The sequence below is a fragment of the Anopheles coluzzii genome, chromosome 3 (assembly GCF_943734685.1).
Source record: "Anopheles coluzzii chromosome 3, AcolN3, whole genome shotgun sequence".
NCBI lineage: Eukaryota > Metazoa > Arthropoda > Insecta > Diptera > Culicidae > Anopheles > Anopheles coluzzii.
In genome coordinates this window covers 18,649,916-18,771,759 of record NC_064671.1, presented here as the reverse complement: position 1 = coordinate 18,771,759, position 121,844 = coordinate 18,649,916, and the positions used below count along the sequence as shown (strand labels likewise).

At 44.2% G+C, this 121,844-nt stretch overlaps 7 protein-coding genes across 14 annotated transcripts; 4 read left to right on the top strand and 3 right to left on the bottom strand.

The window, feature by feature from the left end:
- Positions 1-34,829: 34,829 nt before the first annotated feature.
- On the bottom strand, positions 34,830-38,383 carry LOC120956971 (cyclic AMP-dependent transcription factor ATF-6 alpha). The gene is made up of 4 exons (XM_040378833.2): positions 38,186-38,383; positions 37,107-38,095; positions 36,873-37,039; positions 34,830-36,805 (listed from the first exon to the last, which is right to left on the bottom strand). The coding sequence occupies exons 1-4, from the start codon at positions 38,202-38,204 to the stop codon at positions 35,662-35,664; spliced, it is 2,319 nt and encodes a 772-aa protein (XP_040234767.2). The 5' UTR covers positions 38,205-38,383; the 3' UTR covers positions 34,830-35,661.
- A 273-nt stretch (positions 38,384-38,656) lies between these two features.
- Positions 38,657-43,037, top strand: LOC120956972 (stress-activated map kinase-interacting protein 1). Of its 2 annotated transcripts, none has more exons than XM_040378834.2 (2): positions 38,657-38,960; positions 39,326-43,037. In XM_040378834.2, the coding sequence occupies exons 1-2, from the start codon at positions 38,917-38,919 to the stop codon at positions 40,992-40,994; spliced, it is 1,713 nt and encodes a 570-aa protein (XP_040234768.2). In that variant the 5' UTR covers positions 38,657-38,916; the 3' UTR covers positions 40,995-43,037. The 2 variants fall into 2 exon arrangements, with proteins under 2 accessions (XP_040234768.2, XP_040234769.2); XM_040378835.2 differs by having other exon boundaries at positions 38,657-39,195.
- Positions 43,038-44,093: 1,056 nt separating this feature from the next.
- Positions 44,094-63,286, top strand: LOC120959714 (non-lysosomal glucosylceramidase). 3 transcript variants are annotated; one of them, XM_040383317.2, is made up of 8 exons: positions 44,094-45,043; positions 51,249-51,518; positions 54,280-54,330; positions 59,365-59,879; positions 59,954-60,209; positions 60,277-60,508; positions 60,843-60,972; positions 61,040-63,286. In XM_040383317.2, the coding sequence occupies exons 1-8, from the start codon at positions 44,877-44,879 to the stop codon at positions 62,155-62,157; spliced, it is 2,739 nt and encodes a 912-aa protein (XP_040239251.2). In that variant the 5' UTR covers positions 44,094-44,876; the 3' UTR covers positions 62,158-63,286. The 3 variants fall into 3 exon arrangements, with proteins under 3 accessions (XP_040239251.2, XP_040239249.2, XP_040239252.2); XM_040383315.2 differs by lacking the exon at positions 54,280-54,330 and having other exon boundaries at positions 59,305-59,879; XM_040383318.2 differs by lacking the exon at positions 54,280-54,330 and having other exon boundaries at positions 44,102-45,043.
- Positions 63,287-63,444: 158 nt separating this feature from the next.
- Positions 63,445-65,496, top strand: LOC120959716 (iron-sulfur protein NUBPL). Its single transcript, XM_040383324.2, has 3 exons — positions 63,445-63,545; positions 63,606-64,880; positions 64,952-65,496. The coding sequence occupies exons 2-3, from the start codon at positions 64,516-64,518 to the stop codon at positions 65,487-65,489; spliced, it is 903 nt and encodes a 300-aa protein (XP_040239258.2). The 5' UTR covers positions 63,445-63,545; positions 63,606-64,515; the 3' UTR covers positions 65,490-65,496.
- Positions 65,471-67,067, bottom strand: LOC120959717 (deoxynucleotidyltransferase terminal-interacting protein 2). The gene is made up of 3 exons (XM_040383326.2): positions 66,809-67,067; positions 66,436-66,737; positions 65,471-65,882 (listed from the first exon to the last, which is right to left on the bottom strand). Exons 1-3 carry the CDS (start codon positions 66,987-66,989, stop codon positions 65,499-65,501), a joined length of 867 nt encoding a protein of 288 aa, XP_040239260.2. The 5' UTR covers positions 66,990-67,067; the 3' UTR covers positions 65,471-65,498.
- A 173-nt stretch (positions 67,068-67,240) lies between these two features.
- Positions 67,241-74,957, bottom strand: LOC120959715 (zinc finger protein 252). Of its 5 annotated transcripts, none has more exons than XM_040383322.2 (11): positions 74,617-74,957; positions 71,567-71,925; positions 71,139-71,309; positions 70,514-71,072; positions 70,262-70,432; positions 70,162-70,204; positions 69,814-69,999; positions 69,651-69,741; positions 69,432-69,566; positions 69,248-69,347; positions 67,241-69,147 (listed from the first exon to the last, which is right to left on the bottom strand). In XM_040383322.2, the coding sequence occupies exons 2-11, from the start codon at positions 71,753-71,755 to the stop codon at positions 69,011-69,013; spliced, it is 1,782 nt and encodes a 593-aa protein (XP_040239256.2). In that variant the 5' UTR covers positions 71,756-71,925; positions 74,617-74,957; the 3' UTR covers positions 67,241-69,010. The 5 variants fall into 5 exon arrangements, with proteins under 5 accessions (XP_040239256.2, XP_040239257.2, XP_040239253.2 ...); XM_040383323.2 differs by having other exon boundaries at positions 70,162-70,432; positions 70,514-70,874; positions 70,947-71,072; XM_040383319.2 differs by having other exon boundaries at positions 70,162-70,432.
- Positions 74,958-93,518: 18,561 nt separating this feature from the next.
- On the top strand, positions 93,519-119,075 carry LOC120956703 (uncharacterized). The gene is made up of 4 exons (XM_049610339.1): positions 93,519-94,045; positions 113,595-114,231; positions 114,651-115,438; positions 115,520-119,075. Exons 1-4 carry the CDS (start codon positions 93,683-93,685, stop codon positions 117,779-117,781), a joined length of 4,050 nt encoding a protein of 1,349 aa, XP_049466296.1. The 5' UTR covers positions 93,519-93,682; the 3' UTR covers positions 117,782-119,075.
- The last annotated feature ends 2,769 nt before the right edge of the window (positions 119,076-121,844 follow it).

Genomic DNA, 121,844 nt, shown 5'->3' with positions numbered 1-121,844 from the left:
TATGAAGCAAATACAGTATTTGACAGCTGTTGAAAAACATCTTTGAGGCGGTGAATAATTATGTGCACATTTGAATTTGACTTGAAAAACCCTGTAGGCACTCTCGAGGTAAATTGCGTATGGAGTTATTGATTCATAAGCTTCTAGTCACGAACGCGAATTAATATGTTTTTGTATTTTAGAAACAATTTACTTCTTGACAGTATTGAAAAATACAAAAACTCTGTGACTCTGAAAAATAGAAGTATCATTCTGTGAATCTAAATGCTCTTATGTGAATCATTCCTGAAACATTGTCATTATTGTGAAACATTGAAACCTCATGTACTTTTATGTATACATTCATTCACTGCACCGTACTTTTATTGCTTTCCATTCGATTGTTTATCCAATTTATCAACAGAGAACAAAGTCTGCAGACGAGGGCGTACTAATATTCATAATTTTAAAATCAAAAAAGATATTGAATAGTACTCCTCATTAGAAAAGTATAAAATTACAGGAGAACATATAATTTTCTTTTGTCCTATAAGACAATAATGCTCCCATAGTGGTTCACTAGCTCTCTTCGCTCACGAATTCCTCACGATTACATTCACAGCGCTACCATGCTCAGCATGAAAGAGATACAGCATACGGTGGAATGCTTCTACCAAGCAGGAGAGCCAAACATAAGCCGCACGGTGTGTGTGCGTATACAAGCATTGCGCTCTCGCGCTGTTGGGCCAGGCTTCTCTTCCCTTTTGTATACACCTGTGCGGCACACATGCTTTGATTATCAAACACGCGTCCTCACTCTTTTCCACTCTACTCACCCTCTTCCCTTGCTGCGTTCTTTTCCCTTCGCACTGGTGCGTTCCAGAGTTTGGTGCGTTTTGAGGTGCGTCGATGTTTTCGATTTTCTTTTCCACCGTTCCTTCTTCTTGCCAGCCGTTTCAAATCGGCCGGTTAGTGGACCCGGCCGCGGCCACCTTCGCTTCATTCATATCTATCGCTGAAAAGCGTTCTGCTTATGCTTTTAATCCCCTATGCTTCCCTGAGTGTGGCACTATCTCGGGTGGTTTTCCAGAGTCGTTGGGCGAAGCAACCAAGAAGAAAGAGCAGCGATCGGTTGGAAAAGCGATAGGGAAAGCAGTCCGAGGGAGCATCCGCAGAAGGGGGAAGCGCAGAACAAAGAAGACATAAACGTAAGTGAACGCTTTCGGATGCTTTTGATACTGTTCGGATTGTTGGATGGTCGGATGGTAAGAATGAAGCCGAGCCTGAGCATTCTTTGGCCAGCTGTAATAATTGGCGCTCAGATATAAATTGCTTCTTCATATTTTCCTTCACTTTTATTTCCCTGTTATTTATGATGCAGTGTTTACGGGTACGATAATATGATAAAGAGTACAGTTAGGAAAGGCAACATAATAGGCTTCCGTTGGGGTGGAGCGAACAAAATAGCCAAACAACCAAATGAATCACTTCAGAAAGGTTAGGTAAAGGTTGCTATCTTCTATTCTTTGGTTTAATTTTAATTGCTTTTTACGCTACCATATCCGCAAGCGGCAGACTGTACGGAGATCCGCAATAATTAGAAAAGCAACCGTACTGTTATGCTACAGTTTGATATTAAATGTCCAAAGTGAAGCAAACATAGCAGCGAGAAAGAGAAAGACTTTAATGTCTGTCTGCCTTTTGCTTCCAAAAATACGAAACGACCGGATGTAGGTAAATGAAGCAATCAGTGTTCAGTCTTGGGCACTATCTAAGTATGTTAATAGAACGGCATGATACTACAAAAATTCTTATGCAATCGCCAGCGATTGGCCCATTATACTTATCTACGCCCACTTTTGGCTGCACTTGTTGCAATCGAAGCGAAGCCCGAAACCATTGCAATTAGCCAGATGGAATGCGTAAAGTTGATAAGGTGTGCGTTTTTTTGTTGTTGTTCCACATCTTCCATTACGGAACTTTTTTCAAACGATCCCCAAGAATGTGCACATTCCGACGATATATCTAGGTCTACTTTCCGGAAATATGATGCAACAAGGGAACTAAACTGATAGATACTAACCATAGCAAACACAACTATCGATACACCCATTTGAAAGGAACTCCCCCAGAAGTCTTTCGCGTCTGTAACAAGAACTGTTGAGTGGGGCAGTTTCTACGCCCAACGAACGATCCCGCCATGTGTGCAGCTAGTTGCCCGTTCGCGATGACATGGCGAAAACAAAAGCCAAGAGAACCCGACAAAAAAAAGGAAAGTCTATCAATTTCCAAAACCCGTAAACCGTCCTGTCTAACTGGCTAACGATACGCGGTTTGTTGCTCTGTGGTCTGTGTCCCCCATCAGCGCTTCTAATCACTCTCACAAAGCGCCGCCAACCCCGGCCAGACCCGGCTGGCTAGACGCAGACGGCTGGCTGCAAGAAAAATGACCCCCGGGGACGATGAAGGAATTTGCCAAAATTGGACATACGTTTGTCGGCTTGCCGGCTAGCGACTAGCTCCCCGGGGTCGCGTACAAAAAAAAGTAAAACTGACCCACTATTTTCACCCAAATTTGTCCATGCGAGTCGAGTGTCGAGTGTCGGGTGGAGATTTCGCTTCCATTCGTCAATGATTATGTTTTCCGATTCGATTTTAGCCGACAGCAATGGAGTGTTCGGATAGAGTTGGAGCGATGTGAGCCTGGCCGGGGCATCCTGTGTGTCTGGAGTTTGTTAATGGAGCGTGTGCTATAATCACCGAAACTTTGTGTAAGCCTATTTGCACGAAAGCGGTTCCCCTAGTAACCTGCTGAACGTTGCTGAACGAGCCTGATGCTGGATCCAGAGGACACTGGATACAGGGGATTTGTTGGGCGAGTACAGTAGATGACAGTAGTTTAGGTGCATCAGGGAAATAAATGGTTGTATAAAAGATCCATTTTGAATAACTTGAATTTTGATTGATGTGCTGACCTTAGCATGGATATGTCCATTATGACTTAAATGAAGGGAATTATACTAAAGGCCTGGATCGTCTGATGTTATTTTTGTGACGATTACAACTAAACAATCTTTATCATTTTGAGATTTCTATACATTCTTCTGAAATTTTGCAATCCTCTTCCACAGAATTAGAAGTTGTTTTTATGTTTATGCTATCCTTAAAGTCCTAGAAAAATAAACTTCAAGATTAACATTTTTTCGGAGTTCTTCGTGTCAATTTCATTTGAAGAATAGAGATCATTTCAGAATTATTAGAATTATTAATTATAGTATTGAACACCAAATTTTAATATATCCAAAGTATTCTTCTACTCAACTAAACTTATTCATGAAGACAATGTTTCTGACCACACTGTAAACAAAACGAATGAACCGACGCGAGTTGCATGGCATGGCCCATGGCGCACTGTGCTGCAACCTCAAAGGCCACACCATTATTGACCGGTTCGATTTACTGTCAAAAAAGGCCGGTGGAACAGGAAAGCAGAAAGAAACTTCAACTCCCAAAAAAAAACCTCCCGAACGGGTCAGTTAATTATAAGCGCATTAGGCGCGTTCACCACATTGCACCCTACATCGCTTTTCCATCCTTCCAGCACCATGTGAGAAGGTGATGCGAGGTTACGGGCCTCCGAGGTTCGGGAATCTTTTGAATGACTTCGACTTCGACCGGTAGGAAAAGAAACAGGGAACCGCCATGTGTGGGTTGTACGCCGAAAAATGTCTCGAAAGCCTCGTATACAACCTGCGTACAGCTTGGACATTCTCCCTGTGCAGCGGTGCCCCACCGAAAGGGACTCGTTAATGAAGCGACGCAGGAAGGTGATGATATCATCTCCCGATCTTCCAGCCATCGCGTTTTTGTGTTGGTCGATCGATAGCCGATGATGGTGATGACAGACCCCAAGGGTAGGATTGAAGATATGAAACTTCAATCAATGTCGTACCGATAAGCCGTTGGCGCTCGTTTTCGGGGGTGGTTCAGGGCAACAATTAAACGCCATGCACGCCCGTACAGCCCGTGATTTGATTGTTCCTTATTTATCGCTCCAAACTCCACGCTGATGGCTTGATCGTACGAGATATGATATGAAACATCACACGTGTCCTTGGCTTGCCTGGTTGAAGGTTTTTAAATTGTCTCAAGAAAGCATTTCCTATTGGGCTGGGAAATGTAGATCGGTTTGACGACTTCCCCTGTGCAGTAGAAGCGTTTCTATACTCTATCACCATCCACCATCGTAATCGTAGCGGTTTGTTTTTTTTTCACTCCTGTCTCTTATAATAAGCGACACTTCTGTAAGGGTACGCCCTCATCGACCGTTTATGGTGTGAAACCGGATACTACCCGTTTATCGGTGCGTAAAACCCCTTATAACGTGTGAGGAAGGAGGTGAGGGAAAGGGAGAGCGGGAAGACGCGTTAATAACATTCCTGAAGACAGCAACGTGTCACTGCGAAACAGGAAATCGATCCAGTTTTAACGGCGCAACATAAAGACATCGTTAAGGGGGTTGTTTTCGGTTCGACGAGCCAAAGGTAGGAATGTGGATGTTTATAATTTCGGTGTTTACTGTTTGATAAGATTTGTGATATGCATGAAGCAGCTTCAGAGGGGCGTACTATGATGCTTTGAAGGTTGTCTTCATTTGCACTGATCGTAAAACAATTAAAATATCTTATATTGATGCAAATTTTGTTACGAATTTCAATATTTTTTATCATTATATCATTACAAATTGATGCTATTAGGTTGGGCTTCATTATTTGTAAACACATTTTTACATTCATTTTTTAAAATGAAGATCTTCACTTGAGTGTATTATTTTACTCAATATTGTTTGAGAAATTAGATTTAAATTTTTATTCATTACAACGTTAAAATATATTTTTGTTTTAGTGATGCCTTTTTCATCATACATTTCCTGGTTTCATCAAACTTCTTGTTTTCTTTGAACTCCATTAAGAAGCAGAACAAAAAAGGCTAACTTAATTAACAAACAAGGCAACCAACATACCACCACAAATCGCCCGATTTACTCCGGACTGTTTTGTTTTTCCTTCCAAACGTGTCGCGGCTAGTCATTAGTCACACGCGTGCAAAACACGGCCCGCACTATCTTGCTGCTGACATTTTTTAATCTACAAACTACACCTCCCCTTACAACAACATCAGCAAAACATAACACCCCTCCCGGAAACATAGAACGGCAGCGCAAAGCTACGGTTCTACCGGGCACCGTAACCGTCGACGAGCGAAATCGATTTCCTGCACCGTGCCGCCGCACCGACAAAACACCAAAAGCCCGCTACAGATCAAATTTCAACTACCGCAACCTATTACCGAGCTGGTCTGGCTTCTGGACGCTGATAAATGCGCACGATTTGCCATCGATCTCACACGGTCCCGGAAAAAACGGCATCCATGTGCGGAACTACTCTTCCATCGGGCCGCCAGCTGGTCCTACTCCATCCCGAGCAGTTCTACTGCTTCTGATCGATGGGCATTTCCTTGCCGCCACAGCAGGAAAAAAAATACGATAAGGAAATTCCTATGCTCTTCCAACATATCGACCTACGCGTGCAGCGTCCATTTGTCTCGCTCAGCGCAGAACGCACTACGCGGCGACTCGGTGAAACCTTTTCCCAGATCTTGCCACAGCAGAAATTCAATATCGGTTGAGTGTGTGCACCGGCGGGAAATAGTTCACATTGCCCGAGCGCGTTCACTCGACACTCTTCCGGGGTTGTCATGCTGGAAAAACGGCCGCAAAACCCTTGGAACGTGCGGACGATCGACGTCAATTGCTGCGCATGCACTGCGAAGGGTAGTCACCGGGCCGCGCCAGGGAATGCACACGAGACCATACGGCTGATCGCACCGGCACGAGCATCCGAGCAAGTGCGGCCAACACCAATTAGTGTACTGGCCGGACCGAGGGAGACCGTGCGTGTGTGTGTGTGTGTGGGCTTTAATTGCTGTCATTAAGACGTGACAAATCGAGCTAGCGCTGTCATTCGTAAATGGGTGCAAAATTTAGGTTCAAAATACATTAGTAGCTTTTAACCGAGAAGTTCAAAGTGTGCTGTCTGCTTAGCAATCAATTATCAACCGGCAAACCTTCCGAAGGTTATGTTTATTTAGCATGTTACATTGTAACGGGAGCGTCGGAGGAGCTTTTAGTAGGAGGTCTCTCATGCATTAGTTTCGTTTTAACAGCTCCTTGGAACGGTTAATTTGAAACTCATTTTGCTCACCTCGTTCGATCCTAAGCAACCTCTGTTCACCTCTCGGGTCGGGCTGGGACGGTGGTCGACCGATAAGGCGCCCGGGCAAGGAGAACAACCTTACGTAAAAAGCCTCCAGGCACGCACGAACAACACGAAAGCAAAAAAAAAGCATCCGAAACGGTACAACAGTTCGCAATCGTAACGGTCGTTCGTCACGACCCGCGTGTCACCGGGCGAGTGCTGCGGCGATGACAGCTTTTTCGCCCTATGTTTAATGATGTCTGTTTGTTTTCATCGTTTGTGTGTCTTTTTTGTTGTTGTTGCAATTTGCGCATGTGTGCGATTCGTTTGTTTTTTATCTTTTTTTGTTCGTCCCTTTACCGCTATAGGAAACGATGATGATGAACGATTGATCGATGGTCCGGACGTTCAACCTGCTCGACATCACGAGCGCGCGCGTCTAGGGCGTGCGCACACTGTCACCTCGCGAGAGCGCGCGCCTAAGTTTAGTGACACCAAATAAGGTCACTTATATCACAAAGCATACGACGACGGGAGGGAGTTTGCGATTCCGGCCACCCGGCCGGCACTAACGCACACACTGGTGCGCCAGTGCGGCTAGCTTAAAATGGCAATGCAATAAACTAAAACGGAGCAAAGTGCGATGGCTCGGGTGGTTTGATGAACGATAAAGCAAAAAGGTGCACTCTAGGGTCGCCGTCGCCGGTCCAATTGACTCATCAACGTGATTCATTTGGGTATTGCACAAGGCGGAAGGTGGGATAGGATAAAAGCAATCATCCTACCTACAATCCTGCTTAAGGAAATGGCAACTATCCTAATGGGAATGCAATGGGGTAATTAATGAAGGGGGTACCCTTTTGTGGATATGGCGCTCGGGCAAAGAGTTATAGACTTCCTGTGTATGTTGGATTGTTAAGATTTGTTTATGATAAGCGTATATTTAGAAGTGACGTGTAGAACTCAATGCTACAGAAACTGGTATTTGAATAATGATTCACATTCATCAATCAAAAAGTAAAGTCTGTACCATTCTATATAGAATTCTGTATAGTTGAATTCAAAATCTCAATGTTTGCAGACATTAGGAAGAGTCATATTAATCGATTTTGAATTCTTTTTTGCGTAGCTTCCTACGCTGACATATCATTAGAATCTGACCGATCAATAATTTCCAAAAATGGTCACGGCAAAATTGGAAGATCTATTCCGCTGTAGAGCTGTTTAACAAAGAATCATCATACTTTCTAGGAAGATTTAATTGTAACGTCTTATCAAATTTACAATCATAGTTAAATTTGCGTTAAAGATATTTCAAAAGACACAGAGAAAACATTTGTTGATTTGCGGCGGAAACTTCACATTAAAGATTATCCTAGGAAAGTCCGTAGATGAGCAAACTGCTCTGGATTGTTTAAGTTCTGGAAGGAGGATGAGAAACTGAATAAGTCTCGAACAAATTTGTTTCAATTTCTTTGACATTGGTAATTCGCTTGAATTTGTTAATGTAATTCCAATGAGTCAGAAAAGGTTGTCACAAGTCTAATAATAATAAATATTTAATCTGCATTACGTACCCGCGCTCCGCATTAGCTGCAAAACATTCATAATCCATCGTCAATTTGTCAACGTTACGGTATTGACCATAACAAACATCGACAAAGAAGGGCAATATTTATTTAACGGCCCCAACTCGAACACATTCTAAGCCCCACAGCGAATCGTTTCGTGTTCTGTATGCCATCCCGAAAAGAACCCTTCTATACCCACGCTTCCCATTTTCTTCGATTGGTTCGAGGCGATTAAATAACTGTACCTTCCGATTGCACTATCGCACCCCACGCTTTGTATGCATCAGCTGCAACATCGACTGCATCGAACTACAATGCTATGCAGCCCTGTTTTATTTCGGTAAAATGTATTCATAAATCCAACACCATAATATTATTATTCCACCGTAGTAATCCGCCGGTGGTTCCAAGCGCTCGGGCCAAGTTCATTGATAAGCGCGAAGGGCTCGCCTGCGACACAAACACTCAACCATAAGAAGAAGAAGTTGAAGCAAATGCACATTTGTCTCCCGAAAGATGTCCATGTCCATAATGGAATAAATCGTAATTTTATGTAAAGCGTTATCCAAGGTGTCCGACCAAACCTTCAGCGAATGTAGGCCAACACCATCATCTGCCGATCTGTTCCCCCCCACACACGCACACATACACGTGCACGCGCGAGCCCTTTTATGTCCTCGGCGTTGGGTTGTACCGTTACGCCAATTGTCAAAGATAAAGACTGTTTTGTGTGTTGTTGGAATGTTTTGGAACTCCGAAAATTCAGAGAGAGAGAAAAGGAAGAAAGGAACAGCGAAAAACAAGGAACCTTCAACCCGTCCGAAACGCAGACTATCTTCAAGGTTCAGCTTTCTTCTGATCTTTTTTTCACTTTTCATGTACATCTCTGTTTGCTTCTGCGTGTTGGTTGTGATCCTCATGCAAAGCAATAAATTTGATTTACACCTCTTGTGCTACCCTCGGTTTTGGGACTACTGCTAAAGTCGCTGTGTCCGGATGTCGTCTTTTCATTGGCAAATCATTCCTCTTCCTATTAAACCGAAACGCTGGCGCAAATGAGTGTGGCTGATGAAGGTCAAGATAAACGCGCGCGCCTGGAGAACACCTGGAGATCCAAGACCCCGGAGAAGATGGGTCATCTTCCTGTCATTCGAAATTCCAAAGAGTTGCAAAGGGTTGTGGTAGCGTTGTTGGTTTTTTTTTTTTTGTTAACCATCCCAATCACGTACCCAAACAATGTGGTTTGAGCTCCCTGTAGGATGGTTTATGAAACGCATGCGAACGGCGTAGTGTTATTTGCTCAGCTTGATCGCCCGATTTGGAGCTCAATGTTTCTTTCCTTTGCTCACTGAAGCATTATTACAGGTCATGGCGCGCACCAAAACGCAGCTGACCGCAACACAGATATGACTGGGATTGGGGTTTCTTGCGCGAGGAATTCGCTTCCTTTTTAACCGATCAAGCTCCAAACCCTTGAAACCAGTTTCGTGTTTAATGGACGGATGTTAAAAATTCATCTTTTATGTCAGTGTTTTAGACCCTTCCGACTGCACCCACACGATGATTGAGGAACGGTGAGGAACCAACCCAGGTCAATGGTCGTTTGGTTCGTACAGGAAGATCAATCTTTTCCCTGCTGCAAGGCACTTGTTTGAGGAACGAAATTTAATTAATTATCCTCCCCGTCCGGGTGATTTCGTGCTGGAAAGCTGACCCCTATGTGGACCGGACGTGCATTAAAATGCATTGCATGTCAGCTTAATCAGTACCTTTTGCATTCCTGTAGCTTGTCCTTGCGCCTGTTCAGCATCAGCTTAAAATGCCGAATTGAACGGAGCAATGCAAAAGTGTTTACGAATCGCAACAAAGCGTGATGGATGTACAATTATTCTTCTCTTTTGTTATCGATCACCATTATGGGTTAAGTGGCATTAATGCCGTAAAGAGGGATTATGGTATAACAGTAATTTATTGTTCACATTTGTTCTTCGAATGAAGGTCATATGAAATTTTTGGGATATCCAATTAAAATTGAGTGTAAAACATTCCATGAATTGCTCTTAAATGCGGATTAATATTTCATAATTTATCAAAGCTGCCCAAGCTGATCTAATAAAACCTTTAAGGGCATTTGGCAAAGTCCTTGGATCATATGTTGTCAGTTTTTATTTTTGTCTTTTTTTCTTCTCTGTAACATCCTTTCATGTGATTTATCTTTCAATTATATTACATATCCTATCTTCTTAGATTAACCTTGCTCCACTTCTAAAAATTAATTTATGATGTTCGTCTTTATTTCTTTTACAATGTTTGATTTTTTTGTTATCTGTGATCATTTCAATGTTTTAATTTAAGTATTATGTATGCACTTTAGCCTATAGCCATTGTTATTTCATTAACGCTTTTTTTAAATGTTAGGACATAAGTTGTTATGTTATGTTTATCTAATTTGCGTAATTTGTAGAATGCTATCTTATATCTCAACTTAATTTTCAAGAATTACTGAAAGTATGATCATAACGACATGCCCGCCTGTTGCTTTATTTATCCCGCAACTTTCATTTTAAACGTGATTCAAACCTAAACCCCTCTACAGATACACCCTAACCGCAGGAATCTTGTCTATTCTATCGGAAACTTCACACTCCCAAGCCCGAAACAAGTTTTTCCCTTTCGTCGAACGAACAACTTAATTTGTGTCAGTCTAGGCAGCTTATTGCTTTATATCATTCCCAAACATCTCATCCCCAAACAAGACTATAGCACCGCTGGACACTGTGGCTTTGTTGTTGCGATGTTAATGGCTTCTAGGTATTGGGCCAGAGCGCTACGCTACTAGGTCTAGAATTGTTCTCCGCCGGAATTACCCGCAGGGGAACACACCTCCCGAAACAGGTCCATGGAATGGGACTGGAATTAGAATAATTTTGGGTCGGATAAAGCATCTAATTTAAATCGCTTCTATCACTGTTTCCGTCAACCGATCGCGCGGGGCAGGATATCAGAGGGTTAAGAGCATACTTTTTTTTATACTTAGAAAGCTACTGACCACAGCCATCAACCTAATGCGCTTACGTATGACAAACGAAGTACGGTCCACGATCACGACCTAACCCAACTCAACCTTGAACTGATCGGATTGGGGCAGACTCCCTTTAAACCACCTCCTTTAAAATGCCTTGATTAGTAGCCCTTGGGATTTCGTTGTTCTTCAACGAATCTCATCTCACACTTTCACTTCCAGAACGAATCTCAAAAAGCACAAATCATGTTCGGTAGCTTTCGTTGCTCTAACCAAGCTTGCCAACACGGACCGGAATGTGCCTTTTAATCGGTTTGCGTGATATTCTAATTGGTTTGGAACGAGATTCCAGCTGCAATAATGAATCGGTTGACGGAACAGAGTGAAGAATAAAGAGCAAGAGCTGAGCTAGGAGGTTTATTAAGTGCGATGATTGGTCGAATTTAAACAAGAGAAGGTTAAAGGGGGACGCCATCCTCTTTAGTATGCTTTAGTTTTTTCATTATATAATACAAAATTGTTACGATTTACGTACAAAAACACCTCTTCTGCCTCGTCTCATACATTCCATCATCCATTCCAATCATTCATTCCTCGCATGTACGCAAATGACCTACGCCATTACCCACCCATAAGCCGCAGATGTGATGAGGAATGGTAAATTAAAACAAATAAACACGTCCCGCTGTCATCCACGCAAGCATTCATTCGCAGCGAGTGTTTATATTAACCTTCCTGTGAAATTCCAACCCATGGGAAAGCTGCCACAGCAACTCAATACACCGAATGCCTGCGGCATAGCTTCGGTGATGTAATTATTGTGACGATTATAGAACTCTACCCATCGGGTAAAAGAGGTCTAGATATAAAGGAAAAAAGGAATAGTAATAATAGTAAATAAAAAATCCCACTCCACAGATAAGCCCATAAGCACACACTCATCGCATAATATGCGGACGACGGAGCTGGCGGCAATAAAATTGGCGAAACAATCTTAACGAGTGAAATAACTGCAACAAAAAAAACTCAGTGAAATTGTTTCGCAAACTGAACAAAATAAAGAGAGAAAGGAAAAAATCTAAAGCTATGTTCCACAAATCTACCCCCCAGTGAAAAGCTTTCCCACAGCATCCAGCCCGCCAGCCCGATCGAACTTCCAAGTGCGCACCGGTGCGATACTATTACGTAGCGATTCATCATTTCCTGCCCCGTTGTTGAGCGTTGTTTTGGTGTTGTTGCTGCTATGCCATTATATGAGAATTTCTTATTTCATATTTCATATCAATGTTGATAGTTTTTTGTTTCTTCCCTGTTGCAGATTCGCCTGTATACATATATTCGTGGCATACATAACCAGACCCCAAGGAGAAGTTTGGCCCACTGACTGTCAGTCAGACTCGGCTCAGCTCAGCCTGATGCGAACTAAGGCCGATGCAAAAGGGGGAAGAAATTCGAAGAAATGGCTCCCCGCTTCCTTACTTTCCATCACATCTCATCCGAACGGTGTGAAATTTGTTGGACAAGAGGAGTGTAAATTATGTTCCCATCCATCCAGCCAGCCCATCGATGAGACAGGCAAGTGTCAGTGCCGCCGATAAAGAGGAGGTTGATATTGAAATTGATAAGTAATCAAAGTTAAATCATTGCAAGTGCCATTGATTGGTGATCGTTTTGAGGACTTCAAAACCAGCTTTTAATTTTAAATGAGAATAGTTCGTAATTAAACAATGTTGCTTAAAATTTACCTCATACGGGCACTTCATTTGCTTGAATTTTATTCAAGAAACCTTTCAATCCAATGGAGCGCTTTGATTGCTTCTGTAACATCTTGTTGGTGAGAGAAAAAAAAGTGGTCGACCGAGCGTTTCACCCTTTTATTTCTGCATTTATGTTGCTATGCAAATGACGTGCGCAAGCTCATCATCATTTCCTTCCGCATCGGCTTCGTGGAATGAATGTGGGTGAGAGAAATTATGACCGTTTAGGTATATATATGTGTGTATGTTTTTTTATCATCGGGAATGATCGAATGATCGAACCTATCTTTCCAAGAGCTTCCAACACAAAAAACAGGGGTAAAAGTTCACATTTGATCCTATTGCCGCGCGTGTAACACTTTCTGTCAGACAAAACTCGTTCGCATTTTAACATCGAATCGCATAAATAAAATCGAAAATGTGAAGCTAAACGGTTGAGCTCAATCAAACTCACATCAGCGCCATATATTGCCCCCTGTTCTGGCAAAGGTCCCACTGTCCAAGCTGAGCCGTATGGAATGGAATGCTTTTTGTTGTTGTTTTCCTCTTCGAAAAAATGCACTTCAGCCTTGCAGCGAAAGTCCACCGCGAAGGGAAAGTAGCGCTCGCGTACGGACCCAGTACGGACAGGTGACCTTATGGCGGGTGGGTGCACCCGAAACCGTTTATGCTAATGTATGCACATTAAGTTGCACCAGCGCTGGTGCCGCTGCTGGTGGTGCTGCTGGTCGTTTCGGTACTTTGTTCCTGATTGTGGTCCGTATGGGAATGGCATTGGCTGATAAATTGACCGTATTACTGTCCCAGCAAATTAAGGCAGTGCTTGAAGGAAAAATCCGAAAGGCTTAGCAATCATATCGTCTCCTAAACGGTGTAACCTTTTTTTAATTTATGCTTTTAAATTGTAACTTTAACCATACAACACTGTTGCTATTCCCATAAATGGTAAATCTTCATCAACACCCTTTGCAAAATTATAATCTCGATCACAGTCCGAACAAGGACAACGCAATAAATCACTGCAAGTCAGTGGGCGATCACATCACACGGTCCAAAGAGAAAAGAGAAACACATTTAGCAAATCGCGATGAATCTATTAGGCAAAGAAAGATAATAAACCTTATGTTTTCAACATAACGAGCACGGCTACGGTAAAATATTACATCAACTAGTGGGCTCAGATTCGCCCGCACCCTCCAAAAACAGAGATTGCCCTATCGAAACGATCACACATGCGCTCGCGCCGTGTTGGTACATGCGTCCGTCGACAGGTTAAAGGTAGTCCACAACCGAAACCAACACAGAGAGAGAGAGAAAGAGGGGAAGAGATTTATGGATTATGCGCCGTTGTTTACGAGCCCACTGGTCCGTGATTAGCGCGGTCTGACCTACTCGTGGGATCGGCCGATTGGTCGAAAAATCGCCGCCGAGGGACAGGTGTAAAACGATAGCCCACGACGATGATTAGGTAGCCCAAATCTTTACCAAAACGCTTTCGGCGGGTTAAGCGCTTACTTAGCGGCAGTCATATTTCGTAACGCGCTGTCACGGGAGCAACAGTGAACCCGTCATTCCCGGGCGCGTAACTTATGATAATGAGGGTCAAACGATGGTGGCGCAAATCGATCGCGTAATGGATCGAGCCTGATCGATCATCGCGCTTTTTGGAAGGTGGAATTTTTCCCGGCTTTCATAAACTAAATCAAAGAATAGTTGGCGGGTTTTCGGTTGTGTTGGCGAAGAAAACCGGTTAATTGAGCGCGTGAGAAAAACGAAAGACTCGCAAGCGACGAACCTCATTTTTCTGTTACAGGACTGGTTGTTTAAATGGATGACACAAGTATTAGGATGATGTTAACTTGAAATCATAAAATGCACTTTATCCGATGTCTTACTTACCGAACTCAAAGACTGACCTTCATTCACGTAGCCTACATTAACAACAGTACCATCCAATCTACCGCCGTCAATCATCGGACACGCATCTGCTGCCAATCTCGACATCCAAATGGTCCAAATGTCCTGGGCCCTTTATTTGACCCTTCAAACTCACCTGCTGCCGCCTTCCAAAGCCTTGCAGCTATCGGTTTCAACTCAATTGCTGCCTCCCTACGGCATACTACCTCTTTGCCACCAGTGGGCAAGCGACGAACCCTCCCGGGTGACCCCACCGACCGATGCCGTTGGTCATCGGCGGTTCCATGCAGCCCGGGCGGCCATGTGAATGTGCAGTGTCACTGCTTGGTTGATTAGGTGAAGGTGAGACGGTGGAATGTGAGAAAATTAACCTGCTTTCCAAAAGGGAATCTCGCAAAACCGTTGCGAAGGCAGAGGAAAATGATTTACACCACAGTAGAAAGGACAAATCAGTTGTTCACAGAACAGGGGCGCTAGAGAGGAGCGCAGAAGAATGCATACAAAGCTCATTTTTATGGTCGCGCAAAATGAAAAGAAGAAAAGGGGACCAACGGGTCGCTTACGATTCCTTTACGAGATTATTCAAAGGCAGTAAAGCGGGGCGGTCGAAAGCATAAGGCCGATGTACGATCGGGAAAGCGCCATTTGGTTATGCCTTTTTGCTGCTCAAGTGCAACTGCACAGGCCGGCTGCGTGTGCCGCTTTTTCGAAAGGCAACCATGTTCGGTTTGCGGGTGGAAAACAAGCGACACAAACGCATCGAACGCATTATTGGCGTGCCTTGTCACCATGTGTGTGTCTAAGTGAGGGTATATTGCAGTGTGCCTTGTAACTGGAGCGCAACCTCCAAATGACTCGTGCAGCGATTTAACGTATCGAGCAAGGTACGACGAAACATAACACGGGTTGCATTTACGAGTTTTGCTAGCTGAAGCTGCGACATCGTTTTCTTTTCGCTTCGTAGTCGGTGGAAATTATGCTCTAAATGACACGAAACTAAAGACAACGCACTACACCCTACAGGCCGATAAACAATTTTTCACCGCAACAACAATGACAAATTGCCAAATGATGATTGAAGCAAAACGGGAGCAGCTGGTGTGTGTGTAACCATTGTGAATGAAAATGATTGCGAAAGTAGTTCAACGCCGTTTCAGAGAGGAATGAGTAAGCGAACTAAAAAGAACTAAATGCTTTCGCAATCGTTGCTGTCAGATGTATATGTTGGTGTATTTTTAAAACATTTCTGGAAGATTAAATTAAATGAAGACTCCAAACATAAATCCATTAGGTTCTAACTATGCTCACGCTTAATCATCAAAATGCCCTTTATCTCTCTTTTTTTTCTTTCTTATAAATTCTGGCGAGATCAATGTTCTAAGAACAAAGACGATCAATCAACGGCCACGGTCGGTGAACGCTCCCGGGGTTGATGCTTTTGATCGAAAGCGAAACAAGAGCTGCTTCCCTTTTCCGCATCGAAAGTGAAATGACTGTAGACCGCTCGTGCTGACGCAGGGTAGCTGCGGGAGAATGCTTTCCTTCCACCGGCGGGTAGGTAACCCCGCCCGGGCAGTCGGCACAATCGGACGATGACGGTTGCAAGATAGGCGCCCGCGTTTGGTTTCAGGTGAAATTAAACTAAGGGTCGCGGCAGAAAGAACCCGCTCGGAACAAAGGAACAGATTTGGAAAATGTTTACAGAGCAAGTGCTTTGTAGAATCTTTTCTACCTTACCGTTCACGATTATTTGACGAGGAAAGTGTGTTGAAAATATAATTTAACAATTCAACGCTTTTTAGTTGGCATGCTTTTTAGTTGAACGCTGGATAGTTGGCCGATAGTTGAATTAAAAACCATACGGTTGTATGGAAAGACCGGTTTTTGAAAAATTCACAAAAACCGTATTGCTTGCCCAGCTAAATTTCAGACTTTTTTGCCAACTAAAAAGCACATATTCAATTATTGGCAGGGAATCGAAGTTCAATCAGTGAGTTCAAATTGTAGTTTTATATATGTTTCATCATAAGATCATGTTCAATGGGAGATATTTTAAAAGCTTAATACATACTATGTAAACCCTTGTGTAAAACTACGTCATCTCTACTTAATTATAAAATTAGCCATAATAAAGTGAAATTAAACAAAATTAAAGTATTTTTTTTATAATAAAAATGAAATTATTTATCATAATTAATTATATATGTAACTTAGCCAAATAGTTTAATACAGTCAACTCTCTCTTATTTGAGAGGCGATGGGACTGTCGAATAAGAGGGGTTTTCAAATTACACAGGTTGAATGTGAATGAAAGGTCCATACAAACAAGCAAGAGATAGAATATTTAGTATGCAGCCTTAAATGTTGCTATAGGAAACTGCGAACAGGTTTGCCAATTTGAGCATACATCATCCAATAACCATGGCAACACCATACACAAATAAGAGGGATACAGATTTCAGAGGTTTTCCAAATAAGAGGGACAAAAATTTACTGGATATCAAGGGACTGTGGAAAATGTTTAAATAAGAGAGGTTTTTCAAAATGGAGAGGTGTCAAATAAGAGAGGGTTCACTGTAATGTTATTCTTTAGTAGTTTTGATTTCTATTTCAATAAGTTAATGATATCATTTGAAAGAACATGTTACTTCAACGTTACTCCCGTTCTTCATGTGAACCTAAGGTTCTTGTTTGGCGTGCGTTGTCTTTATTTGATTAAGTAGCGTTAAGTAATCTTTTTAATTTTCAGATCCCATTGCCCGTTTTTTATTCCTATTTAAAATCATCTCTGAATTCCTCTTCAGAATTATTGTTATTATTATTATTATTATTATTATTATTATTATTATTATTATTATTATGACTATTATTATTATTATTATTATTATTATTATTATTATTATTATTATTATTTTTTTTTTATTATTATTATTATTATTATTATTATTTTTATTATTATTATTATTATTATTATTATTATTATTATTATTATTATAATTTTTATTATTATTATTATTATTATTATTATTATTATTATTATTATTATTATTATTATTATTATTATTATTATTATTATTAATATTGTTATTATTATTATTATCATTATTATTATTATTATTATTATTATTATTATTATTATTATTATTATTATTATTATTATTATTATTATTATTATTATTATTATTATTATTATTATTATAATTATTATTATTATTATTATTATTACTATTATTATTATTATTATTATTTATTTATTTTTCATACACAACCGACGGACCATCGTGTCTAATCGGCAACCTTATAATTAAATTAAGATATATATGACAATGATCATTTATAACATATAAATAGACCTCTAGCTAACATTAAATGTGACGTAGACGCAATTTCTCCTTGAACGTAGATGTAGACATACTAAAATCGAACAAATCTAACACTTCATTGAACTCGAGGGACATACATATAATGGGGTGTCCCTGGCTATGGTTGTTGCGGGTACGCGGTACACGGAGATGGAAATTGGACCTAAGAATCCGACAGGGAGCGAACAAATTGATGCTGGCTAGTAATGCCGGGGAATCGATCTCTCCGTTAAGGAGCCGGAATATGAAAAGGCATTGGGCGTTTTTACGTCGAGAGCAGAGTGGTTCAAGTCCGAGAAGCAGACACCGCTGATGGTAGGTGGGCCGAGCGTGGTGGGATTGCCAAGGAAGGAGTCGAACCGCGTACCTGGTGAGTCTCCGTTGAATGGCTTCGAGGCGATTGATGTCACCAACACCAAGCGGGCACCAGATTGGACAGCAGTACTCCAGGCACGACCTTACGATGGCACAGAAGATAGACTTGACGCACATGGGATCGGTAAACTCGCTACAGGTCCGCGTAATTAAACCAAGTAGCTGATTTCCCTTCGCAACAACGCTATCAATGTGAGGGCGAAATGACATCTTCTGATCGAGTAGCACCCCCAGATCACGGATACATGTCGTGCGAGCCAAAGCCGTGTTGAGCATAGTGTATGTAAACGTGATGGGGTGACGGGCTCTGCTGAATGATATACACTGGCATTTATCAGCACACACTTGGAGAGCGTTTCTGCTGCACCAGCTATCCAGATTCTCAAGGATCGTTTGAAGGCGTACACAGTCACTGTCGTTTCTAACTGGAGCGAATATTTTTACATCGTCGGCGTACATTAGGTGTTGGCCTGGCGGTAAAACGAAAGATAGATCATTTATATAGATGAGGAAGAGTAGCGGTCCCAAATTACTCCCTTGAGGCACACCGGAGGAGCTGGTGAAAGAGTGAGAACGATGAGATCCTATACTTATGTAGTACGAACGACCAGTTAAATATGAACGCAGCCAGGTGATGTGCCAGTCGAGGAAACCGAGTTTTTTTTAGCTTCGAGAGTAAAATATCATGAGAGATACTATCGAACGCAGCCCTGAAGTCGATATATACTGCATCAACTTGAGTACCACGATCCATGTTGTCGAAGCAGTAACTAACAAATTCAGCAAGATTTGTGGTGGAAGATCTCCTTGGGAGAAATCCGTGCTGACTAGGGCTCATATAGTTTTGAACTGCTGTGAGTAGCGGATTGTATAGAATGAGCTCAAACACCTTTGCACAAGCGCATAGGGAAACAATGCCACGATAATTACTAGCATGAAGTCGACTGCCTTTTTTATGGATAGGAATCATTCGCGCGTGTTTCCAGGACTCAGGATACGTGCCACGCATAAGGGAATCATTAAATATTTTGGCACGTTAAAATCATTCATTAAATATAATCATTAAATATTATTATTATTATTATTATTATTATTATTATTATTATTATTATTATTATTATTATTATTATTATTATTATTATTATTATTATTATTATTATTATTATTATTATTATTATTATTATTATTATTATTATTATTATTATTATTATTATTATTATTATTATTATTATTATTATTATTATTATTATTATTATTATTATTATTATTATTATTATTATTATTATTATTATTATTATTATTATTATTATTATTATTATTATTATCATTATTATTATCATTATTATTATTATTATTATTATTATTATTTCAGTTAATTTGTGTTATAATTATTAAAATTATTATAACACAAATTAACTTAAATTCAGTTATGAAAATCTAATACGAAGTAAAATTTTGCTTTATCTTATCTGATCAATTTTCCAAATAAAAAAAAATAACAACATTACACGTATCAAGAATCTGCTGCCTCATTCATCACACAGTTCATTGCTCTACTGTGAAACATATACCCACGGCACTGTAAAAAAAAGACTATAACACTAATTTTTGGGAAAACAAAACAAACCCACCCGTTAAAACTACCGGTAATTTCCTCATTTGCGTCACTTATGGTGACGTTAGTGGCGAAGCGCACGCACGCACGCATACGCTCCAGCCGCGCATTGTCCAAATCAATGGATGCGTAACGAACTTTCTTCTGCCATCGGGAGCGATTGTTTCTTCAAACCTCACGTCACGACAAACAATCGGTGAAGAAGCTTAGAAAGAAAATCAAACAAGAGCACACACCATTGGAAGCCGAATGCATTTTTGCTTTGTTCCCTTCCCTTCCTCCGCACGGTGTTCCAATGCTTTTCCAAGAAGAAAATAGGCAATTCAGCCGACAACTCGTCTTGGCCGGGGCCAAAGGGTTGGCAGCCGCAACAGCATCGTCATTATCGGCACATTGTTATCGCGGAAACTGGTTGCGATAATCGTCGTTCCCATTGCCCCGTCGGCTGGCGGCTAACGGGTCGGGGGGAAGACACATATTGCACGCGTAATGCACACGCGTGTGACGAGAGTGAACAAACGAAAGTGAACCGCTTTCCCGTGAGTTCGATGCACCGATGCATCATCGCCACCGGTTGCAGCGCGCGCTAATCGATGTGATCCAAGGTGTGTCAGAGTGTGGCAACCAAAGGGATGGCCCCCTTTTTGGACTGTCGTAATAATGCTGATCGGGCTTGGAGTTATGTGGGGTCTCAAGGGCTGGAAGAGGGCACATTGTTTAAACAACGAAGCTATCTTTTATGAGAGAGAACACATTTAAACTTAGCTACAGAGTGTTTATTCAACATTCGATTATGCAATGGGAAGGAAATTATTTTAAAATTGAAAAAAGTTCACTTCAAATGTCACAAATGTCTTATCTGCTCTTCTGCTGGTAATAGATCACGCTGTGACCCATTTTTCCCGTTTTCAATTCCAGTTAGAATCACTGAAGGAGAAAAACACCCTTTTCATTCATTTTCGCTCCATTCACTGTGGGAACTGAATAGATAAGATATGTACCACCACAAAAAAAACAATTAATAGCCTTCCGAAACAAAACCCACTTAAATTATGCTCATAACCAATGGCCAATGGTCCCGAACAAGCGTTCCGGTGCGTTCGTACAAGAAACTCCCAAAAAAACTGAATAGGAAAAAAAAGATACGCGAGAAGCAGAAAAAAAGACGAAATAAAAATCCATCACACAATTTACGGTTCTTAGAGGCAGTTTTCCGGTCGAACCGTTTGCCGGGTGGCCGGTCTGACCGCCTGCCCGACGAGCCAGTGTGTGTGTCTGTTTGGTGTTATGTTTGCGGTATGTTTTTCTTTCCCAATGCTACTTGTGTTGTCGGGCTTTTTTTCCCTCTCTCTCTTTTCCAAGCCCTCACTTCCTTCACATAATTCGCTTCATCACACCCAATAAAAGAGTTCTTATCGGAGCCGGGGTTTGATTTAGTTTCCTCTTCGCCCGGGTGTTTCATGTGTGTACCGTGTACCGACGCCCGGTCGCTAACGCGTAAAAGGGAAACCATTAATTTTCACATCCTACGCCCACGAATGGTAGGGTTTACGCGTTCGGGGGAGGGTGACCGTTGAGGAGATTGTTAAGGAAGCCGCCTTTGGACTGGAGGAAAAAAACGGAGCCATCTATAATTATGGACTACAAGTCATTAGAGCAACAGGTTGCTGTTCACGCAGAACGGAATCTCGGTAGGCGAGATGGTATCGGTGTCAATTTTATTGCGATCCATTTTTGTTATCTTGTACTATTGGCAAACATTTGTTGTTTGTTTTCTTCAATATAGTAAATAATTTTAGCTCTTTTTAAATATTTTTAAACATTTCTTTTTCATTGTTCATTTAATCAGCAACACATTTACACAATACTTTCGGATCTTTTATGCTTTGTTGCTTGTTTTTTTTTTAATAAATGATGTTATAAATCCAACATTGAAGAAATAAAATTAAAATTAAATTAACTGAAAAGGCCTCCATTATTTATACATCAATTTAAACAATTCATGTTAATAATTCACATCACAATTTTCACATCCTACCCTCACATAGAATCATCAAACATTTAAATAAAAACATGATGTATAAATAAATGTTTTTTTAAACAACAGTAAAATCAAATTGAATTCCATACTTATATCTCACTAGTTATTCCATGCAATGTTTTGAAATACTTTATGTTGTTTGGTTATAATATATTGCTTAATTTATCTATTTTATAATAATATTAATTTCAAGATTAATGTACTACTTCAGCATAACATTTTACGATAATTGTATTTTTTATATTTATTTCAAATTTTCAAACTTAGTTCGTGTAATTACACTAAAATTCATTGTTTCAACTAATCATGGAAATTGACCGTTTTTCTGTATGTTTTGACTACTCAAATTTAAAAAAAATTACGCATCAAACTATATTTTCATTCTTCAATTTGGTTCAGGCCATCTCTTCCCTTTCCTTCGAATCGCAAATAAACCTGTAACCAATAAACCTTTGTCAATAGAATAAAACATTTCCTAACAATGCATTGCGCAAAGGACCAATCCTTACCACGAGCTTATCCTTATTCAATTAAAAATTTTCTCATCATCTCCGCTGCGTAAAGCATTTCAAAAAGATCTGGAAAAAAAACTCTCCACCAAGAAATACTCATCACTCAACGTGCTGCAATGGGTATGAGAGGCTTTCAATTATCAATCCTCCTGGCGCAGTACCGTCTAAACGAGAAGACGGATTATAAGCACCGAGAAAAGGATGAAGCTGCTCTTTGTCTGCCTCTTGTACTTGCTTCCTTGCCTTTTGCCCAACATTCCTTTGTGATCCTTTTCTCTCGGCACCTTTTTTTCCGACGCAATGGCTTATACGTAACAGCGTATGCGCTTTTTTTCCATGAAGGATCCATAATCACCTGACCGTATCCTACCTTAAAGGCTAATAAGGTAAGGATAAATAACATATACCCTGTCGGACCGGCCCGCATAAGGATAGGGGGAAAAAATGCATCAGTGGAAGAAAAAATCATTCCCATGAAATAAACATTCTTCACCTTCTCCTTTTCCTAGAATCCAACGAACGTCCTGTCTCACAAGGCAATGGGTGCATCTTTTGCGTCATCTTCTCTGTTTCTACTCGAGCCGAATGACTCAAGGGTGACCTTCGTCCCCACTTTGTGGATTAAACCCTACACCTCAGCGACAGCAACAAAAAAAAACTGCATCGCTTCGATGACCTCCGGAAGCGAACCGGAAACGAGCAAGATTGTCAAAATTATTTAAAAAATGAACATTTTTTGGATTAAAAAAAAAGAACCTTAATACTACGTTCAGTCTGACCCCTGTGGGCATCGTAACTCAACAGACGTTTAGGTTTGTTTTTAGTTGCCAGTTTTGGCTTCGAGTTCTTGGGAATGGAAGGGCATTTGTCTGCACGATACCATGCACAGGTGAAGGTCAAGAGGGAACACACACTGACAAAAAAAACGCTAACCACACAAACCACCACCGATATGATAGGTTCGCTAATGGAGGGTGTCCCTGTCTAATGTCGTCCCTGTCTAAGGTAGCATCATTGGCAGGTAAACGATAAAACGACACACCTCGTTCCTCGTTCCAACCGCGAGCATCGTACAAACTGTTCCTAAGAACGCCTCATGTGGAGAATTCGTCCGTTTTTTTTTGTCTTTTGTTTGGTTTTGAAAAGAATCCTCACTTCCTTCAAATTTCATTGCCCCGCAGATGGGGCTGGGTAAGTTTTTAATAGCACACCGTTCATTCACTCCACCCATCTCACCTCGTTGTTTTATCGCGAAGGGTTGATCTAAACCCATTTCCCTGCTCGCCAAAGGTGCCAACGGCGGAACCATAAAGAAGGAAACGACCGATGGACGAAATAATACACGACTAGAAAAGAAAAGTTAGATGTATATCATCGGCCATTAAAATAATTTGTGACATTTTCTCATATTAACTGGGAGGAAGAATAAAGCAAAAGAAGAAATAAAAGAATCGAATTGGGCAAAAAGCTACAACGCTTCGCCTCGCTCAATCATTATAAGTAATGGGAATTGGCAAACGGCTAGATATTAGCAGCTTATGCTAATGAGCAGGGAAGAATGCGATCTAGAACTAACAAGGTTTGACAAAAGATTGACATCGTTCAGCTCGCCATTAGAACAGCCATGATATGGTTTACGAAGCAAAGGAAAAGAATGTTGTCCTGGTAATAAAATTAAAATTCCTATCATAATAGCTCGGCGGGAGGAATTTGATGCTTAAAATAAAAAGAAATGATAATCATGTTATATGTTTTTTTCTATTCTTTTTAGCAATAGTTGATGGTACTTTTGATAGTATTTGCACCGACAAACCGACGTGACACTGGCGTTACAAAAGTGTCCCACACCAAGGTGTATGGATATTAGGAGGTGAAGTGCTTCAGAGCAAATTGACATTTCACGACTTGACATAACAATACTGGGGGCTCCGGTATTAAAATTGGGGAAGGCTGGAGGGGGGTATAGAAAATTGTATGCGATTTGACATAACAATACTCAATGATGGCGCCCGGAAAACGCGCTAACAATTCACCTCCTTAATAAACACACCTTGTCCCACACGAAAGTACTGTCATTTACCAGTGAGGCGATCACTTCTGTCAAAGTAAGCTCTGTTCACTGCTGCTTTGATGTAAACAACTTTTCTAAATACAAATGGCGAAGGAAGTGTGAGGCAAGATTTTGTGAGAATAATTGGACAAAACACACAGGAAAATCATTTTATAAGTTTTCAAATCAATGCAAAAGATGTGAGAAGTACATAAAACAATACGCATTGGAATTTGCGAAGAAAAACAAAAAAGGGGTTTAGCAGTTTCTTCTCTGTGTCAGTGTAGTAAGCGAATCATTATAGAGATGGCGCTAGTGTTTAACGTATTTTCATTTGAAATAAGGAGACAACTTTTGAAGCTGATTTTGTTCGAAGTGTCACGTCGGTTTGTCGGTGGTATTTGTTTAATATATTGAAAAAATTTATAAATTAATTTATGTCATTTATTAAACACAAAATATCCGCCATCAAGGCTAAATACCAAATACTTAAAATTAATTAATAACTATATAAATAAAAAAAATCTTTTACGATTTAAACTAAGCTTTGCCTAATAAAAAATAAAATAAAATAAAATAAAATAAATAAAATAAAACACAAGTAGAGCGCAAAAAAACTATCACAAGCTTTGAGAAAAAAAAGTAAAAGAAAACTAAGAAGAAGAATTAGAGATTAGAAAGATTAGAAGAAAGAAGACGATTACGGAAAGAGTTAATAGAGCAGTCAAAGTCGAAGAGATGGTAAAAGTGGATAAACAATCTGGCACAGGATAGAAGAGTATCATTGATCATTGGTTCATTGTATTGACAATATTGTTTAATTGATCTTGTGAATTATATTCGCAGTTCTAGTACTTATAATAATATATTTTTAATATTTTTATTGTAGTCACCAAAGAGGATTTGATCTTTTATCTTAATTTTATGTTAAAATATTGCCACAATTTATGCTGTTCATACAAATCTAAAAAAACAAGTCATGTCATTGTGTCATTATGTCACAATCTTTTCAAATTAAAATGAGAATATCTCGATTTTTGTGTGATAAATATATTCCAAGCGTGAAGTGTATTCCACTTGCATACATAATAAAAACCAAATAAAAAAAACACCATTGAACCCACCGTTCGTTGATTTGTTGTGTGGCCACCCAAACACCAACTCGCCGTCCTTGAGGTGATTGCATCTCCCGATGAGCTACACAGAGAAGTGAGTGTAACGCTGAAGAAAGAGAAGACTACCACAACAACAAAAAGCCAAAGTCACTCATGAATTATGATGTTGGTCTACATTCGATCTGCCTACCGCAGCTGAGACTTTCGAAACGCCAGGCAACAGCGCACATTCGCACCGACGCGCTTGCTACTATTAGTCACCGTTCCGGGGAGGCCACCAACAAGCGTTCGGAAGACGCCTGTACCCGTGCGTTTGTCCTTCCGTGTGCGCAGCTTTAGCGCAAATGTTCGCCCCACAAGTCATTAAATCGGGCAAGCGTATTAAAAGTTTGCACCAGTTGGCACCGAATGAACTTTGCGGCTTTGGGCAGCATTATTAGACGAAGAAACGAAAAAAAGGAAGTTTCTTTTACGGAAAACAAACAAAAATACCTTCATCAGCAGCCTTTACCCGTCTTCTGCGCAACGGGCGTTTGCGTGCGCTGCAACGTGTTTGCTGTCCATCTAACGAAATTGGCAGCGCAAAAAACAAAACAACAAACGATGCGTTGCCATCACGGCAGGCTGACAGATCGATGCTAACGATGACAGCGGAAAACGACTACCTCTATTACTGCGCTTCCAGCTTTGATGGATGGATTTGTTTACTTTTGTGAAGTGTACGCCATGTATCGCGGCTAATGGGAGAACCGCCGCTGCACACGTTGCGTCTTTCACGCAAGCACGGTTTGATCACTTTCGTGCGGGCAGAGAAAGGATGGTGTGCAATACGGTAGCGCCACGCGGTGTACGCTGGGCACCGGTACACACGCTCATTCGGACAAGGTCAGCGCAGATGGGGAAATTTACTTTTCCAACTGGTGAACTGTTTTGTTGTTTTTTTATGCTTTTCTATTCCGCGTCTACCGCCAAGGTTGCTTGGGTAAAGGCTAATCTACCTTTCACCAATGCAAGGTAGCGTTGGTACCCATTAGCAGGGTTTAGAATAATTGAATTACCGCAGTAATTAAGAAACGAAATTATTTGTTCGTCCTTATTTGGATGATTATTATTGCAGTATTATAACTTAATTTTCTCCAGTGCTCCGTTGCTTTGAATAAGAAAAAAAATTGGATCAGTTTTCAAGAACACATTAATTGAACATGAATGCATCTATCATGCCTAGGAACTGAAACATGACGTCACCCTTATCGAATTTATAGACAATTATTGTCGAATCGATACAGATTTCAGGATAAACTACGTAATTGTATTGTAGGTCTGAGATATAGCACCATGCAGCATCCATCCATCTACGCTCTTTATCTTTATCTTTGTGAGTGATCTTTATAGCGGATGCAATAAGCCTATTAAGCCACCAGAGCCTAAGTCTAGAGTGCTTCTTCTTTTCATCCTGACATAGATATATAGATATGCTGGAGCTCTTTCAAACAAATGGACAACTTCGTTATACAACTAGTGTTGTAGTTTAGCTTCTGAACATCTAAATTATATAGAATTGCTTAGTTATCGGAGCCATTTTCAGTCCTCGAGCAGAATCTATTATGACAAAGAATATCTATAAATGATTGATTTGGCTATTTATTGCCTGATAATGTAATGAATTTGACTATTCACATGGTAAGAGTCACATAGGTTTCTGTGTTCTGTTACTCTCAAACTATATTCCAGATCGACACAGTAACACATAAATCTCGACAAAAGCCAAATCAACAGGATCTCTTACCTTTATTTGTCAAATTTTTATAATAATAAAATAGAATAATACTTCAACTCAAGCAAAATAAGTTGTTAAACATAAAAAAATAATGAAAGTTAACTCTTGTTCGCTTCGAAATATCTCAAAATATCTACCAAAATACCATAGGACGCATCAGCTGTTAGAATAATAACTTAAAATAAAATTAATCAGCATTCGTTCAGATTTTTTATATTTTTTAATATTTTTCGATTATTTTTTCCTTATCTGCCTTTTATCTTTTTTATATATTATGTTTTCAAATCGAAAGATCCAAGATCTCATCATTTTCTGTCCACTGATCATAAGTCTCGTTAGTCATTGCCAATGATCGATTGCTACTGGTATTGAACTCTTAGTAAATGAACGAATACTTCAATGTCGAGGAATTGGCATTAAAGTTGTCAGAAAGCAAAGAAATGTTTTACAACATATAAAACTTTTTAACAACTGGATAGTATATGATCTTTTCTACAATCCTAATATCCTATTCTGTTTTAATTTGATTTTTAACGCTTTTATCTCACCTTTATTTTCTTTTTCCAAAATGCTGACATGTTACACAAACTTTACACTATTGCACAATCTAAACTATACACTATTACACAACCGCGAATATCTACCCATCTGCTTCGTTTCAATGAAATGAAATTTCAAACAACTTAAACTCCACTTACAGCAAAACAGCCAGAGGAAAACACACGCACATTTCAGTGTGCGATGCCTCCATATAAACCCTCTCAAGCACCTCATCTTCGATCAAACATCATCGTTCAATAAAACGGAACACGTCGAACAGCAGAACCCTCTAACCTTAGCACTTTGGCCGGAAAAAGGGTCATCGTAGCTCACCTTACCGTGTACCATCGACTGATGAGAAAAGCAAAAGAGACTAGGATGGTGGTGGCTGGTGCAGCACAGTATAAATGTTCCAATAACAGCTCAGCAAACGATCAGCTTCCGGCTCGAGTTAATGGAATTCGTGCCCAAGCTACCGGCACAGGTTTGTGCATAGGGTTGGCGTCGACGAGTGTATGTGTGTTAAAAGTAGAGGGAGGCATCCCCAAAAATCACCAGCAAGTTGGCCTGATTTTGGGTACTAAACTATTACAGGCAATGTTTGATGCCATTTCATTAAAAATCGACTTTAACCTGCGGTTTTGGATGAGTATTATGCTATGACCTAAAAACAAATAAGCACGTTAATGCCAAGAAGGAAAAGCAGCTTTATTGGGTAAATATTAATTATCTCATCGAGAGGAAATGGGTGAAAAATTGATATAAATTAAACCAGTTTACGTAATGATCTCTTTAAAAAAAAAATACAACATTACTTTACACTGTATTATTCAAAATGAGTCCAAGAACTCCCTAAAGATCACATTAGCTATTATGTCAAGAGGATCATGTACTTGCTATATTAATAAAAAATACAGCACGTATCAATAAAGATCATTGAAAATATCGTTTATCCTCTCAAAAAACGTACCCATCGAATCGAGCCGAAACCTCATAAGCTTCACCGGGTGACCCATATCGAAATACAATACTTTCCCCCGCTCGCGGGACTGCATAGCGTGACCGGAGGAAGGCAACAGCATCATCAACAAAAAATAAGTGAGATAATATAACAACAGGAACAAAAGAAACGATCATTTTCGTTGCCCCCATTCACCTCATAAACAAACCGCCTCGAATTATTCGCTGTTGCCGTTTGGCCCGAGCCCGCACATGAGCCCGCGCGAAGAGAGTTTCGTGTATCGGGGCAAATTGATATATGATCTATTTAAAAGGCCACACACGCACACACACACACACACACAAGCTTACACGCACTCCAAGTAAGGGTCATCCCGTGCAAGACGAAGCAGGTTGTCGTGTTTGAGGGTCAATTTAGGCGAGCTTAAACTTTAAAAGATCGTCATTTCGCTCTCCTCTTTGCACGTAACGATATCGTTGCAATCGGATATTGTAGCTGTGAGCCTGGGAGTGAGTCTTCATTGGCCCGGTTTCATTTTTTTTTTTTGCTTTTTGGAGTAGTTTCAATTTCATCAAACTGTGCTGCTGATGCTGCTCTACTACAAGGTGGAAAGGGAATTAAAAATCAATCAGCACTCGGAGTGCTCCAGTAGCGATGCTGCCGAAACCCTTTTGTGCAAAGAAAGCGAGTCCTTCTGCGTGATCACTTTAAGATCACGTTCGCTCGTGTGTGGTGTGTGTAGCATCGGTAGGTCTCGTTTACCCTCCCGTGTTCCATATTGTTGGTTCGCGAATCGATACCACCGTCGGTAGTGGCGGGTGAGTGATGGTAATTGAGCATAATTATCAGGCACTCCGCGCGGAAACGCAAACGAAAAGGAACGCACGAAGCGCGTGATGTGCTGCTGTTAATTGATTCCGAAGCAATTGATCTATGGAACCGGGGCCACTTGGAATGGTGCTGTGGGGATGGAAATTTTGGATGGAAAATAGGGGTAAGGTGAAAGAAATCGGTCATTATGTACAATAGGTTTGAACTAAAACCTGAAAAGTGCAGCAAAAAGTTGAATAGTTTCATCAAGGTTCATCATTATAAAAGTTAACAACACACTGTATTGGGGTTGGTTACAGTGAAAAGTAGTACAAAATTAAGTACACAGCCCGCTCATTTCTTACACGTCCTTATCACTACGCTTGCTAATCATGACACTAAGTGGATTTACTCAACCGCAACTGCGTTGGGATGGACAAATAAACGATAAGCGATTGCATGTCGCACGCATCCGTTATTGGACTCATCGTACTTGTACTAGCAAGCAAACGGTACCACACGCACGAAGCAATTGAACTTACGATAATTGAACAAAGCAATTGTGGAGATAGACCACAGTAACATTTTAATCTTGTTGGCTTAATTGCATTGTAACTGCAGCAGGACAAAGACTTTCCTTATTTCTGATTTGTTTTGTGACCTGTTTTATTTTATTTTGTTGAGGTTTCTAGTTTTGTAAACTTCTAACTCGTCTTCAATTTATTTATTTATAGCACAGATAATTTTTTATAATAATATTCTTATACTGTTACAATGTTTCGACTGTTTTTAGTTGTGAAATGAAAAAAAAGAAAAAAATACTACAATTTGTTTTTTTACTGCAAATTTTACCAAGTACATTTACAAATTAATTAATTGAATAAATAAATTATTTTAAAATGTAAAGATATCGCAATTTTAATTTGCTTTTAAAATTATGGAAGATAAAAAACTATTTCAATTAATAAAAAGTAAATAAAATTACCTAAGTGGTGATTTAAAAGGGAAAAGAAATAAATTAGAAAACGCAAAACATTAGAACAACAACAAATGTACTAGAATAAAACTGCAATAATATTTAATGCTGAGTTGAATAAAGCGAGATAAAATAATTAAATTAAAACCCCAAATAGAAAATAAATACAACGCTGTAGGTCTTTTCACATCCATTTTCCTGCCACATCTGTCTAGCTTTATGCAAACTTTGACTCCTTCTCTAGACTCCGAACGATGAGATGAATATTAATCTGTCTCGTCCCACACGGCATCCAGAAACCTTTACGAATTCTGAACGCACAAGCTCACAGACATTCCAGGAATGAACGGGATGCCCAAGACACATTCGCTCAACGTCGCCGGTACAGAACGTTCAAGATTTTAAAGATAGAACAACCTAGCGTCCCAACCGCACAAGCCACACAGAACGCTGTGGTGGACACTTTTAGAAGGTTGGTTTTATCACCCGCCAGACAGACAGTCCCTCGCTGCTACACTGCTCAAAGATTCCCGCACACGATAGTAAAGGGAATCGAGCGGGGAACCGGATGGCACACAATCGGTCGCGATCGAGAAATGTGTGAGATCAATAAATTTTTAAAATTTACGAGATTTTCTTCCTGCTTTTTGCCCGCAAACCCGCAGCTTTTCGGGGTAGATCGAATGAATTGCTGCCCCTTCGTCGCGATTTCATCCCTTTTTTCGCAAGCCGCTGTTTTCTTTGTGATTCACGCTGTTTTTCCTCCGTTCTCTCGACTTTGGTGTGCCTTATTCCATTTCAATTTTATTACTTTTGGCATTTCCCATTCGAAACCCCCTCCGGTTTTGGCGTTTGGCAAACCCCAGATCTAGCGCATTCTATCGTGCCCCATCTCGCGGCCATTTTTAACGATTTTTCCCCAATAAATATCTTTCTTCCATCGTCGTCGATGGTGGTGATTTGCTGGCGAGCGATCGTTGGGAGATAGTGCGTTTGGTTGCTCCCATTTTAATGGGGTGGTTTTTGCTTTTGAACATTGTTATTACGACTGGCGAGGCTGATTGGCTAAGATTGGCAACGCGATGAATGATACAGATGGGTTTTGATAAAATCCATTTAAGGTTTATTACCTTTCAGAGACGCTTTGGAGCTTATATCGATCGAAGAACATCAGCCTATAATTACTTAACAATTCTCTTCTATTTTCTTTGCCAAATTCTATTGTCATAGTTTATAGCAAGCTGTCCCTAAGCTACGAAATGGACGATTTATCATTAACCTACATCGACGTCCGTAATAAAAACACACACACACACGCTTCTCCCCTGTGCCGTAGAACTTACCCATGATACCAACGACACGGTTATGATCGTAGAACAAGTAGAGCATATTATTCCACCGTTTATGCTACGACCCACCTTCCAGGCAATCTACTGCTTTCCCACTGCCCAGGGAAAGCGGAGGATCCAGTAGCTTCCTTCGCTTCCAGCGAAAGGTTGGCGCTCGTGGTGGCTGTAATAAAATAATTACTTCTTGCCATTTTTCCACTCCCGCTAATGGGTACACAGATTTCGATGGACGGAGGTTTGATCGTCAGGTCTCGTTACCACGATCACCATTACCATTACCACGCCACTCCGCTGCTGCTCTGTGCCGAGGGGCGGTTTTGTAGCTCAATTACCGTCTCGTTAATTTTGTGCCTGGAAGCGACAAAGAGCCGACGTTCGGAAGAATGCCTTCTAGGGGAGCTGGCTTGTATTGCTCTGCGATCGAGTTGAGAAAATGAGGAAAAAGCGATAGATATGCATGCAGCAATGGAACAACGGACGAGGCTTATGCAACTGTTGCATCTGTGTGAGAGTGGTTTAGCGTAGATTCTGCGGCAGGTGTGATTATGTAAATTAAGCTAGATTTAGCTAGCATTTATAACTGTTTATTTCATATTACTAAATCGACTTGCACGCTTGTTTGGTTCGTTACTTCATTATTTAATCCTGCAAATGTTTCGTTTTATTAATGGTAGCTTTTTAATTTTGTTCAATTAATTTTTTTTTTTTGCTTAGTAAATATGAATAATTGTTTTATCACTCTCTGTTTTTGTTTAGTATTATTGTTAATATAGCTCTCTAACATGCATACTTATTCATGTACTTGTTTACCTTACTACCCACTCACGCATTGATTTCTTGCTTTCATACTCGTTTACTTCAATACTTCTTTATTTGTTTAAGTATTTACATAATTGCTCACTTTTATCTTCTAGTTATGTTATATTTATTACTTTCAGAAAAGGTTGTTTTTTACTCACATACTAATTTGCTTACTTACCTTTCATACATACATACTTATTTACGTTTTTGCTTATCTTGCTTATCTTCTTATTAACTTACTGACATACTTACTACGCTGTTATTTGACTTACTTAGTCTCTTTCGTTATTTACTTACCTAATTAGTTAACTTGATATTTAGAAATTTCCTTAAGTTTTTGTAACTTTAAGCTTATAATTTATAATTTTAAGAAAACTGATATTCTTACTATTACTCCCTTATTTAGTTCTTTAATTACCTGTTTTCATACCTGTTACTATCTATCTGTTTAACTTACTTTTTTGGTTTAATTGATCACGTTGTCGATCACGTTGTCCCTCGTTTACTTACTTATTTACTTACTTACTTGTTTATTTACTTACTTATTAACCTCTTCACTTACTTACTCAATTGTCTCCTTCTTTTCATACTTACCTATCTCCTCGTATTCTTACATAAACCTTTTACTATTTTCTATACCTTTCGCGGGACAAATTCACCATGCAAAGACCTCACACAGCGCCCGTTTGCCATTCAGCCACACACGCACACTCCTTGCGTCAATCAAACCTTTCATTCTTCGTTCGCCTTTCTGCACCATTGTCCCGCATTTGCATGACCGAAGAGTTTCCTATCGCTATCAGTGGCGCAACGCGCAATTACGATCGACACATCCATCTCCCTATCTTCACCATCGATCAGCCGGCACAGGCACCCAGCACCGGGCGAAACGATTACAACCCACTGGCCGGGTTATTTTACTTCGGGATATGGGCCCACAAAATGGGTCACACATTCCAAACGGGACTACTCGTTGGGGGATCGCAGAGTCCCAATTCGATCGATAATGCCGAAATGTGATTCTTACCGCGCCCGGTTCGGGTCTGGTGCAATCGCTCCACTGTGTGGTTTACACCCGCAGTGCACGGCATGAATTTACAGCCCATATCCCCCCCCTAAATCGTGCTCGAGAACATTGGAGCCCTCGGAGCGATGCTAATTCGACCCAACATATGGGGCAAACAAATGGGCGTTAACAAAAATCAAAGTTGATCATAAATTCCCGAACACCTTCAAAATCCCTTCACAGCCCCTTGGATCGAGGAGGGCCACCCTGTACGATGCTGTCGGTGGGTGGCCGCCAGATAATATCGATGGCGCCCGGATCGAAATTAATTAACCATCTTTACGGATTACGGGTCTCCCTCTCTGGTCGGACCCTCTGTTTGCCATTACCGTTTTTGGGTTTTGCTACTGCCCTTGGAGCTGCGTCGATCGAGGGAAAAACAGAGCTGCACTAGCTACCTGTATGCAGCCCTCACCTGCATGCGCGCTTGTCAAGTGGAGCATTGATTATGATACACGATTGTGCGGGGAAGGTCTCGGCCGGTGGCGTTTAACCCGATTAGCTGACTGCTACTTGGAGCTGGAAAGTCGGCGGATAGGACCGAAAATTAGGCGTTGGGTAGTTTGTTTCGTTTTGGGTTGACCTTCATTTTGGGGTTTTATCTACCGGTGGCGGGTTTTGATAGTAGAGCTAAGCTACCAACACCATATGGTAATCCTGCAGCGCTCAGCAGACGAAAGTAATGCCGAAATTATATTGCTGAAGAATGAGATCAATGGTCGTAATCATCTTAACGGTTCGATTAATAGAAATTAACTATCTCCCAAACGACCGCTCTGCTCTTCTGAAGCATTATAGAGTTGATAGTAATCGTAAAAATCAAGCAAAGGCAGGAAAACCGTCATTTACATTTAGCTGATGGCGAGTTAGGAAACCCGAGGTTAAACCATACTGTTGTGGTATTTGTAACGCACCGCAAAAGGGGAATGTTTTCTTTCATTTTATGTGTATTGAAAATAAACAGTCAGTTTTGCAGTTTTTTTTAATTCCAATCAAAGTGTTTAGTAGTTCCAAAACGTTTGTGAAAAAATAACACATCCAATTCACACGTACAATACAGCAATGCAATGCTAATTCTAACACACAATAATCCTGTCCTTTTGTTCCATTCTTGTTCCATGACGATCAACAATATCAGTCTACGTTTACTTTATGCCAAAATAATGAAATTGTTCTGTACTCTGTCGTTATCTGTTACAGGGCATGTGAATGCCCTAAAATTAAACTAAAAAAAAAACAATTAACCTTAGCTCTGATTGCACCCCCAGTCATGAACGATTTGTTCTATCTACCTTTTGCTGCCTTACGCTGCTTGCGTATGCTTCCTTACATTAAGTATTGCAATTTTAACCATTATGGCCGTTATTCTATTTTCCTTTCTTCAATCATTACGAGTTACTTTGATCTTTTGTTCAGAAAAATGGTATAAATCGAACTGAAAAAGTTAAAGAAAACTGCACGAAAGGTGCGGTTTTTGCTACTATTACAATGTGGAATGGATAGAAACTAAGCTAAAATTAATGTAACAATTTACGCTCGCATCTACAACATCAACAATCATTTGTGCAATATGATGGTGCTTCAAAATTAACGGAAAAACTAGTGCTCTAACAATCGGTAAGTTAAGCCGGTGTTAATTGTGTAAGATAAAAAAAACCATTCAGTTTCATAATAGCTCCTGTTTTGTTGTGAGATCAACAGCAATAACTTACTAAAAACAAATAATAAAACCAACGCACGATCACCCTAAATGCTTGTTCTGGTTGTCTGTCTGTCTCTCTATCTGCCAACACCGCGCAATCAATCCCTCAATTAACGTGATGTTCGCTCTTCAGGTGCTCGTTCATACGCTCTACAAAGAACGGTCGGCTGGGAATATGCTGATGCTGAACAGTGTCCCGCTTGGGGTGCATTTCCTCCACCGTATCAGCGACAGTTGTCGCAGCGGACGAATTACTGCTCCGCGCCAATCGGCTGCCACGTGTCGTTCCGCTACCGTTGGCCCTTCGGTTCGTTTGCCCACCGGCAGTTGTCGCATTGCGCCCACCATAACCGCCCGTTGCACCTCTAGCACCCGGTTCACCACCCTGCCCCGGTCGTAAGTCACCGGGGATTGTTTTTTCGCGTATCTGAATCACGGACGTGTTCATTACCTCGCAGTCGATCTGCATGAGCGTTATCTTGTTCGAGCGATCCGTCCCGTTGGCCATCGGCGAGCCGGGTGTCGTCACGGTCGGTAGCATTAGTGACATGCGTGGCCGGCTGGTTTTATTGTACGCCAGGGCGGGCAGCAGCAAATGCTCCTCGCTGAACGAAACCAAATAAAACGTATCATCTCGGCGACCAATTTCCTCGAAAAATTCCGCATATTTCACGTGCACGCGTGGATAGTACAGGTCAAGATCGTGCTGGGAGGGTATTTTCCCTCGATATGTAACAGCGGTATCGCGCTGACCAGCAGCAACTGCAGCTGACTTTCGTTGCCGATTGCGTGCCAGTTTCTTCCCACCGTTTAGGGCTAGCTTTTGCTGCCGCCGTTCGTACGTCTTCATCTGCGTGCTAATGTCCTTCATGTGTTGGTAGATTGAATCGATCGTATCCTTCAGGCGAAACATCTTATCAAACGTGTCGATGCTGACGTCTGCCTGGCCTTTGCCGTCGGTAAGGTTTTTGTACCCGTTCTCTCCAATCCATCGGCGAAGTTCGCTCGCTAGGCGTATGTTTTCCGTTTGATTCACGTAAAACGGACACTCGGATGATGGTAGCGTTTCGATTCGGTCTTCTTTGGTCAGTTCATCGATCGCGGTGAGGTTCAAGCGGAAGGGCTTGGTTCGTTCGCGCTGCTTAGTACTATTCGAGTCATTCATCCACAGCAGGCCACGGGAATGAAATTCTTCGACCCTGTGGGGAACTGTGTCTAATTCTAGATGATCATTGTTGGTGAGAAGATTGCTAAAAAGATAGATGAACCATTTAGCATCATTTTTTTTTTTTAATTATAAAAGTTGAATCAACCTACCCAATAGGATAAAAATTAATCGACACCATAAACAGCATGGCCAGCACAATCGCAGCATTTTTGCGTGCTGTTGGCGTTACTTGTTTTGCTGCCGATTGTCCCACCAGCAGGGTATTTGCTGCACAAGTGCAACGCATTTTCAACCTTTCAAGCAGGTTTGCGTTTTCCTACAGAAAAATAATTTCGAAAGCGTTAGATAAATGACTAAATACACCGTTTTCGTTCAATACATACCATCCTTAGCAGGTTATTCTCTTTCGACAGCACATCCAAACGCTCCTCAAGTGAGGTCACATACTCTTTCTTCTTCTGCCGCGATTCGAGAGCCGATTGACGATTTTTTATCATACGCTGATGCTTTTTAAGCAGCCTTTCGTCAAACGTACGTTCCGATAGGTTGTTTCCGGCTGCCAGCATCATCGGTACGGTTAGCGGACTAACTGGCGATGAGATTGGTTCTTGTTTGATAGCAGCCGGTGGTTTAATTTCATATTTCAAATCAACCCCCACCGACGGTGTTGCCGGTTTTGGTAATACAAAGGGTTTTTCCTGCTTCGGCGTTTCCACCGCCGGTGTGACACGGGGAAACGATTTCACTGCCGATGCAATGGGCAGCTTGTTGGTTGGTGTGGCCTTTAATATAATCGTATTATTCGTTGGCTGGCGTTGCATGTTGGCCACCAGGGCGCGATAGTCTTTCGCCGACAGGACGATCGTTTTCTTGGTGATTGTTTTCGTCACGTTCGAGAGGGAATTAGCATTTTTAGGAACGATTTTTAGCTGTCGCAGCTCCGTAACAGGTTTCATCATGCCCGTTCTATCAGCTGGGCTGGCCGGTGTTTGCGGTGAGATTGGCGGACTGTCCAAATGCATTGGCACGACGTGGCAGCCATCGAAGCCACCTGATGACGGTACCGAATCGTAGCTCTGCTGGCTGTCGGACGGCGAAGGTGTGTCTCGGTTGGATGGTGAATGTAACGAGTCGTACGAAACATCGTTCAGAAAGTCGTCGGGATTGATCATTCCCGCACCATAGTTGTGGTTGTCCAATTCATCCAATGCGCACTCGTTCACCGTGTTCCAGGTGGTGGTCGATGGGTGTGTTTGCGGGATAGCGTTGGCACTCGAGGTAAAATCACTAAAACCCGCACAGAGCGGGACACTATCGAACATTGCGGGAGATAGGTAATCATCTTCCAGCGAAAGATCAAGCACATCACGCCCTGTAAAAAATGAAATCGAAAGTGAAAATTGGGAACGAAACTTCGGGAAGCGGAGGAAGCGAATCGCGGTAGAAACAACAGAAATCGTACCTCCAAACGGTGCCTCCATTGTTCGACTGAATGATTGTCCGTTAATCACAGCAGTTCCGAGGGATTGTCTTCATCTAAATGCGTAAATTGCTTGCTAAAACACTGGCCTGGCTGATTTGTGTACAGTTTTGGAGATTTTCGTCGGCATTTGATGAGTTTGCTTTTGCGTGTTGTTGTTTTCTTCTGACAGCACCCCTTGTGAACAAATGTCAAGCAGTGTGCTGTTGTAAGGTTCTGCCCGAAATAGGTTGCTGATAAATTTGAAATATTTATTACAATATGTATTGAACAAGTTGTTTCAACCTGTCTTTATCCACGTTTAAAATAATTGATTTCATTTAATCTACTGTTTAGTTACATCGATTTTATTGAATTCCAATTTAAAATTTCCCTCATCTGCTCGAATCACGCGACGAGAAAAAAAAAGCATACAAATCTGCTCGAATGCTCTCTGTCAAACGTCAAACTTACCAAACATGGTGGTCAATGTTGTTTTTTAGCGCTGGCTGTTTCGGCATCACTAGTTCGGTGTAATTTTACGCATTTTTTACTGCATCTCGTCCGTTCGTCCCATTCTACAGTGTTCTGCTACTCTGCCCCGGGTGTTTTTGTCGCATTGTTCACTGCAATATACAGTCATGGCTAAGCCCCGGCAAAAACAATCCCCTTGGTCTTACGCCTTCTGCCCGGGGGAAGATGCCTAAGCGCAGGATGGCGACGATGCGTGGGGAATGTTGGATCGTGCAGTTCCTACCAGTGCGAAAGTTGTTTCTGGGTTTGTATTGCGTGCACTAAATACCAACCGGCTCCGCCACCACCATCAACGGTCAGCAGCACCACCCTATCAAAATTGGAAATGAGAGCACCACGATGAGGGCTAAACTTAGATAATCACGGAAGACGGTGCGTCGTCGCGATCGCAGTGTCTTCTTCACCTTTGTGCTTCCACCGTGCGTGTGGTGCACGAGCAAGCAAACTAACCAACCCAAGAATCATTATTGGCTGAAAAGGTAGGCGCCGTGGTGCGGCTTACTGCCGCCGACCGTTGATAGTGGGCCCAGGCTCTTGCATCCCCGCACGCGCACGTGTTGCGCTGTTTGCAGCCAGTAACGCAGTTCGCCTCGTTCCATTTTTTTCTAGCATGGCGACGTACAACAATGCCCACTGGTTGCTGTCGCACATCCGGAACTCCTTCATCTCCACCGACGATACGGGCGTCAGCGAAACGGTGATGGTGATGGAGGACATCCCGCTGCAGCTGGCGAAACGGTTTCGGGAATCACAAGCACGCGTTGCGGAAACGACAAACCAGCCCCAGCCCCAGCCAGAAACGACCGCGCCAGATGAAGACAGCGATGGGCCCGGCATCGATCCAATCAAGCAACAAATGCAGGCCCGGTTCGGAGTGGATTATGAGTACTTCTTTTCCTACCCCGGGCTGGACGATACGGATGAGGAAGATGCTGACACACTGTCCCAATCGTACGAAATACAGATGGATCAGGAGAGTGGGTTCCACCGGCAGCGATCGAACACGGCCCAGAAGCTGGAAAAGCTCGAAATTGCACGACGCAAAGCGTCACAGATACGAAGTGTAAAGCTGGACGACAGCTCCGTGCTGCAGCCGGAAGAGGAGGAGGATGAAATCAGCCTATTGTTTAGCCGGCGGGTTTCGCTGCCAAGCGAATCGCCACGAAAGCGACTAAGTTCGACGCTCAGCGAACAGTTGAGCACGTTGCCCGCGCTGCCGCAGAACCAATTTCTCGAGTACGCCAAGTTCGACGGCACGGGCCACATCGAGGTGCCGGTGCGCACGTTCAAAGTATTCGTTCCCGCTCTTCCGGAAGAGCAGCGTGCCTTTCCGTTGCCGGTCTGCGTACTAGCCACTGCCAAGATACAGGAGTTTATAGGGCTGATTTGCTACAAGTGTACGATCGCGAACCCGGCCGTAGAGTTGCGCCCCGTACGCCACTACGGCCTGTACATGACGGAGGAAGACGGTGAGCTGGATTTGGATTTCCCGCCGCTGGATGTGAACGAACCGTGCTCGAAGTTTCGTTTCACGCATCTCGTTATGGCCGAACGGCGACTGTCGAGCAGTGCAAGCCATCAGCCACTGCCCACCACCTCTAGCGGACAGTCGCTTCGATTTGAAGCATTTAGTACGGAGCGCAGCACGAGTCTAACTACTCCCACCTCGGCCACGGCCCCGAACGCCACCACAACGGCACCGTTAACGAAACCGATCAAGCAACAGCCGGAACAGGCAGGTGGAACCGGTTCGAGTACACAGAAATCGGAACCAGCTGAAACGATGACCACTTCGCAGCGCATTAGCAACCAGCAGAAGGAAGATCTTGATCGGATCAAAGGGCACACGTCTAAAATAGAGGCACCCCTCTACCGTACGTTTCAGGTGCAAATCCTCCACAAATCGCGCCTCAAGACCGAGGTGCAGCTGGGCATCTCGGGCGATCGGTTCGAAATTGATCCCATACCGAACAATCCGGGCAAGTTCTGGAACCGCCAAAAGCCGGCCTGCCACACGATGGACTCCGTAGCCGCCTGTACCATCGTGGAGCGGAAACACTCGAAGGCGGTGCTGCGGTTGGTGTACTGTACCGGCAATGTCGTGAGCGGTGAGGCCGACGGACCGGTAAGTTTTAAGCACTACGATATCGAAGCGACGCCCGATGCGGCCGAACAGATCGTGGAGAAGGTGAACAACATTCTCGAGGTTCGGCTGAGCCCGATCCGGCGCGAGTACATGCGAAGGCGGGGCAAATTAAAACCACCCTCTAGTGCGTAGCCCATCGAGCAGCCTGTAGGATAAGAGGCGAGGAGAGAAACCGCGAAAGAGGAAGAAGAGAAGGAATCATATACTAACACTAACTGCCATTGTATGTGCGTGCTTTTACGTACCACACAATATTCATTTCACTCGCGTTTACGGAAGAAGCACAGAGAGAGAGAGAGAGAGAGAGAGAGAGAGAGAGAGAGAGAGAGAGAGAGAGAGAGAGAGGAAGCTATTTATTTTATCCATTCCCACCCAGACGAACAGTCGATCGATCGATCGGATCGGGCATGATCATGAAACAGAAGGAATTGCTCACCTATCTATCCTACGAGACACCTAACGCTTGCTTTACAGACAGCGTAATAACGACAAAAAGAGCAAATCCCTCTTATGTAGTACGTACGGAATATATTGTCATTCAAGCTTTAATATTTATTTTCCACAACAGTCCAAAATGCCCCTCCAGCAGCACTTTCCTAATCGCACTTTCCTCTTTCCAAACAACGCAACGTGTAAAGTAAGCTCTGGGCCTCGTAGGATGATGGGTACGCACGAACTCACTGTCGAATTCATTTTAAACTAACTTTTATGCTTACCCTACCAGCAAAATGGTCGTTCCTCGGTTTCACGACCATGCCTAACCGATCGATTATCCTTCATATACAGTCATATACACCCCAAACAAATGCCAACAAAGACTCAATAGACTTTACTTGCAAAATATCAATATAATAGCCAATTCACAGCCAGTGTTTCGCCAACGGCAAACACGTTCAAAATAACTTAAACTGAAACAAAAAACAGTCGTGTACAGCAGCAACAAGCCAGTGGAATAAGGATAGTGCAATTTAGATTTCCTTTCTTGTTCGCAGATAGGAGGTTTTTTTATATTGATATACATTATATGAAACACACGTTTTGCGTACAATCAATAGAAACGATATAAATGCAAAAAATAATATAACAATCTCCAACCTAGTTTCGTTAGATAAGGGAAGAGAAGCATTTAAAAAAAAAGTCATAACAGTTCTAAAGAACATACTACATGCAAACCGGGAAAATTGTGTTCAGCAACATGTAACCGATGCGCGCGATCGCTACCTCGCTTGCGCAACTGCAGACAGGTTCTTGCGGGGAAGTTATGCGCAGGAAGAAGGGCCGCCATGGAAGCGGATTTTTTTTTCTGTTTTTTCCTCTAATTTTATACAATAAGTTAAGCAGCAGGCAAGGAAGAGATAATATATATACATGTAAATGTGAAACGATGTGTTCCTTTAGCAGTTAGCGAGCGATTAGTTAAGCAGGGCGTTAATGAGCAACAGGCTGGTGCATGATGCACCGTGCCGCTTCTACGTAGTATGTGCTACCCTATCCATCAGCCGGTCCTATTTATCGATCCTTAGTTTTGTATTTAAGTAAGCTTATCGCTAGCACACTGTCCATTGACACTGGACGTGTGGTGTTCAGATTTAACATATGTTCCTCGACTATCATCCGGTTCGACTAGCCGCGTGTTGCGTGCGTCGGTCATCTTTTAACCAGGCAGGAAGATAATTACGGAATAATACGCTTAAGAGATATGAGATGTATTTTGCGTTGCGTTTATTTTTTGCGATCGAAACTCAATCCAGCTAGCACACCGCAACCCCTGCAGGTGTAAAGGAGAACATATCAGGTACGATAAGATGTGTTCGTGCGCAGCAGTTTGCCTGATATGTGGAGGACAGATAATCTTAATAATACACTTTGTGTCCTACCAGTACCAGTTCGGGAATGTTCTCTCATTGTTTTCCTCTTATTGTATGTGTACAGTGGTGTTACAGGCAGGAAGGGGAGCGCAAAAGTAAAACAAACACACACACACATGGAGCCGATTATTGCTCTGCAAAAGCAATCAATTCGAAGGTCCTAGCTGGACGGCTACGAGCCGCTATGCTCCGTTGGGATGAGTGTGTTCAAGAATAGGGATTACAATCAGCTAGTAAGAAAGGTATTGTCTAACAGTGTGGCAGGTGTTAAACTATAAATATTATAAAACTTCCTTTAACGAGATGATGTTTGTCTCCCTTTTTGTGAGATTTGTACTTGTACTGTTAACATCCGAATCAGATTTGTGCGGCAATGTTTCTTAAATATTTACTTATTTTCTTTCATTTTTTAATATTAATTTTTCAGCTGCTTTTGAAAACCTTTACATTATTTTCACATTATTTTTACTGTTTTTTTGTTAGCTTGCGTATTTATGAGCTAAGATGTACGCAGCGCATGTTGACAATGTGTGTAAACCGTACTTTTGCTGTTCGGTTCATTCGGACTATGGAATCTTTTAGTATCATACAAATGTAAATATTGTGTACAAAAAAAGGTAAAACAAAACATATTTTACATTTTGCATAAATGACTAATTCGAATGATTGTTTCCATTAGACACATTTATGATTCACACATAAACTTTAAAAAAATCTGAGCCTTTACATATAAGCAAATTGGTTCCCGGACCATTATTTTAATGGGGAAATGCTTCATAATTGTTTTTAAATATTCGATTTATATTTTAATATTAAATTACATGATTATTATTGGTAATGTGTTAAATATCGTAGTGACTGACATTTGAAGATATTTGTGACTATGTGTAAAATAGAAGAGTTTGAAGGCAATTTGGTGAATCTAACTATATCAATCAATCAAACATTATGATTATAAAAATGAAATGAAAAATGCGTGAAATAAATTTGAAGTTCACAAAACGCAAAAATCATTTGAACCAGATTAAATTAAATACATTGATTAATACAATACATTTTTATTTGTAGATTTTTCTTCTTATATGTAAAAGCCATATTTTTTGAATATTTGTGAAAAAAAAATGTTTTTTGTTTATTTTTCTAAAGTCTTTGAGCCCATTGGCCTCATTCACCTTTTTCAATTGTTATCAACATGATACATTCAGTGAGCATATTTTTTTTAACAATCCATATAAATGGATAGGCTAGGATTGATGCTCGTGTACTATTGAAGCATAAAATCGTACGGTACTAAACTACTGGTTATTCTAATTTGTGTGTGTAACTCCAGTAGTCTTATTACCTAGCCACAAAACAACAAATAATTTTATCATTTTTTATAGATTCACCAACTACGAGAAAGTCGTTTATCCCACATTTTGACACCGCCGTAACCATAGTGCGCCACTATGTAGAAACTTCGTCCGCTCCTGCTGCCACAGAGCCAACTCGCTCGGGCTGTTTATGCTCTCGTACGCACGCACCAAAGCAAGCACACGCGTGTGACAGCCGCGAAAGACACACCGACCGACACACACAGTCGCGAAACAATAGTTGCTGCACGGTGAGCGAGAGCGCCCAGTCGACGTTCGGCACGGGAACGGTGAAAGTGACCGCGAAGAAGAATTGTTGCATTTACCCTCTGCCCTACGCTAGTGCACTAAGGGCCGGAAAAGGTAACAAAAAACCAGTGTGTGCGTGTGTGTGTACCTATACCACACGGTGTGATTGTTGTGTGATAAGTGTTTTTTTTAGTAAATCGGTGTGCTTTCTGTGCGTTTTGCTGTGATAGTGTGCAGGTGTCACGGTGTTAGAAGAGTGAAGAAAGGCCGTAGTGTGTGGGGGAATCGAGATTGTGCTCAATTATACATCACCACTAGGGAGGGTTTTGCGGGAGCTTTCTGTGCAGCCTACGTGGTTTTCGGTCGCCCTGTGAGCCGTGTGTGTAGCAACAAAGAAAGTGCATTAGAAGAGAGTTTCCCGTACAGATAGTGAAAATACAGTGCTTTTAAGTGGTGTTTGTCACAGGTGTGCCTGTGCCTGTTTGTGTGCAATTTTCTGATAACATCTGATACAACCCGACACTTCGCCCCCCACCGGTGCAACGATGGACGGTGACAGTGTGCAATCGATGAGCGACTTTAAACAACAAGTGGCCGCCGTGCCGCAGTACGGCTTAAAGCTCAAGTTCAACCATGTCTTTAGCGACACCCGCAACCAAAACTTGCGCCCCTCGTTCCGGCAGATCCTGTCCATGGTACCGCTGGCGTTGAGGTGAGTGATAAACCCCCAACCCTCCCTATTTCTCCACCATAATCATCCCCCTCTCTTGTACTTCCGACCGATGAGAAGATTAAAAAACGCAACCCACGGAGAGAGAGTGGTGCTGCCTGGCTGGCCACTCGCGCTCCCTCTCGCGCGCTGAATGTGAATTTGATGAAATCATTCCCCACGGCGGGTCGTGCGTGTTTGCCGTATTTTTTTGCAGCGATTAATAAAAAAAAAACAGTAGAACCTTTGATCTGAGACGGGAGACGGAACGAACGAAGATAAGCAACTGGCAAGAATGGGTTTAATTCTTTCCGCACAGAGTGTGCTGCTGTGTCACCGCGCCGATGTTCGCACGTTCAAGGGTATTCGGTTGCAAATGACCTCGAAAGTATGGTCTTGAATGTCACGTTGGCCGGTATGTGCTGCGTCCCTACCGAGCACTTTTGGGAGATAAAATAATGGTGATGGTGTTGTGTGTGTGCGCTTGTGGCACTCAGTAGGCGCTGCCATCCTTATTAGGGAGCTTTCGCTTTTCTTTGTTGATGTCCTTGTTTGCTACTTCCCACCTGGCGTGCACCGGTAATGAGGAGTGGAGTGAAGACCAGGAGCGCGAGGCCACCAAAGACAAGACAAACTGTCTCGAGTGGGTTTGGTCCCTTTTTTGCAGCCAACAAAGTCTCAGTGTATCGATTTTTTGTGTGTGTTCCTGGCGAAGCTTTGCTTTTATTCCATTTGCCTTTTCAACTCGCTAGATATGGTAATCTACTTCACGCAACGTACCATTTTTGGCATGTTGTTTTGTTATTAATGATCTCAATTACTGGCTGGTGGAACTCTGTTCTGAAGATATGAAACTATTGATGCGACAAAAAAGTGCGTGATTCTTTACGTTCGATTGATTTGTTTCATATTTTGCTCGTATTTTATATTATCTGGTAACATTTTCATGTTATTTAAGGAATTTGTAGGTTTTTTTTCTGTTTTCTGTTTAGAGTTTTTTATTTCTTCAACTATCGTTTATTATTCCTTATTTTCATTTATTTTTATGTTAATTGAGATTTTTTTTTCTTTGTTCTGTAACACATTTCATTTTTTTTCTTGTTAGTTACTTCTCAGAAGTCTTTTTATACATCGAAAAAATATATTCCTTAAATAATTTCGTTTTCTAGTATTAGTTGGGACTTAGTGATGGGTAAAGTTGGCAAAAACCCGACTTTGATCCGACCTGGATCATTTAGAAACCGACTCCGGAAAGTAGATCCGTCCAGCATTATCTGGAGTCGTCCAAAATCATTCGGATTCGTAGTCATCTGGAGTCGTTCGGAGTCGCTCGGAGTCGGAGTCGTTCGGAATTGTTCAAAGTTGGCCATCAAAACAAAGGCCTGTCTACGAAGTGCCCGCGCAATTTGAAAGACAAAAAACATAACGTAATTAAATCATTGACCACAAGAAAATTGCACCGGTAGGCTGCTGTTGACTCCGACCGACTCCGATTCCGGTCGACTCCGGCCGGATCCGGACGACTCCGACTTTGAACGACTAGGACTTCGAACGACTCCGGCCGACGTCGAACGACTCCGAACGACTCCGGACGACTCCGAACAACTCCGAACAACTCCGGACGACTCCGGACGACTCCGAACGACTCCAACCGACTTAGGACGACTCCGAACAACTCCAGACGACTTCGGACGACTTCGAGCGACTCCGGACGGCTCCGACCACCTCTGGTCAACTCCGGCTGACTCCGGACCACTCCGGCTTTGAACGACTCCCACATCGAACGACTCCGGACGACTCTGAGCGACTCCAGATCACTCTGACTTTGAATGACTCCGATTTCGAACGACTCCGGACGACTCCCAACATCTCTGGTCAACTCCGGCCGACTCCGCACACCTCTGGTCAACTCGGGCCGACTCCGGACGACTTGGAATTCGAACGATTCCGACTTTGGACGACTCCAGCCGACTCCGGCCGACTCTGAACGATTCCGAACACCTCTGGTCAACTCCGGCTGACTCCGGATAACTCCGACTTTGAACGACTCCGATTTTGAACGACTTCGGACGACTCCGAACACCTCTGGTCAGCTCCAGACGACTCCGGACGACTCGGACTTCGAACGACTCCGACTTTGGACGACTCCTGCCGACTCTGAACGACTCCGGACGACCAGAGGTGTTCAACTCCGGTCGACTCCGGACGACTCCAAACGACTCCGAGAGACTCCGGACAATTCCGGACAACTCCGAACAACTCCGGACGATTCTGGACGACTGCGGGAGACTAAGCCATATACTGATAGTTTGTATTTGTATTCTGTTGGAAAAATTTTACTCGTTCCATTTCGTGATAGTAATATAACTTCTTGTAAATGAATAACAGCATGGCAAGCACTATTTTATGCTACGCTCGGAAAGATTCGATCATCAACCCACATTAACGAACGTTGGCAGTTTGGTTAACATATTCCATAACACTAAATCAACGAATATTGATTGCCGTCTAGTTTCTAGGCTCAATAGCCTACCCTTCGCACTGTTTCGCACGCCTTGATGCGGGAAGCACAGCACAGCAATAGGCAGCACGCATCTTTCTTATCACCCACGGCCACGCAAAGGCTAAGTGTAGCGGAAAGTAAACATAAACCGTCGACCGTGGCCGTACTCACACACTACATCATCAAGTTTGCCCTTTTTCTTCACCCGAAGCCGATGCTTCAAGTGATCGCGCCGTCTTTCGGCTCTTCGGTATGCCGGTTTGGCCTTTGTTTGGCCTCTCGGTACTTTATCTTTTTCGGCAATGATGCAATCAGCCAAGCACGTGTTCGATAAACGCTTCCAAGTGTGGTGCCTGTGGTTCTGCTCTTTCCAGAAATATGTGTGTGTGTGTGTGTTTGCGAGCAGTGCATGCGATGGATCAAACGTGATAGATGAGGCGAATGGGCGCTGCCTTCGGGTGATACATTGGTTCGGGGACGATAAAAACGTTTAACGTTGTGTGATGTGTAATAGATTGTGCGCATTAAAGGCATTTGAGGCTTATCTTTCAAAAAAATTAACCAGTCTGCCAACATCGCATGATAAAAGGAGAATAGTGTTCTTTGTTGAAAGAACGAAATGATGAATCTTGAGGAGTTAAAAAAACTGAGGTTAACCATACAATATAACATTTTCTTGTACATATATTTACTATTATAATTTGTCCTCAGCACGTCTTTGTATTTAAACAGTGCAGCAGGCCAGTTTTTGTCAAAATTATCTTTAAAACTCTTTTTTCTTGTTTATTTTTCTTACCAACATTTTTACGACAGGAAATCCCTTTTTGGAGAAGAATTTTACTGCAAACGCAAAAAAAAAGAAATGCACAAACATAAAAGTTTTGCTTGCTCAAGAGGCCATGTGGCAATAAGATCGCCGAGCACAAAAAAGCCGAAATATACCATCCCGTTATCTAGATTCATCATTTCTATCTTACAAAACAAACGCAAACGACGCACCAAGATGGGGAAGAAGTTGGTGTAAAAAAAACAACTTCATCCTCACTTCTCAAGTGGTTCTCCACTGCGTAAGTCGGCGGATATAATGCTTGCTGTTGTTGCGGCATAGCAGAGATCATAACATGAATCATGTGCGCCCCTACTGGGAGGGCTCCACCAAAGAAAGGAAGCTAAATTTAGTGCGATCACTTTTATTACCAGAATCGGTGACCACACACAGAAACAAACGGCTTTCCACTAAGAGAAGCTTCTGCAGCACACCAAAAAAACACAAGAATAACACGATCAGCGGGAAATTGGATCGCTTGTTGGGATCCCTAAGTGCAACCATCCCGTATACGTAAACATGGGTCTCAGCAAGGGAGTTTATACGGCTTGAATGCATCGATGGTAAATCATAAAAAAAAATGTTTCCTATTTACGTGGTTTGCACCAGCCTGGAGGGGCAAACTAAATGCAAGTGTGCTATTAATACACTCCAAGCGTTTGGAAACATTTTGGAATGGATTTAGAGCGTGCTGTTTGGGCGTTCTTTTGTTGATGTAATGCATCCAATGCAGCATTTCTTCCCTTATTGACATGAACATACTTTATTTAACATGAAACAAATACTTGTAAATTATGTACAAATTATGTAAATGTAGAGAAAGCTTCCAAATGCGGCGAATGTTTCGTTCCGCTGTGAACGTTATGTTTGCATTTTTTTTTTTTTAATTGTCTCAGACATGTATATTTAATGTGAAATCTCAGTTTATTAATATTTTGTCTAATTATCAAAATTATGTACCATGAAGTGTAACGGTACGTCAATCCTCTTAATATTATAATTAGAGCTCTAGAGTTGGCATTTTTTCAATGAATTACTTAACTGATTTCTATCATTCGGCCTGGTGCAAATAGTGAAATTTGTGGGGTTTTGATCATATTTATTTAGAAAGTGCTAATACATGTTTTACGTATGCTACTTTATGAAAGTCAATTTATTTTACCTCTCGTACGAAGGGTAATTAGATTACACAATGAATGAATATTAACTCACAATCACATTTACTTTTACCTCTCTTAATAGTGTTTACTGTTATTCCTCAATACTTCACTTAAACGTGTGAAGGAATTGTGAAGACAAGTATTGAAACCAGTAGTGAAACCACCAAAATGTCATGAAAATCATGCGATAATCACAACCGAAAGCAATGAACATATTCGTGGTAGCTTGATGTTCACTACTGATACTCAATGACAGTGAATCATGACATGTCGAACGCGATGTGCGAGTGCTTGAGTTATAACCGACACTCTGACTGACAAGCTGAGCTTAATACCTTCGCAAGCATAATCATGACTTCTGGCTGTGGGATCAGTGCTACCAAATGTCATTGTTTCAGTCACCAGATCTTATGATTTATGACTGAAACCAAGCTCACATCAGCTCACGTACACAACTGAGATGATCAGAGATGAAACAGTTGGTGGACCACTCACATGCTTGATGACATTTTTTTAGCACTCAACTCAAGGTCACTCACATGGTCATGACTTTTTCTGTCGGTAATAATCACGACATTTTTGGAATATACTTGGCCTATGATCCCAAGCAACAAAATGAGCATGCTTTCTCGCTCTGTCTGGTTGGATGGTCTGCCGGATCAAACAGAGCGAGAAAACATGCTCATTTATTTGCTTGGGACCACACGCACGCACCGAATATCTCACATAAATATCGTGATGATCACCGGCAGGAAATGTCGCGACCAAATGACTGAGTGATTTGAGTCTCACTTCCTATCATTACAGTAGAGCTCGTGACGCTGACATTTTTTTCAGTCGGAATTTGTCATTACATGTCATTCAGCCATAACAGTGACATTTCGCAAAAGTGACCAAAGCAAATTAAACACAAAATGATTGACCAATGGATGATCGTAAAAATGTCACAAAGCACGTAATGGTCACACCAATCGTTTTGAGTATCACCTCTGGTCATCACAGTTGAGTACGTGACGCTGATTTGGATATTGTGTCAGTCAGATTTGTTTACGCCGTTGACACTGACATTTTTCAGCAGTGATTGAAACACATTTAAAATATATTTAAAGGTCTTTTTTATTGAAAATGCTGTTTATTTAGTTTGGAATCCAATAACCTATTATTTGATCCATAAAACGTCAGAACTACTTAATGCTAATGGCATCATCATACTACGCCACTATAATATGTCCAAATATTAGGCCAAAATAAGCCCCACCTGCAGACAGGCGGTCCAGATGGGAACCGAACCTTTCCGGCCTGATAAGAAGAATCCTCCCCATAGGTCCCGGTCGTTGAACCGATTCAATTAGCATCAGAAATCGCACTCCTTCCATTTACTGGTTTACCAATCAATTATTTTAATTGTTTCATTTATGCTAAAATGTCGCTTAACTCTGTTTCAATAAAAGGTCTATCAAATCACTTGCACGGCTTTAAAAACACCTTCTGTATACAAAGAAACACTTCCACGCCATGAAAGGACGCGCATTCCAAAGAAGGGAAAATTTGCATTTTGCGACCTGGTCCGGCAGCAAGTAAATAATGAAGAAGTAAAAGTCTACATCGCTGCCATCCCCCCCCCCCCCCCCTAACGAACCCGTCTTCAAACTTCAAACAAAACCTTCCTTCTTTGTCTCTCTCTCTCTCTCTAACGACTTTTCCTTTCATCACTCCCAGATACATTCCCTACTACTGGAAGGTGGCGCGCGAGGGCCGCCAGGTGCTGATGGACTACTGGTACACGGAGAACGGCAAGCAGATCTACGGCGCACCGCTCGGCGGCATTGGCGCCGGCACGATCGGGCGCGGATTCGCCGGCGAGTTCTGCCGCTACCAGCTGAAGCCGGGCCTGTACGAGTACAACACCGTGCACGCCAATCAGTTCATCGTAACGATTAAGGACGAAACTGGCGCCACCATATTCCACAGTCTGCTGTCGACCTACAGGTGAGTGTGTATGTGCGGGTGTGTTTGTGTCTATGTACTGGCGAGTCCTTACCACCACCGTCTGTGCCATGGTTGGGGCAGGATGGGGGTTTTGTCCTCGGCCAATTTTTCCTTCCCTTTCAGTACCGTTTTCGTTGGGATTTTATTAGTGGTCGTAGTAGGGGGAATGTAACCTGCCATCGGGCCTCCAGAGCGGACCTATAACGGGCACTGACGCTGACCGAATGTGTCTCGACGCCGGAGGGCCGAAGTAGTAAATGTGTGTTGATTGCATGCTTTTTCCCCCATTCCGTCGTTCTGTTTGTACCTTAGAGCTGGCTTGGCTGTGTTTGTGGTAGTTAGTGTGCAGATTGATAAGGTTGTTTTATCCTTTTTTTGTAGTTATTTATTATTTCGTATTACTTTCAATTTAATTTTTGAAATAAGTGTTCATTTTATAATATCCTCCTAATGATGGAATTGATTTTCCATATTTTAATTTTATTTAATATAGTTTGATAATTTTGTTCATTCATCATACATCTTTCTCTATCCAAAGACACTCATATATCAAACGAATTCCCCGAAAACTGTAACTCTCTCAACGCTCACCACGGAACGCTGTTTTCCACTCCAGCAATCACCGCCCGTTTTTTTACGGCATTTTGAATGTTGAACGCAATTTCGTTCCATTACACCCCATTACCACCCCTCAACGTCTCTTCTCGCTTCCTCCCCCCTTTAGGCACCCTTCGTCCACTGTACGAAATTTGTTCTGCCGCGCCTTCGAGCACAACCGGAAGTGCCACAGCGAGTCTGGCGACGATGTAAATCGTTCCGTTCCGCCGTTCGTTTTCCACAGCCACTTGGAAGCTTGGTTTTTCCTTAGCTCCCTGTCCTTCTCTTTCTACCACTCTAAGCTTGCTCTCCCTCTCTCTCTCTCTCTATGAGCTCTGTTTGCTCGCTGGCTAATTGAATATCCTGATGCATCCAACCCAGTGGGTTTGGGGCAAGTGGCGAGCCCTCGATGTACACCGCGATAAGTGGATAAGACCTCACACTCCGTGCGCTACGATAGAGGCATCATGTGGACGCATCGTCCTGGATAGTCACATCCATCGACGTCGCGACATTGCACAGGCTGCACAGACAGTCGTCAACAAACGTTTGGGGACGCTGGGTAGAAAACAAGCATCGCCGAAATCGGACAGCCGTTCATGGGCTGGCATGATTGGAATAACAGATTTTTGTTTTTACTGTCCAAGCGGTCTTTTTTTTTTGGCTCTACGAACGCGCCACAGCTGGAAGGCAAACGTGTGTGCGATAAAACAATCCGACCAGACAAAATTGGTCCACTTTTAGACGCGTGGGGAAGAGGAGGGGAGAGAAAAAACATTCCCCCAGCAATCAAAACAAACCCAAATCTCTCCCTTTTCCTCGGTGGAGAACTGTTTTCCGTGGTGAAATCGTTCGATTATGGCTGGCACAGGCTGGAAGAGTAATAGCAACGTTTAGGATGTTTTTGACATCTTCATCATTGCGGAGCTCTGCTGGAGCTCTTTCCTACCAACGGAAAACCACTCTAAATACTCGTTTGATAAAGTATTTTCTTACAATTCCAATAAACAAACGAAATGAAAATAGCTAGAAGAAAAGCAATTTGTCCACAGCAAAACAACTTTTTTTTCCCTTGATTCCCTTTTTCCCTTAACTCCCTTTTTCCTTGAGTTCAATTTGTTATTCCGATTTATGTATTTGATCGATGTTTTTTCGTATTAAAAGAAGCTTTTAATTGAAGGTAAATTAAATTTTCTAACCACATGTTTTAAAACACCACAATCTTATTCGTGTTAGTTTTCTAATATTTGCTTAGTTTTTTTTTTGTTTCTTTCTTACTTAATTATTTAATATTTACTCTTTGTTGATGCATTCTTTTTCATTTGTATCAACGTTTATTCGTATTGCAATTATGTTTTAATTGAAAGTACAAAAAACCAGTCATGCATTTTCAAATCGTCACACTTTGTTTGGTGTTACGTTTTTTCCTGTTTAGTAACACAATTCGTGTTCAATTCACTCAATGTCATGCCTTTCGGTCATGCCTTTTATGTTTTTATTCGATTGGTCACACGTATTAGTAATTGATTGATTATTTGTTGTTTGTTTACTTATACGTTCTTGTGTATCCATTTTTAATTGTTTTTTAATTGATCTTTGTTATTGATAGTAAAACGAAATTAGAGTTTTATTTATTTTCATTTTTTTTGTTTACTGTTATTGGTACAATCAGCGTGATTTCTTGTTGTGTTTGAATTTTTTTTATATTTGTATTCAATTAGTAATGTTGTTTCATGTTTACCTCTTTTCAAATTAAATTGTAATAGAAATTATTTATTATTGTTTGGCATAACATGATGTATTATATAGTATACCACTGTGCGTCCAATAAATCCAATAAATCCAATACTTGAGATTGTTTTGGATATTAAAGCTCACCTTTTTCTTATCACTTTTGTTGTAAATTAATTTGCCCGTTGCTTTGTTTCATAATAAGATGTTATTCATTTCCATCTTATGTAGACAAAATCACTTAAGTATTCTCGCTTCATTTATCAATTGGAAGAGTAAGCTCAGTTTCATCAAAAGTTAAAAAAATCAGCAATCAGGAGGGTAGATGCATAATTTCATTAATTTTTTTTAATTCGATATTTAAGTATTTGTTGGTGATCTTATTTGTTTGCTGTTTACCTACTTTTTATGTTTCATTTGGTTGGATTTATAGCAAAGAAGCTGAGGCTGCCTCTTGCTGTGGGTGTTCTTGTACTTGCTGCAGGTATTTATTTTATCAGAATCATGGGCCTCCCTGTTCGTTTTGTCCGACAAAGTACGGCAGTTATACGGTATTTGCACAAATGCTTCATGCACTCGGATGCTCTGTTGCTTGAAAGATGAGAAAGCTATGCATCGCCAATAAGTTCAAAGGAAAGTAAAGTAAACATATACCAGAATTATCGAGTATCGACGTATCTCCGGTTAGCTAAGCTTCATCTTCCTATATTAGTCCTCAACGTGTAGCTACTTTTGGATATTATTTGGCTCTCCTTAACTTGAACAGTTCAGTACATCTAACGAATACTTTGCTTCCTCTTGGGCTTCTCCTTGTTGGTTAGTTTATTGATTTATTTCCAGTTTCGTCCATTAGAAATATATAAAGCACTATCTCACATTTTCGTTTCTCACTTTATTTTCATCAGCTGGCAGCGTATTTGAAATATCACTTTCATTTAATCCTTTTTAATATCCTTTTTTTTATTTTGCATTTCTCACTTTCTAAGTGCTCCTGTTTTTGCTTCTAAAGGACTAAAAATCTTTTCACTTAAATCCAATCCATTATCGCCGTTCATTGTACAGTACAGGAGTGGGGTTCTTTCAACGGCACTCACCTTCAATGCAAATGCGCTGTACAGATTAGTGATGTGCTGTATGGAGCGCACCCACGGCTCCGATCCGACTCCGACTATTGTTAGTTCGGTTCCGACTCCGGCAAAATGGAACCACTAGATCCGCCCGGAGTCGGAGTCGTTCGGAGTCGTCCGAAGTTGACCGGAGTCGTCCGGAGTCGACGACTCCGAACGACTCCGAACGACTCCGAACGACTCCGACTCCGAACGACTCCGACTCCGAACGACTCCGGACGACTCCGGACGACTCCGAACGACTCCGAACGACTCCGAACGACTCCGAACGACTCCGGGCGACTCCGACTCCGGGCGACTCCGGACGACTCCGAACGACTCCGACGACTCCGAACGACTCCGAACGACTCCGAACGACTCCGGGCGACTCCGACTCCGGGCGACTCCGGACGACTCCGAACGACTCCGAACGACTCCGAACGACTCCGAACTACTCCGAACGACTCCGGACGACTCCGACTCCGGGCGACTCCGGACGACTCCGGACGACTCCGAACGACTCCGGATGACTCCGAACGACTCCGGATGACTCCGACTCCGGGCGACTCCGGGCGACTCCGTACGACTCCGGACGACTCCGAACGACTCCGAATATTACAGCGCGGACTTACCTTCCGGAGTCGATTCCGAATTTATCGGAGTCGGATCGGAGTCGACTCCGGATTTTTGCCAACTTTTCCCATCACTAGTACAGATGCAACATGCACTGCTGCTCCATGTCCGAGTGGTTAAATCGTTCTTTTTTTTACCCGCGAACTTAATGCAGCAAAAATGAAATGAAACTCGAATGAAAAGAGGTGCAAAGTAAACGAGATGAAGGGGTTTTATTTGCACTGAGGGAAGGATTGTATTGAGCTGGGAAAGCTGTAAAAACCCATTCACACATACACAGACGCAGAGCGAAACGTACATTCATTAAATCCCACTTGTTCTATTCCCCCGATTGGGGAAATATTTTTCATCATTCACACACCACACACACACACACTCTCTGTGGGATGGAAAAGTTGGAACGGAGTTTATAATTGAATAAAAAATTCACCATTATACGAGCGACGCTCGTGCAGGATGGTGAGCTGCAGTGCAACGATGGTTGTGCCTGCAGGCTATCCCCGATTACTGCCAATCTCCCCCAATCCCGGTCCAACAACTCGAAGGGACCACAAATTCTACGTTCTTCGCATCCACAGCTCCTGCTCTCTTGCTGATCCAGATCGCAATGGATTTATTTTTTCAAAACGTTCTAGATTTCCACAACCGCTCACGGACGATTCCCTCCTTCCCACGGTTTGGTTTCATCAAATTAAAAACCATCGCCTGCAAACACGTCGATAGCGTGGCAGACTGGGCGAGACTGTTGGAGTTGGTCCTGGCAAGGACCCCGCCCTGCATGCACTTCCGTAATGCACTTTTTCCCCCTGCATTATTGTCGCTACACTGCACTACAATGTGCCACACACACCGCGAGGTTAGGACGTTTTCTTTAGTGCACGATTGAAAATAAAGCCCAAGAAAATGAGGAAACTAAACCAGACCAAACATGTACACACACACACGGTGGATACGAGGGCCCAGTGCGATACGAGGGCAAACGTGGGACAAAATAAAACTATGGCAAGAACTGTAGCCTAAACCCCGCGGAAATAGCTGTAGAAGAGATGCCTTAGGGATGACGATGGCTTGTTCCGGTTTATGGGCTTACTGGTGGAGGTCCTCCGTGCAGAAAATCGATTCCCATCGTCTGGTGAAGGCTTTTGTCTTGCGGGTTTGGGCTGGTTTTATTTCCTAGTTGTTGTTGTTATTCCCCGCCCCTGCGTTAATGTACCGTTTTTTTTGCCACAAGCTCACGGAATAGGTTGTTCTTGTGCAGTGGCATTGTTAGTGGCAGCAAAAAATAACCGTGGGCGACATATTTTTCTCCATTCGCGCATCCCTTTCGTAAATCAACAAACGGAAACAGGGATCAGACGTAGCCGTCGTCGTCCGTGGTTGTTGAGGATCGGAGCACCTTTGCTCCACACTTGTAGAAAATAAGAAAACTCGCCCACAAGTGGCGGCACGTGTGTGCTGTAAATGATTTGCTCTCTTACAATTGGCTCAGCGTCTGGAATCGTCGTTATATGCTTTATGGACAAATTGTTGATTTTCCACTTGCTCAAAGCAGCATGATTGCTTTGAAGCTGCCTACAGTACATAGAGATCTAGTACGGAATCATTATAGAATCCCTTCGGATGCAGTTTTTCTCTTTTTCAAATTAATTATACCATTCCTTTGCATCCCTTCAACTGGCACAAACTGAAACTTCGGATGAAATTGGAGCCAAATCGGTGCGTTTAAATGCAGTTTTGTACCGGGCTTGTGGTTGCAACGTTTAGCGTACCTGTGGTCGTTGTTGCGGTTGAAGGTAATACGACACTTCCCGGCCAAAGTGGCGGGGCGGGCTGGTGCACCACCCTCCTTGTGTATATAAGCAACGCATTCAACACGCCTTCGTCACTGCGAATGATGTTAAGCTTCATTCTATCTTAACGATTGGCCTGCTGGAATGCTACACAGTTGAATTAGTGATGGCAAAAGAGGGTGTAGCAAAAGACATCACAGTGCTGGAACTAATATTTGCATTCCTCTGTAATACGATGCTAAAAAGATGATGATAATTTGTGTGTACGCGCGCTCCTCAATAGAAGTGTCTGAAGGGGGTTTAGTTAAGCGTGAAGCAAGGCATCGATGACACATTGGATGTGGACGACGAAAGGATGGGAGCCAATTTTAAATGACATATGATCGTAAACTGTGTGTTTGAAATGTTGTGATTTACAATGTGTTTGTTTGTGTTTGAAATGTGTCAACTATTACGTGTGCGTTGACATGTGAAGATCCAATAGCATAGTCATCATAGGATTTCGTAAGCTAAGTTCAGTGTTCAGAGCAAGCTTGACCTGATAATTCCATGCTATCGGATTGCAATGTTTCATTATGAATGAGATAATCAGGAAGATTTAAAAATACTCATGCGAGCTTTATATGCTGTATTTATACAGGCTTAGTACGCAACTACTTCTATGAAATCGCTTATTAATAGTCTGCACTTACTACAGGTAGGATGAGTGGGATTCGAACTACCACCGACCTTTACATGAGCCGGTGCTTTCATCATTGAACCATTTAGCTGACCGATCATTACATTAAATGGCGAGCACTTTTGAGCTAATAAAAGATGCCCTAAAAATAGTTCCTTTCGGAAAATAATATAGTGTATGGTCTCATTGCAAATAAATTAGAGAGAATTTTGTTAAATTGAATGAGAATAACTATTTAACAGAGTATAAAAATGTGGAGGAACTATAACGATCTTCTTGTAACTAAGATTGGAACAATTTATTTCTTTGATATTTTGGCTACTTAATAATAATTAATAACATCGCGATTAAAGAGTGTTGTTGTGGTTGTTAGTTGCTTTTTTATTATCTTTTACCATTACTATTAAATTTTATCATTATTATGGGTAACATTTATTTATTTTAATTTATTTACTTTACTTTAATCTATTTTTATTTAAACCTGCCAATGCCATCTGTTTCGCGATGAGTGATTCTCTCGATTGCAATAGATCCAGAAATTGGTAGATGACGTGATCCTCGATCTGCAATCAAACCACAATGTGTGTTCTGTGTTCATCTTGCTGTAACAATTAATCATTTGCTTTAAGGGTTTGTCAGGACTTCTCATAATTGTGGGATACTTCCTTGACTCTTTATTCTGGGAAGTGAACTTGATATGTTGGAAATTGGACTCTGGAAATTGGACCCTTTTAGGACATGCTATTTGAAAATTCTTATTAGAGTTGTCAAACATGGGAGCTATAGAGTACAAATCCTATTGGATAAAGTTCATTTCAGGAGTCAGGAGGAAAGAGTCAATAAAGTGTCCCAAAACTATGAAAACTTCTGGAAAACCAAATATGTTCGTAGTAAAATACCATAATAGTTTAATTTATTTAATTTAATCAATTTATGGGATATCAATGTTTCTGTATCTACTAATAAATACGCAATGTGTACGCTTATAGATTTGTTATACTAACGCTTACCAATATCCATTAACCATTCTTTCATCCTGCTACGTCACCGCAATGTGCTGAATCCGCATTTGCTTTGCTTAACTTGCTTCGGGACGCCCTTTCTGCCAAACACACATGAAAAACACACATTCGCTAACTTGTGCTGTAAACCACCGCAACGCTTGTCTACTAACACATCACACTCGCTTGCACCATCGTTCAAATCAAACTAAACCCCAAAAACACACACACACACAACACGATCGTCAGTAACGAGCAAACTACAGCTGCGAACCGTGGTGGTTCTTCCTCCAAATCGCGTCGTTACAGCCGGCCCAAGACTCCGCTCGCCAGCTGGGAAAGTGGGCTGGATGCGTCCCGGTGCAGCTACACCGCACTGTACCCCCGTGCCTGGTCCGAGTACGATCTGAGCGAGCACGGCGTGAAGTTGGTGCAGCGCCAGATCTCGCCGATCATCCCGCACGACTACAAGGAAAGCTCGCTACCGTGCGCCGTGTTCGTCTGGACGGTCGAGAACGTGTGCGACAAGGACCGGCAGGTGACGCTCACGTTCACGTTCAAGAACGGAACCGGCACGAAGAAGCAGGATGCAGAGGGTGGCAGTGAGACGAGTGCGTTCACGCAGGGTAATGCACGGGGCGTCTCGATACGGCAGACGATCGCCGAGATGCCGTGTACGTACTGTGTGAGCTGCCGCAGCTCGTCCGAGATCAATCTGACCCGGTGCGAGCGGTTCGACCCGTCCGGCAATGGGGAGAAGCTGTGGAACGATCTGAAGGAGAACGGCCATCTGACGGAGAAGTCCAACGATGAGACGCTCAAGTGTGAGTGGGGCTGAGTGATGGAATTGGTCTTGCTTTATTTAATTTATTAAATTGATTTTCTGCTTTTCTCACAGCCAAGGACGTCGCTGTTGCCGTTAGTGGGCAGATATTAGTGCAACCCGGCACCACATCGCAGCGAGAGTTTGCACTCGTGTGGGACATGCCGAAGGTACATTTCCAGAAGCGTGGCAAGGAGTACCATCGCTACTATACGAAGTACTTCGGCAAGAGCGGCGACGCAGGACCGCAAATCTCGGACTACGCGCTCAACAATTACGGCAAGTGGGAGCGATTGATCGACGAGTGGCAGCGACCAATACTGGAAGATGCGTAAGTATAGCTCGATCGAGGTCATCTTTTGATGGAGAGCTTACCCAAGAACCTTTCTCCATTGCAGAGATCTCCCGGATTGGTACAAGAGTGCAATCTTTAACGAGCTGTACTTCATTGCGGACGGTGGCAGCGTGTGGTTCACGATGGACGATCAGACCGATCTGCCGTTTGACGATCCTCGGCTGGCGTATGGACGCTACTCGTACCTGGAGGGTCACGAGTATCGCATGTACACGACGTACGATGTGCACTTTTATGCGTCGCACGCACTGGCCAGTCTGTGGCCAAATCTGCAGGTTAGAGCACTTTCTCAGTTAATCTTGGATTTTCAGAGATTGTTCTCATAGTTTTGGGACACTTTTTGGGCTCTTTCTTATGGAAAGTAAACTTTATGTGATTGAAATTGGATTCTATAGCACCTTTGTTTACCATTACCTTGGATTTTCCTATTACTTACATGAAAATTCCTATTAGATTTGTCCAAACCTCTTGATAACTCTTATAAGAGAAGATAGGAACGACTAGAAATCAAATACGCCTTTTTAGGTGTCTCGCTTAAAGTGGTCTCTCTTATTCAGATTTTTGTATACTGTTTTAAGACTCATATTAACCGACATGTTTCCATTACAGGTTAGCATCCAATACGACTACAAGGACAGTATAGAGCGCGAAATTACCGAAGGACGGAAGCATCTGTACGATGGCAAGGTGATTCCAAGAAAGATTAAAAACTCCGTACCGCACGATCTTGGTGATCCTGGTAAGCTGACTTAGCTTAATCTTGGCAAGAATGGGATAAACTCAACATACATTTCACCCACTTTTAGCGGAAGAACCGTTCGATCTGATCAACGCGTACCCCATCCACGACGTGTCGGAGTGGCGCGACCTGAACCTAAAGTTCATCCTGCAGGTGTACCGCGACTACTACACGCTCAACCACTACGCCCAGCTAAACGCGGAAAACGCAAGCAAGTTCAGCTCGATCGAGTTCATCGACAAGGAGAGCATGTACGACACGTACATACAGGACAATCGCAACCGGCCGAACGGGGCCGGCTCACCGATCGACAGCAACCAGAAGGCCGCCAACCGCAAATCGGCCTCGATGTACATCAACGAAACGAACGGCAAGGTGTATCTGATGGATGCGCTCACCTACCTGAAGGCGATGTATCCCGCCTGCCGCGTGGTGCTGGAACATTCGCTCGAGTGGGACAAGGACGGGGACGGGCTGATCGAGAACAGCAAAGCGCCCGACCAAACGTACGACACGTGGGTGATGGATGGGCCGAGCGCGTACTGCGGTGGGCTGTGGCTGGCCAGTCTGCACTGCATGTCGGCGATGGCCAGCCTGCTGGATCAGAACGAGGATAGCGACCGGTACAAGGCGGTCCTGGACAAGGGGCGTGCTTCGTTCGAAGAAAAGCTGTGGAACGGCACGTACTATCGGTTCGATGCGCAGAGTGCGTCGAAGAATAGCATCATGTCGGATCAGCTGTGCGGCCACTGGTATCTGCGCTCGTGCGGGTTCGATTACGACGTTTTCCCGAAGGAAAACGTACGGTTAGCGATGCGCACGATCTACGAGAACAACGTGATGCGGTTCTGTGGCGGACAGCTCGGTGCGGTCAATGGGTACGTGCCGAGCGGGCAGCCGAACAAGGATGGCCGCCCGGACACTGTGTCCATACAGGGGGAGGAGGTGTGGACGGGCGTGACGTACGCGCTCGCATCGACCATGATTCACGAGGGCATGTTTGAGGAAGCGTTCAAGACGGCGGGCGGACTGTACCAGGCGCTGTCGGAGCGCATCGGCATGAACTTTGAGACACCGGAGGCGGTGTACGCGGAACGGCACTATCGGGCGATCGGTTACATGCGCCCGCTTAGCATATGGTCCATGCAGACGGCTTGGGAGATGAAGAAGCTGCGCCGCGATTAAAATGGCGCTTAGCGTGGGTTGGATCGTGTTTTTGTGCGTGCTTGAAGAGGAGCAATGCTGAGCGCGGCGGTCAGTGGATAGGTATTGTGTGCTGACATCCTTCATGCCTGTAGGCGATTTTAAGCGTGATTTATCCCGAACAGCCATTGATTTTAGTTGTAAGGTGTAGTCGGAAGCGGAAGATTGTTTCTTTTATGTATCTAGTCACTAAGGTTTCACGTGTTATTTAAATGTTTTATTTAGTTCATTTCTAATACCCTTTTTCACTAATTCTGTCATACCCAATAGAATGTGCAATCACGGATTCGCCAAAACTAAAAGCTTATGCGCTTGCGCAGCTAGCTTTTACATATTACAATCCCTCATTTAAGCTAAAACCCATGAAACATGAAAATTTTTCTTGATTTTTCCCCCAATTGTTAAATTGCAATCAATTGAATCGAGGTCAGCAGCCAGTCTGTGCGTGTCTGTATGTCTCTTTGCGTATCAATGTTTGTTGTGTGGTGTAAAGCAGATCCCCCATCGTACAATACAAAGTGTAATACGTGGTTTCTAATGTGGTGACCTTTGCCCTAAACCTCCCTCTCTCGATAGCCATGACCTGAGCAACAAAAAAACGAACCGGTGATTAACAGGTACATCAGCGGATGTGATCCGCGTGTACGCAATGCTACTGCTACGCAAGATATATACCGCAAGCACAAAATATTAAGCCTCCTTCACCAGGTGTAAAATCCCTCACCAGCTGCGAGATGCTATTTGCTACTATAAAATATATATATTTATGAAAGATAATGAAAATAACACACAAAAAGCTATATTTTTGGTCTTGCGCGCAAAATTGTAATCGAAATTTCGTATAACACACGTGTTAGCAAAGCTACCCCAGGTCGTCACTTATTGCCGCAAGTAAAACAGAAAGCGTATATATATACACACACACATATATATTTAACGCAGAGCAGTAAAATTAACTACACTATATGCGCTGGCCACTTAATTGTAGCGTGCACCACCGTTTTGTGAATGTGAATGTACAAATCGATGACGATTAATGAATGATGCCGTTTGCCGGAAAGCGAACAATTATAAACACGCCTAAATAAATACGAGATGTAACATCACAAAATGCAGCACAGTGTTGTCTTTTCATTAAAATGCGTTTTTATGTACAAAAGAAACAAGAAATACCAAATGATGAGTTTCAATAAAACATTCAACATCGAGATCGATGAAACTAACGGCCATTTCAAATTCGGCCCAGCGTTTCGGTTTTGCTGCATGGGCACCGCATTTAGTACGCGCTGACAGCTCGGCTTTGTTGTGGAACGGAAAACTGGCTTCATTTTGGTGCTGGAGCAAACTTACCGATCGTCGTCCGTTTGCCGGTGAGTAAAGCAAACGAATCTGAACCGAAATCCTTGTGATACGACCATCACTCTACGCAGCTTTCAGTCCTGCACCGAAGCCATTGCGGCAAATCAAAGAAATACATTTCCCCCAAGGACATACACAAACAAAAGGATCTCAAGAATCCCGCAGCTGTGATAAGCGACCCTCTCAACCTTCTAGAGCCCCTACAGTACTGTACTTCTTGGCCCCGTACACTTCACAGTCACACTCGCCAAAAAATGGCAACAATCGTAATCACTGGCCAAATGATCATGAAGAAAACGAAAAAGCGAATCTACAAAAAGCGCTCACCAAAGCGGGCCACACAAAGGAAGCCCAAAAGTAATGCGAAAAAAGTGCCTCGAACTGTGCGGAATCCACGGCCGTTCCGACTTCCACCGATGCGTCCCCCGAGCGCGATGCTACGCCAGATGCAGCAGCTAATGCGCGAGATACGGCAGATGACCCAGGAAACGCGAAATATCGGTAGAGTCTGGTCGTTGCAGCGGTAGGTGGCATTGAAGTGAGGGCGAGGCTGAACTATCATGCGAAAGGGAAGGGGAGAAAGAGAGAGGAGAAGGATAGAGCAGGATTTGAATTGATCAAAGAACAGAAGACAGGCGAGCGAGTGGCTGTTAATAATTGTGCGATATTTATGTTGGAGAACTAGGTTAAGAGCTACGAACTAAATAAGGTATAAAATACACTATTTAAATAAAAAAAGGCAGCAAAATCCCATTCCGGGAAACAAACTGAGTACAAATGGAAAAGTGTGTCGTTCTTTCTGGAAGGATTATTTGCTAACAAACAATGCCCCCGATCGGAAAGCGTTCGATGTAAACATTGCTGTCAAGCGAAAGTGCCAAAATCTCTTCGCGCGATGTAAACAAACGCCGCTGCCCAGGTCCGGGCGAACGTTACGAAACCGACGCACGGCAAAGCAGCCGCTGCCGCATTACTACCATCATGTTGAAAAGTGTATCGCGTTTATTTGCGCAATCTAGTAAGCAATGCGTTCGTTTGGCAACACGCACGCTCGCCTCCAAACCGGACCAGCGGCAGGCGGAGTTAATGGCTAGGAGCTTACCGAAACGGATGCCTCTACCGGGTGTGCAGCACATAGTGGTGGTTTCGTCGGGGAAGGGTGGCGTCGGTAAGACCACCACGGCGGTAAATCTGGCCGTCACGCTGGCCCGACACGGTAAAGCGGTCGGACTGCTCGATGGGGACATCTTCGGCCCATCCGTGCCAAGGATGATGAACGTGAGCGAAGCGCCGCTGGTGGATGAACAAAACATGATGGTTCCGTTGCTGAATTTCGGTGTCAAATGGTGAGTAGCATATGAGGTAATTTGTGTTTATCATTTATAACTTTACATTGTTGTATTGTTTTTTTTTTTAGTTTATCGATGGGTTTGCTGGTCGATACCGGTCCGGTAGTTTGGCGCGGACCGCTAGTAATGTCCGCCATCCAGCGGCTACTGAAAGGTGCTGCCTGGGGACCGTTGGACATTCTCATCGTGGACACACCGCCGGGCACGGGCGACGTTCATCTGTCGCTCAGCCAGAACGTCCCGATCGATGGGGTGGTGCTGGTCAGTTCACCTCAAGCGGCCGCTCTAGACATCACCAAGAAGGGTGCGCAAATGTACCGAACGCTACAGGTGCCGCTGATAGGGCTGGTGGAAAACATGAGCCATGTGGTGTGCGACAAATGCTCCAATCGGATCGAGTTTGCCGATAACCTCATCGAACAGTACGTGCAGGAGCTGTCCGTGGAAGTGCTGGCCCGCGTTCCGATCGAGAAGGATGTGATGCGGTGCAGTGATGCCGGCACGCCGGTTTGTCTGAAATTTCCCGACTCCCTGCTGGCCCAAGCGTACGATACGATCGCAACGAAAGTGATGGACTTTTTAGCAACTAAACAGCAAAACCCGTAAAAGCCGACTTTATTTCCTCTTGCCCTTCTTCTTCTCTTTCTTCATCTTCATGACCGCTTTGTGGTAGGCTTTTTTCTTCTGTCGCTCGAGCGCTTCCGCGTACTTGCGCTTGTTGTACTTCTGGAACTCGGCGTCGGCCAGCAGCTCGTCGACGAGCGATTTCGACTTAAGCTTCTTCATGCCGCGCTCGTTGAAGTGATCCAGCGGGGAGTCGATAATTTTGCCGATCTCGAAGTATTTAGGCTGCTTGCGTTTGTCCAGCCGCTTGAAGGACTGCTTTGGATCCAGCACGGAGCGCATCTTCATCAGCGTCAGTTCGTTCTGCAGCTCCGGGGTGATTTCCGGTGCGGCCAGTCCGTACCAACCCTTGCCCTTGGTCTTTTTGCGTTCCAGCTGTAATTATAGAGGTAAAAAAAGGTGTCTCAATTTTTGGATTCTAAATGGTAAGTTGTTCCATGGACTATAGTTGCATCAGATTACTAAAGAAGGCATCAATCGGTGCCGAGATTGTGCAGCAACTTAACCAGACCCGTATCCATTTGAAAAAAAAACCCAACTTAAAAAAACATTTCATGTTGGATCGCAGCAATCGTGACACATTGTTTATGCTCTTTCAACGATGTGTTGTTTCTCTGTGCTGTCGATCCGAACGGGTCCAATCGAAGCAACCGCAAAACCCCATCGAAATGGGACAGATTAAGCTTCGAAACGGCGCGCGTACAATTTCCCATCGGCCTTACGACGGCATGCAAAAGCTGCAGAATCGACTAGAATCGAGTTCATACCATCAAGATTACAATGGGTGGGCGCCGTTGCTGGATACGGGTTGAGTCTAGGTAAGCGAAACTGAACGTCTTCGAGCGAACCAATTCAGCTGTCGAATATTTCATCAGTGGGACATACACAAGCTGCTGCTTTTCCTCTCCGCAAGCGAACGCATCCTTACCCTGTTAAGCTTCCGGATTGCAGTGTCCGACATGGCCAACCGGGCAATATTCTCCTTCTTCTCAATGGCCGGCGTGAGGACGGCACTCTTCATCTCTTCCTGAACGTTCGTGCGGATCGGCTGAATTCCGGGACCGCCTTTTTTCTGCTTGGAAGGCCCCGCTTGCTGCGCTGTATCGTCGGCAGTTTGCGATACCTCTTTCCCATTTCCATTGCTTTTGCGTTTCCGTGAAACAAAACGCACGTCGGCCACATCGTCTTTGTTCAGGATGTTCGCGATGCTTTCGCCCGGTGGTGGAAGTCCTGAAATGGAAAGCACATTTATACTTTCGCATCGGGAAAGATCCCCCATCGCTTCTTTCTCCTTCTCCTACCTGCGTAGTCGTCGTCGTCATCGCTTTCCTCCGGTGCCGTGCTGTGTAACTTCGTCTCTTCGGCGGGCACCCGGCCATCGAATGCGCTAATGGACGATTTGGGACGACGCGGGATGGAGCTTAAAGCGAAGCTACGGCTTCCGCTGGTGTCGCCGGCCGTGTCGATCACGAAAAGATCCATTTTGTTGAACAGCAATGGCGATCCGGGCGTTCGAGCGCGGGTACCACAATCGCACAACAAAACACTGTGAGCCGTCTGTCATTCGCACGTGAATGGGCGCTGTCAAACTTCGGGAAACATCGCCGTATCATCGCGTCGGGTTTCATTTGAATTTTGACAGTTGTGACGGTTCGTTGTAGAATTCTAATTTTATTTTAGCGAGTTTTAAACAAATCCTTCTTGGGACGAAAATGATAAGCTTCAACTTCAAATTAAACGATAAAAATTACCTTTACAGTTTATTAACTACTTTCAATGTTCTTTAAATTATTTATTTTCCGTAATCGCGCATATATTCAGAACTTCTCAGTGTGTGTTTTCCTTTTTCTTCATTAATCAATGTTGAAATTAAATTCTACCTTTCTTCTCCCTCCGGCTTGATGTAACCGGCGTATTTGCTGTGGATCATGTGTGAGCTGTACTTTATACTGTTCTTTTTTTTTACAACGGTGATAATTAGAATGTAATGGTGCGCCGCCCGGTAAAGGCCGCATGCATATGACGATTTGAATTGTAACATTTAAAAGTGTCTATTTACAGGTAGATGCTTCTTTTAATCGATGCTGCTCCATCGAGAGCAGTGCAATCTAATGGCTAACGACCAAAGACGATCAAACGGTAAAGAAACATCTCTTTTTTTTCAGTTCCCGTTCGTTTTCCGCGGAGTTAGCTTTAGGAAGCCTTTACTGGGTTATACTTTCCTTTCCCAAAAATCGTTTTTTTTACTCAATACACTAAAAGAGCATCGCAGTCGGGAGAATTTTACACTGGCATTAGGGAGGGGGGGGGAAAGGACATGGGAGTGCCGATATTCGGTCAACGGGGAGTGTGTTGTTGTATGATTCTCCCTTGTTTCCTGTGTAAGGAGCATTGAAAGAACCCACTCCACGCTTATACGGTAGGCTTATGATAATGGCCACACACAACGTTGCAATAAAACGGACCAATCTGCTCCCTTTGTAAATGGTTTTTGGCACAACCGTTGTCAGAAGGTTGGCCTCGACCTGTGTGACACCTGCGCATTTACCCATTGGCTTCCCAAGGAGAGTGTACGGTAGCGTTCAAGTGTTTGCTGCTAATTGAATTGCGTTCAATTCGAGCGTTTTTAAAGGTGGTGTATGTCGCTTAGATAGCAGAGTACGAATTAAACATATAACTAATTACTACAATCATAATAATAAACGGCTAATGCAAATGAAATGCACCTATACTTAGTTTGTCGTTAAGTTAATACGCTCTAACCATCTATCGGTGTTTCGCTTTCCTCTGCACTTCGTGTCGTCCCGTAGTTACAAAGGTTCGCCCTATCATTTTCGTTAAACTTGTGCATGCCCGCTTCATGCTTCGACTATTATTCGGCATTGTATATGTAGATGGTACATATAAAAAAAACCCAACGATTTGAATCAGCATCAATGTGATCTTTCATATTGCAATCGAAAAAATTAGAAAGTTGGGTACAATTATTAGACAAAGCTGCTTGTGTGTGTGTAAATTTTAACAAAAAGTTGCCAATTTACATAATCAAAATGTTTAACCATCCCTTACTGGACTAGTAAAAGGGAAAAAATGTAATAAATTTCATCCACGGTGCACGGTTTTGTTGGGGGATATCATCAGGGTGAAGAAACGAAAAGGAAACTCGAATACAAAATTAACAAAGTGCAGCGCCATAGAGCAATCAACTGTCCTAATTCAACTACACCTAAATATATATATAGAGCTTCTTCCCCCCCTTCTTTCTTATCGATAAGTAATGCATTTTTACAAACACACCAGAGCAACTGCACCCGTTCAGTGTGTATTACTAACTTTTCTACCTCACTATTAAACCTCCTGCATCGGGTCAAACTGCTAAAAAAAATGCACTCTCTCGCTCTCTCGTTCTCTCACACTGTTTACGCGACTAACTTAAACTTACGCTCACGGCACACGCGCTTAAAGGCGCGAGCAATTTCGGTTGCCCCGTGTTTGCACACACTCTACATTCCGGTTATGATCACCTCGCGCGGTTTCTCCTCCATTTCGATAATTTCCTCCTTGTGCACCACCTGCTGCGTGACGACCTGTGCCGTTTGCTGCTGCTGCTGCTGGTTCTGATGGAGCGGCGTAGTTTGACCTGTGGAAGGGAGCAACATTGGGGGAAAATATTAGACATCTCTTCTCTGCGGGAGACATTCCCGGGAGTCAGCATTCAATTGAGGCCAACCGTGGCGTACCATATTTCTCGTGAATGCCACGATGCCTCTTCAGCGCGAACCGATCGGCAAACGCCGCTGAACAGATGTCACACTTAAATGGTTTCAAACCGGAGTGCACCTGTGGAAGGAATGGGAAGGAACGAGATCGGTTAATTTGAGGTCCCAAGATACTCTCCTACTAATGATTCAATTCATTGCATACCTTTTCGTGATTCTTGAGATGCGCAGCCTGACTGAACGCGGACTGGCAGCGGTTACATTTGTACGGTTTTTCGCCGGTGTGGATGCGCCGATGGTTCCAGAGCGTTGCGTGACGGGCGAATCCTTTGTCACAGACCTGTGTTAAATTCGATGAAACAAAGTATTAATAAGCTTCACATAGGAATTACCACGATTTTGGCGCTCCTTTCGCGCTACTTACCTCACAAACGTATGGTTTTTCGCCGCTGTGAGTTCGCTCGTGGTTCTTCAGATGGGGCGACTGGGAGAATTGCATGCCACAGGTGCCGCACCTTTAAAGAAAAAATGCACAAAACATCCCCGTCAATACATCCATCATACTTTAAATGCGCCCTTTCACTCACTTGTACGGTTTTTCGCCGGTATGGATGCGCATATGGTTCTTCAAGTAGACGGCCTTGGCAAACGCTATGCCGCACACGTTACACTTGTAGTTCTTTTCGCCCGTGTGCAGCTTCTTGTGCGACCAGAGGCTGGAGTAGCGCGAGAACCGCCCTCCGCACGTGTTGCAGGTGAATGGTTTTTCCGGCCTAAAAGAGGGAAAAGAGCAAAAAAACCGGGCAACCCAAAAAGGTGCCGCCGCCCCTCGACGTGTTAGTAATTGTGGTGCCCCTACCAAGCGGTGTGCGCGCATCTACCACTCGCGTGGGAGAGTTACGTGAACCGAGCGCAAACAAAAAAGGAATACCCACTGTTGATGCATGGACGATTGGATCAGCTTCTTCTGGCCTCCAACTATAATTACACCAGAACCGTTACATTTGTTACATTTTGTGACAGTTGCTAAATTACGTTTTTTAACCGGATGCGCATTCTGCTGCGGTACGAGCGCGTGCTCCGCCTTGATCGGATGCATCTGTCCCGGCATCAGCGAGTCCATCGACGAGTTGCTGTTGGAGGCGTTCGGGATTTCACCGATCTCGAACTTGATGTCACCGTCGGGCGCGACGAAGATTTGGGTCGCTGTGGAGGGGGGGTGGGGAAATTTGGAATTAATTGGTTTTTGCTACCAAAACCCGCTTTTGCCCGCTTTGGAGTACTTACTACTTCTCGAGACAGGCTGTGCGCCATCGTTGCTGATGCAGGTTTCGCACCGGATCAGCTTCGGGCCCTTTCGCTTCGGGTTGCTGTGGATGGGCCCGTTGCACGAGATGCACTTCTGCGATTTGTCCGCCTTGGTGGTGTGTGTTGTCACCTGTTGCTGTTGCTGTTGCTGCTGCGCTTGCTGTTGCGCTTGATGTTGCGCTTGCTGCTGCGCTTGCTGTTGCGCTTGAGCTTGAGCCTGCGCTTGGGCTTGCTGTTGTTGCTGCTGCTGCTGTTGCTGTTGCTGTTGCTGCTCCTGGGCGTGCTGCAGCTGCTGCTGCTGCGGTGCCGGGTCGAGCGCTTCCGTGGCGACAATCTGAATCTGACCAAGGTTTTGACCCGTTTCTGAGATGAGATTTTGTGCCTGGACTAAATTCTGCGCTTGCGTTACTACCGTAATGGCATCCGATGTCGTTTCCCCATCCTGGTTGTGGGTGCGCTTGTGATGGTTCAGCAGGGTGAGATGGTTGAACATCAAACCGCACACATCGCACTTGAAGCTGATGTTGGATATGGTGTTCTGGAAATTTGGAGCGGGGGAAGCATTAGCGAATTATGTTGCAAGCGAGCGGCCAAAACCGCTTACCGTGATGGGTTTGTTCACGACCAGCTGTCTGCCATCGACCGTGATCCCGGTGACGCCGTTTGGGATCGGCATCTGGTTGACCAGGGCACAGTTGGCGTACCCGAACGGCTGCAGGTACTGTACCGTTTTGGAGTCATCGGACAGCTGCGCCAGATTCACGGTGCTCAACGCCTACAAATGGCACCGAGAGAGAGAGAGAGAAGAGAGAACAAAATGCATCATATTAGTTCGGTTACAGTGTCCCCTTGCGGTCGTCGCCGCTGCCGCCGCCGCCGCCGCCGCCATCGTCCCCGGTTTTACAAAAGGGGGAGGGGGATTCCGAACAACAACAAGCAAGCAAACGAGACGAGTACGGTATAGAAGAAAAATGCTATTTGCCAAACGTCTTTGTTTTTCGTTTTGTGTGTTTCTGCTGCCACCCTTTTTACCTGGGACGTTGGCGTTAGCTTTTGTATCATATTCACATTAGCGTAGAACGTCGAAAACTCCGGCGCCTGCTGGTTCGTCTTTTGGCCCTCCAGCTTGGTGCCCTTGTTGATGTCGGTGGCGGTCGCGGTCTGATACTGGATGCCGATTGGGGTGCCCGTTGCCGTTTGGATGTTGTTGGCGGTGAACATTGCTTGCGCGTGGCCCACGACGACCCACGACTGCTCCTCGCCCTGCTTGCTTGCTGCGCTGTCGACGAATTGTTTTCCTCACAGGCGGCTGTTTTCAAATACTGCTGCTAGGGATAACGATGATGGTGAGGGGCCCGTGAGCATAATTTCACGGCACACGATTAAAGTGTCTGCAAAAATAAGGTGAGAACAGAGAAAATTAGTAAGTGAAGAGGTCATGTTTTGGAGGTGGAAAACACAGTAACAGCTTCTAACATCTTAATCTAATCCCATGTTCCACGTGAATTGCTATCATAGGGGATCTTTACTAGTCTCAAAGCTTCCCATACCCTTCGCTTTTCATGTGACGACCCGTAATTAGCACACATTTCGTCGGCCAACGGCGTTTGTAGTGGGTGAATTACTTTCCAGCCAAACATTGGACACAGCAACGTGATTCGTGATCTCTCGAAAAAATTGAAAGTTGGTTGGAGCGCGTTAGTGGCAGCATATCCCTTGCAGCAAACACCTTGAGAACGTTCGTTCGGTTCGTTCGTGATGGTGGTGGATACGATTTCACCTTGTACGACCCCCCTCCGTTAAACCGTGAAATCATCACCGGTTCGAGAGGGTGTGCAATGCAATGCGGAGCACATAGCGCAGGGTGAATTTTTAGTGAATGTAAAGTTGGAATATTTACCAATATGCGTTTTTCTGTTACTTCAATTTTTTAGAGCAAATTGCCTCTCACTTCGTGCCGTTTCTTTGAAAGTTTGTCTTCACGATATCCTTCGAAGACAAAAAAATGCATTTTTGTTCTGTGAGGTACATCACAGCATACCAAGATGCACCCGCCGCACACAGTAGCAACCAGTAGTGGGGAAAAAAGAAAAAAAAAACAATTGTAAATAAACCGCGAACCAGCAATCGCTGCGCCAGTGACGTTTGCGGTACAACATCGCACCGCGTTTTGTTGCGTGAGATGGATATTTTTTTCCTCTCGCACGCACACCGCATACGCATCCACCACAACCGCACGCACGTTTTTTCGGTCCGTTTTCTTGCGTTTAACAGTCAACCCCCCGCCCCCGCTCCTAGAAAGGGAAGAAGCATAGCAATTTATATGTTTTGTCTGCCAAATAAATTTGCCCCTCATAAAACAGGAAGAGGAGGAGAGAGCACATGGAAAAGGCACAGGTTGTGTGCGTGTGCAGTATGATAGATGTCTTTTTCCAACTGCACTTGGTGGATTAGGGTGGATTAGGGAGGGAGAGGGAGTGAGCGAAAAAAAGCCCCGTAAACTCCCCGCATACCACACAATCGGGGGATGAAAATGCAGCGCACATCCCATCATCCGTCCGTTCACCCACCGCACAGAAAGAAAACCACGAGAGGAGGAAAAAAACGCGCCCCGAGGTGCGTAAAAGAAGGACGGCGCACGCGTGAGCAGCACCACACCACATCACTCCCGCGCTATAGCCTACTTTGTCTACTTGGAAACAGAGAGGCAGCAGAAAAAAGATCCGTTCGAGCGAAGGAGACTGCACCAAAGCAAGTGCGCCCGCGCATCGGTGTGTGCGTGTGCAAGGAAGGAGAGACAGGGCACAGCCTCGTTCCGACCGTGCAAACGCACACACACACACACGCACACAGTCGCTCTGACGGGCGTCCCCGTCGCTGTATTGTCACACAGCGCTCCGTTTGTATTCGTTCCTTCCCTTTTCTTTGCCAAAGTGCTTTTTCTTTGAAAGTCGAGACAAAAGTAGAACGTTTCGCGCGCGCTTCCCAAATCGTTGTTTCACAAGAGTGACCGCGCACACACACACACGTCACAATAATAACACGGTCCCGCTTTTGCGGTCGCTGTTTTCTGTGGCCCGATGAGCGTTTGGGCGGGGCGGGGAAGAGGAGGTTCAGAAAATGCTTTCACGCCGTTCCGTTTTCCGACGGCAAGGCAAACAGAATGCGTCGAGCTGCTGCACTTGAAACACGCACGGCATCGCTCCATCATGGGGAATATACATAAATGTATATGGGCAGCTTTCTAGCTGCTTTCTCTACCCCCAACGCACACACACGGCTTGGTATTACGGCGTCACCTCTTATGGGCATTCCTACCTACACACGAAAAAACACAGGCGTGTCCCAACAGCACACTGGCAAAAGCACGGTAAATTGTGATTTTCAACACAGAATAAAGGGCTAAATGATACTTGAAATGCCGAAAAACCCCTTTTTTTCAAGCACACTGTCAAATCTTCACACTAAGCGACTGCTGCTGCTGCTGCTGCTTGTGCTGCTCACAGTGTGTGTCGCGCGCGCGTGCGGCCATTTGCTAACTCGCTCTCTCGCGGCTTTGTACGGGTGTATGTTGCTCGCACACGCACACCAGCGTAGCGTTCCCGTTTCATTCCGACTTTTTCCGTTCGCTCGTCTCGCGCTGCGCGTCACTTGCCCCGTGTGCACACGTGTATGAGTGCGTCTCTCTCGCTTGGTCGTACTGGGCTGCTCTGCTGCCGCATCATCGCATCAGCGCGCGTTCCACGGAGACGGAGAGCGAGAGAGAGAGAGAGAGAGAGAGAGAGAAAGGTGTTTCGGAATGGGGCAAAATCTGTGACGAAATATAGCTCCACCAGTACTGCCACTCAATACCCTTTCTGAAGTGCGGGAGGTGGAACTCTTTTAACCACATATTTCATCCCAATAGTTCGATAGTTTGATCACACATTACACCGTCAAGCGTTGAAAGGTGATCGATTTTTTTCTTTACAACAGAGAAAAATGCCCTCATTTGCCCCCCCCTTCTCAGTCACACTACTGCAATGATTGAGCGTGTGTAGGGGGGCTGCTTTCGGAGAGCGTTGTTCCCGTGACGCGCGTACCTTTTTTTCTGTTACTCTGCCCCCGTGGCTTGGCCGAAAGTTGGGCGTCCGTGTGTCCGTCGCCGCCAAGACAAATCACACACACAGAAATGTACGCGCGGCGTCGTCCTCCGGCGGGTCCGGAAATTGTGTCCGTTTCACGTAGAAAATCCCAAAACACACAGCACAACACCGCACACACAACAGACAAGCGGTGTGGCACACGGTTCTTTTGTCTCACTTTAATATGGCGGCGCAGTGGTTCGCAACTGTTCCGAACGGTGTGCAAAGAAGCAAGCAGGACGCGCACTACACGACCAGCACACATGAGAGGGAAAACGCGTTTGGCTTGCTCGTTTTGCTCCCTTCGCTTGTGCAGGGCGATGTGCGCTCGAAAGTACGCGAGCGAGAGAGCGCACGCAAGACAGAGAGCGTACTGGTTTCGGCCGGAGAGAGAGAACGAAATGCTGCCGCGCTGCTGGTGTTAGCTGCGTGTTAGTGTGCGTGACGGGGGGGGGGGGGGGGGGGGGGCTTTGAACACAATTCGTTTGCGGGTAGGAGACGGCACCACACGGGACGGGTATGTGTGGCCGCTTTGGGCAGAGATCCCGTTGAAGAACGGGAAATTGTATAGGGCCGCGGGGCGCGGAATCTGTGCGGAACCGGCAGAGGGAGAAGGCTAGATCGGTGGTGGTGTTGGTGGCGTTGCGCTATTTGTTGCTCGCGGGTGTGAGAAGCAGCACAAACGAAAAAAAAACTCCGCACCGAAAAACGGTGAGCGCTGAGCGTGGAAAAGAGAACGCGCTGCTGTTTGCGAGAGAGCGACAGGGGCAGCGGGAACGACGAGCGTTCTCTCCCGTTCTTGTTCGCCCGATGCGCCGCTGTTCAATTCGCCCCCTGTGACGGGGCGAAATGATTTGAAATGTCGGTTGGCAACGGGCAAGACGGCATCACTTGCAGGTAGGGCGCGAGAAGCACAGTACCTGTATTAGGTAAAATGAAAGGTAGAAGTCAAAAATCTACGTTTCGTTTGCGGTAATTTGTCAGGTCAATTGGCAAAGGGAAAAAAGCTTGTACCTCAATAAACAATTATTATGAAAAGTCAATTCCCTTCACCATAGCTCATGAAATTGTTAGTTAGGAGGTAAAAAATTAATTTACAGCAAAAATACATTTTGATTTGAAAAAATTGGAAATTCAAATATGCATTACAGAACACACTATCTTTTAAAGTCACATTTGAAAGTCCTTTGATACAAAAAATGGTACATGTATGTATTTTTATTCCAAGCTAAGCTAAGCAAAGTAGTTTTTCATCAACTTTACACAGCTGAAACTAAGATTTAAGACAGCTGAAAATTGGTTAATTATTGTTAATGTTAATTAATGTTATTTAATTACTTTACAAGATTTAACGGTCAATTTGAATGTCTTGTTTAATTTTTTCACGAACAATAATCAATTTACACAAGCAAATTATGAACTCCAAAGATTCTTTTCCCCAGAATATACAAATTTTTAAACGCTCGTGTAAAGTAGATAAAAGCTAAAACTAGCATATAAAATACTGAATGCTGGAAACAACTCCCGTGCTGCCAGCAGTGTACAAATTTCCACGTAACATATTTTTCGCCCTTCAGCGTCATTTCCACTACGCGCATGTTCCACGAAAAACAACGTGAAAAATATTGATGTTGTTGAGGTAGTTTGGCAGAACAAGCGGTAGCATTCGCTTGTTCTTTCTTTATCTTCTTTTCGCTTGTTCAGCACACCAATAATGTACCAAAAAAAAATCACTTAAGAATTATAACTTTGACCTTAGGAAAGCATAATTATTTTAAATTAGATTTACACGACCAAAATACTATGATTCACACATCAGATTAGTGTTGTGTGAAATTTGGATGAATAGAAAAAGAGGATACTCATTTATCTTGCATCTGCGTATATTTTCCGATTTAAATACAATTGAGCTCCGTTTATCCGGACTCTTCGGGACTCGACCTCGCTCGCACACTCGAATAACACGGAGAATGAGTCAAAGTATATATTTTATCACAAATTCCTGGTCATTTTTTAATTTTTTTTTTAATGTTTTTTTAGAGCCTAACCAGTTTCTATTTATTTCATGTTTTGACATTGAGAATATTTGACAAGTGCCATAAATCATGGCATTGTTTTATTACAATGTGCTCTGAAAACCGTTTTTTTTTTCTTTCAAACATCCTTTTCAGTACGCATTCTAACCTTTGTATTGAACTGTCATTTCTCAACAGCACGGATAAACGGACAGCCGGATAAAAGGTACCCGGATAAACGTCGTTCCACTGTATACGGGTTGGAAAAATAGAACCCTCTTATATTTTTGCATGCCTGTTTTAGGCATACTGACAAGCATCTGAATATTATAGTGCGGGCTTACTTATACCAAATTATTTCTCGAAAATAGCATTACTGCATTTCCCCGAATCTCAAATTATCTAATATCACATTTTTCAGCAAGATTATATCTAATAATTTATTTTATTATTTAATTTATTATTTTGTTTAATTTAAGTTCTTTTAAAATTAATTTAATTAATTTACAGTAGAACGTCGATTATCAAATAGTGGATTAACCGGCGAATGGCTTAACCGTGCGCATGAATTTGACAACCGGTCAATCGTGGCGAGCGTTTTTTGCGATGGTCAGGTTGGCAAAAACATGTGTTGTGGAGCTGTCTAGTGTCTAGTGATATTTTTTTACTCCATTTTTGTTAAAGAATACTTATCTAATCTTAACGTCTAATTTTATTGATTAAACAATATTCTAGTAATGATAGATCGATTGATTGGAAGTAAATTCTAAGTAAAACCAGAGAAATTTAAAAATGTTATATGAACTTGTCATTTCTTGGACAAATATGTGTGGGAATCGCTTAACCAGCAACCGTCCGGTCCCGAGCTGCCAGAATAATCGACGTTCGAATGCATTTGTTATTTGTTTGTTATATAATTTGTTCATTATCAGTACAAATTGTACTAATTTGACACATGAACTTTCAAATTTAGAGAACTGCGTATCTTTGAATCCTCGGGTATCATCCGAGGAGAATCACATAAATCGAGAACAGATTGCATTTTTTTATATAAAAGCTTCTAAATATGGGTTTATTACAATACAAATTATTATTAAAAGTGAAGAACATTTTGTACAATCTCGATAGCAACAATCCTCCCAATATAATGCCAAGTATAGCATGCAGCGCTGCTTAATGGTGGCGCTCTGGATCCTTACTAAACACCCTTTGCATGTATTCCCTTAACTCCCATTCTTCCAGATGTGTTTGGTGCGATTTGCTCGTTATGTTTGTCGAACATGAGAAGACACAACAGCACTTGCCACAGTTGATTTCCCCCTTCTCCGCACACGCCTCAACCCCGTTTCCCAAAACAGCAGGACCTAACTTTCGCGTTCTCACCAAACACGAAATCGATCGGTCTGGTCTGGGCCGTCGTCTTACACCAATACCAGCAAGCCCGGCCAACCCCCTTACGCGGAAAGCTTCTGCATCTAGTTTCAGCCCCGCCACATGGAACGCTCTCGCGATCGTCGCCGTGATCGCAGGTTCTCCCGTGGAATGCAGGCCACAAGCACCCAGCCGTACTACGGCCCCAGGCATCGAGGGCTCGACGTACCTTCTTGCCCGATGCCTTGTCCGCTCGCACGGCCAAAGAGAGTGAACGGCTGAGAGCGCAAAACCCCGCAAAGGGAGGGAGCGGACCGACCGTTTTGTGTTGAGCAGAGGCCCGCTGCTGCGCCTTTTGTTCGCTTCCATTCGCCAACTGACAGTCGAGCAGTTTGCGTTGCGTCTTTGCCGTGTTGTGTGTCTCGTGGCGTCTGCTTCGGCGGAAGCGTTACCTGTGCGCGGTGTGTGGCTATAGCATTTACCCTGCACGCGGCTGTTCTCGGATTGTTCCGAGTGTGGAACGCGGGGCGCGGAGTTCGAACGTCGTAGAGGTTCGTCGTCTCCGCATGCGTTGCGGTCGTTGCGCGGTTGCCCCGACTTTGGGACCCGCGGATCCCGGGCAACGAGTTCGCGTGTGACCGTGGGGTGTGTTCTTGGACGAGTCTTGCCGATCGGTCTTGCTGCTTGTGGTGGTGTTGGTGGTGCGGATGCAGCGTTGCAGTTGCACAGGTTTCGCCCCGAGGGTCGTTGCCAGGTCGTTTCGTGCGTTTTGTGGTTGGTGAGTTAACTGTACACGCTAAATCCCGCCGGTTTCGAGTTTTGATAGGTGACTCTGTTTAGTGCCAGCAGTGTTAATAGTGACAAGGAAAGGGAAGGAAAAAATAAATAAATAGTGGATGTAAGCGAGTGTATATACGGTTACAAAGGCTTCCAGGTGCAGTGTGTAGAATGTTGTCAAGCGAATGATTGTTGTGTGCTTATGTTCGAGAAGTGTCTGTTGTTAGGAAGGGTGAAGCTTAATCCAGCGATCGAAAAGACTACACAATCCACCGTGTGGGTAGCAGCGTTTGCAAGAGAAGTAAGTAGCCAACTTTCTTATCTACGTGTCTAGCGATATCAGCAACCCATCAACAACCGTTCCGCCTTACACTGATCGTGTGAGGGGGTTAATTTCGACAGTGAATTTCCTTCGCGATCGTACTGGCGTCAAGTTTCCCAAAAAAAAAAAAAACCTTCCCAAGCACGATTCCGCCGCCGTCAGCAGCACACCTATGCTGCAGCTCATGTTGGTCTGTTTTGTCGGTGTGCCTTCGTGTGCCACTCATTGAAGAGAACGAAACGGCTATGCTATATCCAAAAATGGAGGAAAGTCGATATGCCTTGCGCACCATCTGGCTGTGTTTGTGTGTGCGTGCGCATGCTGGCCGTCTCTCCGAACGGTGTGCGTCGGTTGTGTTGGTGTTGTGAAATCTTGCAGTCCGACCAAAGGAGAGTACACAAAAATACAGAAAAAAAATCCCCCCCGGCCCGGAGGGCTCTGTCTTGTCTTGCGCATAAATCCGGAAGATGGAAATAAAGGCAGCTTTTATTAAGGGTAGCGCTCCGTTTGCTCTCGGGCCGGACCAGGCGATTGCGCTTTCTCGTCGGTCGGAGATCGGTTTTAAGAATTGTTGTTTGCCAAGACGTTTTGCTTGCTGCGAGATGCTGTGCTTGTGTGTGTGTGTGCGTGTGATTTACGTATGGGCTCGTTTACAAATGTAAGATCAGTTAGATCTTTGATGTTCAGAGTATATTTAATGAACTATTCATTGACTATTCAAATGAAAAAAACATTGGAGAACTTTTTCAAAACATATTACAATAAAATTAAATTTTATTCGTATATGCCTATAAATGGCTACAATTATTTGTACACACGCAAACCGTGATCGACACCTTCCCTCGTGGGCAAAAAGACTTCAAGACGGCCTCCGTACCTAGTCCTAGACCGCTTTTTGACAGCTTGGATTTATGCTGAATCATATGCTTCGCAAACCGCAAACGATAAACAAGCTTGCGTGGCTCGGGTGTTGTTGTTGTTTTTTTTTTTGTACTGCAAAACTCCAACATAAACGATTCCGCGACAAAAAAAAAACACTTTTATTTGTGTGTGTGTACGCCACACTACTTTCTGTTCTGGTTTTTTTGGGCAGTCGTTTCGCTGGCTGTGTAGCCGGGCCGAGAAGCGTTGTCACAAGTCGTCTTTTTACCCCGTTGCGTTAATTAAATGTAAAACCAACCTTCCCGAAGCAATCGATGTAAGAAAAATCCCTCCTTGATGGTGCATGTGTCTGTGTGTACTGTGCTTGCAGTCGAAAAACAAGTTTCGATCGCCGCGACGGATCATGTGTGTCGGGCCGGGGAGCCCGATTGCGCCGACCGAGGAGTCAGCGTGTTTTCGCTAGCGCACGGAGCGCGCTTGTCCGCGAGACCTCATTGTTCGTTCTTGTTGCCAGCTTTCCAGTCGCCCGGGGTTGGCGGGCGACGGATCCCTTCTAAAACCACCCCGATTCGGAGCTTTTAGCGTTCCGCGCAAGGGGAAAGTAGTAGTAGTAGTAGTAGTGGCGGTAGTTGTAGTAATAGCCCGTAGAGATGCTGGCTTTGCGATACGGGAATAGCAGCTTCCCAAAATCTTCCCCGGGAAGGCAAACTGGGTGTACACTTTTACTGGGAAAGTTGCTCACACCACCACACACACACATACAGACACACTCGCACACACACACATACGGGGAGATCGGATTCAAATCGGAATCGGGTGCTTTTTCGGTTGCGGGGTTTTTGTCGCGCTGACCTCTTAAAAAGGGCTTGCCGAGGGAAACCCATGTGGTTTGGTGCTGTTGCTGCGGCTGCTGCGGCCAGACGGATGCGTTAATCTGCTTTCGAACATCCGTCCGTGCTTTCTTTTCACCTGTGCGGTGGTTTGTTTGTGTAGGATTTTTGCAGCCAGCATAATCCTTTCCCACCTGCGTTGTGGTGTGTGGGAGTGTTTAATTTTGTGTGATTATTTTGAGCCCATCCTTTGCAGTGATTTATTTGAGGGTTGATGTTGATGCTGTTTAAAGCTTCCAAAAGATCATAAACAAATCTCGGTGAGAAAATAAGGGGAAAGATAATTAAGATGTGTATTATTTACAGAACCAAACTTTAATTCCTATTTGTGATAAAATGGGATTAAAGATGATATATTATTTTTACATTTTTCTTCAATGACACAAATATGGGAAAGAATCATGTTCATGAATATTTTCCTTGCATTATGTTTGCTACACATAATACTTTTTGTGTTTTCCTTCTTGTTTTCATATTTTAAACGTTCTCAATATTAAAATAGTATAAAATATATGATTTTATTCCCTTGTAGAATCTTATTTGATGTCGATTGTTTTTGCTAGAATTTCTTATTTGATATCGATTGTTTTTTTAGAATTTTGAATTGAGGTCATCTTTTTTGTACTTATTTTTGACAATACTGATGATTTTGTTTTTATTTTTTTTTGTTGAATTAAAAGTAAGTACGAGTTTATTTTATCGTAAAATGTTAAATTAAATTAAAGAAAGGCTATTTGCTTCTACTTCTTTTTCTTCCTCTGTTTGGCGTAACGTCCTACGCGGACATGCCGGCCTATGCAGACTTTCGAGATTTAATTCATTATCACGCAGCCGGATAAGTCAATCCTTGCTACGGCGGGACGGTGCATTCTAGGGTTGTACCCATGACGGGCATGTTATTGAGTCGTTCGGGTTGATGACTGTACCACGGCCGCCCCTTGAGGCTTTTAGTTATTTTAAATTAAAGCTATTTGCTATTTTACCTTAATTTAGATTACTAAAAGTTCGTCGGCAAAATGATAAAAAAAGTCTTGCAATATCCAAATTACTTCAATTTGCCAAAGAACTCCAGTGTATATCTAAATCTCTGTATATGATTGCACTGATTGAATTATTTAGAATTGTATTAAGAATAGAATACGATGAAATGAAACCCTTCCCCATCATCACATTACGTAATGCATCCCTCGATGTTATCACGATAATTTATCGTGACCCAACAAACCACACTGTTCGACTTTGACGCACATCTCACCATTGTCGTACGACCACCGATTGTCCATGCTTTTATACTCGAAACATGTTTTATGCCCTTGATCCTACACGAAAGAAGAATACGGACGGGCAATTTGAAAGATCATCTCGTTTTCTGTTCTGGAATGTTCCAATCGCTTGAAATCATGATTGGAGCGTACCATATCCGATCTGTCGTTTGCGTCTGTGCCACTGGCGGGTGAGGTTGAGTTTTGGGAATGAGCGACCCAAGCTCAAAAAGGGATGTGTCCCTTCCACACTGCCCTGGGTGGTCAACTGGTACGGAGAAACATACACACACACATACGGAGAAAAAAGATCAGAACAACGAGCAAACGATGCTCTATACATGCGGTAGAACAAACCGTTCATCTAAGCGTTTAGGTTTACGGGCGATTTTCGCTCGATACGGTCGTTTTTGTGGTTCGTTTTCCGCTCCGTTTGCTGGGTTGTGCCGTCCGCTGCGAGATACAATTTCCCTTCCATCTATCATGCTGCCGATGGCCGATGGCATATTGCTTCCTTGGTTTTGGTTTGTCTGCAACCGTACTTTTCCCCCCTTACCTGCGCCGGAAGAGACTAATGGAACTCGGGTGGACCGAACTCTACTTTCGGAACGCGGCCTCACGCCCTGGTCTGGTGGGCTATTATTAAAACGTGGATGCTGACCAACACACACACACACACACCCAAGATACAAAGATGCGATGGGTTTGAGGTGGGGAGTTGAATGAATTCTTTAGATAACACCAGGGTCAGTCCGGCAGCCCGACAGGAAGAAGTGAACAGACGGCAAAAGAAACAAACCCGATTTCATTCGATTTGTCATTCCAAATCCCTTCTAATGACAGGGCTAGTTTACGCTCCCGTTTCTGTTCCGTTCTGCGTTCAAGGCGCTCCGTGCTGCGAAGCCTTTTAGTAACGGAGTGGCCGTGGCTACTGGCGGCAGCTTCGACGTGACCCACGCAAGCCACCGTGTGCCACGATCGTGATCGATTTGGACAGGCTGCAGCAAAATCTGCATTACCCGTTTTGCGCTTTGTTTGCGGTCCCTAGGGCATATGGTAGCCATAGGAACATCGAGCACTGTTAATGTCAATGGCCGAAGGTGGGTGATAGGAGTTGGTGTTGTTCCTGTGCCAGGGATTGACCCTAGCCGAGAGCCACCCATCCGTGTCGTGACGGAAGGAAGGGAACGTATTGGGAATATTTGCAGTGAGCAGATGTTACCCAAGACCTAGACCCCGGGAACGTGCAAAGGAGCGTCGAACAGGGGGAGGGAAAGCTGGACGCGAACCCGGAGCAAAACCAGTTTCTCCTGGGTTGATCGTACGGGAAAGTGTGTATCGATCGAAGGGTTGCAGAATGTTATTTTTAACACTAGAGCGCACGCGCAACGTCTATTAGAGCGGTTTGCTGATGACTTGGCAGGCTCTTGGCGGTTAATTGCAGCGGGGCCTTTGTGAAGAATGGCGTCGGGGATATATTGGAGGATTTGTTTGGAACATTTTCGCTATGGAGATGACATATACTTCTTCCTTTTTCAATATCTCTACTCTGTTAGCAGCTGTGAGTTATTGATAAATACTCACACAATGATATTAGTTCAACAGTCCAGGTCATAATGACTTAGGTTCTACATCAGAGTTCTTCGTTGACTTCAGCATCATTTAAGAGATTAATTTAAAGGAAAATGAATGTATCTAATGCATTATTGTAGAGCTCCCAAAATTCGAAATTCCCCAAACAAACAACACTTTATAGCATCTCAGTGTTAAACATCTTTAGATTCCGGAATTCCGGACTAATTTACACCGCGGAATGCATAACGCGGGGCGCGATCGAACGCGCGCACCGGGAGCGAAGGTGAACATTCCACATCCTGTGTCCGCTTCAGGTTGGCCCATGCTCTTTGCTGGGTGCTGCGAGACTCGTACAACCTTCACCAAAATGCCGACGAGACTGAGAAAACGGCCAAGCGAAAAAGACGAAGAAGAGTGGCGAACTAAACTAAACATAGTTCGACCCGATGCGCATCGTTTGGAAATGAAAATGGAAAGTTAAGCTTTTTATCCAACGCACCGTGGAATGCTTTTTTTTTTTTTGGTTTGTGTTGCACACATATGTGTGGGCCTGTCTGTCTGTGTGTTCGTGTGTTACGGTTGGCAAGTGAAGGCTGGCGGCTTGGGCAGGGCATAAGGTGGAGAAAGTGGACAGTGTCGAAAAATAAAAATAAAATAAAATTGGATGGTGAAGCTTGGCGCTTTTTTCGAACGGTTTTTTTTCACGTTTGTGGATGAAGAACCATTACCAGGCTTCTTCGGTTCGGAGCTGGAGAGAAGTAGAAATGTTTGCAATAATTCCACTCACAGTTTACAGTCTGCTATAAAATGTAAATGATGTGATGTAGTTGAAGGAACACGTTCTTCTACAAAAACAGCTGTGGAGTTCCTTTCTTTCTCGGTCGTTAATCCCCTTGGGCTAGAATATTATAACGATGCGTTGTTGACGCGATCTCGCGAACAAGGCTAAACACAAGGTGTGTGAGTCCACCGCGCATCTGCGTGTCGAATGTCTGGCGAATATCTGGAACGATAATATTAAAAGACTGTCATTGCAGACTTTAAGTCGCACGAGAGAGAGAAAGAGAGCACAGAAAACTTTATCAACCCAGACGACAGTTTTTGTTTTACTTCTGTTTGGGGTTTCCCACACATTTGTTCGAACTTGGCTGGAATCTGGAGCTTAAATCTCTCTGTTACCCGCTAGCACTCGTTTCTTTGTGTTCTAATGCGTTCTCGTCTGGGAAATAAAATGCAAACAACTGCGAAACAAAAACCCTACCCTTTCGAAGATGGCATCTTGGGATGAGAGCTTGCGGGTGATTTGCGTGCCACATTCCTTGCATTCCAGCAGGCATGACGTCGCCCAGCGCAGGAAGCCCACGAGATGTTCGAGCCAAACAAAGGCTCCACCGTAACGCAACAAGTAGCATCTGTCGCTACCGGCTGGATCGACATGAATGTGAGTTTTTGAGGATCGATTACAAGTGACGATCGCCTTTATGCTTTACTTTCAGAACACAAGCGAAATAAAACCGGGCGGCTGGGGTTTTGATGTAGTGCTTTTTTATTTCTTATTATGTATTACCTTCCACGTTATAACTGGTAAGGGAAATGGAAAGAAAAAGTTGCAGAATGGGGTGTGAAATATTTGGCAAAAATTTGGCATTATAATTGCAGGTTCCGATGGGTAGTGTTGAATAAAAAAAATCCATTTATTGTGCCTGAATTGTGTAATAAGGCGTGAGGTGTTGGTCTGATGGGTGTGATGGGCAGTAATTAATGATTACCGGGTTTGGTAGTTTTTGTAGGTTTTTGTGGGTTTGGTTGGATATCGGGGTTTTTGTTGTTGCTGGAAGAGTGTACGTCATACACCGAGAATCATATGATATTATAAGTGAGTCATGCGAATTGTGAAATGACATAAAACTGTTTCAACACTGCTAACTACGATCGGTTACTGGGTGGTCTAATGGTAAGCGCGCAGGGTCTCGTAAGAGAGGTTCTTTGTTCGATTCTCTACTCGATTGTGTTCTTTCGTAGCAAGATCTTTTCTATCCCGGATGCGACAAACTACAATTAGCTCCAGTCAGAATTATATACATACTGACATACTGCCACTGGTGCATTAGAGATCGTTTTCTGCCAAGAATAAGAAGACAGAAGATAAGTTCAGACAAAAGAAAAATAATACACTCAAGTTCTCTTTTGTCGATTAAAAACTCCCATATTTTTTGAAAGTTTATTAAGCCACATGCTAAGAAGCCATTTGCCAGAACGTACGACTCAGCATCTAAGGCAATTCCACCCGGTCTCGCGCCCGGTCACGCATTATTGCAAAACGTTGCGTCAGTTGTGTCTGTGAGTTCAGTGCTTATTTTGAGACCTGATGTGAAACTCCTACGTGTCGTTTTGGTTTCTTCGTGCCCTCACCTTTCTCGTGCCCTCCTGCCCAACCGTTCGATAAAGTGTGTCAGTAGCGGATGACGCCGTCACGAAGATGACTTTTATTTCTCCACCAACGGGAGTAAAAGGGTGGGTTTGTAGCTGTTCTAACGGCTTCCCAAAACGGGCCATCTGTTTTTTTTCCACTGCTTTGTTTATATCTGTTTTTGTAGCTTGAATGGGAAGGGTGAAAAGGTAGCACGAACCAACGAAACAAGAATTCAACGGTTCAATTAGCAAACAAACGACTTACTAATTTGTTGTGTTATAAGCCCTTTAGAAGAAACGTGAAGGAAGCAACCACCAGACCAGACTGTACGGTAACTGATGGTTCAGCTTGGCTACACCAAGGTGTCATCAAGGTTCTAGCAGCAGCTATTTTTTGCTGTTGTTGCGATTACCCTCTTCTCGCTTCCGTTATCAAAAGCGAACGGTTGGCAAATAGCCAAACGGGGTACAAAAGTCTGCGTAACTAGAGAAGTATGCCATTTCGTTGTAGCGAAATGTTTCGTAACAAAATCTAACTGAAGAATATAACGGGGCTGTTACATTGGGCAAGGAATTTGCCCTCGCACCCTTCGCGTACTCTGGTACGCACCCTTCGGGCACTATCATTCGGGCTCGTGTTACAAAAAGCTCGTGTTTTGTTTTATCCGATGGAACAAATTCCGCCATCAACTGCTTCACTTTGCAGGTTTCCCTTGAAACTGACGAAACGTGAGACCGCTGCAAGGTCGTCGCCGTCATCATCGTCGGGGGAGTGAATTAAAGTTTAACCGTACTGCTCCGACCTTCGCCTACATCCCGCGCCCGGGTTTTGGCCGGTGTGACTTTTCGGTTTAGTTTTTCCAATTCTTTTTTGCAACACAATTTTAGGGCGCACAACACGCAAACCCCCAAGCAACAGAGAGAGAGAGGCATCCACTGTCTGTGGGGATTTTGTTGTTTTGGCGGGTGCGTATTTACGGTAATGTGTAACAGCGCACGAAGAACCACCCCTTCACTGGATAATGATTTTTGTGTGTGTTTTTTTTGCCTTCTGTTTTTCTGTGCTAGTTGGCCACCATGCAACCTGCGAGGCACTCGCGAAGATAATGCCCGCCAAATAGCTCCATTTTCATTACCATTTGCGCAGCTCGCTGCGTTGGCTCGCTGAATTAGAGAAAGAAAACCCGAGAAATATGAATCTCTACCCATGCGCAGGGAAACCCAGCCAGCGCTTGTGAAAGAGGTTTGTGCTGAATTTTCCAAGCTAGGGGGAAAACACAACGATTTCAGCGCGTGCTTTTCCCAACACGGAATGGTACGGCACGCGTTTGCTAGAGTCGTTAACATTTAAGGTGTCCGTAAATCAATGTCAGGGTTGTTGATTTGGTGTTTGTTAGAAAAATAAACGAAGAAAAATGGAGCACCATGGTAAACACAGATTTGAAATAGAAAATCGGGTGGGCTGAAAGACTGATAACAGCTGATGGGTTGTGATGGAGTGGACGGATGGATGGTCGGTCCCTGTGTGAACGTTGCGGTCATTCAAATATTTCGCCCATATGTATACCGTTTGGTCATGATGAGTTGGGGCGACTGTTTTTTACTCTTTTTTTGTCCGACCACCTTCTTTTGCATGCAACTTAGCGTTGTACGAGTTGTTTGCTTTTTTGAGGGGAGGGCAACGAATGGTGGTGCGAAAGCTGGGCCGGTATTGTTGTCAAACCAAACATTCGGCAGTTTAACTCAAAAGGGTTTCGCACCAGGTGTGTATTCCGTATTTTCGTGGGCCGGCTACTGATAGGCTAAAGATATGTGGGTGAATAATGATTCGTTTGTTTGATTTACAGTGGTTGGTGGTGAGTAAGTGCTCTGTTTATTTTTCCAATCTTCTGTCCTACTATTGATCTACTGCGATGGAGGAAGGTCAGTTTGTGAATGCAATCGATGAATGCAGTAAGAAAATAAACAGATAAATGAGTTTGTGTGCTACTGGTAAATACAATCTTAATGGTGGATATTGGAAGTGTTTTGGTGATCAGTGGTGTTTGTTTCCAGATTCTTGAGTTCCTCTGTTCTGCTCGTTTAGGTCCTAAAAAAAATGCCAGAAGCCTCAGCCAGAAGAACTTGATTTCAAATGTATGTTGCAAGTTTATTAAATAAGTTATGATTTGAAATCTGGTGAAGCAATTTCATCTGGTCTAAATTCTATTTGTGAAATAGAATATTAAAGTTGAATAGCATAGAAAAATATACTTCTAAATCTTGGGGAGATATCAGAGTGATATCTGCAATGTATTCTAATTTATTATTTTTATGTCAAAGTATTGGGGTATATATTAAATATCTTTATCTTCTAGGTATATTGAGAGGAAGGTACAATACCTTCTATATTCAGATGCTGATCTTTCCCATACTCTTACATGCCTCTTTGGGCTTAAAATTTCCATCAGAAATTACGCAAGATGCGAATGAAATACTTTTAAACGTCTTTTTAAGCCTATACCCAACTAACCAAGAATCAAACCCTTTTTTTAAGTTTAAAAGGGACCATAAACCTGCTTCTCGAGTTTGACAGTTAAAAGACGAATTTGACAGCAAATCCTTGAGAGTTTTATCCTTGATAACAGTTTATTTCTCCTTTTTCTCCCAGAAGATTTGTAAAGTTTTGTTTTGGGTTTTACTGTAGCATTTCATCCACATCTAGGACCGACTGCTCCGAAACGTCTATCTATTTTGAAATGAACTTTAATTTTGTTATTCAATACATTGGGGAATATATTTTTCGTACCTTCCATAACATTCCATTCCATTTCGCATACCTTCCAATATCCTAATAAGTTTTAAAATGCGAAAGTTGACTTTAATTGACTCCTAAGACCTAGGTGTCTTTTGACTGAGACTTTAATAGATACCTAACAGTACCTAGCCACGAATCTTGTTTGATTTTAAGATTTCTTCAAAACTAAATGTAATTTGATGTGTACAATTTAACTGAAACCCATAGAAACTAGCCCAAAACTGGTAAAACTGAGGTAAAACTGTGTCGAAAAGACCTTAAACTGCACCTACAAAACTGATACACACATTCAGCAAACAGCTCATGTACGCTTCATTTACTATTACATAAATGTGCAATGCGTACGTACAATGGAGACAATTTAATTCCAGTCGCCCAAACCCGTGCAACGCAGCCAGCCCGATTACGTAGTGGCGCTAATTATTGATCATGTCAACATTGCTGATATGTTTAATGCAATACCGAGCAGTCAGTGCGCTACGGGAGCAATCAAACGAACAAGAGAGTATGTCGCGTTTTTCCTCATTGCTGCCGCTGCTGTCTACGGATCACTCAACATTACCATCAACTCACCCGATGGGGAATTAAAATTGGCGCTTTACTGTTATTTCGAAACACACGATACACGGGTGGTGCCCGGTCCGAACAGGTTTGTGTTTATTTGAACAGATTTCGACCGACCCAAAACAACGAACCCTCCGCTGGGGGTGTTGGCGATGTAATGGTAAAATAAGTCACCGTAAAATATACCAACTACTCCGGGGTGGGACGGGAACCGGCTGGATATGTGGACTGCCCGTGCAAGGTTGGGTTTCAGTAAAATGACATTTAAAATGCCCGAGCAGATAGCAGTGGCTGTGTCGTACTCCCGTTGGCGTTGATTGGTGCACTGGGATGCATAACCACTTTTGCACCCGGTTTGCTGATCCTTTCGTGCACCGTTTCCTGCAGCCCTCATGCAAAAAGGACCAGTGGAAAGGATTGCACTTACGGCTACAGCTTCTGTAGGCTGCGACCATGCACCATGCACTATCGGACGAGTTACTTTGCCTTGGATACGTTGCCGCATCGCGGCGGAAAACCATCCAAACTCCCTGACCAACACACCAACCATGCGAAACTGCTGAAACTGAACAACAACTTGCCGCACGCTCCGGCGCTACGGATGGAGAGGGGGAGGAAATCGACACATAAAATGTAATAAAAACACCCACTGCTGCCAGATAATTGGCGAACCACTGGGCAGCCCCCGTCGTGGTTTGGGCAAATTTTAAAACCAGGACGACGACCAGGCCACCGAACAAAATGCATTGTGTTGTCTGAGCTGCTGGTGCTGCTGCTGCCGTCTGTGTCCGGTTCGATGGGTTTTCGACGTTTCGCCCGTAAGGGGGAGGCCCAGATCCTGCCCGCGCTCAAAAAAAGCGCACTGGGGGAAAAGGGGAGGAAAATTTTCAGAGCGTATAGCGCCCGCTCGGCATGCAGCATATTTTTAGCACCGGTTTAGCTTCGGTCGGTCGGTCAGCCTGGGCACTGTTGTTGGCAGACGAATGGTTACGACTTTCCACGCCACAATCATCACCGTCATCATCGGGCCTCCCCTCCCGGAACCGGATCTATCTGCAGCGAGCGATCTTAAAATGGTACAAAACCCTATGCTTGGACCGGCTGATAAAACGATGATGTTGCGAAAAACAGATTTACAATTTATATCACAATTAGTCGACGGTTCGGGGCTGTTTGGTGTATGTGAGTGTGTGTGTGTGGAAAGTTCGTCCGTCCACATCCATAACCTGTAGATTGTTGTGTACCGACGTCTTGTTCACGAGCAAAGTTTGCGTGAGCACAGGAAAGTGAGTGAGGCGCCACACATAAAATTCGCCCACAGCGAAGGTGGACTGACTTTTCAAAAGTGCCATTTGCAATGCCGATTGGCGGACATAAATTGACCGCCTCAAAAGGGTTTCTTTTTGCTCGCCAGTGTGTATGTGTATTGTAGGGTGTTTTATTTATTTTATGCACAACCACCCGAGTAACTTTGATGACTCATAACCTCTGCGAGTTCTCTGTGGCCTTAAAGGTAAAGGGTTTCGACCGTGCGGTGATTACTCGAGTTTTTACGATCTCTTGCTCTGCTGCCATTGATCCTAATGTGTTCTAGGGTGGCAATTCAGAAGTTTGCGCTCACCCGTATATCACCTACCGAGCTGGACATTGGTGGAGCTTGACTCAGCAGTTCAGAGTTGTTTTGGCCCGCTGTTCCAATGTCTCTACTATTTTTTTTTACTGAATTTTTGAGCCACTCCAACCAAGGACACCTCTGAATGTCTCTTAGAACCACAGGCACAGCTTCCGTGTGAGGAAGGTGTGAAGCTGCTGTAAGCTATTTTTGGGGCCTGAACCGGATGCAGTTTTTTCGGTCACTTGATTGATTACACCGGGTTGGGTTTTGCAGGCACTTTTTTGTCTCTATTGGGATGGCGGGTGGGTAGCTGTTGATTTCGTCTACGCATACCTCAACAAATTACGCTATTCTGAGGCGTGTTTCTAGGCGCTGAGCTGTTGTGAGGTATCCCTGGACCGATCTAGCATGAGCTGATCCGGATCTGAAGGTTGACATGTGCTACACCACCACCACCATCACCACCGTTTGTCACAGCTTACGATAGAGTGACCGTGAACGGTTGTGCGGTTTAGTGGTTAAGCAGATTGAAATAAGAGGTCCGTTTGTAGCGGATCATAATGTGGAGCATAATCTGTTTACGAAGACAACTGAGGCAAGCTTCAATCACTGTGAAGGCACCTTTCTTTAAACAAAATTCAATTGAACCGCACTCCGCGATAGCCAACTCTCCATCGACGAAAAATAAAAACAAACGAGGTCACCGAGGGCTGATTGATTGGAAAGCAAATGTGACAGAAGAAGAGGGCGACGTTTTCGCTTCGCCCCAGAAAAGTGTAAATTCCGATCCAATTCCTACCCGGGCGGGCGTGACGAATTATCTCCTTATTAAATAAATTTTCTACCCCCCGCTCGCCCGGTGCCTCTTGGTGCTTTGTCAACGAAGAACGAAGGCCGCCAACGGTACCGGCGTGTCCAGCGGGGTGCGTGAACATGTGAACCCTTCCCCCCCCCCAGCTGCTTAAGGCTTAAGGTGTGTCTCCGTGACCGTCTGTTGCAGCTGAGTGTTGCAGTGCCGGAATGACTCATTCGGCCGCTTAGCCCGTTGCACACTAAAGTACAGTTTCGCTGGCCAAGATGACGACCGAAAGGTGCGGTGGGTCTCTGTGGACCAGTTTGGCACCACGTTGCACCACATCACGCTGTCATCGCGTTCTCCGTTAAAGGCGCACTTGGAGACGCGAGCCTTTGGGAGCCGGTTCGTGCTTTTCCCTTTGGTAAGTCGACGTTTCGTCATGCCAATGGGTTGACGGTACACAGGGTGGTATCGTACCATGGAGGCCCTACCCAAATACTGTCCAATTCTACCTGTGTTTCAAAAAGACTTCGTATGCTTGATAAAAAAGCGGTTCAATGTTTTGCCTTCACCAAGCACAGTGCGTTCAGCATCTTACACGGTTGGAAGCAAATTAGCTACAGTAAAAAAGAAACAACAACAACCTCCTTTTTAACAATGTTTCTATGCCTTTTTACTTGGCTTGGGTGGAGGAGGTGGTGCTGGCCGAGATCGAATCGCTAATTGAGACCATTTTAATGGTCCACTGGACGGCGGTCGGGGGTTTCCTTCACAATCTGTCCCGGCAGTTTGCTGGTTTTTAGCTGTTTCTTTTTTGAAACTGCCATTATTTTCTTCGTCTCGATTTTTTTTATACCTCATTGCCGGAAATAATGTACCACGGTTAAGGTTGCGGTCCACTAACACCACAGACACACACAAAAAAGTCTCCCAAAAAGAGGCTGTTCTTCAAACCGCAGAATTTAGCCTCGAAGGGAACGCGTGCTTCAATGTGTTTCGTTGTGGTGGGTGGCAGACCACAAATCGATAAAGCAACAATTGCAAAAAATTCAACAAAAAATCACACACACACACACAATACCCAAAGGAATGGAAAACCCCGAGCGCGGTCTCCTTGTGGCTCGTAAACCGCCGGAAAAATGGCGATGAAAATGGATACATTTAATCTTATTAGACAATCGGCCCCTCCTCGCTTGAAGGGGATTTCCCGGAACCGAGTTGGGTGGTGGGGGAAATCTAAGCACTGGGTCGAATTATGAAAGACCTAACCGAAGTGTGTGTGTGTGTGTGTGTGTGTGTGTGTGTGTGTGTGTGTGTGTGTGTGCGGGTTGGTCTAAGGATGGGCTGGAAAATGGGTCGATTTGGAGCGAGCAAAACAAGAAGTTGTGGCTCCAGAAGCCTTTGTAAATCAGAACGCGGCGTGCTGCTGCGTGCGGGGCACCATTTACTTAGTGGTTATTAAATTATGCTATTTATTACGAGTTATTGATCCCCGTTCCCGTGGAAATGGGCCTGAGCAGCACATAATATTAACAGTATCTTTCCATTTCTTCTCCCTTCTTCTTTCCAGAACCAAGAGCGTGCGTGACAGCGTGATTTTTGTGAACAGTAGAATCGGAAGAAGCTCCTACCCAGCACAAGTGTGTCGCCGAAATAGGCCGTGAATCGATGGTGGCGCGAGTGTTCGATCGACCGCACGGGTACAGTGTCGTCCCCAGGCCATGGTGTGGCGGAACGCAGTAAACAATGCGCGAACCGATAGCAACCGCCGCACCAGCGCTGACAGCCGGAAACGTGGCGTCGGTGATCGTGGCACCGTCGACCGCGGCCACCATGTTTGGCATCACGAACGCCCAGATCGTGCAGTCGTTTAACGGGCTGCCCCCGCTGCAGGCCGACTGTGCGCCGGCGGCGGCGATTGTGCGTGCCGCTAGCCGGGCCTCCTCGATCGGTGGGGCCGGTCGGCCGTCGCTCAAATCGGGCGCGACCGGCAGCAGCGGTACCAGCAGCCCCGTTACGAGCGTCAAGCGGAACAGCTCCAGCTCGAGCTTCAGCAGTGGCGGCGATCGGCGAAGCGTCTTCTATACCGATCCCGAGCAGAGCAGTACGGTAGGTGGTTAGGACCGTTTTAGAGGGGGAAGAATTAGAGGGGCGTGTGGGTGATTTGGCTTCTAATTGTATTAAATCGATATTCTGGGCGATGCTGTCGCGGTACGGTTGGTTAGGCATTGAGGGTGAATGGCGTCGAGCTGTTTTTTATGATTGTTTTATAACTGTTCAAAAAAATCAATTACTCGTTTCTTCGAGCAAAAGTGGGTTTTACTACATTTATCGTTGAGGTTTAGAATCAATTTCCCATGAAATCAAGTCAGAAAATTGAATTTTTTGAATTCAAATCAGAATTCAATGCATAAAATTGGGATAATTGAGTCTAGTAGCCAACTATGTACTATGTTACAACCAATTTTCCATGAAATCAAATAAGAAAATTGTTTTTTTTTTAAATTCAAATTAGAACTCAATGCAGAAAATTGAGATAATTGAGTCTTGTAGACAAACTGAGTTTTAGAGACGCATTGAACAAGAACAATTTTTCTGTGATTATACGAGCGATTGCATTCAGTTTAAAACATAAGTGATTAAATTTCAATAAATAATTTCAAATCAAAGGTTTTTAAGTTAAACATTTCTAGCATATAAGTGAAGAGCTATTGGATATCAATATAATTAAATCACTATCAGTTATGTTCAAAATATACTGCATAAAATGCAAACAAAATCGTGCTGTGTCGGAAAGAAATAGAAAATATTTAAAAGATGTTAAAAATACATGAAAGTATCACGCACATAATCAATTCCAGTATTGAAAATAATCAAAATAGATTTTTCTTTGCATTTCCTCGTGCTACACCAACCGTTGTAGGTTAGCTTCCTATTGTGTATTAACTGTTTATTAAGCCTGAATCATTGCTCGGAAGGGAGAACTTTGAATTTGTGTGATTGATGCATCTCATGTACAACAATGCTCTTTTACTAGCAATCCGTATGAAATTTCATCGTTAATCCTTTATTTGAAACATGAATTACTGTCAAGCTCGTCAACCCACACCGTGAAATCCAATTGAAAATTGAAGACAAAGCGAGCATTCTTTAACTTGGGGTGCTTTAAGATTGTATGGAGCAATATTTATCATAACTATGACTAGTCATTACTGCAATGACTGTGAAAACAGTGACAAGAAAGCGTATTTCGTTAAACTCTTTCCTAAAATTAAAGAAATATTACCCCGATTTTTCTAAACATTTTCTATATCTATTTTGTACTACGCTATGGTTGTTCAATCTTGCCAAATTGATAAAGAATTTACTCAATGTTTATGAAAGTACCTTGAAAAGCACTTCAAGTTTATAAATGAATTTATATTGAAAAGCTTAACCCAAACGACCTGGTCGATTGCACACAACAAAAAGAAGCTTTTTCATTACTCTAGTTTGCTCTGACCCCCGATTTGTGTGCCATCATTGCACACGATGAGGTGAATGCAAATGCACTCAATCGCTTTCGTCGATAAGCGCTTTAAAAGCAAATCGATACCACCACACTCCTGCAGCAGGACAACCCGGGGGCCGCTAGTAACCGGATCGTGGCGTGAGGCATCGTAAGTGCTTTATGCTTTCGCGAGCAAACCTCGCACAGTTAAAAGTAGGTTTCCAGGTGCGCTGATGGTGTGATGGTGAGGGCAAACACTGGAACGGATTCACGAAATTCACCAACTTCACTCGTGGCTTTTTAAGGTATAGAGGCTGCAGGGGTGGGTAGGCGGGGTAGCGTGAAGTAGAAATCGTATTATCGAACCTTGATGCAACAACCGAGCGTGCAGATCGCGATGCAGATTAGCCATTGTTGTTGTTTTGGAGCAGCAGAAAGCATAGAAAGGAAGATTCCGCGTTTTTTTTGGCGCAATCGGTTCCATCGGCTCCATTCCGTTATGCAACCATTGCACGCCTTTCTAGGGCCTTTCCTGTCGATCGTGCCGAGCGTGAACGGATGAAGATGCTCGCGGGAAGGATGCCGAGTTACTAGGGCTATCTATTATTGGGCGCCACAATAACCTCCCACAGTTATTCCAGCGATTCCACCGATGCAACATGCTTTATTGAGTGGCGGAAAAGACGAATGCTAATTAGATTTTTTGGCAGACCGAAAAACCATTTGTGGCTGCAGACGCGGGGACGTACTTTCCATCTTTAGCGAAACGGTGCTTACAGGCGAACGGAGAAAAGCCACCTTTAGGGGTAAGAGAGGCCTATGTCGGCGTGATGAGGGGCTAACGTAACTACGCCTGTTGTTTGGGTGGGTTTTTGCTTTGTTAGGGCGGCCATACAAAAAGCGAAATAGCCAACGCGGCCGTAACCGCCGGTCGGGTAGCAGCTTGCTAAGTGCGAGAAGCGTACCAAACTTCACTTATGAAGTGGCTAATGCGCTCGACTAAGTGTCACAGAAGGCGTTTTTGCTCGCGTTTATTAGGTCAAAGTGTGTTGCATATGGGGAGGACCACTCAAGTGGTCATTAGCTATTAGGTTTTGCAGTGCGTATTAGAGAAAAGCTCACATCAAATGCGTCAGCGAACGCCATGATGCATAATTAATGCGGATTATTTTTACATCCAGAAAAGTGTCTCTGTAAGGTGTTTAAATGGCTAGTTCGTGGCTGAAATCATTAAAGTGTCACAGGTTAATATCGTTCAATGTAACCTTCCAACCTTAATCTAGCCCATATTATTGATTGATGCGGGCATTTTATCAGGCTGCTTCCATTTCTAAACATGTCGAGCAGCTTATTTCTCGCTGCAACACAAAAAGTCTCTCGGAAAATATGGGTACCATCACGTTCACCCTCCCCGATCCTTGGACTTTGCTGTTTAATGGATCGAGTGTATTATCTCCCCCTTGGCGGTATTGTGCTGCTCGCTAGAAGCCGTTTTGCGCAACCGAACCCCTCCCGGGGAGACAAATAAATTAGAAACAAGCAAATGAACGATCAAACGATCTCGTCTGGTGCACGGGTAATGCACAAACAATGCAACGTTAAATGCAAACGAGCTACCCCACCACTCTCCAACCTGCCACTGTGCGGAGGATGGCGATAAAAAGCGAAACATTCGATCAAACGAGGCATGCATTTTCCATCTGCGGGTGCACTGCCGTCGCCGTCGCGATGGAAATGAAATTGAAAGTTTGCTTGTTAGCGGTGCCGTTTCGGTTGCAGATCAGCTGCAGATGATGGCCGGGGTGCAGCAGTTCGATTGATTGCGGTTGAGGGTGGCCCTCTCCTTCATTGGCGTCCGCGTTCTCGACCTCCTCCACCCGGGTGGCTGGAAGCGGTAATAAGCTGACGGTGGTTATTACCTAATAATTTGGTAAATTCAATGAAAGTGGACCCTTCGAGCGGATGGAGGAAACACTACCCTTTCTGCTGGTTGGTCGGATTGACGGTACCTTCGGTGATGAGCCTATGACACGGTGTCGGAAGGAAAAGGGGTGGGTTACGGTGTGGAAATGGAAAAGTGCGCCCTTGGGAAAGTTTATTACTTAACGAAGCTTTATTTGTATGAGCAGGGGTGTAAATTGTTTTCGTAGATTTTTGGTGAAATAATAGCATAAACTTATTACGCTGTAAAATGGTAAATGTACAAAGTTTTGAAATAAAATGATAGGATCTTTTCACCACATACTAAGTTAAAACAAAAAGCTTAACTTTTACTTCCAGCTGTTGAAGTATTTTGTTTGTTTTACAAGCATTTTTAGGATTATTTTAAAATGGTAATGTAACATTGAAAATAAGAATTTTTGACAAACTTATTTCAGGTACTTGTTCTCTGTCACTAACTAAAAAAATGTAACGCAGCCTATATGTTAGCTCTGTAACGGATGTACGGAATCCTCTTCCTAAATGCTATAATGATCTTAGTGACTATTATTTTAGCTAGATATTCGAACTGAACATGGATTTTGTTCTATCTTAGCATTTTATCATTTTCCAGCTGTAGATTTTTGTAATAATTTGGCGAATGTCATTAATCCTATTTTGTGTTTGATTAATACGTAGTTTATGGATAATACCTTAGTTACCGTAAAGTGTTACTTGTTGCTATATAGGAAACCTTTTGTTGTCAAATAATGAATTTACAAAGTATTAATTTCTTTTCTCTTTGTTCAAAACCATTTATTGAAATTATCAGAATTGTATGCCAATAAAATTATGACTGGAAAGGTATACTAGTAACCAAATCTCTATAGTTCAGCTAGTTCATGTTGAATAAAGGAAGATCCTGACGAATACATGTGTATATGACATACAAATATCTATAATCAAAATTCGTAGAATCGGTGTAAAGTTGTGCTTAGGAAGATTGTGAACATAACCAGATAACTCGTTGCCGAGTCAAATACTAAAAAAATAACTCATCCAATATTTTTAGAGCTGGCAAGATGAACGCAAACTGTGCACGGTTATGAAATCGTATTTAAAACAGAAGTATGTGTATGTTTCATGCGATAAATTTCCTTACCGTCGTTCCATCCAACCACAACCCCAGCCGGTACTAACCACCAGCCATGTCGATTGCTTTATAAATTCATGCATCTGTGGGCATGAGCCGGTCGCCGGCCGCAGGTTTATGGCACTATTGTTACCCTGCATGGTGCGGGTCGTTCTGGCGGCCCGATCTGGGGGCAGTTCCGCCCGCAAACCCACCATAAAACAGTCACTGCCCGGAAGGTGCAGCCCTGTTGGTTTACGCAATGCGAAGTTATACGTTTTGTGGCGGTAAATTTAGCTCCGTTGTGTCCTGCCGGCCACGAGGAAGATCATTAATTGCGCCGTGGAGTCCTTGGGGGTAGCTCGTTTAGGTAGCCACCGGTCCGTTGTGAGCAAACCCACGTGTACGTTCGTCAAAACCGGCTTGATCTTGGAGGGCTCCGAAATCCGAGCGCCATGTTGTGTCAGATCATTGACATCTTTCTGTGTGTGTGTTTGGCCTCCTAGGGAGGTGGGTGGTAGCTGAACAGTTGCTCAGACCTGCCTGCCTCACGGGGAGGTATCATTAATGATGCAAATTCATGCTTATTGTGCGGCGTGGTCGGTAAGGTTGCCATTTGGGCAGAGGGGTGGGTTTATTTTCGTTAATGGCTGACAGTGGATGACGGAATTTAAGTGCTGCTTTGTTCGGGGTCGGCTGCATGGTCGGTATGCGTCGAGTGCGCCTCAGCGGTGGTACAGATTAATTACAGTCAAACGGGTTGATCTTACGCGAGCATATGACACTGTATCCAGTCCGGGCGGTTGTTTAGAGTGTACGTACGTTGAAGGAATAGGACTTTTTGTCCGTCTCTAGGTCATCGAGATAAATGATGTATGGTTGAAAAGTTCAGCGGGCACAAACGTCGCGAGGCGCGCTAATGTCAAAATCTTGATGCTTGAGTGGCAGAAGGGATGCAAATGTTGAGTGAACGTTGGGCTACCATTGACATTTAGCGCGATCGTTTGACGGCGAGGCAGTGTTTATTTCGGTCCAGACACTTTGATCTACATTTTCGTTGGCGCTTCTTGAGTGCGAGGCTTTAAAAGTCATGTCAAACTTCCAAGTCTGTAGTGCGTCTGTCATAGCTTGAAGCTTTTATTCGCTGTGTCCTTTTAAGTTGTATGTTTGTTTGTGAATAGTTCATCCATGAAATGTTGTCCATTTAAAACACTAAGCTGTAACTCTAGAAAGAATCTGCTAATAATCAAAAACTCGTTAACAAATCCTTATTTTGCCTGTAAGCTTAGGAAACTTTAGGCGCCGTAAAGAAATTTCACACCAAAAGGCGAAAGAAATCCCCCAACCGATAAGCATCTAATTCCTGTCCGGTGTGAAATGTTTATCTCCTTCCAAAAGCCGATTGTGGCAAAACGGTGAACAGATAGATCAAAAACATACAAGCTCAGTGAATATCTGTCACCGTTTGGGGGGAAAGCCGTTGGGCCTGTGCCAAAATCCAACACTCAGCAACCGCCATAAACGATCACTCGGCCATCCGGTGGTCAGGGTGTATAATAACCATCCCGGCAGAGCACCGTAAAAGGCAAAACCGAACCGAACGACAACGCGGTGCTAAATGGACGCCATAAATTCGTCGCGCTCGCAGGCCATGATGTTTTGGTGAGGGCCTGCTTTCGACTCGCTCGGAAATCGATGAGCATCCGGTGTGACAAAAGCCGGAGATCAATATTGGAACGAAATTCCACCGGAGATGCCACCGGTGAGGACCAATCAATCTCATCCGGTGAGGATGTAAAATTTCTCTCCCGAATTCTTTTTCCCCAAATGTGCTGGTGAAATAGAGTTGCAGTGGGTAGTGGAATTTTGGCCCTGAACCTCCCGGAACACACGCTCTCTCTCCCTCCAAGGTACCGGAAGCGAAGCACTTTCCGTAGCGTGCAGAGGAAGGGCCCTATCGAGCGCATCTATCACTCGTCAAAGGTGGCGGATCAATGCGCAAAGCTTTTGTCGTGTGCTGTAGGCAAACCAGTTCCGGAAGGAATGGTTCCTGACAGTCCCGCTGTGGCTGTTGATTCGGACTTGCTTTTTTTCGGTCGTTTTGTTTTGAGTTGAATGAGAAAGTAAAAAAAAAACAAGCTGGGAATGTTTTCGGCTGTGTAGCTGTTTGTATCATCTTCCGAAAACAACAATTGTGACTGAGCGAAGAGCAGCTGGAGATGCTAGCACGCTCGGAGGCTTCCAATAACGGCTTTAAAAGAGTCTGCTTTTTTTCCACCAGTGGAACGAATTGCATTGGATTTCCGGTACTAATCGGTAAACGTTCCGTTCCATTTGGTGTCTGGCCGCTACGAAAACCCGTATGGAAAGGTCGTTGCACGTGGATGCCACCGTACGCATGTGGTGTTAAAACCTCTGCCTTAACCCCTCTTACCAAGAAGACTTGCTTTCCACCTTTTTGTGTTGTTTGGTTGTTGGATGCTTTTGCTCACTCGTCTGCAAAAGGAATGGCAATTGCGTAGGAGATTGCAAAGCTTTGTTAGATATATTTTGTAATAAAAAAGGGTATTATTACTATCCGAAACGGTGTTGTTGTGGTGACTGGTGCCATTGCGTCCATTTCCGGTGTGTCGTTGATGGAGATGAGCTTCGGCTGGCGGTATTATGAGCTTTTGTCGACGGTGTTCACTCATCGTGTGGGGAGGAGGTGGGAAACTAATTTTGCAAAGAAAATGAGCTTTGTCGTAGAGTTTGTTGGTGCATTGGAGCTAATGTGTGTGTGTGTTCAAAACTTGGCACCGGATGTGATTGACCTTGGCAATAATGATTTTTGAAATTGTTTGATATATTTCCGTCGAAAATGTAAAGCTCAAACTTTAGAATTTCGATGAAATTTCAGAGATTATATTTTGTGGGCTCTTTTTGTGTGTTTTGGTCTTTCTACCATAGAGCATAGTGTTAACTAGACTGCTTGGAAAGTAATCATTACCTTCTGAATTATTCTAGGTTATGCATAGAGGGAAATTTGGTCTTTATGGTAGATTTCTTGTTATATTGTACTATCTAGACCCAAAGGTATGGGTAAATCCAATCAGAAAATTGCAAAAATGTTTGAAGCAGATTGAAATAGCATAACATATGTTTTGAACAGTGTCGAATTATTACAATAAAAAAAGATATTATATACCATGAAATACATTTTCCAATATTTTGCCTCATTTCCTATTCTTTGGCTTTGTTGTGTTGAAGTTCAAACTTTTGATAATTTTGTTAAATTTTGATACTCATAACATCTCTTTAGTATATGCTACATTTGTTGAGGAAATTCTAATAATTTATTCATTAAATATTTTATGTATGAGAGTAAGAAAGGAATATAATGTTGTAAACTTAATTCTTTATGATCTAAAATGCACTAGAACCACTTATACAAATGTCAAAAAAGGATACTCATGAAAGTAATCACATCCATAAACGTAACATCACATAACAATCATCCGTAATTAAAACGCTATAAGCTAACTTTCTTCCGCAATAGCCGTCGTGTCTTAAAGCGCTGCCCTGTTGTTTTATAAATGTTCAATTCTGTACCCATTATTTACAGCGTACCATAAAGCCCACCTCCACCCTCCAAGCCCAACCATTCCGCTGATAATGGATTAAAGAAACGAAAGAATCTCGAATGCGATCGTAAAGTGCTGTGTGCATCATGTGTGTACGATCGTTTCGGTCCCCGCACCGGTGTACGCACCCGGCACCGCGGTCACATTTCACAAAACGATTATGCATTCTTTATGCAATGCCTGCCGAAGAAGCATCCAATATTCATTTGTTTGCCGTGTGTCTGTGTGTAAATGACGGTACACAATGGGCCTTCGCGTCGAGTCACGCAAATTACCATAACTTACCTGCCGTAAATGTTTCAATGCTGCATCGCAGCGGCAGTAGCAGCTGTGCCAAGAAAGTGTCATGAACGACCTGCATCAATCGTCCATAATCGTACGTTGTGACACATTAAAAGCTGGCAGCATTGGTGGGTGGGTAAGGTAAGCGGCGGAGGTGTACTGTTTCTTTTTTTGGGGAAGTGACGGCACTTCTAATGAATATTTAACAGTTTCGGCAAGGGAAAAGCAAGCCTGAACGCTTGCTGGAAAGACGAAGAATACCCTACCGAGCGGCAGCAGCATGACCTAACCTCCACCGTGAGAGTCTCTGCACTACATTTCGGGGTTGCGTGTGCCGTGTTTGTCGATCGTTTTGTTGTCGCCGCCCGTGCCTGACGGTGTCGTGTGATCTTGATGCTTGAAAGTCTCACATGAGTGAGGGCAAGTGAAGGGTTTCCCATTTTTCACGGATATGAGGTCAGGGTGCAGTGTGGTGTGTTTTGGTATACATCTCCTTCTCCCAACGTTGCCAGACGTTTGCGACAGGGAGCGTGATTTTTACGTGTGAATGTTTCTTTTTTTTTGGAATGTGTTGGAGCGCCCAAGCACCAGCTTTGGAGAGCATCGAAAGAATTAGCTATTGCACACGGGTCTGGTGGCACAACATGTTTTGTGCAAAGCAGTTTCGCAAGATGTGATTTTGTGTTTTTGTTTCTGTTTCAACGTAGCGAAACAAAGCGAAACATCATCGGCGGTGTGGCATGCTACCCTTTCCCCGTTCGAGGGCCCCAAAACCGAACGACCGGAACGAAGATCACGATCAGTGACAGCTGCGGTGGGAGGGCCTTTCAATTAAGGTATCAAATTACCCTACATTTCCAAACAATATGCTGAAACTGTTTCTGGAAACATTTGGCAATGCCGCCAACACAACAGCCCTCTCGCTCTAGGTGTCAAGACATACACACGATCTATTAAAAAAATCGCTCTGGGAAGTGTTGTCGCTGCACGCTTTAGAAGACATTCGCTGCGTCAAAACACGGCAAATCGCGTGCAGCGGCGAAGGCACGGCACGGTTTCAGTGTCAGTGTGTGAAGGGTTCGTACTTTGGACGGTGCTTAGAGGTGGTGGCTCAACTCCCTTTCCCAAAACGAGAGGAAGCCCCGCGGGTTGATGGATGGTTTGTGTGCAACCGGAGCATGATCGATGCCCTGAAGATCAGCTGGTTAGCAACCAGCAACATACACACACATGTTCCCCAAGACAAGGCTTTTGTTGCCAACAGAAGAACGGATTTACAGTAGAATCAATCAATTCTCGTTTCGTCTGCTGCTGAAGTTCAAGCAAAAATGGCAACAATTTAAGCGCCTGCTTCAGGCTGCAAACCAAGGCGGACCTTTCCGTTTGGCCTTTCGTTATTTTTTGCATGCAAACTTGCCACCTTCACCGTGTGTGGGTGACCGTTTGGCAGGTTATACGGTCGGTTTATGCCGTTTTATATCGACATCAGGCCCAGAGTTGTGAGCGAAGTCGTCGGAATGTGCAAAAAACAGTGGAGGTGAAGATTGCAGGTGTTGGTGGGCATCTGTGTTGCTGCAATAGGCCACATCGTTTTGCTGTAATGGTGGCGGATACGCAAGTACGTGGCCGGCAACCGTGCTGACTGAAGGTTTTATTTCGGTTTTTACACAGCAAACATGTTGCAACGAGCACGGACTTTACAGTCGGTTGTGTACAGTGTCCGATTGTTAATTGCATTATTATGCTAATTAGGTGTAGGTGTAGGTGCGGATTCTTTCCCGTGCCTTCCGGAGAGACACTACTTTACCTTGCACGGACAATCGTTGTCATGCGTCTGCTTCTCTTCGAACACAAAGTCACTCAAAAAGCTACTAAAGCGAGAAGGTCAATACGAGAAACTAAATCTAGCAAATAATGTATTTTTCGTTCCTAAAAGCATTGTAGCAAGTCACGCACAGCGCCTAAAGCTGCCGTCAAAAACAGCCTTAAAGTGATATGATCTACTAAAATTACCTCCTCTAAATGCTAACTCGTGATCCGCTTGTTAGCAGAACCCGCCCACTAAGCAAAGGTCCATTTAAAGATCTTCATCCTCCAAAACCTAAACATACCGATCGTTTGCACCTTAATCGTTATGATGTGTTGTGTCTTTTTTCGAGTTTGAAAACGATTCCCACCGTACCGAAGCGGACAACTACCTACCCACTCCTCCTTCTTTGGAAGGGCAGTTCACATTTCACGGCATGATTGATCGTACAAATGTCACGGTCAGATCTGTCCGGATCATCGTCGTTTGGTGCCGGGATGCTTAAAGTCATAATCTTGTCAGTAGGTCGGCGCACACAATGGTGCCTAAAGCGCTTCCAATGTCTTGTGTAAAGTTTGTGAGCCTCGCATTGTGCGTGCTTGCTGGCAGACACGCGCAACAGAAAGTATTCCATCTCAGGCTCAGTGCTCCGGATCTGCCATGCGCGTGTTTGTGACAGATCTTGACGAGACCGTGACTGTGGGGCCTCGTATTGTTTTGGGCTGACTGTACCGGTACAAGATTCCCACCAATTACCCAACCTTACCGGGCAGACGAGCTGAACGGTAAGAACACTGTTCCCTCAACGAAGAAGCTTGGCCTAGTAAAGAGACACAGAGCGTTGATTGTCACAGTTTTGGGCAGGAAGCGAGTCATTTACACACGTTTGCCTAATTTGATTACACCGGACGAGGGAAGAAGCAATTACACGGCTATCGATAGCACCGATCTTGTTCACCGGCCGAGGGCTTTGGAAGAAACGGACGTGTCGCTTCTGGGTGAATTGCACCTCATAAAAGATGTAGATCCGGCTGGGGAAAGATAGCTCAGCTGTCGACCCATAATTGACAGCTTTATGGTGTGGAATTATAACTTCGATTGGCATTGGAGCTACATTGATCTTTTCTGTGCGTATAAGCCTCTTCTAACGATGGAGTCGTCCGGTGGAAGCTTTACATCTGTAATGTTGGAGATCGGCCGATCCCCGGTCCGAAGATGGCAAGGGCGAATTTTATTAACTTTTCGAAGCGGAAGAGCGGAACAAAGCTCACTGGAATGTCTCGCTGTTTACGTCATTTTTGGGATGTTGGTTTTGATTCGGAACGCTTTCCTGGATTGATTTAGGTAAGCAAAGGCTGCTCGTGCTCAAGCTTAACTGAACCCTCCTGCGTTACAGGCTTTGTTGTGGAATTACGGTCATTTCAATTATAATGCGACCCCCCACCCAATTCGTGACGACGTCTTAACGGACCCATCTTAAGACCCGGTGACAGAACGCATTGACGTGCTTTGGCGTAATCTCCGCCAGCTGATCGTAATTCTTGCCCGGTGCGATTGCTGGAAGATCGTGACCAACCTATCGAGGCGAATGGAAAAGAAAGCTAGCCACAGGGACCGGGAAGAAGTCATTCAATGAGCCTTCTACGTTTCCCTTCCCTGTTGAGTCTCTAGAACCACAGGCGCGGCAGGCAATTGGTGAATGGAGATCGTTTGCGTTGACAGTTTCTAGGCGGAATTGACTCTTCGTGATCTTCACTTGTGGAGAAAATTAGCTGTAGATGGGCATAACGAGATCGTGATCCAATGCCCATCCTTCAGGGGATGGTTTGGAACAGTGCAGGCTGTGTGTGCGATGTTTGGGATCTCGCAAGTCTAAACATTCCAGCAATTGGCATTGGCAGGCTAAAGTCGCTGTTAACGATCATCAACTTTTGCCAATCAGTGTTGAGGATGGGTATTGTACACCATATCCTAAGCTTTGGCCGTCTGAAAGTGAGGTGAGATCTTTCCCCATATCCTTCCCTTTCCAGCCCAGGGCTCTGGAAGGAAAGTTGTCTGGGAGATCGGGATCGGTGAAAACGCGTGAACTACGATGATCTTTTCGATCGGGTCTTCGAAGCAACGACCGATTGACTGGTCCATCCACCTTCGTACCCATTTTGTGGCTCTGTGTGTGTGTGCGTGTGTGTGGCGTTGTATTCATGGACATGGCCCATGCGCTAACCCCTGGGACTAAACTAATTTGAATAATGTTCAATCTCGCCATTTTACCCCGAGCGGCCGGGGTAAAAACTCTCTCTTTCGTTTCGGCCGGGGAGGATGCTGTGCCGTGTTGCGACCGGGCCCGCTTGAACCAGCTGGTCGCGTAGATGGGGAAAAGGGGCATCAGGCATGATCAAATCATCATTCCGATCATCCCGATCCGTACACGAAGATGCCATCGAACTGCTCGTGTGCATTTTTTTTTGCTTTGCTTTGCATTGCATGCGATTGTGTCTCATGGGGATGATGTGGTTGGGCCGACGTCCGGAGCGTGGAATCTAGCTGTCTGGCAGCTGAGCGAACGATTTGTCGCCTGCCTCAAGCTGATCATTCGTACGTCACACCGGGCGGTCGCTGGACGGCACGACGACCCGTGGCGCGTGCGTGGCCGTCTGCAGAAACCGGTATCGGAGGTGGGATAAAACATTTATCAACAAATTAGAGAGATCCAGCAGGGGAGTGGAGAGCGTCTGGAAATCGGAAGTGGATAGACGGTACCACCGCATCTCTTTCCCACCAAGCGAATCCTTTCCCACCATTGGAGGGTCATGTCTTAATCTTTCATCACACGGCAGTATCGGGCGGGAAGCTGGCAGTGGAAGCTGGAACTTGTTCATCCACATTCTTCGTATTTGCGTACACACGAAGGCGCAGCGAGAGTCACCCCAGTGCTCCAAGCGCGGCCAAGCTTTTGTGCGCTAAACGCGCGCGCGCTCACGTGTGCCCGGAGGCTTATCTGCGCATGCGCAAAGCGTCCAAGTTCAAAGTCAAAAAGAGTTTGCCGGAAAAGCGTCAGCAGCTATCTGCTGTGCGCTTGCCGTTTACCCAGTCCCCTGGTCGGGAGGTTGGGAGTAGCTCGAGCAAATTAAAAGACGATTGGCACAACCCCCTGAGACGGTAGCAGCAACGTGTCATTACTTTGGTGCGCGGAAATCTGTAAACTCCCCTTGTACCGTGCCGTGGCCAGCTATTAAAAAGCGTTGTTTATCGATCAGGCCAATGGCCGAATCGCGTTCCATGATGCGTGCGTGTGTCACCAAAGCGAACGGGTGCGGGTCCCTTGCGCGCGCGCGCTAAGGTCGCTGACAAAGCGCACTAAAAACGGAAACGCAAGTCAGCACTAATTTCTCTTCCGTGCGCGTTGATTACGGCAGGAGCACAGGACAGGCAAGCAGCAGCAAAAAACCCGCCAACTAACTGCCAAGACCAGCGCCTAAGACCTTCCGGGGATAAAGACAAATTTCGTTCAGCAATGTGTGGCTGAAACGGATGGACCTCCCATAATCGGCAAACATCGGTTAACCTTCGCAGGCCGCTGTTTGGCTATTAAAATTAATTTAAAGGTGAAATTTTGCGGCCCTCCCCGCCTTGCGCCCGCCTGTTGCGCACAGGTCTTGGAGAAATTGGAGCGATTAGTCGTCACTTTCGAATTGGGTGAGAGGAGCGCTTACCCATACCCCAACATGGGCCAGTCGCTTGGGTCAGGGTTAAGCACGGCCGGCCACAGTGCGCCAAAGTCAGCGGAAAACATAGACATGTTTGCTTCGGTTATTTGTTCCATTTGGCCGCTCAGATGGAGGGAGCATTAAGACGGAGCGTATTTGCATCGTGCAGACTAATTGCGAATTGAAGTCCGAAAAAGGGTACACACTGCACAGTATAAATAGGGTAAGGTTTTAGCCAAACGATGGTCATCAGGTGTCACGTTTTCGAAATCGAAAGGAAATTAGGACGCACGTGAACGCTGGATGTCGTACGCTGGATCTTCTTGGGTCCATTTGAAGGGTTCAAGAAGGGTTAAGGAATGGCTCGTTAAACGTGATGGGAAAGTATCAAACGGTCTCCAATCGAATGACGGTCCATATCCATATGTGATCGTTAGGGGTTTGGTGCAACATATAAGTACCACCAGCGCTATAAGCAATAATGCGTGCGTGTGTCCAAAGGAGAAAAGGGTCAATGAAAGGGATCCTACAGAAATGGGAAGGTTTTCGTAATGTTTTATTGGAAATTACTTTCAAAACGAAGGTTATCGTTCAAGAGCTCAGTCAGCTCATTTATTGGAGCTGTCTTGTGTGTTCTTTTTATAAATTTTTATTGGCTAAGCGCACATGAAATTCCTTTGTTATTGTGTACAAATTGAAGACAAACTACAAGAATCCAGCTCTCTCCACCAGTGTCCCTTGCAATAAAAACCAATCAAAAACATTCCAAACACAAACCACGGCAATTAAAACTATAGCAGAAGCACTTTTGCATAACGAAACACTCTTGGCATGGAACGTACATTACAACTGGTGCAACTGGTTCGCTTTCAGTTCCGCTGTTTCAGTACAAACCACCAACCAAGAATGCCCATTCAGCCCATTCTTGCACGTGCTTTTGCAACCACCTTCCAAACAACATCTTTGTATCCGTTTCTACCACCCCGATTTGGAAACCATTCCACGTAGAATAACAGCGCGGGCTAAGAATGCATGGCAAAAATAAGTTAGTTTCTCAAAGTTTTTAATGCCATTTGCTTTTGTTCTAAACGCAGCATGGTAGCGTGGTCGGGTCACTGATGCTCTACACGGTGCACTTCGTGCTGGGGTAGGGGTGGAAGCCACGGAAATACACACTTCACACAGCGCACAGGTGCAACGAAAATGCATAACAAAGAAGGGGTAGGAAGGGGGGGCAGCGTCTAGTGTTTCAACGGTGTTTTGTGAGCGTGTTGCGCTCGATCCCACGTGGTCTAATTAGTTAAATCTGAAGCGTAACACGCAAACACCACAAACCTTCGCGCTACAATGGTGTGCTGGTGGGCGACGTTTGCACCGGGGTGGTGTTATCGACAGCGAGGGGAGTGCGCTCTAAAACACGGCCCTCGCCAAATGACGATGGGAAACTTTGACGGAACGACTTGTGCAAGCCATGCACACGCCGCTTTGGACAGTCGTTTTGGCACGCACGGTGATGCACGGCCGCACACAGGTGCAAACGTCAAACCGTCTCTCTCTCTCTCCGGGTGTGCACGGTCGTGTTCTGCCAATGATGCTGCCAATGGTGGTGGTTGCCTGTGGTGTCGATAGGTATTATCTACGTCCATTTATCATTCAGTTTTGATGCGCCCGAGATGATTGCAAAACGGGTGGCAAACAAATACAATGCAACTAGCGATGTGTTGATGAACGCTGGGTACGTTGAAAAGACCGCAACGTCATCGATGCTGTTTGATTACTTATGTTTATCGAGCCTTTATTTTACAATCCGATAGCAATGTATAACGACTCGGCTGGTGGTTTTGCATCATTGTTCACCGAGGGGGGTGTTTGTTTACCGTTCTTTGTTTATGATGTAAACGTTCTCAGTTTCATGCTTGATAGAAACCCCCGTTCGTAACGGTTTCTGTAGCTAATTGTGGATTAAATTGCAACGCAAATGACCTTATAAACAGCAATTATTCATAGTTATGTGGAACCAATGACGAATGATTGATGATTAGTTGTACGGTTAGTTGTAACTGAGGGGTTTGAGGGTTATGCTCTATATTGGTTTTATTCATAATAAAACAGGACAGATAGAAATTGGTTATGTTGATATGTTTTACCAACTGAGAAACCTTTGCTAAAAGCAGAATTGATAGAAAGTTAGATTGTCTCTAGCTTTAAAAATTTGTAAAAATTTGACTTTATTGAACGACTTTCTGAACACTTAATAATACGATTTAATAAGAATTAATAAGCATTTACCAAACAATACAAAACTTACTAAGAATAACCACGATGATAAAAAAAGATTTAGAATATGATCGCTAAAAGTTAAACATTACTTGGATTTTAGTACACATTAATCCATGACAAGTTCCAAAGACAACTGCGTTTGAATTGGCAGTTAATTGATTTTTCTTAGTTTTTTTTATATTTTTTTTTGAATCTTGATTTTTTAAATAATTATTTAAGTGTGATTAAGCAAATAAAAATTGGGTAAAAAATATATTGCATACCTTCAGGCGCATAGCAAGACTCTACTGATGAGTAGTTTCTTTCATTTCATTTTTTCCATTTATTAATGTCATAAATCTAACATTAAAGCTAAACTATGCATCTTAAGACTAAATTTAAAAATAAAAATTATACTAATACAAGAAAATTAACTTTAATGCCTAAAACAAATAAATCGTAGCTCAGAAAGGAAAAAAAATATTATATAAAACTTTACACGTTTTATTCACTAAAACACATTAATTATATAACATTGGCGAAAGATTTTGATGAAACTAATTATTTTAACTATTAATCATCAGTTAAACATGTGTTAAACAATTAAAGATTAAAGAACATTTAAAAAACTTTTGAAATTCTTTTCAAATCCTTCGTATTTCCTTGCCAACCAGACCATTTCCGGCAAGCAAATACCATTTATACCACACAACCAAAACAATGTGTGTGTGTCTTCTTGTGCCATTCCTTATCGTTCCGTTTTGTGCTAGCCAAAGACAGCAGCAGAACGCAAAGACAAGACCCCTCACCCTCGATTGAAGCCTAACCGTTCATTAGTGTAGACTGGAAAACGTTCAAAATGCTATTAGAGCGATAAGCGATCGACTCGAAACCGGACGACCGAAGGAACTGCTACTATCCTTCAATCACTGTCATCACTGTCCACCAGTTGCCTATCGGCGGTGGTCCTCCTCCTCCCGCCGGCGGGTGCGACAGGTGTGTGTGATTGCTGATAGTGCGTACGCCCGCTCGGTATGGATGCACATTATTATGTTTTTCTTCTATTTCTCTCGTCTCTGTTTCTTTCTCTCTCTCTCTCTCTCTCTCTCTCTTTCTCTCTCTCTCTCTCTCTCTGCCACGAACAAATCAGGTTAGTGTAATGATAATGGAGGGCCGGGGACGAGAGTGAAAATGAAAAGTACGCTGCGTAATAAGGCTGCTAGCCGTTATTTTATTACCATTGGAAAGTGTGATCGATAATTTAGAAATAAACGATTAGAAAGCGAAAAGGCCGAGGGCGGATGAGAAGGTTGTCTTCGGTGGATTTTAAGCAAGCTTTCAGCGTTCAGCGGCCGGAGCAGCCCGGCAAACATGTAGCATTCAAATCACTATAGTTAAGCCATCACCATCGCCGTGGACGTGCCAGAAGCCACATTTAGCAACAATCTTAACGATAAATGATTCACCTGCTGACACATGCCCGTCGGCAAGCGGTATCATCAGGCGTGATAACATTTAACCTCCGTGCCTAGCTTCGCCGCCCTACTGCCAGTGGAAGTGGAGCTGTGGGTTTGCTGTGATACTATCAACCCGAAGCGACCGGGCTCCGGCTAAGGGTAAGCTGGGGCAAAGATTAACTGCATCCACTTACCAGAGTATCAGCAGCAGGCAGGCAGGCAGAGAGGTTGGCAGGCCCATTAAAACCAGTGCGTGTGTGAGTACGGAGATCGATTTAGCCGGCAGCATTTTTCGCCTGACTAGCCTGCCTTTTGCTTAAGTGCTTGCCGTACATACGTACGTAGCGATGGGAAGGGCCGTCTTCCAATATCGAGCAGCAATCGATACCACCGAATGCGTTCCGGGTAATTGTTTCCCTCCCAAGCCCCCTTTACGCGTAAATTTTATCGCCCTTTGCCGATGATGGTACGTGATGATGCAAATATTTGACGATGCGATAAAGTTTATCAACGTGCGGAGTACATTGTTTTATCTATTTTGCGGTGGTAAAGGTGGTGACGGTGGATGTTTGATGGAATCAAAACTGTCCGAAAACAGTTTCACGGTTAGTGTTTAAAGTCGATCGGTTGGGAGAGCATTTGATTGTGGCCGGAGTTTGATTGGTGTGTTTGGTATACTTAGGGAATAAAACAAAAAAAGCTTATAGATTTATAAAAGGAAAATATGATATTATGTGCATCTAAGAAATGTTAATCATAATTATAATCATATTCGATTAGGCATTGAAGAAGAAATTGAGTTTTAACAAGAGCTGTTACTACGTTCCGCTTACATCCGCTTTGTGGGAACCGAGTTTTCCGTCGGGAAATGTGCAAAGTGTGCAAAATTACTATTGATTAAATCACACCCGAACACTTCGAACACTGTGCCCTACTGTATGCCACTGATTGCATATTAATGCGCCAAACCGTGATTAGCCGTATAACCGCATCCGTGCGATTATACATTCCACGCGAAAGATAGCGCGAATTTTCGGTGTACACACGCGTACGATTTTGCACTTTCTCGATGTAAAGCCGATTTGTTACAGTAAGTTTGTTCCAAGGAGTGCTGATTTCCCCCCCCCCCCCTCCCCCCGCTAAACGAGCGGCTGACCAGCAGCTCCAGTCTGTAATTAAAATGGAGTTTTTATTGTCATTTTGGCGCACGACGCCACGTATCATGCGATCTCTCAAACGCGTCCGTGTGATTGCAGCATGCAGATATGATGAGACGTTCAATTTAATGAGGTGTTTTCCACTTTTTTTTGTGTGTGTTTACAACCACTGGAAGAGAACGGGCTTTCACTTGAGCGGTGGAAAAGAAAGTACAAGCACACGAAAATAGTTTGAGTGAGTGGGCAACACGGTTTTAAAAATCAAAACATAAACCTCGAAAAAAGGGCTGTGAATAAAACATTGTTCGTAGCACACAGACACACACACCACACTCAGACAAAGTGTTCGTTTACATTCATAATAAGGGAGCTTGCGTGTGGTTTTAAAATGACAAAGAAACTGTTGATAGTGGTCGGACAATTTCCTGAAAATGGCTCCAGTGGAGAGCAAAAAACTAGAACAATTTTAATCCGTAGCGTAAGCCATGTAACGTGAAGTGAAGCTATAAATATGCAAATGGTGAAAATTTATGCTCACAAAAAACCTCTTTTGAACAGGACGAGGAGCTGCAGAAGCTACTTCGTCGTTCGGTGCAGGGAGAGTTGTAAAGTTTTCCCGTTTTCCTTTTGAGCTTAATGAACTTGCGCGTTCGGGAGCTGACGGGAGTGAACCTATTTGAACGGCAATAAAAGTCGGTGTGCTTTTAAAGTGGCCAGCGCGCATCGTTTACATTTTGCCTTTACAGCATTTACAGCCTTCAGCAAAGTTTTCCACTAAATCCTTTTTTTTTCTTGCTTCCCTCGCCCTCTCATCTCGCTTCTAGACGGAAGCGGCAGAAAAGTATGACACGATGACGAATGACGATAGCTGCTCGACGTCCGACGCCTGTACTGGCGCAACCGACACCGCCGATGCCGGTGCAGCAAAGCGGACGAAGCAACCCCAGCAGGACGATGTGGCCCATCTGCGACGGGCTGACAATGGGCAGGTTCGGCGCAAGCAGCGCCCCTCCAGCACCGGCCTTGACGGGGTAATCGGCCCCCGGACCCACCTGAAGCTAGTCAGCCAGGAGCTGGAATGGGAGCGGAAGTTCCGGGACGATCAGCTGTCCCGCATACTGAAGGCGCTGATAGCGTTCGAGACGCGGCTAAAGAACGAGCAGAGCCGCATCAAGCAGCAGCTGTACGAGAAGGATGACGTTATCAACCGCCAGAACTGTGCGATCAAGCGGATGAAGCGCAAGCTGGCCGCGGAAGACGAGTCGACGACGGTGGAGGAGGAGGGTGGTGAGGATGCGTCGGTAGCGGAGAAGAATGTCGCGCTACCGGCGACCATTGACGAGGTGGCCCAGTACTGCCCAAAGTGTCGCAAAAACTACTACCGGCTCGAGTGCCGTACGAGCGGGACGCAAACGTTCGAGTACTGTCGGGACGCGGACGGTGCGGAGAGTGTCAATACGGGTAAGTTGATGGGGATCGGTCGGTGGGAATAACCCCTCAGTAGCGTAAGATGATATGTGGGAAGTTTTCACTTAAGAGTTTTGCGAGAAAAAGAATTTTGCGACTAAGAGACTAAAAGTTTTGTGAACAAGAGGTTTGCGACCAAGAAGTTAACAACCAAGATTTTTGCGACCAAGGTTTTTGCGACCTAGATTTTTGTGACCAAGACTTTTGCGATCAAGAGGTTTGTGATCCAAGAAGGTTGCGACCAAGAAGTTTGCGATCAAGAAGTTTTCGACCAAGACTTTTGCGACCAAGAAGTTTGCAATCAAAAGAGTCATATACTCATGGTTAGACTCATTATATTCCTGATTCATTCATTTCATAAAAAAATCATACTAACACAATTTCCTTTTTTTTCCTCTTATTGTAATTCGCAGAAAACTTGTCCCTCAACAGTGTGGAGTACGCTTCGTCGAGCGAGGAACAGGAATCGTCCCTTTACGTGCGTGCGAACTCGTTCAAGGACGCACGGCGCAGCCGGAAGTACACGAGCAAGCGCTCCTACCAGGGCTACCAGCGGGGAACCGCCTCCCGGGCGAGCAGCTTCAAGAGCAATGCGTCCGGCCCGGCCACCGGTACGCTGGCGAAGCTGGTCGAGCGAAACGCCCGCAGCCGGCTAAGTTGCCCGCGCGAGGAGGAGCCGGGCTGCGAGGCGTACGTCAACATCGAACCAAATGCGAATGTGCCTAAAATAGTAATCTACGAAAACTACGAAAGCGACAAGGAAAACAAGCGAATGGGAGATCAGAACCGGCAGGAGTGCGACAACAACTACGACAACGTCGAGCCGTACTCGAACCGCATCGACACGCTGCACGGCATCCACGGCCGAACCGGTGGCCGGTTCAATGGGAAGGTCCTGCAGGAGGAGCAACGGAGCGAGGAGAAGCGGGCTGGCGAGTACCGGCTCGTCGGGTCGTCCCAGCGGGGCGATGGCAGCGAGCAGATGGAGCTGGACGATGGGACCATCTTCTACGAGGCGAATGCCAGCGCCGGAAGCGTGAGCAATCAGCAAAAGTACACCGAAGGCATGGAGATGAAGCAAACGATCGAAACGAACGACGACTGGTACGCGAGCGCCAGCGACATGGAGGACTCGGACACGGCCCTCGGCAAACCGTACAGCAATGCCGCCGTCAATCCGGTGCTGGAGTGTGTCAATCAGGTACGGTTGATGGGAGGGGTGGGGAATAAAAATCGAAAAAAGGAACCATTTTAGTGATTATTATGCTTCTCTACGCCGTAGATACTTCTTCAACAATCGATGGATGGTTTTGGAGACAGCAACAAGGACACGAATGGGGAGGCGCCGGGCGAAGAGGAACACTACATAAAGGCACAGCAAACAACGCCACCGCCGGCGAAAGAGCACACGGCCGTCCGCTCGAAGCGCGTCCACTTTTCCACGCAAAACAGCATGGTGCAGGTGCCGCGGATATCGCTCCAGCAAACGGCCGGCAGCAGCAGCAACTCCAGCCACGGGTCGGCCAACCATCGGACGAAGGACGACAAAGTGTCGCCGACGTACGAAATCCAGAGCATCTACAGCAACGAGTACGAGCCGATCGGGTCGGAGCAGAACTCGTACTCGAACTACTACGTCGACATGGAGTCGAAGCTCGGCTCGGAGGACCGTGAGAGGGAGCACGCATTGGCGGAGAAGCGCAAAACACCGCCCGCTCTCCCTCCGAAACCGGCCAACCTGCTGAAGCTGCAGCAGCTGTCGAAGGGCAATCAGCAGCAGCAGCAGCAGCAACGACAGCTTGTGTCAACACCGGGGAAAGGTCGCACCGGTTCGTCCGCCCAGAGTGACATTGCCGAGTCGGAGCCGGACTACTGTTCGATCAGCGAAATCCAGGACTCGGTCAAGTGCGTACAGATAGTGGCGGAAATTCACAAGGACGCATGCGAGGACGATTACTCGCTGGTGGATGGGGAGGCTCGGGACGGGGAGAAGAAAGACCAGACGGAAGCAATTGCCAGTCAGCAGCGAGGTGAGCTTTCGGTTGAGGAGCAAAAGAGCTGCACCGAGCTGGAGGAATCGTTCGCCGACGTGCCGAAGCTGCCGAACGTGGCGGAAATAGTGCCACCGAAGAAGGAACCGCTGAACAAGTTCATTAGCCAGGACAACTACATCACCAAATCGTCCGGCAGTGGGTCGTCGGCGTCTTCGTCACCCGCCAAGACGGGTGGGGTAGCCACCACTCCCAGCAAAAAGGACGGCGAGTTCCGGGAACAGCTGTCGGAGATAATTGCGGAAATCAACAAACAGTCGCCCGCCATCCGGAATGCGTCGAAGAAGCAAATCCCGGTCAAGGAGCTTGGGTCACCGTTCCGGGGCGTCAGCCAGATACCGAGCGTTACGTTCCAGTCGAAGCTGAAGCCGGTTGATAAGCTGAGCTTTTTGGCCAAGAGCTCAACCGGTGGCTTGTCTGGATCGATTCCGAGCCTCAGCCACAATACACCGAAGCTGGCGGCGAGCTCAATTGCACGACCTTCCCTGAAGCCTTCCATGCTTAAGTCATCCCTCTCGACGAAGGCTCTCTCGAGCACGAATCTCGCCCTTGGAGGTGGTTTGAACCAGTTCGGAAGTCCGGTGAAAACGGTTTCTTACATCCCGAACTTGAAGTCGGTGAGTGTGGCTAGTCCACTGGCGACTGCCGGTGGCACTAATGCCGGTGTGGGATGCTCACCTGCAAAAGCAACCACTTCACCGGTTAAAAAAGTGACAAGTACGCTCAATCTTACTGTCGGAACGGGCACTGTTGCCTCAACTGCCACCTCAGCTCCCGTAATTATTGCCGAAGACAGCAAGCTACCGATACAGGCCGAGTTTGATTGGTACAATCTGGACGCGGAGTACGGTAAATCCAACCAGCCGGACGTGATTGTGGAAGCCGATCCCAGCACGCACGGTGACGAGGCGGATGGGACCGGCGATGAGGAGCAGATGGAGGAGCAGGAGGACGGTGCTGAGAGTCCTTCCAAGAAGAAACCATCCCAACCGGAAGCAGTAAACGGTGGTTCGACGGGTGAATGTGAACGGTCTTCAAGTAATGCGCCCCCTACCACTAACACCGAAAACGGAACTGGCAGTGTGTGTGGCGAGGAGGAGGAGGAGGAGGAAGAAGAGGAGCTGGAAAACGTTGAGTACAATCTGGACGAAGAGTACAAAAGCTTGGGACCGCTGGTGCCGCCGCCCGACATTATCATACAGAAAAGCGTTCACCCACCGATAACGCCGCCCAAGAATGGGAAAATCCCCTACAACAGTTTGTCGTTTAAGGAGCTAATGCAGCTTAACGAAACGCCCAAGATGCACGGACCGGAAGCGAAGGCGGCGAAGGTAGCAAAGACGGGCGGCGGCGGTGGTGGCGCGCTCGCCGGGCCGGAGAATGGACCGAGCGGCAGAAACTATGAACACTTCCTGGACGATTCGGGGCTCTGCTCGAAGCCGATCATACTGCCGCGCAAGAAGCGCGTCTACTACTCCGGACCGTTCGTGTGACCGGGTTGTGGTTGGAGTTTTGTTTATTTGTTGTTCGATTTGTAGGATAGTAGAGCTCGGGTCGGTCGTTTTTTGGAATGGGGGATGTGAGGTGGTAGGCCCCTGTGGTAGGCAGATTAGGCAGATGATTTACTTCATATCCGTATCGGTATACGGTAAGGCGATTACCCAGTGCATTATTAAGCAGATACAGCTTCAGAACCACCGCAAAAACCCTTTCCCACAACACCCAGCACAGACACTTTCTGCCAAAAAGGGAATGAAAGCTCTCTCTCTCTCTCTCTCTCTCCGGGGAGTCAAGCTGCGTGCGTCATTTTTGCTCCAGAATGTTTTGCGATTAGTATGTGAAGGATGGGATTGATCGTTTCCTTTTCCCGGTGAAAAGGTTTAATGCTCGCGTTCAACGCAAACAGGGTTCGTCCAGTTTCATTTATTGGTTCTCCAACACGCTCCAACACGGCAAGGGGGCTTGATGCATTCGTTCAGTGCAGTTAATCGCATTGCAGCATAAATTCAGTTTGCACTGCCATTATCGCAATGCTGATTGAATTGTGCACTCGTGTCACGTACTGGGCCCGTCCGTAATCGGATGGCGTTAATTAGATCAGCCGGGCTCAGCAGTGCCTCGTTGGGCATGTCATCCTCGCGCGGGATCGGTACGGAAGGGGAAGAAGGGAAACTGTCCGTGCTGTCGTTCATTTATGCAAATGCTGTTCGGGACGGTTGACCGAGGTTTGTGTCCGGTTAAATGGTCCCACCCCAGTGGGTGAGTGTCAGACTTGGGTCTCCCTTTCGGGGAGAGGTGCTCGTCCGCCTCGCTCAGTGGGGCCGGCCACGGCCATATAATACGGTTAGTGTCTTTTTTTGGTTTTATATAATATTGACGGACCAATATGAATGGAACGAAAGTGACGAACCGGACTAATTGCATACGTGCTGAATTATTAATGCAATCATTCATAGATGCAAAATAGAGGACGCTGCGCTTCAGTCGTGCGTCATTACCCTTGCAGCAGAAGTAGATCGTGTTGAAGCTGTTTAGGAAATGGAATTTTGCTTGCCCTTTTTCGTTTTTGTTTTTGTAGTTCAAGAGGAGTGTCATTTACCTTGCGCGTTGCGTCGTGTCATTGTACGAGATGGGAGGCAAAGAAACTCTTAGAAATTCGAGCAGAACGTTGCAGCAGTTAGAGTGTAATGAAAGTTATTAAACCCGTGCATCGTGTAACCCAGGTACGGTACGGTGACAGTGTATAAATATATAAACAAAATAGAGCAATTTCGTTTCATTCACCCACTTCGCCTTAGATAGTTCAACTCTTTCCACGTGTTTAATGGAATTTAGCTTAAGCGTAAAACAACAAACTCCCGCGTTTGGGGGTTGTTTTCCCATTGCTTGCTAACATTTATAGGAAGAAAGAAAACCACAAACAGCATACAAACAATTGGAAATAAATTCAGCAGAGTAAAGGAGGATATATTATTTATTCGCTTACATTGGAAAAAAACGACACTGCGTGTTTGTGTTTGACATTTAAAATTCAACTTGGCTTTATTTAATCCGAAAAATGCGTGATGAGGTTGCCGGTTTTATTTATTTTCATGTGTAGCTTTCCCTTTCATTTTCCTAGGCTTCACAGTGCGTCAGCTGATATTGAATTTTATTTCCTCCCTTGGTGCCTGATGAAAACTCGCTTCTCATTCTATCTATACGATGTGAAAATTCATTATCGCCCGTTCGCAACGTATGTGTTTGTGTGTTTTTCTACGCTGCCGGTTATTTTGTTTTGCCTTTCTCTGCCTCCCCGGAACTTTAAATGGATTAAACCTTTGCAATTTCCCACTGACGGGTTGGTTGGTGTCATTACTTTCATCGCATCGCTCGCGCAGGGCAAAAAGGCCACGGGCGGCGCTGCGCTTGCTGATGGAGAACCTGCCGCATTTCAGCACCCGGGGCACGCGGGCATTTCGCGTTGGACGTGTTAATGAGAAGTTGATTTGCAGACAATCACTCGCGAGGTTGGTTGCTTTTTTCTCTCGTTCCCTGCTCAACAACGCTGTGCCTTCATTCCTGCTTCCTAAAGGTCCCCTTTTAGGGCACGGCACGCAGGGGTGATCTATCTTGAGCGTGCGAGCGAGTAGCTGAGAAAGGTGAAAGTTGAAGCCAAACGTGTACGGCAAATCCCCTTTTTGCATGATACTATTTTATTCCTACATTTTCTTGTCACTTTTCAAGTGAGCTTTTTCCTCTCCCCTCACTTCCCTATGCATTTTCCTTGGCATATTTCCCTCTTAATTATGCATTCTGAATGGGGCGGGATGCTGCAGCACGGTGATCATACAGCATTTAACTGTGTGTTCTTTTGTTAGCAATTGTGTAGCCATTATTTTTTTGTATCCACCTGCCAGCTTCCCGTGTGCGTGCGCACGAAACGGTTTTACGCTTTAAATTTGTATAAATCATAAATTCTAGTGCAGCTAATTACGATAAAGCGAGCATTAAACGGTTGGAAAGTGAAAGGATTGAGTTGTGGATTAGTGTGGGTAATGTGTGCACGGTGTGGTTTAGCAAAACAGCAGGGCAACTAGATCGTTTTTTTGGTGCAGAGCATAACCGTGAGCACGCTCATTAATTAGAGGTAGCTTAGCAGGGCACGGTGGGCACTCTCATGGCACACTATGGTGGTGCAGGCGATGCAGCTCTGCAGGTGCGGCAATTTGATACGAATACGTCGATAATCCAGCTTTATTTCGCTTTGCATAGAGGAAATAAGCGTTCAATTTCATTGTCCTTTTTTTTGCAGGCATCAAGTTCTGACTGGCATCGCTCCAGTGCTGGTGGAGCGATTTTATGCTTCATTTTACTACAGATTGTACTCATCCCCGCGGAAGCTCTCAACGCGGGTCGATAAAAGCATGCTTTTAACGTGCGCTTAACGTACCCGCTTGTTGCGTATTAGAATATGGAGCAGTAGCAACAAAAATCTACCCAACTCTCTATCGACACAACGGACAATGTAGTCCTCTTTTTGGAGGAGTAAATTTTCATGGTCCATCGTTTTGATCTTCCCGTTCTGATTCCACGACCTATCGGATGGTTATGAGAACGATGAAGAGCTCGTGCACTCGTTGTGTGCCATTATGGTCCACAGCAACGATGCCGATGATGACGATGATGATGATGCTGAACGTATGCTAACGCTCTGCGTTGTTTGAAGAACGAAATTTATTCTGCAACATGGAGAGGCATCAACTACTGCGATACAATGGCCCCGGGCACTATGAATGCAGTATGCAAACGGTGCGCAAGGTTTTGTTTGGTGAAATTTTGAAGCTCTTCATAGAAGAGTCTGGCATCGTCTGGCCGGCGGTTGGCTTGTTACTGATGCAGTTGTCAGTCGGAACAATTACAGCCTAATGCATATATTTATGATAATTGGGGACATCGGGTGGCCTTTGACCGGGCCTAGAGGTACATGGCGTGGTGGCCGAATGACGTTATCGGTGCAGTGAGGTGTATTTGAAATCACACACAGATGCAGATGTAATTGGGGGGGACTGTTGGTTGGCATTTGAATGCCTATTATAGTTTGACTTTGTCCGATTGTAGTTTGGTACAATGAAACAAATGCAGTTGGAACGGCTTCAAATGGTAGCAGCATAGTTTGCCACAGGCGTTTAAAAGCGTTGAACGTAGTAGTGCTTTTAAATCTGTATTCAATTAATACTTTTTTTCAAAGTGTGGGAAAGGGGTTGTAAAACTGATAGTAATTTAATAAATAAATAGAAACCTACGCAGTGCCTAAAACGAGGCTGTTATTTGTTTGTAGAGAATTATTTGTTTTGCAGATTAGTGTATGCATAAGTAGCCATCTCGGGTCAAAAGCTACCACAGATATTAACACTAAGGTTGAGTAGTCAGTGATAGTGCTAGTTGTCATCTTTCCTTAGTTATCTACAACAATTTCGTAGTCTGGACCTGTTGGAGAAGTGTCGATCCATCGTATGTAATTCTTCTATCTCGGCTTTAATGACAGACGGCTTCACCATCTAGTGTGGAAGAAAC

Excerpts from the sequence above, each read along its gene's own strand:
- LOC120956703 (XM_049610339.1), top strand. The coding sequence starts at position 93,683 with ATGCGCGAACCGATAGCAACCGCCGCACCAGCGCTGACAGCCGGAAAC. Across the intron at positions 94,046-113,594 it reads ATCCCGAGCAGAGCAGTACG|ACGGAAGCGGCAGAAAAGTA; the intron begins GTAGGTGGTTAG and ends TCTCGCTTCTAG. Across the intron at positions 114,232-114,650 it reads TGCGGAGAGTGTCAATACGG|AAAACTTGTCCCTCAACAGT; the intron begins GTAAGTTGATGG and ends TGTAATTCGCAG.
- LOC120956972 (XM_040378834.2), top strand. The coding sequence starts at position 38,917 with ATGTTGGATCGTGCAGTTCCTACCAGTGCGAAAGTTGTTTCTGG. Across the intron at positions 38,961-39,325 it reads AGTGCGAAAGTTGTTTCTGG|CATGGCGACGTACAACAATG; the intron begins GTTTGTATTGCG and ends ATTTTTTTCTAG.
- LOC120959715 (XM_040383319.2), bottom strand. The coding sequence starts at position 71,755 with ATGTTCACCGCCAACAACATCCAAACGGCAACGGGCACCCCAATCGGC. Across the intron at positions 70,000-70,161 it reads CAATCGTCCATGCATCAACA|GCCGGAAAAACCATTCACCT; the intron begins GTGGGTATTCCT and ends TCCCTCTTTTAG. Across the intron at positions 69,148-69,247 it reads TGGCATTCACGAGAAATATG|GTCAAACTACGCCGCTCCAT; the intron begins GTACGCCACGGT and ends TCCCTTCCACAG.
- LOC120959717 (XM_040383326.2), bottom strand. The coding sequence starts at position 66,989 with ATGGATCTTTTCGTGATCGACACGGCCGGCGACACCAGCGGAAGCCGT. Across the intron at positions 66,738-66,808 it reads TGACGACGACGACTACGCAG|GACTTCCACCACCGGGCGAA; the intron begins GTAGGAGAAGGA and ends TTTCCATTTCAG. Across the intron at positions 65,883-66,435 it reads CAATCCGGAAGCTTAACAGG|CTGGAACGCAAAAAGACCAA; the intron begins GTAAGGATGCGT and ends CTATAATTACAG.
- LOC120959714 (XM_040383315.2), top strand. The coding sequence starts at position 44,877 with ATGGACGGTGACAGTGTGCAATCGATGAGCGACTTTAAACAACAAGTG. Across the intron at positions 51,519-59,304 it reads AGTCTGCTGTCGACCTACAG|TAACGAGCAAACTACAGCTG; the intron begins GTGAGTGTGTAT and ends CACGATCGTCAG. Across the intron at positions 60,210-60,276 it reads CGACCAATACTGGAAGATGC|AGATCTCCCGGATTGGTACA; the intron begins GTAAGTATAGCT and ends TCTCCATTGCAG.
- LOC120956971 (XM_040378833.2), bottom strand. Across the intron at positions 37,040-37,106 it reads AGAATAACCTGCTAAGGATG|GAAAACGCAAACCTGCTTGA; the intron begins GTATGTATTGAA and ends ATTTTTCTGTAG. Across the intron at positions 36,806-36,872 it reads ATTAATTTTTATCCTATTGG|CAATCTTCTCACCAACAATG; the intron begins GTAGGTTGATTC and ends CTATCTTTTTAG.
- LOC120959716 (XM_040383324.2), top strand. The coding sequence starts at position 64,516 with ATGTTGAAAAGTGTATCGCGTTTATTTGCGCAATCTAGTAAGCAATGC. Across the intron at positions 64,881-64,951 it reads CTGAATTTCGGTGTCAAATG|TTTATCGATGGGTTTGCTGG; the intron begins GTGAGTAGCATA and ends TTTTTTTTTTAG.